At 35.1% G+C, this 131,498-nt stretch overlaps 8 protein-coding genes and 1 pseudogene across 14 annotated transcripts; 8 read left to right on the forward strand and 1 right to left on the reverse strand.

Moving 5' to 3' along the window:
- Positions 1–281: 281 nt before the first annotated feature.
- LOC142621128 (mediator of RNA polymerase II transcription subunit 31-like) lies at positions 282–4,559 on the forward strand. Of its 2 annotated transcripts, XM_075794440.1 has the most exons (7): positions 282–355; positions 495–572; positions 979–1,076; positions 2,368–2,464; positions 2,614–2,692; positions 3,860–4,140; positions 4,281–4,559. In XM_075794440.1, exons 2-7 carry the CDS (start codon positions 520–522, stop codon positions 4,291–4,293), a joined length of 621 nt encoding a protein of 206 aa, XP_075650555.1. In that variant the 5' UTR covers positions 282–355; positions 495–519; the 3' UTR covers positions 4,294–4,559. The 2 variants fall into 2 exon arrangements, with proteins under 2 accessions (XP_075650555.1, XP_075650554.1); XM_075794439.1 differs by lacking the exon at positions 282–355 and having other exon boundaries at positions 366–572.
- A 12,157-nt stretch (positions 4,560–16,716) lies between these two features.
- On the forward strand, positions 16,717–21,415 carry LOC142619776 (glutamate dehydrogenase A). The gene is made up of 9 exons (XM_075793053.1): positions 16,717–17,041; positions 17,138–17,251; positions 18,916–19,137; positions 19,248–19,322; positions 19,456–19,572; positions 19,666–19,916; positions 20,594–20,669; positions 20,752–20,838; positions 20,960–21,415. Exons 1-9 carry the CDS (start codon positions 16,934–16,936, stop codon positions 21,143–21,145), a joined length of 1,236 nt encoding a protein of 411 aa, XP_075649168.1. The 5' UTR covers positions 16,717–16,933; the 3' UTR covers positions 21,146–21,415.
- An 848-nt stretch (positions 21,416–22,263) lies between these two features.
- On the forward strand, positions 22,264–22,608 carry LOC142620399 (uncharacterized). The gene has a single exon (XM_075793772.1). It carries the CDS (start codon positions 22,264–22,266, stop codon positions 22,606–22,608), a length of 345 nt encoding a protein of 114 aa, XP_075649887.1.
- A 2,771-nt stretch (positions 22,609–25,379) lies between these two features.
- On the forward strand, positions 25,380–31,441 carry LOC142620400 (uncharacterized). The gene is made up of 7 exons (XM_075793773.1): positions 25,380–25,605; positions 27,904–28,003; positions 28,312–29,805; positions 29,958–30,106; positions 30,228–30,432; positions 30,529–30,773; positions 31,341–31,441. Exons 1-7 carry the CDS (start codon positions 25,380–25,382, stop codon positions 31,439–31,441), a joined length of 2,520 nt encoding a protein of 839 aa, XP_075649888.1.
- A 7,346-nt stretch (positions 31,442–38,787) lies between these two features.
- Positions 38,788–44,403, forward strand: LOC142621193 (peroxisomal (S)-2-hydroxyacid oxidase GLO3-like). Of its 5 annotated transcripts, XM_075794511.1 has the most exons (14): positions 38,814–38,945; positions 39,509–39,593; positions 39,703–39,849; positions 39,920–40,044; positions 40,126–40,172; positions 40,239–40,316; positions 40,440–40,564; positions 40,778–40,835; positions 41,410–41,472; positions 41,772–41,834; positions 42,161–42,230; positions 42,682–42,782; positions 43,157–43,261; positions 44,047–44,403. In XM_075794511.1, exons 3-14 carry the CDS (start codon positions 39,707–39,709, stop codon positions 44,224–44,226), a joined length of 1,158 nt encoding a protein of 385 aa, XP_075650626.1. In that variant the 5' UTR covers positions 38,814–38,945; positions 39,509–39,593; positions 39,703–39,706; the 3' UTR covers positions 44,227–44,403. The 5 variants fall into 5 exon arrangements, with proteins under 5 accessions (XP_075650625.1, XP_075650628.1, XP_075650626.1 ...); XM_075794510.1 differs by lacking the exon at positions 39,509–39,593 and having other exon boundaries at positions 38,788–38,945; XM_075794514.1 differs by lacking the exon at positions 39,509–39,593 and having other exon boundaries at positions 38,817–38,949.
- Positions 44,404–73,418: 29,015 nt separating this feature from the next.
- On the forward strand, positions 73,419–79,793 carry LOC142621062 (uncharacterized). The gene is made up of 8 exons (XM_075794378.1): positions 73,419–74,034; positions 74,259–74,398; positions 74,508–74,607; positions 74,752–74,850; positions 76,588–76,935; positions 78,414–78,506; positions 78,593–78,799; positions 79,264–79,793. Exons 1-8 carry the CDS (start codon positions 73,678–73,680, stop codon positions 79,525–79,527), a joined length of 1,608 nt encoding a protein of 535 aa, XP_075650493.1. The 5' UTR covers positions 73,419–73,677; the 3' UTR covers positions 79,528–79,793.
- Positions 79,794–81,928: 2,135 nt separating this feature from the next.
- LOC142620401 (uncharacterized) lies at positions 81,929–82,693 on the forward strand. The gene has a single exon (XM_075793774.1). The coding sequence runs from the start codon at positions 81,929–81,931 to the stop codon at positions 82,691–82,693; it is 765 nt and encodes a 254-aa protein (XP_075649889.1).
- A 390-nt stretch (positions 82,694–83,083) lies between these two features.
- On the reverse strand, positions 83,084–114,836 carry LOC142618785 (ATP-dependent DNA helicase SRS2-like protein At4g25120). Of its 2 annotated transcripts, none has more exons than XM_075791805.1 (29): positions 114,541–114,836; positions 113,430–114,102; positions 113,239–113,280; positions 112,920–113,083; positions 110,255–110,453; positions 109,584–109,640; positions 109,394–109,499; positions 109,161–109,294; positions 108,923–108,997; positions 108,683–108,808; positions 108,441–108,572; positions 108,262–108,345; positions 106,588–106,701; positions 106,334–106,434; positions 105,483–105,549; positions 104,607–104,657; positions 98,158–98,235; positions 97,849–98,058; positions 97,691–97,729; positions 97,458–97,529; positions 97,270–97,356; positions 95,680–95,736; positions 93,666–93,868; positions 93,477–93,570; positions 90,454–90,504; positions 88,646–88,708; positions 88,379–88,438; positions 84,495–84,557; positions 83,084–83,366 (listed from the first exon to the last, which is right to left on the reverse strand). In XM_075791805.1, the coding sequence occupies exons 1-29, from the start codon at positions 114,699–114,701 to the stop codon at positions 83,277–83,279; spliced, it is 3,453 nt and encodes a 1,150-aa protein (XP_075647920.1). In that variant the 5' UTR covers positions 114,702–114,836; the 3' UTR covers positions 83,084–83,276. The 2 variants fall into 2 exon arrangements, with proteins under 2 accessions (XP_075647920.1, XP_075647919.1); XM_075791804.1 differs by having other exon boundaries at positions 113,430–114,123.
- A 6,798-nt stretch (positions 114,837–121,634) lies between these two features.
- LOC142621131 (zinc finger BED domain-containing protein RICESLEEPER 2-like) lies at positions 121,635–124,409 on the forward strand (annotated as a pseudogene).
- Positions 124,410–131,498: the final 7,089 nt, after the last annotated feature.

Raw genomic sequence — 131,498 nt, forward strand, 5'->3', positions numbered from 1 at the left:
GGATTCGAGTAGTGACAAGTCTCACTATTGTTCAAGTGGTTTCACATCATGCATGACAGAGTTTAAGCAGGCGGAAACGGTGACCACACACATGAGCTTCTTTTTTATTATTAAAATTTATATAAATATATATATATATATATTTTTTAAGTGAGATTGGAGAGAGAGAAAAGCATGGTTACCAGGGTCTTCTCCTTTTCTGGCCTTCAGTCCCCTATCAAACAATTGGGCCAGGCCCTCCCCAGCCCAATTGGCTTAGTTGAGAGACTTGAGAGTTTGAGTTCAGACATGTAACTTAAGAAACGAGGTTATTTTCCTCTTCAGTTCGCTTGCAACTCGGAAGTACATTACAAAGGTTTTCTAATATCTCTCTCTTTCTCTCTCCAGACACAAGTGTTTTTAAGTAGAGATAGTTCTCAAAAAAAAAAAAAAAAGTAGAGATAGAAGCCTTGCGATCTCTTTCTCTCATATATATGTTTTTGTTTTTCTTATAGTGAAGGAGGGCTTCAGTTTCAATCAATGGCCTCTATTAAAGAAGAAGAAGATGATGATGAAGCCTCTACTCCTTCCTCGTAATCATCTCGCCCTTTCTTCTTTTTCCTTTAAACAAAGCAAATAAATTTTTTTTTCTTTTTTTCTTTTTTAAATTTTATATGAATCCCATGAATAAGTAGGGAAAAGCTCAGCTGATTTAAGTCTTAATAGTTGTGTTAGTTTTAGTTTATTAATGGGTCTTTTTATTTTCTCAGGTAAATAGCAAAAAATTATGACATTCAAAATTTTGTTGGATTTTTAAAAAAATAAATAAATTTTTTCTCAGCAAGCAAATCTATGGAATTCTGAGAGAATTCATGGGTAATAGTTAGTTTTATCTGTTAATTATGTAAGTTAGTTTTAAATTTGTCCTAATGATTGTAATGGGATATTAAGGAATTAACAGTTTAAGGTTCTTTTCCTTTGCTGAATGACTTTTTTCAGGCCAACGACTTTATATAAAGATCCAGATGATGGGAGGCAGCGGTTTTTGCTTGAATTGGAATTTGTCCAATGTCTAGCTAATCCCACCTATATCCACTGTATGTGTTCAGATTTGTCAAAAATTCACTTTTCTTTCCTGTTGAGTGCCTTAAACAAATACAATGTCTGCATATTCAGCATTTTTGTACTAGAATTGTCACAACCTGGGGTTTCACAATCTCCACCACTTAAAACCCTGTGATGCCCTGAGTCATACTTGGGTTAATGTGGGACTCAGCACACGTCTGCAAAACATACAATCTAATCAAGGGGTATCGTAAGAATACTCTCTTGATCTTTTTTTAGTTTCTCGTTATTCTGTAGAAAGGAAAAGGAAATGGAAATTGGAGTTTTACAACTGCTACTTTCGGAACGTATTAAATGGCGGTGATTGCTGAGGCCTTGATTGGTTTGCACTCACTTCAAGCCTAGGCAATTAAAAACCTGAGTGCATAAGCATTTGTTTCATGGCATGTACATTGCATATTTAGCACTCATGTCATATATGGTAGGAATTTAAGTGGGTCTTTTAGATTCGTTAGGATGTCTAGTCCATATTTATTTTTTCCCCTTCAGAAAATGATATGAATTGAACCTCTGGCCCCAGCCCCACCCTTTAAGATGTCACCCATAAGTTTATTTTTGTTTTTATTCCAGATTTTTCTGAATAAACAGGATGGTTAATACTTTTGAGTATGTCTGTGTCTGCGAGAGAGAGAGAGAGGTAGAAGTTTTGGGATCTTGGGACAGATGAAGTTGCAAGTGATAGTCTCATGTTGGAGTTATTGTGAATAGGAGTGAAATGTTATGGCAGCTTCCCCAAACGAGAGTCAAAATTGTAAAGTGTCAACTATGGTCACAATTTTTTTTTTGGATGCAAAGAATATTCACTCACACACACACACGTCACAGACAAGCACATGGTAGGTAGTGTTTGTGGTTCCTGTTGGCAATGATCACCTCTGTTAATGGTTAGATACGTTTTTCTTTTTGTTTTTCTTTAAAATTCTTTTAAGTTTCTAGAGATCTAAGCATTGAATGTTGGTGTTTCCTTTTTGTCTATTTGTGTGTGTGTTTTCTATCTCCCTAATGCCTTGTTTTGTTTTTTGGATGCAAAGAGTATTCACACTCACAATGCGCAGACAAAGCCAGATAGCGTTAGTGGCTTAGTGCTTCATATTAGCAATGATCACCTCTGTTAATGCTTGGATATGTTTTTCTTTTTTTGTTCTTAAAAATTATTTAAGTGTGTAGAGATGTAAGCATCGAAAGCTGATGTCTCCTTTTCGTGTCTCTTTGTGTGTGTGTGTTTTCTTTCTCCCTGATGCCTTGTCTGTTACTCTAATGCAGATTTGGCTCAAAATCGCTATTTTGAAGATGAAGCTTTTATTGGCTACCTAAAATACCTTCAATACTGGCAGCAGCCTGAGTACCTAAAATTTATAATGTGAGCTTTGCCACTTTTTTTTTGGGGGGGGGGGGGGGGGGGGGTTTGTGTCAGGAAGAGTGTTACTTTTCTTAATGATTGAATGGTCCATCATTCTTTATTATAATTCATTTGTGGATTTACATAATTATTTCCTAACAAAATCACAGGTATCCTCATTGCTTATTTTTTCTAGAACTTCTCCAAAATGCTAACTTCCGCAATGCAATGGCACATCCTGGCAACAAGGTTAAATTCTTCTGTTTTCATATTGCCCCTCTCAAATGAAATCATGTAATTTCTCCTTTGAAATTTCCATGGTGATTCAAATAAATTTCTGAGATCAGCAACATTATCCTCTCAAAAGTCGCATGTTATTTGCATTCCTTTTTAGATCTCTTAATAATGCTTAGGCATTCATGTTAGCTCTTTTTACATTTTTTTTCTGTACAATCGTAAAATGTGAGTTAAATTTATACTTTATCCTATAATTGGTGATGCAAGTTTTTTTAAGTAAATTTACTCATACACCTAGTGGGTCATGAACCAGAACCTCACCTTCCACCTTGCTAAAGAGAGGAGATGCTGTTTGAGCTAGAGCTCAACAGCAAGATTTAATCCATCTTTATTATTATTTTGACCAGAACCTCACCTTCCACCTTGTTAAAGAGAGGAGATGCCATTTGAGCTAAAGCTCACTGGCAAGATTTGATCCATCTTTATTATTATTTTTCAGGAGATACTCTGAATGATAGCTTAGTTATAACCATTGTCAATGTATCTTCTCTTTCAATCAAATGTTCTATTGAAAGTTGCTTGATTGGTGTGTCACATGTCTGCCTGTTGCATTTTAAACCTAGCACAGATCAAATTCATCAAACTAAATAACTTAGCATTTTAGTAAGGATTTCTTTTGAATTGTAACTCAGTGGCATTGATTTTAGTAAGTAAAAATAACCCTTGCCAAGAGCCTTGTGAATTGGAACTCAGTGGCATTGATTTGGCCTCATTTGTGAGGAGAAACAGGGTTTGAACCCCCCCCCCCCCCCCTCCCCCACTTGTCGTAACAATTGAATTATAAAAAAAAATTACCTTTTCATGAAAGAAGATGATTCCAATACACAGGAAGTGTGTGAAAACTACTACTAAATAATTCTAATCTGAAATTCAAAAGATCTAAAAAACATGAGGAAGTTATGGTGCCTAAAGCATTCATCGAGTCATACATTGAGAGGTGGAGGTACATATCTTGACTGTTTAATAGTTACCTGAACAAGATGACAACTAAAATATCTTAATGGTCTGTGAGAGAGATTTTTTGTATTTTTCCTCTTCTCATCTCTAGTAATTCATAACGATATATTTATACAACTCAGATAAATTCAAAGTCAGTTGAAACTTCTTGGAACTTTTCAGGAATTGGCACATAGGCAGCAATTCTACTTCTGGAAGAATTATAGGAGCAATCGATTGAAACATATTATGCCAAGACCCCTTCCTGAACCCGTTGTTGCACCCCCTGCTTCTGCTCCACCTCAGCCACCTGTACAACCTTTGCCACCTGCTCCAGCTACAACTATTGCCATTACGGCGCCGCCTGCTCCAGCCCCTTCTCCTATGCAGTATGCTATTCCCCATGGATCTGCTCTTGCAAAAAATGATATGAGGAGTAGTGGGGTAGAGCGAAGAAAAAGAAAGTATGCAACTTAAATTTTGGCAGATGATAAGATAATGGAGCCTTTATCTCTTTCAGTTCAAATATACATATGATCTACATACTGCTCAAAGGACTTTGAGAGACCAACATTCTGATATTTATATATGTTGATTATTACAGGAAAGAAGGATAACTTGCCTTCTGTCATGTAATGACAGAGAAGGGGAACCAGAGGTAATGTTCATGTCCCTCCACGTTTACGCAATTGAAGAGGAAATTGATGCTACTTTTCTATTAAAAATGTTGATACTATGATTGGCACCTTTGTAATATCATAAAACCCATTTGTTTCCTATGTATTAATTATTTATTTAGATATAGCATTTTGTCAATTCTGAATACACACATTTACTAGATCAATTTTATGCTTCTTGAATGATGTTCAAGTATTTCATGATAGTCCTCCAAGCACCTCTTGTCTATGTCTGTGAATTACAAAAATGATAATACAACTGACATAATCTTTGATACTTCTCTAAAATGCTTGAAATTGTATTTATGGAGGGGGTTGAATTCCATGATGACAAAGCCTGGGTGCAGAACTCTAACGAACTTGGGCACTGTCTTTTTCATAGTTTTTTGTTTACTCAATTTTATTTTATATGGAGTAAATTTACTTTGAAGTTGTGGGAGGGAGCTTGGGGACTCACATCTAGTGTCTCCCTCCCAACGTTTTTAGAATCCCTTTCTTCTTGTACATAGCTTTGAATTTTTTTGTATTTTCTTGGCTACCTCATGTTCCTTTTCCATGTAGTAGTCTTTTCTTTCTTAATGAAATTTTATCTTACCTATCAAAAAAAAATTTGAGAGAATCAAATCCTGATAGCCAGCTTTCTCACTTTAAATTTCACCCTTCAATAATTACATCCTGATGTGGTATAGAAGCTTTCTCACTGTAAATTTACTATTACAGCGAGGGATGAATAAAAATCTAGAGCTCTGATTCAAAATTTTTTGGGCAACTGTCTTATTAATATTCTCTTGGGTTTCAATAAAATGTTATTATGTATTGCTTATGTCACAAATTATATTGAGCTTAAACTGTGGGAGAGAGACCTATGAATAAAAACACCCAAAATTACTATATTTACAACAAGGGTGATGCCATAGAGAGCCTTTTCTCGTATGAGAACAAGGTCTGGATCTTAAGATATGTATGAGATTGGAGTGTGGAAAAAGAGGTGCAAAATGCTCGGTGTAATTGACTGTAAGTGGCATGATATCTATAGAGTAGGTTAAAGTTTACAAGGAAAATCTGGGAATTTATCACACTCATACATGCTCGATTTTTTTCTCTCTTTTTATTATTGTTATTATTATTATTATTTTCTTTTGGCCGTTCTGTTTCATGAGACTGGTTCCAAATTTTCAAAATCAAACTTCTAATTATGATTCACCTAGTTTCTTGAGAAATTAGATCCCCTTCATATACCACCGCACACTCTTGGTGCGGTGGTCACTCCACAATATAAATACTTGTGGGATATGGGAGACAAGGGTCGGGGTTCAAGTCTTCAGGAGGGAGCTTCACACACATATACACTTAGATTAGACTAGAGTGAAAATTCTATCTTGTAAAAAAAATTAAATAAATTATAAATAAATAAAAAATAAAAAAAAGATCCCTTTCCATATGATTTTCATAGTCTATGTTTGTTATATGGTTAGAAAAGCATTGGAATTTCGATACCATCCTGTTAGATTAACTACCATGCGGTCTTTTTATATGGTCTGTTTCTTGGCTAGATTGGTCTTGCCAGGATGAATGTTTTGAATTACGTGTAAAATACATCCTGTTAAATTTTAGTTGGATGTTTGTATTAATTTTAGTAGGAACAAAATGTTATCATCATTTTCTTGTCAATTATGTAATACCAAAACTTCTCCCAGGGAAGTCATAGTGTAAAGACGAATTAGACATTCACGTAACTCACTTATTCCCATTTCAGTTCAACACTCTTTTCAACACTTCTTTTACGTTGTTATGTCATATGTCCTATGTCATGTTACATACCTGCACTTCAACATACCTCACTCCTCTTCGTTGAACAAAGATACTTCTTTACACAGTCTAACCTGATCATTAATCCATGATGAATTCTCGGTAGTTGTACTAAACTACTAATCTATCTTAATGCCTTGCATTGATTGTTTTTTTTTCTTTTCCCGAGAAAAATAGTTAGGAGTGTATCTTTTTCTTTTTTCTCGAGAAAAAGAAAAAGGTAGGAAGGGTGAATCCGCAATCGAATGTGGTTTTTCTGCTTAAACATGATCATAGAAGCATTGTTGCACTTCTCTTTTAAGTTTTTTACACAACTTTTTCATCTCTCATATACAGTTGGCAGCTTTTACATCTCTCATATAAAATTATATGCGCATAGGCACACGAATGTTAGATTGAAAAACACTGGAAAAGAAAAGTGGAATGAAGTATAGTTAAACAACTCTGATGAATGATGATGTTTGGTTCCTAAATATTTTTTGGATGGGTTGAACTTACAACAATAAGATGTAAGAATAATAAAATAAAAATCATTGTTATATAAAATTTTCAATATTTTTTAATGGTTTGAACAAAATGAATTATGAATGACAGTTGAGTAGCTATAATTTTTGTGTATGTCTTAATTAATTATATGGACAAAACATAAGTACAATATCTTAAGTGCTGTTTTTTAGGTTGCCCACTTAAGATTGAGTCATGTGGCTATTTAATTAAAAAAAATACACTTCAATCTCATGAGGAAAAATTCACATGGCAGAATCTTAAGAGGGAAACCTAAAGAACAGAACCTAGGAATTGTACCTAAGTCTTGCCCTAATTATATTATGCCAATGACTTCAAGTTAAGTGGTATTGCCTAAGATTTTCGATAAAAAAATTCAAGGTTCCAATCCCCCTCTCACTTAAAATGTATCAAAAAACATTCAAATTATATTATAAATTTTTGTAATTTAGTGTAAAAGTGTTTATTAATACTTGAATTTAGCTCAATAGTATTTTAAAAGTTCAATTTTAGATTAATTCAATTCATTTTGACTTGTTCAATCCAATTGAAAGGTAAATGGGATGAATTTGCAACGATATTCTTAAAATTTAATAAAGTAAAATATTAAATAGATTTTTGGATTTTGAAAAAAAAAAAAAAAAAAATTTCTCATGTTCAGAATCCAGACCCATTGCCACTCACGGGAAAGCCGTTACTTAAAATTTAACCAGTTAGGCCTCAACATGAATTTGGTGCAATTCTCTTGATTTAGCTTCCTAAACCTTCTCAAAAAAGAAAAGCTTCTCTAAATCTTAGAAAGTACGTTTTTTTTTATAAATAATTAAATAGTCACAATAAGAGAAAGGGGATCTAAACCCTAAACATGTCCATTGAAAACGTTGCTAAGCATATAAATAAAAAAAATAATAAAAAAGAAAAAGAAAAAAAGGGAGATTTTGGAAACAAGGGAAGATGGGGTGTAGATGGTTAATTTGTCATTAGGCATGGGCTAGATGAGAATTTGCTTACAATTGGATTTGGGGCATGTGATAGGATTGCATTGCTTGTCACAGGTTTCAAGTTGGAGGGTTTATTACAATTAATATTCCACAGCTTGGAGAAACGTAAACGATTTCATACTTGAGACTTTAGAGTAAAGAAGCAAGCATATGTTTGACTAATTAATTGCTTATTATAGTGAGATAAGTAGATAAGGCTTATAATTAAGTGGGAAAAATGCCCTGATACATCCCTAAACTTTAGAGTAGTTGCTATGACACCCCCTAAAATTTTTATTTTAGCCAATTTATAGTACCTAAACTTAAGTATTTAACACGTGTGCCAAATTGCTACATCTGTTAAGTTTGCTGTTAATAAATTGATGATTTACTTACTGGGAACCCCAAATTTCTCTCAACTCCTTCAAGTATCTATGTGTCTTTCTCTCTATGTTTTCTTTTCAATTTGTTTAATCTACACTTTCCCCATCCATGTCCCACACCAGGTGGCTTTCTATGGCTTTTGATCTTCACTAGTCACCAATTACAATGTCAATCATACAAATAATAGCATCCAACTTTCCAAAGCACACATGCCTTACTACAAAGGGCTCATTTCTTCGGTGCTTAACACTTTTAGCTTCGATGTAAGTAAAAATTAAAATATTTCTTCCAAACCAGAAATTACACTAGTGAGGAAAGTAGGATCTGCTGTTCTAGTCGATTTCTATATATGTAACCCAACCAATTAGAACCAACTCTTCTATGAAACGTTTTTTTAGGAAGAACTCTTTTACGGAACTTGAGATAGCATAGGTGGTGCTTAATGCTGTGAGAGAAGAATTAAGCATAAGCAACTTGTAATAATAGATTGAAATTAAAATAGAAAGAGAGAGACGGAGACTTGAAGAAGGGTTTGGTCCTTGATCCGCACAGAAATCTGGTGTGATTTCTCTCTCCCTTGCACAAAAAAGAACCCACGAACTCCAGCTCTGGCGGGACCACTATTAGCAAGCTTGGATCTTCTCTCTCCTAGGTCTCTCTCTTAAAACTACCATATATTTCTCTCTCTTAATTGGTTGCAAACAATTGAATTTGGTTTTTTTTTTTTTTATGTTTGCGTGCTTCTCACGTGAGTAAATCATCAGTTTATTAACAACAAACTTAACAGAGGTAGCAATTTGGTGTATGTGTTAAGTTTAGGTGCTAAATTGGTTAAAATAAAAGTTCAGGAAATGCCATGGCAACTACTCCAAAGTTCAGGGAGTGTCAAGACATTTTTTTCCTAATTAAGCTTAAACCTAAGCTTTATCCCTAAATAAATACTTTTTTTTAGTAAAAGATAGAAGTAGAACCTTAAATTAATACTCAACTTTCAAAAGAAGAAACTCTATATATAACCTTCATAATAAAGCCTTATGGATAGAAAATTTTGTAAAAATATAATTGACAGCTGTAAGGAAGCATTTTTATATAAGAAGAAAGGGGAAGGGGAAAAAAAAAAAAAAACATGTCCACGTATCTTTGTGTAATTATTTAATATGTATGGTTGAACATAATTGAATCAACATAGGTTGGCTATGCACGAAATTGGATACATTGTATTATATCTGTCTAGAATCTGCTTATTTTGCTGAAATTGAAAACTTTTTGTTGAAAGTATTATAAATAAAGGTAAAAGTTAGTTGAAATAGTACAGTGTGACTCATAAATAGTATCAAAAAGTGTAGTGTGACTTATGAATAGTAGTTAAAATAAATTGAATAGTAAAATAAATTGGCAAAATTAATCACACCAAACCGACACCTAATCTCAAACAATTCACATTACTTTGATTATTGATTATTATAATGCTCGTTTTTTCTAAGTACAATTGGTCCAAGGGAGTTCACGCATGCAATGACAGAAACACGATTTTCATAACAGCAAGTACAATAAGAATTTTAGGTTAGTGTTTAGAACTATGTCCATTTCACTTAAAAAATCACATTGTACAGGGAAATGAAAATATATATAAATATATATATATATATATATATATATATATATATATATAAAGAACCGTTAAGTATATACAAGCAATATTACACAAAGTGAACCAAATGAATTAAAGTAAAGACCGTGAGCTAGAATTACAAGCAATGAATTACAGATATGGATTGAATCTAGGTGTCATTATTGACTAATATTGTAAGGTACTAAGTACCCGTTTGTTTCAGTATTTGAAGCCCAAAAGTTGCGTTTTCAAAAAAATCAGCCCAAAAATAGTATTTGGTTAGTATAAAACGCAACTTTTTGGAAAAAGTTGCGTTTTATATTTGTGAAGAGAATGCGCGTTTGATATTTGGAGCTCTGATGGTCCATTTTGTTAAAAGTTTGTGGGTGTTTAATATATCCGTTGGGAGTGAGTTGGCAATTACCAAATTGCCCTTCAATAAAGGGCAAGGTGTCTTCAGAGTCTCACGCACAATGTCTCTCATTCCTCTCATCTCATCTCTCTGCTCTGCGCAAGCTAGCTCCCTCACGCCTCTCATCTCTTCTCTCAGCTCTACCCTCTTCGTGCTGCTACAAGCCTCTCCTTGCGCGTAAGTCTCTCTTTTCTTTTGTCACCCGTTGAAAATCTTCTTCCTCTTCTTCTTCTTTCTTCGTCTTCTTCAACGAGCCTTCCTCTGTAAAAAAAAAAAATTTTTAATTTTATTTGTCTAATCTGATCTGAGAAATACATTTTGAAGGTAGAGTTTTGATCAACAAAACACCAAGTAACACCGATCTGCTACCAAAAACCACCAGGTACCAACACTGATTTGAATTTTTTTTTTTTTTTTACCTATCAAAAAAAAATTTCAGATCTTGCATGCTTTGTTCTTGCTAAAGATCTATTTGTTCTCTTGCCAGGTACTGAAAAAAATTTGTGGGTACATGCTTCGTAATTTTTTTTTTTAATTTTGTGGATGCTTTGTCTTAAGTAATGCGATATCTGATTTGGGTATTTTAGAAATATAAAGAATGAGAAAGAAAGAAGAATTTTCAGAAGAAATATAAATATTTTTCATGTTGGTTGTCGTGGTTCGTTGAGTATGTGACATTCTGGAATATTGGGCTTGTTTGGTTGCTGATGTGGTTCGTTGGGTATTGGGTATTTACATTGTGTATTTGGGTATTTACATTTTGGAATATTGGGTATTTATATTGTCATGGTTCGTTGAGTATGTGACATGTAGGGTGTGTGTGCTCTGCTGATATGGGGTGCGTCGGCTACTGATGGGGCATGCGTGTGTAGCTACACACGCATGCCCCATCAGCAGCAGACGCACCCCACATCAGCAGCCCACGCACACCCATCAGCACCCCACACAAGTTTTTTTTTTTTTTTTTAATATCATGTAGTACAATTTAAACTTGGGTTATTGGTATGTATTTTATCATCTTTTTTACATTTTTATGTAGTACAATTTAAACTTGGATTATTGGTGTATATTTTATCATCTTTTTACATTTTCATTTTGTGCTTCATGATGATGAAAATTATTTAGATTTAATTAATATTGATAAGAAGTCAAAAATGGTAATAACAAATAATTATGACACTAAAAAAGAAAAATTGCCCAAACATTATTAAAATAATACCAATAATATATTATTATTATTATTATTATTTAGTAAGTATATAAAATAGTTGATTTAAGTATGAAATAAACTCCCTTATATATACATTGTCATTTTTGGTAATTTATCCCTCAAACTGCAACTTTTATAAGTGCTAGCCAAACACTTAACTTTTTCAAAAAATATTTTTTAACAGTTTTTACTAAATACTCAGCCTTTTGAAAAAGCACTTTTTCATTATGCACTTTTTGAAAACTCAACTTTTTCAAAAAGCCCAACTTCAAAAAACGGAACCAAACTCACCCTTAGAGAGTACTACTCAAATTCTGCATTTTGAGTCCTCGTAAATATGAGTCCTATTATAAATAATACGTGGAAAAGTCAGATGATTGATGTGAAATATTGTTCATCAAATTTATTTATTCCGAGTGTTTTTTTCCCATTAAAAACTTGATGCTAAATACTTTAAAGTTGGAGGCCGAAGGTGATTTATTGGTGGTAAGATAAAGTTGAGCCACAACAAAGAAGTCACAGATTCACAAAATGAGGTTCTTGTTCTTGATGACCCACCATTTCTTTGAAACTTGTGGGATGGTCGATCTTAAATATATAAACAAAAAAGTGAATTATTGGTGGGTCATTGCCCACCTGTTAAGGAAATTGAGCAACCTCTTTAGGGCCATTGCTCACATGTTTAAGAGGAAAACTTTATTTCATTTATTGAGCATAACTAAGAAACTTGTCTTTCATCCGCCACGTGCTTAGTAGTAGAGTGATATTAAGGATATTACAAATTTTACTACAAAAATCTTATAAATTGGTATGTAATAACAAAAAATTTAAAAATATTTATTTATTATGTACTTGAAGTCCACTCATGACATTCATTACTACATTATTTGTAAGTTTTATGTAGAAAAATTTATAATAGCTTTAACACATTCATTCTCAGCATTGTCCACTTGTCTTTCACTTCTTTAATATTTAATGGGTCATGATAACGAATGTCCTTAGAGTATTGGTTAAGAATCCGTTTTAGGAAAGTATTGACATCACTTTTATGGGAAATAAAAAAAGCTTTCAAAACATTAATTTTTTTTTCTTTTCCAATAAAAAGTTTCTTTAAATAGATTATTAATCAATACCCTAAGGGCATTCGTTAGCATTTCTTATATTTAATTAACAAAATTTTTTAAAAGAATCATTAAAACTTAAAAAAGCCTCTCCATGAGACTCCGTGAGTCTGTGTACAACTCATAGCAATTCCCTCCTCTTCTTCCTTTTTTTATTTTTTATTTTATATATATCGATAATTATGAATGGAGAGATTTAAACATTGGATGTCTCCATTGAAAATACTAAAATATACTAATTAAACTACAAAGCACTTGGCAAGCCATGATAATAATATTCAAATCATGATAATTCTGTTTTAATAGAAATTTATTATAATGTCATGTGTAAGTATGCAATGTATATGCAAGACAATAATGTCAAGTGTAAGTAATTATTCCATGGGAAACTTAAGAAAGAGTTGTTATAAAGAAGTTTAAAAAATGAACTTCTTATCTTTAGTGTAGGTTACATGGTAAAAATAACTATCTTCTTACAAAATGTCACAAAGGACTTGGAAATAGAGAGGGGTAGTGTGTATGAAGTTAAAAAAAACTACTCAATTGCCTTGTGGAGTAGTTATTGGTCAGAAATAACTAGATTTTACCAATAAAATCTATCCATGACAAAGGGATAATAAATTAGTCACAATCCAACACCAACACTTCAACATGCTATATTTTATCTTAGGAGTAGTGTAGTTCATTTGCATTTCTTTATTTCCATTCATTTAGTGCCAACTCTTGCCTTAGGCAAGTAAGGCAATCGTCTATGGCCCCCAAATTTTATCCAATTAGATTAGTTCTTTGATTCCCAAAAAAAAAAAAGGTAAATTATGTAAAATGAATAAATTAAACCTCAAATATAGCCAAAAAATAAGGAAAACAAACATCTATGTGAAAAAAAAAAAAAAAGGATTTGGGATATGATGCCAAAAATATAGGCAAAAAATAAGGAAAATAAACTTCTAAGAGAGAGGGGGGAAAAGGGGGGAAAGGATGCCAAAAATATAGCTAAAAAATAAGGGGAAAAACGTCTTAGTGGGAGGAAGGAGACCAATGAATTATACCGAACTATAAAAACAGAAAAAATAAAATTTTTTGACCTAAAAGCTAAAATCTCTCTCCTTCTCTCTCTCTCAACAAAACAGGACAAAAAAAAAACATAAAAATAAATAATAATAATAATAATAATAGTAATAAATAAAAGAAGCTCAAAACTCTATTCTTTTTTTGGGGTTAATATCGCTGGATTTAAAAATAATAATAAAATAATTGGCTTAGGCCCTAAAATGGATAAAGTCACCCCTATTCACTTTAATGCAAATAGGAGTAAATTAATTTTGTTATTTCGTACTTGTACAACATTTTTCGATAATGCAAGTCATGATGAGTAATTCTTAGGTACTCCCGGAGCACGGAGAATGGTGCTCCCTCCTCTCACATTCATGGTGGGGTCTGCTTATTAAATTTATGGTGGGGTCTACCATGAATGTGAGAGAAGGGAACACCATTTCACTATATTCCGGGACTACCTAAGAATTTTCCAGTCATGATTCCATTTGCATTAAATTGAATGTGTGCTATATAATATCACTTTATTGTAAAATTCATATTAATTGGGACGTTAAGCTAATCTACATATTTCACTTGAGTTGTTAGCTTCCTTGCGTTAGGTTTTTTTTTTTTTTTTTGGGGGGGGGGGGGGATAAAATAGAGATATTTATAGATAAAAGAGTGAAGTGTATGTATAGAGTTTCACTTTAGATCAATATAGATGTTGAGTGGGTGATTTATTTTTTATTTTTAAATTAAATTCATGTCTATCGGTAAAACCACTTATTGTTGAATAAAGAACTTAAATTCGAATGTTACTTACACTAAAAAGATGTCTATTGGTGTCTTAGTCTAATGGTAAATATCAATCATGATGGGTTTTGTCCAAATTAAAAGATTTTTGCATTTTTTGGACAAACAAATTAGCCCATTTCGATTTTGAACCACTCCCAATTATGCCCCGTAAATTTTTATTGCTACATCAGACTCTTTGAGATTTGGATTAAAATGAAATAGTTAGGAATACTTTGAACAGAACCTTAACGATTCATTTGTAATCCAAATTTTAGGGAGTCAAATATAAAAATTGAAAACTTCTAAACCAAATTATTATAGGGTCAAATCATAATAGGGAAAATTATACTACACCTAAAGAATTACACTTAATTTCTTTTAAAATAAAAAATAGGGGGACTACTTGACAAATTACATAGTTTTTTTTTTTTTTTTTGATGAGAGACAAATTACATAGTTGTTTGGCTAAAAAATAAGAATGATGATACCAAAGGCCTTAAAATTCAATATTGTTAATAATGATCTTCTACCACCGCACACCCTTGGTGCGGTAGTCACTCCACAAGTATAAATGCTTGTGAAGTGTGGGGAGGGGCAAGGGCCAGGGTTCAAGTCTCTAAGAGGAAACTTCACACACATATACACTTATATTAGACTAGAGTAGAAATTCTATCTTGTATATATAAAAAAAAATAATAATAATGATCTTTTTTACTAGAAGAGTTAGAGTTCAAATCTCCACCTACTTTACAAATTAATTTTTTTTTAAAGAAAAATTAATATAGTGTTGATTTTCGAAATAAAATAAAATAATGTGTTGGTGAAAACTAATATAATATTGATTTCTGGCAACTACTCAGAGTCCTAGGGAAACAAAAATTAGTGAACCTTTTCTTTTCTTTTCTTTTCTTTTCTTTTTCTACTATATAATATAAAGCTTCATCAATAAAAATAATATTAGTATCATATAAATTAGCACAATTTATTCCGCAATTCATCCATATAAGGTATTCTGAGGAGTGGAAGTCGATTAGAGAAAAGAACATAAAGTGTGAGATGGCTGTGGTGTGGTGCCCCTCATAAATAATATATTTTATCCTATTTTTGCTTTTTTTTTTTTTTTAATATTTGATTTGTTAGTCAGAGTAAAGCTGGCAAGCTCATCATCCAGTCCACGTCATCAAGACGCGGCGAAACTGCCAACCCCTAATTTCGTGGAAAGCTATTGGCCGCGGCGCCTCGTCACAGCCTCCAATGTGTGTAAAATTACATTACCTTCCAAAAATACTTTCAAAGAATCAAATGCCACGAGGAATAAAGTGATTGGCCGCTACTTATTTGGTCAAAGCTGACAGCATCATATGAACGGTCCAGATCTTTCCCAGCCATGGAAATGACTAGACACACCACACCACCACCTTTGCTTTGTCTTCTCGAATTTATGCGGCTTCCAATTTGGATGGCTTTACTTACGTGATTCATCTTTTTTCCCTTTTCCACAAACAAAGAAAAAACTTACCACCCATAAAAACAAAAAAAAAAAAAACAAAAAACTACCAAACAAAAATCTATTAAATTCCCATATTTACCTCCACTTTTCTTCAATTTTTCGCAAATTTTTTTTAAAAAAAATTAAATGGAATCATTCTAAATATTTAATTGTTAAGTTTGAAACAATAATAACTAAACTAAAAACATATAATGAATTCTAAATTTTGTAAATTTTGTCCATTCTTCATCATTATAAGATATAATGCTTGTGAGATATATTCTCTTCAAACTATTTCCTCTAATATTAGGTAACGACTCCTCCCTTTCTCACGTTGCACTTCTGTTATAATTATAGTTAATTGATTAAATTTATCATTTATTAATAATTTAAATTTTTAGGAGAATTGATAATTTAACATAATATCAAAATAAAATATCATGAGTTCAATCATTGTCTCGGATTTACCTCACTTAAAAAAGAAATTCTCACACTCTGTGCCCATTTTAATAAGAGAAGTATTACATCAACAAAATTACATTAAGAGAAGTTGTTATTGGTTTTAATTTAAGTTTATAATTGAAATTTTTTCTTCCACTAACAACAACCAATAACAATTTACCGCTTAGAATTTGTTGTAAAATTTTTATTAACATAGTATTTCTCTTTAAATAAAGTATAATCTAGAGTAAGAAATGAGTGTTAGAATTATGATTCAATAGAGCGACAAGGACAGTAAATGTAGTTGTCTAGTTTTTCTTTTTTAAATATCTTTTTAAATGATGTGATTAGGATTTTAGAATTATTTTAAGCCATAACAAAACATAACCAATAAATTTTATTAAAAAAAAAAAGGTTAAGACAAGGGCATTAGTGTAATGTGGAAAAATTATCTTGATAATGATCCAACTTGGAAGTTTAAGGCAACATCATCCAACAAGTAGTTGTCACCATATTTAGCTTTTCCTCTCTCTCTTTTAAACTCCTTGACCACTCACCAACTTCACACGCACACCCATTGAACTAGTCTCTACACTTTTCCTTTCCAATCTATCTTTCTATATATATATATTTCTCTATATTCCCACATTACACACACACACACATTCATTCTTTCTCAGTCCAAATTTCCTTCTTTTACTCTCTCACTATAACTCTTCTCTCCTTTCTTTCTTTCCTAGCCTTTTCTTTCTTCTTCCTCTCCTCTCAAATTTTCTACCAATCCAACAATGAACGCTCTAGCCGCAACCAACCGTAATTTTCGCCATGCTTCACGTTTACTTGGGCTGGACTCAAAGATTGAAAAGAGCCTCTTGATCCCATTCAGGGAGATCAAGGTTTGGAGTTTTTTTTTTTTTCATTTTTTCAGTTCATGGGTATTGTTTGTTTTCCAAGAAAATTAAACAGCTGTGTGTGTGTTTGATTATGGTTAGGTGGAGTGCACGATCCCCAAGGATGATGGGAGTCTGGTATCGTACATTGGGTTCAGAGTACAACATGACAATGCACGTGGGCCCATGAAAGGAGGGATCAGATATCATCCTGAGGTCTGTGTTCTCACTTTTTTTTGGTTTCTGTTCAAACTTCATATTTTTGTCTTCTTTTGTCGGTTCTAAGATTTTTGTTTGTTTCCACTGGATATTGATGTTAACTTGGTATTGTTTCTTAATCTTTTGCTGAATCACTGGATCTTGGTCTTCCGTGTTTTTGGATTTTGGGTCCTTTTCAGAAATTTTTTTATTTATTTTCAAACTCTATAATTTAATCTGGGGGTCCTTTGAAATAAAGTAATGGGTCCGGTTACAACTATTTTTGGGAAAAATTTTATCGAAAATTGAAACGCTGTCAAAATTTTTTCAATTTTCGATAAAATTTTTTCAAAAAATAATATACTACTGTGTGTGTCTTAACCATGACATTAAGTGTACTTCACATAAAGGTTTTTTTTGTTTGTTTTTTGCTATGGCTTCACAAAAAAAGTTAAATCCCCACTTTTTGGATGCATTATGCTAATAGAACGGAGGCTTAGTGGATGGGGTGATTACAAATTTGGTAGGGTCAAAATTTTCAGTTGCTTTATTAGATGTATGTAAAATTTTGTAAAACAGTTTATGCGTAATAAACACTACTCAATAATGTAAGAATTGATGGGGTAAAAGTAAAATTGACTCCGTTCAGTTTGTCACTAATCATTATGTTATAATTTTAGTAAAGACCCCCCCTATTATTATCTGATAACAAGGTTGATGGCTTGGAAGAATTTTGCTTTTGTAGTTTGCTATCAAAGGTTATCATGGTCTAGCTAAACAGTTGATGGAATGTCTATAAGTTTGCCACTTTTTTTTTTTTGGAATCATAATTTGGATAGAAAACATCAGTTGGATTTATTGAGGAACTAGGAGAACATGTTGATTTACAAAATATGTCTTATTCTAAAAGCTCTGCCTTTGAAAACAAATTTTGATTAAATGAAGTAGGATGATTTTCTGGGTTTAATGCATAGCTTGGACCACTGCTATTTTATATTATGATTGAAGAAATTAGATGGAACACAAAATGTGAGACAGCGGATTTGTATTTGAATATAAGAGATATTGTTCATTGATTATTGTACTGCATAAACAGTATGTTAACAGCTGTGGCTTTATATAAATATGCCATATATAAAGTTAAAAGTTGTCTTTTGTTTGGTTTTAAATGTTATTGTGGTTGCCAATGGCCTTTCTTTATGCCAATTGGCACTTCCCTCCCTAGTGAAAGGGCATGTCTGGTGGTCAAATCCGCCCAAGAGTTTTACCTAGCAGAAAAGAAAAATTGTCCTTGTGGTTTATATTCATTCTCTTGAAACATATGTGGTGCAAGAGCAATTATATAATAATTTTTGTTCATTAGAAGAAAAAAAAAGTTTTTGGATCAAACTCATTCCTTAATCATCTTCTAAGTTTTTAACTTCTGCAGAAAGTTCGGCAGTTACTGATCCTTTAAGGGATTTGGTAGTAAACTAAATAGCTAGAGATTTTTAAAACTGGAACTTTAGAGTTCTATTGAAAAGGTTATAGATTCGTGTATCATTCTTCTGGAAGTTACTTCCAGATGTATCTGCAATCCCCAAGGAATTTTTTTTTTCAAAATAAATGATTGTACTGATCTTATAGATTTACTCAAACAGAGAATTCTTTCTGTGGACTAATGATAAGCTTGTTTTAAAAAGGTTGACCCTGATGAAGTGAATGCACTGGCTCAACTAATGACTTGGAAGACTGCTGTGGTAGACATTCCATATGGTGGAGCAAAGGGTGGGATTGGATGCAACCCAAAGGACTTAAGTAAGAGCGAGTTGGAGCGTCTTACTCGGGTCTTTACTCAGAAAATTCATGACCTCATTGGAATTCATACTGATGTTCCTGCGCCAGACATGGGCACCAATGCTCAGGTTTTATGAAAGCCCTGCTGATTTTTTTTATGATTCTATACTTTTCCATAACTATTCTTATTGGAGCTGATTACCCTTCACTCTTACACATCAAAAAACTATTTGTGTAGACTATGGCATGGATTTTGGATGAGTACTCAAAATTTCATGGTCACTCACCAGCTATTGTGACAGGAAAGCCCATAGTAAGTACTGAGACTAAAAAGAAGTAATCTGTTTCTTAAATTTGGAATAGATGCTGTTGAAATTTATCAGAGATAAACCTCTCTCTCTCTCTCTCTCTCTCTCTCTCACATATGTTTATAATTGTGGTTTTAGGATCTTGGTGGATCACTGGGTAGAGAGGCTGCAACTGGGCGTGGTGTTGTATATGCTACAGAAGCATTACTTGCTGAGCACGGGAAGTCAATCAAGGATTTGACATTTGCTATTCAGGTAGATTTGTACATTATTTGTCTGTCTTATAATAGTTAAAATCCTTTCATAGTTGAAATTTTTTCATATATTTATAAACTTGTAAATTTGTAGGGATTTGGGAATGTGGGTTCATGGGTGGCAAGGCTAATTCATGAGAAAGGCGGTAAAGTCGTCGCAGTGAGTGACATCACCGGTGCAGTTAAGAACCCAAGTGGAATTGATATAAAGGAATTGCTTAAGCATAAAGAAAGAACTGGCAGTTTAAAAGATTTCAATGGTGGAGATTCCATGGATGCTCGCGAACTGCTTGTACATGAATGTGATGTTCTCATCCCATGTGCTCTAGGTGGAGTTCTGAACAGGTTAGGACCTTGTGCAAGAAATTTATTCCTACCTTTTTATTTCTTCAATAGTAGTGCATATTGATAGTTTATTTTTTAAAGGACACTGTTACTTCTCCAATGTCAGTGACAGGAGACAACCCTCTAATTATTTAAGAAACTGAGGATATTTCATATGACATGAGAACATTGGCACTAATGTTATGCTAATACTTCATTTGTGTGTGCGTGAGAATGCATGCAAGTGCAGATTATCCATTAAAGCTTCATTTGCCCTTTTAATTTAACATTATTTAACGTAGTTCAATTGAGTTTTAGTTGATTTTTATGTTATTTATGTTCATCACCCATATCTTTTTCTTTAGCCAGGACTCCAATTTCTTGCATTTGTATGGTACCAAACTAAATCAAATGTTAGGTAATAGTACATTGTGTAGTAGCTATTTTATTTGGGGAAAAAGAAAAAAAGAAATGAAATGAAACTATCCATATAGTTCATCTGATATCTTATGCCCTCCTTAAAAACTACTTCATAACTGATAGTGCTTTGAGAGTTGAAAAACTGTTGCTGATTAGAATTGATATTAGCTTTTGCAATGTTTTGTGGGAAAATAAAAGAGGATATGTTTCTAGTTTAATCTTCTGATTTATCACATCCAAAATCTTTTTGCCTAAAAATTTTCATTCATCCTTTGAAGGGAAAATGCTGCAGATGTGAAAGCTAAGTACATTATAGAGGCTGCAAATCATCCTACTGATCCAGAAGCAGACGAGGTAAAGTTGCATTTTGGGTCTTTAGGACATTCATGTGATGAAAAGTTATAGAATTCTGATGCATGAGATTATGTTATTGCAGATTCTATGTAAGAAGGGAGTTACAATACTCCCCGACATATATGCAAATGCTGGGGGTGTGACTGTTAGCTATTTTGAGTGGGTTCAGGTAACAAAACAGATATTTTCTCCCTATGAAATCTATGACATATGTGCAATGGGTGTCATATGCTCAAATAGATTCGTTACATTTAAGGACTGTTACATGATGCAATTTGAATATTTTGCAGAATATTCAAGGTTTTATGTGGGATGAAGAGAAGGTAAATAGGGAGCTTAAGAGGTACATGACTCGAGGTTTTCAAAATGTCAAGAATATGTGCAAATCGCATGATTGTAATCTCCGGATGGGTGCTTTTACACTAGGGGTAAACCGGGTTGCACGTTCCACCGTCTTAAGGGGTTGGGAAGCATAAATTGCTTCTTTTCAGTCTTCTGTTTTTTCCATTTCTCCTTTATCTTCAACCTTATCCCTATTCACAGCTGAAGAAAGTAAGCTTGGAAGCTATTCTTACACCCCGCTATCTAACAGATTTGTTAGACAACAGAAAATTATTACCAGCAATTTGTCTGAAGATGTGTTAGTCATTGTTATTGTTGTTACGATTATCAATTTTGTTGGGGAATGAAATGCTATCTTGCATATTCCATTTGAAATCAACAGATTAATTTAAGTTTGGCCTTCAGCCACTACTTGTGGTTCTTGATTTTCCAAAAAGTCTAATCATATCTGCACTTTTAATGGTGAATAATATGTGCTCTAGTTGATTGATTGTCAGGCTCTGTACTTGTTGGATTAAAGAATCATTTGCCATAGCTTTTTAAGTTACGAGACTTTTAAACACTGAACTTTGTTATCGGACTGAGATTCGATGCAATACCCACTGGGTGCAATACCTCCCATCCCTCTCATAAAATTTTTTCACATTTTAACTTTGAGAAATGCTATATTCATAACATTTTCACAACAAATCCTATATGACAAGTTTTATAGGTTGTTATTGATGGGGTAAAAAAGTAATTTCAATGATATTTTCAAATTAGAACAAATAACAACTAAACACTTATGATTTGTTGTAAAAATATTGTGAATGTAGCACCTCTCTTTAACTTTTTACCCTTTTACCTTTTTTCACCTTTTTAAGGGTTGAGATTAATGATGTGGCATCAAGCCATCAACACCATCCCATTTAGTCTTACTAGCGGCAACAAATCAGGGAATAAATGCAAGTAGTTTCATACCTGATAAAGGAAGCAACTTGTTCATACTTTCATTAAAGTCATACATACCAATGTCCCAGATATTGCCAATTCTGTCAATTACTTGAAGTCTGAAAATTCACATGTAAATAGAATAGCTTGCCCATAACTTCACTGACAAAAACAGGGGAGGGAAGATAATCTTTTATATTTCAAAGCATGGGCTTCTTCCATACTTTCTATCTAGACCATTTTAAACAATAAAATAAGAAGGAAAGATACTAGATATGAAGATATAGGCCAAAACAATAGCTAGAGGAAGAGCAATCTTAGAATGGCCATGGCTTCCATGGCCATTACTTCCTCATTGCATATAGCATCCTGCACACATCATGTCATTAAGAAGCAACAGCCTCAATCGGGTACTGCACTCTCTTTGGGGTCAAAGCAGGTGGCAAATGTTGTTACACTGGATGTTGAAGGCCAAAAAGGTTATAACACAGCAGAACACCATGTGAAGTCTGCTTCATACAATGAAAAATCAAACAACGCCAAAGATGAGATGGAGCATGGTTCAGACACAGACAGCAGACATTGTGGTCCAAAGTTTGTCGATGAGCGATGGAAGAATGGGACATGGGATCTTAATATGTTTGTTCATGATGGGAAGATGGACTAGGATGGTGTCATTGTTGCAGGTACAGCTTCTCTCTTCCTCTCTGAGGTTCACAAGTAAAAATTATTCGGCATAAAAACACTAGAAACAAATATTGTTCACAGACTTCACTCATTGTTTGACATCCATTATGGCAAGGAAGGCTATACTAGTCACAAAGAAAATTGTCACAACCTCTTCTGCTCAAATATGTTTGGCAACATTACAATTTTGAGTTGTCCTGTAATATTCTGTTTAACATAAATATTGCAGACGCCCCATACAGATCAAGTCCACATGTAAATGATGCTATGCTTTTTGAATTGAAAACCTATTCTTTTACCAAGCAAACCTCTTCCTCTCTCATTAAAACCCTTTAGAAGGTGAGGGAAATGCTATGGAATATGGGTTTGAACTGTTATAAGCATCCTTGCTGAAAGATTATATTTGTGAATATTGAAAGAAAAAGTACTTGTAAACCGGTGGGTAATAACAGTCATATATACCTGCACCTGGAATCCTGAACTTCAGTTATACATTCCCATATCATTAAAAGGCTGCAAAGGTTTATAAACGAGGGAAAATCTTGTTACACACTAGCAATTACATACTCCTTACATACTCCCTTTGAAATTGTGTTTTCAGCTCACATGGCATTGTGTCAGGGGCGTCGGGTGGGGGCGTCGGGGGGAAGTGCCCCCCTTGAACTTCTAAAAATTGCTCTAATAATACTACTATATTGTACAAAAATGTATTATTTGCGCCTTAAACAAAAGGATAACTAACTTTTTTTCTTTTTTTTTTTAATTACCACGACAGCTTCTCTTACACATAAATAGCCTACATTCCAACAACTCTTATATTAGAATAATGGTAGAAATGAAAAAATGATGTTTTATATCCATTGTTTTACTCGCTAGTGACCTTGTCATTGATCTTACCAATTACAATAACTACTGTTGAAAGAATTTTTTCAACAATAAACATAATTAATAATTGATTACACAATCCAATGAAATCTCAATAGATAAATGATTTCTTAGTCACATATATTGATAAAGATACATTCAAAACTATTGAGTATGAAGAAATCATGCAACGGTTTCAGCATATAAAAAATTATCGAGGGCAATTAAGTAAATCAAACTAGGTGTGAAAAAATAAATTAAAGTTTACATATTATGTATGAGAATTACATTAGCATATAGTTGGTTATTTACTTTGTTATTAATATTAATTAATATTTTCAGATTAATTTCTTACTTTCAATTTTGTCTTTTAATCTTGTCCCCTGATCCAATTTCTGTCTCTGCCACTACATTGTGTGTATGGTGAGTGTGCAATAGCGAGTGTATGATAATCATTACTCAATGAATAATAAGGCTAAGACCAAGTTCAACAAAACATATCTCTAAACATTTTGTATGTTTTATCTATGTTGGTCTTGTAGAAGCAAGGAGGAGGAAGTTCATTGAGTTGCATCCAAAAGCAGCCACAAACCAAGATCCAGTGCTCTTTAGGACTTCCATAATACCTTGGTGGGCATGGCTCGTGACAAGGACGGAGCTACTCTTTGACCAGGGGGGGCCATGGCCCCCCTTGGATTTTGGGGAAAAAAAATTTCTATAGGTATAGGTATATTTAATGTTAATGTTCAATTAGCCCAAAAGAATTAATCTCAGAGCTATGTTATGATCAGGGCCCTCAAAACACCCCATATATATGTTGTTTGCTATCTCATATGAGAAGATAAATTCAAAGATGAAGATGAGAGAAAATAATTTCTCATTGAATGAATAAGGAAAGTGCAGCTCTGCTTTTATATACAAGAAACAGAGCACTTGAATGAAACAAAATAATTTCTCATTTGGAACGCCAGGAACAGGTTCTGCTTTGAGGAAAAACAGTCCCAGCCAAAGGACATTCTTCAAGGTGCGTCAACTCTCTTACAGAACTATCAGCGTTGGAACAGAGACTTGGCCGAACCATGACAAGCAAATAAAAAAAGCTACGTGACCAGCCAATTGTTTGTAATGTTTCTTTTTTACTATTATACGGATACGTAACCCATTGGTCAAATGGGGTGGGCCTGTAATATTTTGGTCTTGTATACTCTCAGAGGGTGTTTTGCAAACCCTTTAATCAATAAAATTCTATCTTCACAGTAAAAAAAAACAAGCTTTTTAATTTTAACACAAATCAAGTTCAGGTACTGCACTTTTTGGGTTCTCAATATCAAAATTAGCCTAAATTCTCTCCCTTAATGACTAAAATATTGCAATTATATATATATATATATATATATATATATATATATATGTAAATATATATATATATATATATGTAAATATATATTTATTAATTAAAGCCCAAACTTTGCCCCCCAAACCTTCGGCTTTGGCTCCGTCCCTGGTTCGTGAGGTCCTATCTCCCAGAAGCCTGATAAGTGGTTATAACGAAACTTCTAGCACCTCTGGCCTTCGACTTTTCAATTCACTTCTGATAAATTACCACTTATCTTAAAAGTTTCAATTTCTTAGAAAATGATGAATTTAGTCAATCATTATTCTAACACCTCTCAACCCAGATCCACTAAAAAGTAAGACTCAACAAGTGAGCTTTTAAACCTTTTAAATGGAGGTTGAGTGAGACAGGATTCGAATTCAAGACCATGTGATAAATTATCACTTGTCTTAAAAGTTTAAACTCTTACAACATGAAAATTTTAGCCATTATTCTAAAAACTTCTTTGCATTACTACCTCTCACTTGCATCTTCTTGTAGGTCGAGCTGCAATGGTAGGATTCTTCATGGCATACTTAGTAGATGCATTAACAGGTCTTGATGTAGTAGGCCAAACTGGCAATTTCATATGCAAGGCAGGACTCTTTGTGACAGTAATCAGTGTGATACTTTTAAGACGAACAGAAGATTTTGAGAACCTGAAGAAGCTAGCTGATGAGGCTACCTTCTATGACAAGCAGTGGCAAGCATCATGGCAAGACCAAAATACAAGCACTGGTACTACGGAGCAAACTGGAAAGAAAACTTAGTTTGCCTTGTATAAATTTGATCTTTCACTGTGTTCAAAAAAAGTTAGGACTATGATAGGCACCGGATTTGCAAGTGAAGGAAAAGTGTATGATGATTGCATTGCGCATGTGGTAACTGTTTGTGTTCATTTGGCATTGCTGTAGGAAGTAGAGCTTTAAACCGTAGAATTTTAGTAGTAGAGCTATATAAATATTTTAACGGTCCAAGTTATGATATTGCTGGTGTAGTGGTATAAGTACGTAGGCAGTCAAGTAAAGGACCTAAAAGTGGGGATGAAATATTAATATATGGAGACATAAATGAGAAAGCATTGAAAGGGCCTAAGCAGTTTTATTCTCCTGCATACTAAATGGGTTCTAAGGAAAAATTATTGGCTCCAAAACTGAAGAATTGGATTTTGTTCGATTTCCTGGGCTACCTCTTGCAGTAGAGACGACGTGATAACCTATGAAGGACTAACGAGCCATCACAAAAAAAGTGTCTTTAACGTAGCATTGTATTAGTTTTAGGTAATCTTACTTCCCTTATTAATTGTAGTGGAATGCATGATTTAATATATTCTATATTTGGTTCTTTGTTTTTTCCAAGCCTCTGCCCCTCATGTTTGTTTGTCATTTTGTTTTTTATTATTTCATAGACAGTGGCTGATTCAGGAATTTTTTTCAGGTGGTCTTAAAATTCAATTTCACAAGTTTTTATATTATAAAATCGTTGTGTAATATGATAGTTCACTATCAGTGTTATCTGCTACATCTTGTTTCATAGGGGTGACAAAATTAGATGCAACCTGTGAACTCGACACGACACGACATGACACAAAATTAACTAGTTATGGGTTGAAGCTTAATGGGTTAGTGTCATATTTAGGTTGACATAACTGACCCATTTAATAAAAAGGTTTGGTTAGTATCCAATCTATGGAACCTATTTGACTTGTCTTGTTTCAAGTTAGTGTTGAAGAATCTTGACCCGTTTAATATATGGGTAATGTTAGAGTTGAAGAATCTTAACCCATTTAATAAATATGTCGGGTTAGTGTTTGTTCGGGGGCCTTTTTCGGTTTGCTGGACCACGTGTGGTCCTTTGGAGGGGTGACCTTACTAGGCCCGGGTTCTTTTTGGGGAGTTGCATCCTGAAACTCAACATTGGGCCACGTGGTCCAACGGCTACCGGTATACCTTTTATGCCTACCAAACCATTAAAGTCAAAGTCTAAGAATCACGATAACGGTTGAATAAATATGTAACATGTGCTTGATATAATAGGTTTGATTAGTAGTTGTAACAACGGTTAAGATAAAGCAATATTTATTTAGAGGTAAAATAGTCATGTACTCAATAATGTAAATTTAAAGATAAGGAAGCAAAGTCACTTATGTTCGTATAGTTTATAGCCCAGCTGTGTAGCAACAATGAGCTGATCGAATTTCAGTAGACTGTCAGCGATAGAGGCTAGTTAAGTTTGCCCCTCCTTTGTATGATTTGTTGCCCAGCCGTGTAGCATCAGTGAGCTGATAGGATTATAGCAGAATGCCAGCGGTAGAGGCTAGTTAAGCTTGACCCTCTTATCATGCAATTTAAATGAGTTTAAGCCTTAGTTAATGATTGTAATGGTGGTTGGAATCAAAGTTATTGATTCCGTTCCATTCCGGCCGGAACGGCCGGAATTTTTCGTTCCGGCATGCAAACCGATACCGGCATACCCAGCGTTCCACCTCGGGCCAAATTTCAGAGGGTTTCGGTCCATTCCGGCCATTCCGGAAAATTTCGGTCGGTACCTGATTTGGCCTATGGGAAGGAAAAAAAAAAAAAAAAAAACGTCCAAACGACACCGTTTTGGACTTAACTGAAGTCTAAAAAGTAAAAACCTAATCTTTTCCCATTCTTTTCTATTCGGCTATCTCTCGTTCTCTCCCATTCTTTTCTTTCACTCTCAAATCCCTCTCTCACTCACTGCCGCCGCTCACTGCTCATCGCCTCATCAACTCACTCTCTCGTGACTCCCTCTTTCTCTCACTCTCTCGGATTGAAGCTCAACGGTTCAACTTCAGCCAGGTATTCTTTCTCTACCCTCACTCTCTCGAATTGTTTTGCATTTGATAGAACTCATAGAAGTGTGGAGAATATCTGAAACTTTTACATGTTTTGATGCACTCACACACACACACATATAAAGAGGAAAATGAAATAGAGACAGGGAATAGAATCTTGACTTAAATTGCCAATTTTTGTAAGAAATGAGAACTTTAATGTTCATATTCTGAAGGAGAAATTGGAGATAGCAAAATGAGGGGCTTTGTTGATCGGTTGATCCTTGTTTCTCTGATTTGTGTTGCTGGTGTTGCAGTGAAACACGAGTCTGAAGGGTGTGTGTGTCATAATAAGTGTTATTTTAGAAATATTGGATTTATAAATTTTTGAAGTCATTTGTTCATTTGTTGTGGTTTTATTTTATTTTTTTTCTCTCGGATTGTCATGAACTTCTATTTTTTTTTTCCTCTTGGATATGCGATTAAGTGTACTTAAGTTAAGATATGTGATTTGTTCATTTAAGATATGTAATTTGTTTGCTCATTCACTTCATGCAAATTAAATTAAATTAAATTTTAGCCACTGCATTTGATTGAATTTGATTACATTTCATTGAACAGTAAACTATGGTTGATCATCATAGTTCAGCTGCTACTTCTTCTGCCTCTGTGGCCTCTGCCCCTGCAAGATCAGAGGATCCCACATGGGCTCATGCCCGTGCAGTGCCTAACGCAAAAAATAACACTATATGTTTGCATTGTAATAAGTTGATCAAAGGGGGTGGTATTACTAGACTTAAGTATCATCTTGCTGGGATTAGGGGTCAAGTTGAATCATGTAAAGTTGTTTCATCTGATATTAGGTTTCAAATGAAACAAATGATTGAAGAATTAAAAAAATCTAAAGAAACTAAAAAGAGGATTCGATCGAGTGGGAACCCATATGGTGATCCATTTGATGTTGATGAGGAGGAGGATGAGGTTAGGGTTGTTGAAAAGAGTCCCCCTCAAACATTAGGTAAACGAAAATCTAGGGGAAAGGATGTTGACATTGATATGGGTCAAATAAGAGTAAAGAAGAAAATTAAGAGTTATTTTGCTCCTAGAACAACCCCTGGTGCTCAACCCTCTATAAGAAGTGCTTTGGCTACAAAAGCAATGATTGATAAAGCAAAAATGAATGTGGCAAGATGGTGGTATCATTCTAATGTACCCTTCTATGCATCTCAATCACCCTATTATCAACCTATGATAGATTCCATTGCTTCTATTGGGCCGGGATTTAAGGGGCCTTCTTTTTATGAGTTGAGGGGACCCCTTTTGAGAAATGCTGTGCATGAAGTTAATGACTTTTTGTTAGATATAAAAAATGATCGGAAAGTATATGGATGTTCAGTGATGTCTGATGGGTGGACAAATCAAAAACAGCAACCAATAATGAATTTTTTGGTGTATAGTCCAAGGGGTGCCATGTTCTTGAAATCTATTGACACTTCAGGCCTTACAAAGGATGCTGAAACGTTGTTCAATATTTTTGATTATGTTGTTCAAGAAATTGGCGTGGAATATATTGTGCAATTGATTACAGATAATGCTTCTGCCTATAAAAAAGCTGGAAAAAAATTGCAGCAGAAGTATGGTACTTTATTTTGGTCTCCTTGTGCAGCTCATTGCATAGACTTGATGTTGGAGAATCTTGCTAATCCTAAGTGGTTCCCTCTTGTTGATGAAGCAATTAAGAAGGCAAAAAAGATAACAAAGTTCATTTACAACCATGGAGTTGTTTTAGACTTGATGAGGCAAGATTTTACAAATGGAAGAGAGTTATGTCGTCCTGCAATTACAAGGTTTGCCACTAACTTCTTAAGTCTACAAAGCATGCTAAGGTTCAAAAAAGAGCTTAGACAAATGTTCACTAGTGATAAATGGCTTTCATGCCCCCATGCTAAGACCACCGTTGGGAAGGAGATTAGTAAAATTGTTTTAGAAGATTATTCATTTTGGTCTCAATGCACGCACATAGTGAAAGTTAGTGAGCCTTTAGTTAGAGTACTTCGTCTTGTTGATGGGGATGAGAAACCTGCTATGGGGTACTTGTATGAAGCAATGGACAAAGCAAAAGAGGAAATAAAAAGAAGGTTAAAGAACAAAGTTTCTTTGTATGGACATTATATTAGAGTTATTGATGCTAGATGGGACAAACAACTTCATAGTCCTTTGCATGCGACGGAGTTGCTTTCTTAACCACACCCAATTTACTTTAGGCCTTCATTTAAAAGGCAAAATGAAGTTCAAAGAGGGTTGCTAAGCACTCTAATGAGGTTGGTTCCGATCACGACATTCAAGACAAAATAAGTTCACAACTTGATGAGTACAAAAAGTCAATTGGTGACTTTGGCATATCACTAGCAATCCGCCAACGAGAGAGACTAAATCCGGGTAAACATTAATAATTTAATAGTATTTCTATTTGCTTTCAATATGTCTATTTATCCTTTATTTTTGTTATTGTAAGATTACATGGGCAATGCTTATTTTATATTTTTATTTGTTATTGTAGTTTCATGGTGGGAGCAATTTGGCCTTGGAGCTCACGATTTACAATCATTTGCCATTCGTGTGCTTAGTCAATGTTGTAGTGCAATGGTTGTGAGAGAAATTGGAGCACATTTGAATATGTTCACTCAAAAGAAGAGAAATAGATTGGAACATAAGCGAGTAAATGATTTGGTCTTTGTCCATTATAATTTGAGGCTTCGACAAAGGTAAATTTATCATCGTTACTCATATGTAAATGAAATGTACTTTCAAATAATTTTAATTTATAAAATGTTACTAATGTTTAATAATTTCATTGGTAGGAACATTCAAAGGAATAAGTATGCATTAGATCCTATAAGCTTGGATAACATTGACTTGATGGGAGATTGGGTGGCTGAAGAACCTGCACTTCTTAATCCAGATGACATAAATTGGGATTGTCTTAATGAACCAGCAGCCATAGTGAATGTGGAAGAGGATGCTGAACTTGAAACTATTGATGTTGATAACGATGATGATGATGACAACAATGAACATGACTTGACAAATTTTCCAATGGGTGTTGGTAGTTCTTATGGGAGTTCTTTTGATGATGAATTTGATCCTTCTCTCATGGATGATGATGAGGAGGACTAATATTATGTTATAAATTTTGTTGGCTTATTAGTTATTAATTATTATGGGCTTATGTAATGAGTAATGACTTGTTATAAATCTTCCTATTGTTTGATGTTGTATTGAGGTTTAAGACATAAGAGTTAAGACTAAATGTTTTGTATTATTTGATGTTTAGTTATTGTCTTGTAAATCTTCTTATTGTGTGATGTTAAATAGATGTTATTATTGATATTTAAGACTTAAGAGTTAAGACTAAATGATTTGTATTATTTGAAATTTAGTTATTTATTTATTAGAATTGACAATTTTATGTTTTACAAGAATATATATAATTTAATTTTTAGAAACCCGAAACACCTTAAAACGGTACGCCGAAATCGGCCGATACCGAAATATTCCATTCCACTAGACAAACCAAAACGGGGTCCGAAACGGTATTAATAACAATGGTTGGAATAAAGTAAAATGTATTTAAATGTGAAGTATTCATGTGCTCAATAATGTAAATTTAAAGATAAGGAAGCTAAGTCGCTTATCTTTGTGTGGTTCGTAGCCCAGCTGTATAGCTTCTGTGAGTTGAAGATATCCCAGCAGAGTAGCCCCAGCGGTAGATAGGCAATTTGCCATAATAACTTCAAGATCGAAGGGGGAAAATTGGTGCAACTAGAGGGAGAGAGAGTATGTCCAGCTTTGTGTAGGGGCTGGTTAAGCTTGCTCCTCTTATCATGCACTTAAATGAGTTTTCCCATTGACAATGCTCTTTTAGTTATTATGAAGTTATGAGTAGTGTTGCCTTCTATGAGAAGGGCTTTTGTATGGAGTATTTGTGCCTTCTAAGAGAAGGGTTTTATGTAAGATGGATTTGTGTCTTCCATGAAAAGGGTTTTGATGTGAGATCTTGGTGCCTTCTAGGAGAAGGGCTTTAGTAATAAAAGTTTATGCCTTCCATGAGAAGGGCTTTTATAAGAGAGAGAGAAGAGTATTGATATGTGTTTATGAGTAGCAAAACAATAGAACTTCAGAATGAGAGAGTATGAGAATGGAGTTTAGAAGAGTGTAGTGAGTCATATGTAATGTTGTAGTAAATATGTATGAGATTGTGTAAGAGAAGTGAAGAAAGAGATGTTTTGTGGGATGTAGTGTTTGTAATATGTATGATATATGAAAGTATAAAAGATATGGCAGTTGAAGATAGTAAAAATATGATATTACAACCGTTGGAAAAGTTGTAGAGATTGCTTTCCAAGAGGAAAGATTTTGTAGGAGTAGAATATGGAGATATGTATAAGTACTTGGAGATGGGAGCAGTAAGATAGGTCTATTTTCTGAGTATGAAGAGTGAGAGAATCAGTATAAAAGAGGTAATAAGGCTGTAGTGTGTTTAGCAAAGCTGCTGGGACTTGCTGCTGGAATTTGCTGCTAGAATTTACTACTGGGATTTGCTGCTAGAGGGTGGATAAGGGCTTATGAAGGCATTTGTGAGCTAAATGCTGAAGAGTTTAGTTCTTGATTTTGAAACTAAAAACTCAGAACTTCATTCAGAGCTTAGGGAGAGAGAATAAAGAGGTTTGTGAAAGAGTTCTTCTCCCTTTGGTGTGTCCCCCCTTGAGGTGTTAATGAGGGGTCCCATTTAAAGCTGAGTTTGAGGGGGTATTTTAGCAAATACTATCAGCCAAAGTCTGTCCCAAATAGTAATGAATCTTTAGAAAATCCATCTTAAGATTTTGGCAAAAATGGTAAGTTTAGCTTCAAGATGTTCTTACTATTTCGAGTAAGAGCTGCTGGGGAAAAAGTAACAGAAAATAAATGTATTTCAGCAAGAGAAAAGATAGTTACAAAGTTGGTTTTGGTTTTAACCAAATGTGGAAAAAAAAAAAAAAAAAAAAGAGTAATGCCCAGGCTACTGGGTCAGCTGTTAGCTGTTCTGAAAAGGCTGTCCTAACTGTAAGAAAAAGATGCGACAACTATCATGAGACAGCTGTCACAGCTGTCATAAGACAACTGTTACTTTGGTCAAAATTTGGGTGATTTCAGATTGCTGGAGATGACATTTCAGCATTTATTTATGGGTTTGGCTGAAAATGATAAGGTCTCTTTCAAGGGTATCTTGCTATTTTAGGCATAGCAGCTGGCAGCTGGCAGCTGGAATTTCAGCATTAAATGGGTGCTGATGTCACTCCTAGCCAGGTGTCAAGTGCTGAATACACTGCTGGGGGTCTGCTGGAAATGTTTCCCCTTTTGGATGTTTGTGTTTTTGGTGCAAGGTTCCATTACAACACATTTCTAGCAAGTAATAGAAGCATTGGTTGAAAGGTAATGAAGGTTTAGAGATTTAGTTAAGGTCCCATTGTGTTGTAACTTAATCTTGGTGAGCAAGAAGAGTTTTTAATGCTCTGCTCTAGCAGCTGGCAGAGAGTTATATGGTCTGATTGTGGCAGACAGCAGCTGGGCATGAGAGATATAATGAATATTTTGTACATAGTTGGAGATAAAAGATAGTCAATCAAATTAGGCCATGTGTTTGAGTTGGATTTTAGCTGAAAGCAGTAATGAGATTATGTAGAATAATATAATGAAGTTTTCCAAATTTGTATAGCAACAGTTGGGGATTGAATGAGCAGTTATATTCCCAGCAGCTAGATGAATGAGGATATTGAGTATGTGTCATGTGATGAATACTAAGTTTTAGGAAAAAAGCAATAGAGAATTTTATCATTTTAAGTGCTACGTGATAAGAGATGCTTACCATATGTTACCCGCCACACACGGACTCGTCAGAGTTTAGGGAGTTGAAGAAGACACGCCAAGCAACATGTTTCTATTATCAACTTTAAACCGCTAGAGCTTTACTAAACATACCTCTTGGCCTTCCAAACCACGACTCCCAAAGTTTCCCCGAATAGACTTATGAGCTTGGATCATAAGCCGAAGATGAGATGACGTACCTCGGGTTTTGTTGTGATGTTGTGTAAATATGGGCTCTTGTTGAAGAAGCCGCTTGCCATGAGTGTAAGAAAGGTGATATGGGCCGTGAGCTTTGATTCATTGTGTGAGCCCAATCCATATGTTGATGTGGCATGGGTTGCCAATGAAGTAATGCCACGTGGGTCGAAAAAAGAGTCCTCAACAGTGTTAACCCATATAATCAAATACTCATTAATTGACACGACATGAATACAAATTGTCATCCCTAATTTTTCAATGTACACAACCAAGCAATTATTAAGTTATTGGTCTCTCATTCAATTACCAACATATTGCCTAAATAAGTAATAATATAAACAAAATGCATTATCTTTTTTTTTTTTTAAATGTATCACATAAATCTAATAAATTTAGGTAAAGACTAAAGCAAACACTAACATACTAGTTATTTGAAAAGTGTGCATTTTTTTTATATGAAAAAATAGCAATTTTAAAATATGCCATTTGAAAACACAATTTAAAAAATCACAATTAAACGTTTGATTTTGGTTTTTAGACTAATTTGTTTGTTTGGACAATTTTTGAGAAGTGATACGTTCACAACATTTTTGCAACACTTTCACAACAAAATCTAGGCAGTAATTTTTTACTGATTCTAATTTGAACTTACCATTGAAATTAATTTTCTATTCAGCAGTAACAATCTGCTACTTAGGATTTGTTACGAAAATGTTGCAAAAATATTGTAAACATAACATTTCTCATAATTTTTTTAGTTCAACATTCAATGGACCAAAATTTTGGAAAGGTTAATTTTATTTTTAATGGACTCAATTGTTATTAAGGGTGTTCAAGTTTTTTTATTTTTTAGGGTAGTCTAGTTTTTTTCTAGGGTGGTAAAAAAACTCATATTAATTTAAAACTTAAATTTTTTTTAAGGTATATATATATATATTTTTTAAATTAGAGTGGTCATGTGACCACCCTAATTAACCCTTGGGGCCACCCCTGAGAATGGTTGATAGCCAAGCTAAGCAGGCAACCTAATTGCTATTTCACACCTTACTTAGGTAACGAGCTTTATTCACAAGAATCACAATTTGTCACTTTGTAAACAATAAAAATGATATAAGTAGAAGAAAAAAAATAACATAAGTAGTGACCTTAAAGTAAAAGTTGTCGTGCATTGTGACCTTCATTTGAGGTCAATATATATATTTATATATATATATATATATATATATATATATGAAAGTTCAAACAAGTATATATTTAATATTAACAAAAGAAAAGACAAAATAACCTTCTTCTTTTTTTGCATAAACGGGAAATATATTAGATAAAACGAAAGGTCTTACAACAGAAAAATTACAACAGGAGTACAGAGTAACAAACCACATAAACACACATCCGAAACTGAAAACAAACAACAACATCTTATCAACATCAAAAGGAAGAGAGGGATAGCTGAAAACCAAACAAAACACTACTAGATCCTTATTAGCCACAACAACTCTTGGATGAGACAAAATTCATGGAGTCCCAATGTAAACATTGCCACAAAAAGGTGGGGCATATATCATACAACACTTCCATTTCCAATTGAGAAGCACCCCTCTTTGCCAATAGATCTGCACAGGTATTAGCCTCTCTCCATATATGCTCAACGCATGCCTCCCAATCCCTTTTGAGGAGCCACCTGCAATCCAAAATCAAGTTAGAAAATTCCATAAGATAATCATCAGTAGTGTTCAACCATTTGTAAGCAGGGAGAGAATCTGTTTGAAGACAAACTCGCCGAGGTTACCTAATGAGCTCCCGTCTGTATTTAAAGTTATATACAGGAAAGGAGTCGGGCTCCATCTAATGTATTTGAGGGAAGACAGAGGTGATTGCCCTAACGGAACTGTGCTAAGAAAGAAAAACTCAGTGGCATGAGCTATAGCATTTTGTTTTAAGGTATGATAAGGGATGAATTTCCCCTCGAATATCAAAGAATTGCGTCCCAACTAGATCACCCACATGGTAAAATTGAATATAACATACCATGGAATATAGCACAAAGGAGAAGTGAGTTTGGAGTTAAGTTTACACCAATCATGAAGCTCAAGCCTAAAAAAGTCAGAAATAAGTAAGGGCCCTAGAAATGAAGACCAAATATGACGTGCAAAGTGGCATTCACACAGGGCATGAATTGGCGTTTCAATTTCGTTGCAACGGGGACACACTTGGTCTGTCAAGGCAACATGTGGGAAAATGACCAATTTTGTAGGGATGCGATGATGCGCACATTTCCAAACAAAAAGTTGAATTTTGGGAGGTATTTTTAATTTCCAAACTCAAGACCATGTTACCAATGACTTCCTTGTTGCTCCCTTAGATATAGGCACAAGATAATGATATGCAGATTTTACTGAGCAACCACCCCCGTGGTGGTCCTAAACACGGTCATCAGACAAAGTAGAAGGATTACCAGGACTAGGCAGTGGCTGTGCCAAAATAAATCGAGTTATAGTCGATGAAAAAAGTTATTGGGTGGTGTAATGTTGCTTAGAGTTACACCAGGTGTAACTTAAACCCAACCTATATATATAATATATTTTACTTTTTGTTGGTTTTGACCCATAAAATAAAAATTTAAACACCTTAACCCTAGATTTTTTTTAAGCCTAGCTGAAATAAGTTTTAATATGATTCTCTTAACAATATCTTGGTCTTTTTAAACACAAAAGGGGAAAAAAAAAAACTAATTTGATATAAATTTGGGAAAAAATCAATAAGTTCAACAATAAAAGTAGAAATTTGTTAATCTTAAACCTTAGAAAAAACTCATTTAGATCTTAATAAATTTGAAATAAAATCAATCAAATGGGAGATAAATTGATGAATGATCATTTGGCTATGTACATTGAAAGATATGTAGCTTATAAAATTGATAATAAAGATATCATACAACAATTTCAAAATATGAAACATCATAAAAAAATTGTAAAATTTTATATATTTCATTTTTTTTTTTGTGCGAGATGATGACATATTCAAGTTCTCTTTTGTTTAAAATTTTAAATAATTTATGTTTCTTATTGACCCCCTTAAAAAATAATCCTAGAGCTGCCACTGAACTCAACTCCATCCAACCTACTAAACAGAAGAGTAGAGCTCCCAGGTTCTTGTTTCCTTAACTTACCCTTCAATTATTGGAACCGCCACTATTGTCCCCTCCCTGTCATGCAAGCAGAGCAGGAAAAATTTTCTTGCCCCATCCCCTTGGGGTCCCATGAAACCCCGCCCACTTCGCAAAACTCTTCTTTTGGTTAATTTACCTAGAACTATTACAATTGTTTTTAATAAAACCTGTTTCGTTAATAAAAATATACTTGAAATTACAAATAAATTTATCTCATTAAATCAAACTAATTTTTAGCAGAAATTAAATAATATTATTAAAGTGTTTAACAAGACAATATCACAACAAAAACAAAAATCTCATAATACAAAATCAATGATTCAATAGTATATAAATTTGTTTATAATTGAAAGTTCGGATTTGTGTTAAAAACACAAGAGCTGTACATACCCCAAATTAAGAGGTTACGGCTTGGTTGATTTTACTCTAACTTAAATAATATTATTAAAGTGTTTAACAAGACAATATCACAACAAAAACAAAAATCTCATAATACAAAATCAATGATTCAATAGTATATAAATTTGTTTATAATTGAAAGTTCGGATTTGTCTTAAAAACACAAGAACTGTACATACCCCAAATTAAATTGTTACGGCTTGGCTGATTTTATTCTAACTTAAACTAAGTGCGAAATAGAGTAAATGCAAGCAAACAAATAATAAAATTACTCTAAGCCATGTTCATCATTTAAAAACAGTAAAATGAAAGCTAAAAGAATGGGGAAGAGAGATGCAAACACAAGATAACACGGTGATGTGTTATCGAAGAGGAAACCGAAAAACTCGGCGAAAAACCTATCCGCCGCCCTCCAAGCGATTGCCACTAGACAACAAATTGGAATACACAAATAGCAAGAGATCCTCCAAGCCTAATATACCCAATGCACCTAAACCCTCCAAGCTCCTACTCCAATAAGACTTCCCAAAACCATGTCTTATTTAGCTTTTCGGATCTCGCAATACGCCTGATTGCATCCGCCAAAACTTGGCTTCTTCCAATGCTTACCAGCAGCACCAAAACCTCACTTGACACTTAGATTGGGTATGGTAAGTGTTTGAGCTATCAACCTCTCAAAGATATGGACATGGAGAGGTAAAAGTATGAGGAAAACCACAAATGATTGTGTAGAGGATTGTGGGTATAACAATCTCTAACTCTCAAATGTGTATGATAGGATTTTCTCTCTAAAAAACACTCTTTACAATATATGGGTAATGTGGGTATATATAGTGTGGGTGAAGACATGATGGAGCAAATAGGCCCAAGTAGCAAAACAGAATGTTTCGCAAGTATTTTGCGGGAAGGCCTTACCCGTGAGCTACTCGCAAAAACCAGTGGTCACCAGTTGTCGTGACTCTTTGCATTCTAGTCATGCATGGCTCACTTCGCGGACAGTTTACTCACGAAATACCCACGAAATTCACTATTTCTTAAATGCAAGCTTGAGTCTTCACATTCTCTCTTACACACAACCCATACAATGAAATCCCACATAAAATACAGGGTAAACATGATTGAACAAAATTACAATCAAATTTGGCACAGAATTAAAGCCAATATAAAATAGTTGTAAATAACAACTTTATAATAATAAAGACAAAAAAAAATGTTAAAATTTTATTGACAAATCTGATTGACCAAATTTGTTTATAATCAATGATTTGTCACTACCAAATTAGAAATATTATAAATTTGTTATAAACAATGACATTTTTGTTAAGAAAAATTCAGGTGCCACAAACTTGTGCACAACTCGCCACATGGGCGAGTTGTGCACAAGTGTGTGGCACAGACGAACTCTTTTGTCCTATAAAACAAAATCAGTGATTCAATAGTATAGAGTATAGACTTTTATTGACAAATCTGATTGACCAGCTGGCAATATTCTGTCGTTGCTCTTACTCCCCTCTTATCTAAACTTTATACTCAAAAAATCATTGCCTGAAACTTGCAGCAACTGTTCTGATTGTATCTATTACTACAGTGCTTTCCCAGTTCTCGTCGGTATGTATGTGCTGCTTATCTTTGATCTTGATCAACTAACTTGAACATCTTTTGAGCTCGAAGGAATAAATGGTTGTAATACTTTAATGGGTCATCATGCTTTTAATTGGTTTTGAACTACTTTTTGGCTTGCTGTTGGTTGGACGCTACTTATTTAAGTGCCATGTTCAATCTTTTAGATCTGCCTTGCTCTGTAGATCATGTACTAGATATAGACACTACAGGAATTCAACTACATATATATATATATATATATATATATATATATATAGAGTAATGATTATCACACATAATGTGTACGTGCACACAAGCTGAAATCATGTTTCAAAAATACAATTTTAGTCAAAATTGTGAAATCACAATTATAACTGCAATTTTACGGGCTGTGCAACTAGCTCTTTCTGTACATACATAGACAAAGACACATTATATATGTGCATATATATTCTAACATTTGTCAAGGGCTTTGATTATGGTTCATCAAAGTACCAGACTCTGCTACTTTCTGCAAGAAATTTTGACTTGCTTGGGAACCTAACTTTGCCTCAAAACTGGATTTGCAGTTATCTTATAATATAAGCAACTTCTTTCAAGCAAAAGTTTTGAGGCCCTAAACAGGAGCATACCTATTTTAGGAAATTCCTGCAAGTATGGCACCTATTATAATCAGTGTCTTTATATGGTGGTCTCCTGAGACTGCATCCAGTACTAGATCACTAGAACGTAAACAAAAACTAATGCTCATGTCTGTTTCCAGGACAATGGTGGGTGAACCCGTTAATTTGAACGAGTTTCAAGAATTGGCTAGGGAAGCCCTTCCAAAAATGTATTATGACTTCTATGCTGGGGGAGCTGAGGATCAGTACACGCTAGAAGAGAACATGGAAGCATTTCGTAGAATCATGTAATGTGCTAGTCTTAATAGGGCAAAGTAGGTATGGCATTTTACCAATCAGTTTCCATGGTTTTCTCAGGATTCAGCCTAGAATTCTTGTGGATGTCAGTAGAATAGATTTGTCAACTAATGTATTGGGGTACAATATATCGGCGCCCATTCTGATAGCTCCAACTGCCTTGCATAAGTTGGCACACCCTGAAGGTCTAAAGTCCTCTAAAAAAGACTTTGGTTGAGATTCCTTTCCCCCTGTCAAATGCTTATATTACTTGCTATTTGTTTCAGGCGAGGTTGTCACAGCCAGAGCAGCCGCTGCATGTAAAACTATAATGGTATTGATACAACGAATTTGTCATACTTACAAAAGGTGTTGCAGACTAAGTTATCTTTTACTGCAGGCTCTATCCTTCACATCTTCTTGCACTTTGGAGGAGGTTGCTTCCAGCTGCAATGCTGTTCGGTTCTTTCAAATATATGTATTGTATTCTTCTTGATCTCTTATTATTTCAATTTTTGTTGCTATGTGTTCCTTATGTGTTATTATTATTATTATTATTTTGGTAGAAACACACTGAAATTTGATTACCCATTACGAATAGGTATACAAGAGGCGAGATTTATCAGCTCTGTTGGTGCAGAGAGCAGAGAGAAATGGATACAAGGCTCTTGTCCTAACTGCTGATTCTCCCAGAGTTGGACGAAAGGAGGCAGACATAAAGAACAAGTGAAATATCATCTCACTCCTTTTCCTTCTGTGTGCAAGCACAATTAATTTGATTTCCAGAAAAGTTTGGCATAAACTGCTTTTAAAAAGGAGACAGGACACGAATTTGAACTCTAATAACAGAAGATATCTTATTTATTTGTCTCTTGTATCTATGCAATGAGCTATATCTTATGCATCTCATTTGAAACACAATTTTGATAATTTCTGCAGAATGATTTTACCTAAACTGAAGAATACAGAGCGTTTCTTATTACTTGAAGCTTCTTCTGTGAGTGGAATATTTCTATACTTTTGAATCTAATTTTAACAGCTAAGCTTAGAATGAAGAGGTTCTTCTTCCAAGGTGTCTAATATCTTCTTTCAAAAGATACGTGGCTTTAACAGCATCATATCATATTTTCCTTTGATAAGGCAAAAAAATCTCCATTAATCTGTAAAGAAACAAGTGATCAGTGAGGTGTTCTTATGCAGCAATACCATTTATCAATATGAATAAATTCAAAGTACAAGGTACACAAATGAGTGAATCTCAAACATGCATGGAGTGTCCTATGTCTAATTGTCTCTGTGATTCACATGTCACTACCTCACCAATTATCAGTATGTGGGATATGGCATCTTTGTCTGCTTTTGCCCAAACTAGCATTTAAATTTTTAAGAATGTAATAGAGAAATATCTCTATTATGTATTTCTGTCCTCAGGACCCTTCTGACCACAATGAAACAGAAATTCATAATATTTTACAAATACTATTACTAAAATTGTATTGTAAAAGTGCTGTTGGTTATTCAAACTCATAGACTAAAATTGTTACAACTACTCCAAAATTGATCTATTGCAGGATAATGGTTCAGATTTAGAAACTTTTACCAAAGAGACAAAGGATGCTTCCTTTTGGTGGAAGGTTTAAACCAGCACTACTTTATTACCTTCTGATATGCTTGTTTTAATATGTCAGGAAAGATTAGATATGTCAATTATGAAGGACCAGTCTGGTTAGCTAGCAAAGTCTTGAGGTTTCCATAGCAGGGATATAGGATTGATTAGGGATAGGGAGGTTTATGGGTGGAGAAAAGACATGACATAAGATATGAGATGAAAATTATTTTATATTTCTATCATGTACTCTGGAAGTGTTGTGATTATTCAAACTCATAGACCAAAGTTAGTTATTACAACAATTCCAAAACTGAACTTTTGCAGGATAATGGTTCAAATTTAGCAGCTTTTGCCAAAGAGACGAAGGATGCTTCCTTTTGTTGGAAGGTATATACCAGCAAGTATTATGATTTTCTACTGTTATGCTTTTTGAAATATGTCAGAAAAGATTAGTTGTATCAATTACAAAGATTCCATTCTGCTTAGTTGGCAAAGTCTCATAGTTTCATGTCAGTGACCTATGATTGATTAGGAATAAGACGTTTAATGGATGGGAAAAAAAAGACATGCCATAAGTTATTAGATAAATGCAAATATGAAATATCAGAAAGATACTACAACTACTTGAAAGGTCATATTTTGTACTCTTTAATAGTGTTGGCTGGGGTGCACTCTTGAACCATGGTTTAATTAGTGCATCATAACATCTGCAGGACATAGAATGGCTAAGTACAATTACAAACATGCCAATCCTTATCAAGGGATTACTTACTCGTGAAGATGGTAAGATCAAGCTCTAATTGTGACAGTCACATCTCTTCATTTCATCTCTCTCACACTACTTACCTTTAATCACAAAAAAGGAAGAACCTTCTTTCCTTTGAATGAAACTTTCAGTTCTTATTTATTAACGTATTGAAAGTCTTAACTTCTCCATTCTAAGATTCTATTTCTTTTTATTTAATGATTATACTTATATAGGAAACTCTTTGAAATCATTTTTTTTCTTTGGAAATTCAAGTATAGGAGCACTGCTAATCATACTAACCAAGTAATCTTTATTTTTTTATTATCCTCAACTCTCTCTTTATTTTTTTATAAAATCTTTAAATACTCCCTTGTTACATTTTCTTGATAGTTTACTCAGATCCCTGAAAGTCACAGCATTGTTTTCATTTCAGATTTCGGTTCATTATTCAAACATCCTTAACATTTGATGTATTACTATTGGCAGCAATAAAGGCTGTAAAAGTAGGTGTTGCTGGGATTGTTGTCTCCAACCATGGAGGTCGCCAGCTTGATTATGCTCCCGCTACTATTACTGTTCTGGAAGAGGTGGGGCTCTCTCTCTACTGTTTAGCAAAAGAAAGACTCTCTCTACTCTCTACTCAATTAGTTTGTTGGTGTGTGAGACACGGATATTGGATTTTAGTTGCAGACACATTACATCTTTCTGATTTTATATATATACAGGGAAAGCTTGCAGGTGGTTATTTCATAGCAAGACACCCTCAACATAACATTTTGTAGGAATTATTAGCATTTCAATACAGAAAATGTAAATGCTCATGCATTCCTGCACAGGACTTGTTTTGTTTGGATTCATGTATTGTTACTAGTATACAGAACATAATGCTCATTGGGAAGGAAAGTTTAATCAGCAAGGTTAGTTACATGTCTGATGATATTGATGTACCTTTTGATTCCAGGTGGTTCAAGCTGTTGGAGGGAGAATTCCTGTTTTCTTTGATGGAGGAGTGCGGAGAGGAACAGATGTCTTCAAGGCATTAGCCCTTGGTGCACAAGCCGTCCTTGTAAGCTCTCCAACACAAACTATTTAATTCTGCAAACACCTCATTTATTTTATATGCAATGTTGGCAACGTAATTGCTAAACTATTTTTCTGTCATGCACTCGTTTTATTGCCATTGTGTGAGTTTCAAAGTGTCAATAGATGTCTCTACATCCAACTGATGGTTTTTAGAGATGCAGCTCTATCATACTGAGCTAATGGAATTGCCAGTCATCTTTTTCAACTTACTGCTTGAGTGGCCCCTAAACCAATAAATATGATAGTGAGGGAGGGAAAGGTTAACCACGTTAATTTCATGGGTTCTTTATCTTTATCACTTTGTCTTCTTTACACAATAAAATAAACTTGTTGTCAAGGGTGGAGTTAGATGCCAATCGAATATTTGATTTCCTGGTCATCTCAGTCTCCTTCTCATTCTCTCACAAACCGATTTGACTGTTCACCGACGTTGTCATTGAGCACATCGAGCTCTGTAAGAAGCTTCCTTTGCGAAGCTCTTTGGCCTTTCCTCAAGAACTCGTTGCAACGTTGATTGCCAAAAACCTTTCTTCTTCTTTGTTTCACAGAGCTTAACCCAAAAACTTAAACTTATAGGTTTAACTATGTATATCAACTGTTCTATCCATTTATGTTTCTTTGATGATGAATTCAATACTCACACACAAACTCATAAGTCATAACAAATGTCACATATGAAGAATTAGAAGTATCACTATGGTTATTAGGGTATATGCTTCTTAATCATTGCTCTCTTAAGTTTATTGTAATCTACATATGTAATCGCAGATTGGAAGGCCTGTTATCTATGGACTAGCGGCTAAGGGAGAATATGGGGTGAGGCAAGTTATTAAAATGCTGAAGGATGAACTTGAGCTCACCATGGCTTTATCTGGCTGTCCTAGTGTGAAGGATATCACTAGAAGGCATGTGAGGACAGAGCGTGAAAGGCTCCATTCAATGCTCTAATAAAATGTTAAAAGCATTAACAATATTTTGGAGAAAAATTATTTAGATCATCATGGTTGCGTTTGGAAACTTGGACTTGAATTCGGACATGGATTCTAAATCAATAGATTTGAAATGCTTTGATTTCAAATACATTGATTTTAGGTGTTATAATTCAATGATTTTAAAATTTTAAAATGGTGGATTTGTCAAATCTAAATCATTGACAAGATATTAGTATTTTAATCACCCAATTCCAAATTCAAATGCACAAATCATGCCATCCAAACAGATTAGATATTCCTAAATAAAATTATGTTATGGATTTCCTAAGTAGTAGATAGTGACCATGAGTAGTCTTGCTTACTTAGGTCAGGAATAGTATTCCTTCAATGATTAAACTAACTAGATGATGTCTCGTGCGATGCACGGACTATTTTACAATTTCTTTTAAAATCATTTATATATATATATATATATATATATATATATATATATATATATTAAGACCTACATAGAGTACTTATTTTGTTATATAATATTTATGTTTGCTCACAATATTATTGAATACTTTGAAACTTGATTTTCTTAATTCATATTTTATTAAAAAATTTGTATAACACTATAAGACTATAACATATTATAATATTTACCGTTAAAATTAAGTTGATTTTATTTTTTAAACTAATTAAATGATTTTGAAATCTATAAATAAAAATTTAAAGCATAAAATATCTATATATTCTAAAATTACATAACTTTAAGCAACCTACCAAACACTTCCTCAATCACTTTATTCTCACAACCAAATATGGAGACCTCAATCGCAAACGCCCAATTCATTATCTCAATGAAATTAAGGAAATCATTTCTAAGTATCAACATAAAGAAAATGTAAATAAATAAAGAGAAATTGGCTAAAAACACATCAATTTATCAAAATTTAATTGTTTTTAGTTGGGCTCCCGTTTCCTTTAAAAAAAAAAGCTGAAAATACTTTGAAATCATCATCAATTTTTATTTTTATCACTATGGCTCATACCGCTCAAAACAACATGAGAAAAAAAAAACTTACAAAGAAACCTACAAATTATGAGTTATAACACAAAATAAAAAAATAGTTAACTTCATAAATAATCCATTAGAATTTTTTTTTTCTTTTCTTTTTCTTTAGGTCTAAAACAAAATATATTTATGACTTTCCCAAACCAAAATCTCAAACGTCCAAAGACTCAAAGCGAATGACAACCTTCACAAAATGCACAACATCTGACTTCAACATTAAAGCCGTAAGCTATCATCATTGAATAAAAAATGCAATCCATTGGTCATAGCCTACTCACACGGGTTAGAATCAAATGGTACCACAATGTTGAAGTTATGTACATGTCTTTGAAAGGCTGAAGGTAAATCACATCGTTTTTGTCTGAGTGTATTTGAGATGAGATGGCATGAAGGGTTGTCGTGGGCATGTGTATATAAAGGGGTAGAAGTGAAAAAGGTGAATAGAAATGCAAAGAGTTTTTTATGTGTGAGAAAGAGGAAAAATCTTGAAACATTGAACCAAATAATTAAAAGAAATAGTAGTCTTAAAACATTGAATAAAAAATGTAACAAAAAGTAGTCTTGAAACCTTAAACCAAAGGAAATAAAGAGTCATTATTTTTAAATTTGTTCTTATCTCTAATGTGGCTTAAGAATATTTCAATTATCTTCATAGTGTGCGCCACATAGCAGAACCTCATACTTTCTCGCATGAGGTCTCTGCTTTTATATATATATTGATATTGATTAGAATTCAACTTTCTTTGTTAAAGCAACCCAACACCAAAAAAATCTTAATTAAATTATATTAGATCTTCCCTAAACAAGTTCTAATTAAATTATTTATTTATTTTATATAAATTATCTAATTTGACTTTTATCTATATATATATATATATATATATATATATATATATATATATATATATATATATATATATATATTGTGGGGGTAAAATAAATAAAATATATATATTTGGGCCTTAGGCCTGATTTGGTGATGTAAGCCTGTCCAAGCAGAGCCTTTGAGGCCCACAGGCCGGTTCACGCTGCAAGGGGTAAGAGAGTTGTCCGAGAAGGAGTATCTCTTCGGACGGGTCAAGTAAAGGTCGTGGGACATGCCAAGGGGTTTAGAGACAGAATTCTGGAAGATCTATTGGGTAAAGGCGCGATCCACGCAGTTGTTAGAAGGAAGAACGTGTGAGAAATATCAGAGGATAAAAAGCTGCTACCACCGTATTAAAGACCCTGCACCTACCTCCCTGGTCGCATTAATGGAGAAATGACCTCTGAACAGTGAAGTTCAGCCTTCCAGCTTATATTTGAAGGTTTCAAGAAGGTGCTGAATGAGACAGGTATCTAGTGAGGAGATTTGTGATACACATGGAAGAAAAAAAAGGAAGAAGAAGATAGATACAAGAGAACAAGAGAGATATAAAAGGGGAGGATGGCAGAAGAAGAGGGAGATCGGATACTTAAATTGTGGTTGCAATATTGTTCTAAAAGAAAGAAAGGCAATAAAAGTGGTCCTCGGCTTACGTCTGAAGAGAGTTTCTTTGCTATTCTCATCTATTGAACATGCAGATAACGGCAATCTAGCCTGATTTCTCTCTTTATCCAATATCCATAGTCTAGGTTTCAAGCCCACACTCTATAAATTTTATTGTATAAGGCATTTTAGGCTTGAGTCCATCTGGTGACTGGATCGGGTACAAATTGTGCACTTACAGTTGGCGTCGTCTGTGGGAAATCTAGTGCTGAAAGAATTGGAACATCATGGCAGGCTTAGATTCGCATCATGCAGAGTCTCAGGGGTCCCAGCATGAAGATCACTTTGAGCTTCTCGAGCGTCAGAGGGATCGAGAGGGAAGTGTGCATACGATACACCCCGGTGCAAGCCATTCTCGTGATGGAAGCAGAGCCACCCATGAGGATGATGCCAAGGCCATGCAGAAGGAGATTTACCACCTTTAGAAAAAATTACGCCGCGTCAGACGAAGGCAAGCCTTACCTCTTTCCGATCCTTCCTCTAAAGGCTCCCGGGGAAGCAGTTACAGTCCAAAATCCAGGACTTCTCCTAACGAAACCTTCTCTTACAAGAAGGACGAGCTTCTGGGTCATAGGCATAAAAATTTTCCCTCCAGGGGCTTGGAAAATGACGCTATGAGCAGGGCATTGCATTAGATCTCTAAGTCCCTTTTCTCACGTAGAATCGAGAAGGGAAAGCTTCCACGACGATTCACCCAGTCCACTTTCACCATTTATAATGGCAGGACAGACCTAGTTGAGCACGTGAGTCATTTCAATCAAAGGATGGCGGTATACTCTCAGAATGAGACCTTAATGTGCAAAGTCTTTCCCTCTAGCTTGAGACCTGTTACTATGAGATGATTTAACGGATTGAAGGCGGGTTCTGTTGATTCTTTCATGGAACTCACTAGAGCATTCGCGTCTCGATTCATTACATGCAGCAAAGTTCCTCGGCCTTTAGACTCATTGTTATCTATGGCCATGAGAAAGGATGAGACCTTGAAAACGTATTCTGACAGATACTGGGAGATGTTTAACGAAATCGACAGCAATTTTGACGAAGTGGTGATTAACACTTTCTAGGTGGGCCTCCCAACTGATCACGATTTAAGGAAATCTCTGACCAAGAAGCCCGTGTGAAGTGTACATCAGCTCATGGATCGCATTGACGAGTATAAAAGGGTTGAGGAAGACCAACAACAAGGTAAGGGTAAGGCGAAGGTTATCCCTCACGAAAGGAGGGATTTCAGGTCGGATAGGTACAGTAACAACATGCAGATGAGGGATTTCTCTGGGCAATCTAGTTCAGGCACCCCTCAGGTAGTTAACACCGTATTTTGAGAACCAGTGCACTAATTGTTGGAGAAAGTCCACAAGGAGCCCTACTTCAAGTGGCCTAGTAAGATGGCTGGGGATCCTACGAAGCGGAATCAGAACCTTGTTTGCCAATACCATCAGGATGTATGCCATACTACTGAGAACTGCCGGACACTTTGGAACAACTGGTCAGTGAAGGAAAGTTGAAGCAACATTTATATCAGCCCAATGGGCAAGGAAGCAATTCGGGTTCGATTAACTAGAGGAATAATTCATCTCGGCCCCCCTTGGGAACAATTAATGTCATCCTTGCAGTCCTAGGCAGGACCGGTTCTTGTCCTACTAGGGTGATGTCCATATCACATATTCTCACTGAGGAGTCTGGCTCCAGGCTGAAGAGAATTAAAGGTGCTTCTCCGCCTATCTTAGGCTTCTCGGACAAAGATAAAGTTGGGACCATCCAATCGCATGATGACGCCTTGGTGGTTACTCTAAGGATAGGGAACTATGATGTAAAGAGGGTGATGGTTGATCAAGGTAGTGGTGCGGATATTATGTACCCTGATTTTTTTAGGGCTCAATTTGAAGCTCGAGGATCTTACGGCTTATGATTCACCACTGATAAGTTTTGAAGGGAAGGCCGTCGTACCAAAGGGACAAATTCGTTTGCCGGTGTAGTCAGATCCAGAAACAGTTGATGTGGATTTCATTTTGGTTGACACTTATTCCCATATACGCCCATCGTTGAAAGACCTTGGCTGCAAGCTCCGGGAGCTGTTTCCTCAACTCTACATGTCAAAATAAAGTTCCTGTCAAGAGGACAAATTGAGGCGATTCTTGGGAATCAATCGGTAGCAAGGCAATGCATATCGGCTGCAATACTGCGTCAGGCCGAACTAGAATCCTCGGCCTCGGCTATGGATGACTTATAGCAATTAACGACTCTGAGTGTTCTCAGTGCAATGACAATAGAGGAGGCAATGTATGAAGAGTTGAAAAAATTTCTTATTAATGATGACCTTGAAAGGTTCTTTCAGGTTGGAGTACGACTACCACATCAAGAGGAGATGGAATTGGTGATGTTTTTGAACAGCAATATTGATGTATTTGCATGGGATTCCTACGAAGCTTCGGGGGTTGACCCAAGCTTCATTTACCATCATTTGAACATCAATCCCACCGTTATTCCCAGGAGGCAGCCACCTCGGCGTTCTTCCAAAGAACTTGCCGAGGCCGTCAAGGAGGAGGTACTTAAGCTCAAAAGGGATGGGGCTATTAAAGAAGTTTTCTACCCAGAATGGTTAACGCATATTGTTGTAGTAAAAAAGAAGAATGGGAAGTGGAGAGTATGTGTGGACTTCACAGACCTGAACAAAGCCTGTCCCAAGGACTCATTTCCAAGGCCTCGCATCGATCAGCTGGTGGACGCTATGGTTGGGCATCCTCGAATGAGTTTTTTAGATGCCTTCCAAGGCTATCAATAAATACCTTTGGCATTGGATGACCAAGAGAAAACCGCATTTATTACTCCTACGGGAAATTATAACTATAAAGTGATGCCATTCAGTTTGAAAAATGCAGGGGCTACTTACCAAATGATGATGACCAGGATGTTCGAGTTGCAGCTTGGAAAGACTATTGAGGTATATGTGGATAATATGGTGGTGAAGAGCAAGACGGTATCTATGCATGTAAAAGATTTGGATGACACCTTTCAAACGCTTAGGAAGTACAAGTTGCACCTTAATGCCTCCAAGTGCTCTTTTGGGGTGGGCTTAGGTAAGTTCCTAGGCTACATGGTGACTTATAGAGGAATAGAGGTGAATCCGACACAGGTCAGGGCCATTCATGGCTTGCAATCACCTAGGAATCCAAAGGAAGTTCAAAAGTTGACTAGGATGACTGCTGCACTCAGCAAGTTTATCTCTCGGTCCACTAATAGGTGCAGACCCTTTTTCCAATTGCTGAATAAGTGGAAAGGATTCGAATGGACCGAGGAATGTGCTTTGGCTTTTCATCAACTTAAAGAGTATCTTTCCCGACCACCCATCATGTCTCGGCCAGAGGTCGATGAAGTCCTGTTTGCATACATAGCTGTAGCTATCCATGCAGTCAGTCTGGTTTTAATATGGGACGACAGTGGAGTATAGAGACTGGTTTACTATGTTAGCAAATCTTTGAATGAAGTTGAGGTGCGATATCTACCTTTGGAGAAGGTGATTCTGGCTGTAGTTCATGCTACGCGGAAGCTTCCTCATTACTTCCAATCCCACACCATTGTTGATATGAACTTTACCAACAATTGTGATGAAACCCGATAACAATGATGGTTTGGAACCCCAAGATCGTTAGACAAGATTTGTTAAGCCTTAACCCGTCATCTAATCAGATGAAACACCAAGACTACGTTGGATTGAAAACGCCACACCAAAAATTCTTAAGAAACTCTCAAGAATCAAGGTGATAAGTATGGTTGTTTGAACGCCACAAGATTAACTTGATAAGTTTAAGAGTTCTTTTAAGAACCAAGAGGAACACAAGACCTCACAAGGAGAATAGTTTTTCTAAAAACCAAAATTGATATTTAAAATTCGTACTACCCATCTATATACCTGGAACAACCCTCCAAGAATAGGCAAGTCAAAATTACAGCTTTGAAAACAGCCAAAAATTAACCAAAATAAGTTCCCACGTTTTTTTTTGGATTCTTGGACTTTTAAAGGCAGTCAAACAAGCTAAATGACTAGATCTAATGTATTTTAATTTGCCTCTTCAAGTGCTTTGATGACATGGACTAAGCCTTGATTATTATCTGAACCCATCTTGGTCATTTCAGAATCAGCCCAATTCTTTTGAATTAGCCCATTTATTGCTTCCTTGAAACGTTTGGCTCTAAGTTTTGTAATTGGGCCACTAGGAAGTGACAAAGGGTCATGTGCAAATTCAACTTCATTTCCACGTGTATGATCAGCATGACCAGCTCCTTGATTTGCATCATTCTCCCCCTCTTGAGAAGGATTTGTCCTCAAATTATCACCTACATCAAAAGGAGACAAATCAGCAACATTAAAGCTTGCACTAACACCATACTCACCAGGTAGGTCAAGCTTGTAGGCATTATCATTGATGCGCTCCACTACTTGAAATGGTCCATCACCCCGTGGTAAGAGTTGTGAACGCCGTTTTTCTGGAAAACGGTACTTTTTGAAGTGCAACCAAACCCAATCTCCTGGTTCAAACACTACCTTCTTGCGTCCCTTGTTGACTTGATGGACATATTGTTGAGTCTTCCTTTCGATGTTCAGTCGTGCCTTTTCATGAATCATCTTTACAAATTCTGCTTTCTTTTTGCCATCTAAGTTCACACGTTCACTTAAAGGTAAAGAAGTTAAATCCAAAGGTGACAATGGGTTAAAACCATAAACAATTTCAAATGGTGAAAACTTAGATGCAGAATGTATACTTCTATTGTAAGCAAATTCAACATGTGGCAAACAATCTTCCCATGTTTTCAAGTTATTTTTAATGATAGCACGCAACAAAGAAGACAAAGTTCTATTTACTATTTCAGTTTGACCATCCGTTTGTGGATGACAAGTAGTAGAAAACAACAACTTGGTTCCCAACTTTCCCCACAAAGTCTTCCAAAAGTAACTCAAAAACTTTGCATCCCTATCAAAAACGATGGTCCTAGGCATACCATGTATCCTAACAATTTCTTTGAAGAATAAATCAGCTATATGTGATGCATCATCAGTTTTGTGACATGCAATGAAGTGTGTCATCTTGGAAAATCTATCTACCACCACAAAAACTGAATCTCTCCCCCTCTTAGTCTTAGGTAAATCTAAAACAAAATCCATAGAAATATCAGTCCAAGGTTCACTAGGTATTGGCAAAGGAGTGTACAAACCATGGGGTTTCAACTTAGACTTAGCCTGTTTACACGTGATACACTTCTCATAGATTCTTTCCACATCTCGTTTCATATAAGGCCAAAAAAAATGATCATGCAAAATTCCTAAAGTCTTAGCTACACCAAAATGACCCATCAAACCACCACCATAAGCTTCTCTCACAAGCAATTCACGCAAAGAACACCTAGGCACACACAATTTATTCTCCCGAAACAAAAATCCATCATGCCTATAAAACTTACCAAATGCCACTTTTTCACATGCATTGAACACATCACCAAAATCAGAATCTTGTGCATACAAATCCTTAATGTATTCAAAGCCAAGCATTTTTGTATCTAAAATGGAAAGTAAATCATACCTTCGAGACAATGCATCAGCCACCACATTTAACTTACCTTGCTTGTATCTGATCACATAAGGAAATGTTTCAATGAATTCCACCTACTTGGCATGGCGTTTGTTCAACCTTTGCTGCCCTTTCAAATGCTTCAAGGATTCATGATCTGTGTGAATCACAAATTCCTTTGGCCATAGGTAGTGTTGCCAATTTTCCAAAGCCCTTACCAAGGCATACATCTCTTTATCATAAGTGGGGTAATTTAGGGCTGCCCCACCCAACTTTTCACTGAAATAAGCAACTAGACGGCCTTCTTGCATCAAAACAGCTCCAATACCTATTCCTGAAGTATCACACTCAATTTCAAAAGTTTTAGCAAAGTTAGGTAAAACAAGCAAAGGTGCATTAGTTAACTTTTCTTTGATCTGATTAAATGCCTTTTCTTGTTCTTTCCCCCACTTAAACGGGACATTTTTCTTGATGACTTTAGTAAGAGGGGCGGCTAAGCTACTAAAATCACGCACAGACCGTCTATAGAAACTAGCTAAGCCGTGGAAACTCCTCACTTGGCTGATTGTTGTAGGCATTGGCCACTCTTGGATTGCCTTCACCTTTTCCTCGTTCACCTCAATTCCTCTTTTACTAACAACAAAACCAAGAAACACAAGCTTATCCGTACAAAATGTGCACTTTTTAAGGTTAGCAAACAATCTTTCTTTCCTTAGAATTTCCAAAACAGATTTCAAATGCATTACATGTTCTTCCAAATTTTTGCTATAAATTAGGATATCATCAAAATACACAACTACAAATCTACCAATAAATGCACGCAAAACATGGTTCATCAAATGCATAAAAGTGCTTGGAGCATTAGTTAAACCGAAAGGCATCACTAACCACTCATACAAACCATATTTAGTCTTAAAAGCAATTTTCCATTCATCACCTTCCTTCATCCTAATCTGATGGTAACCACTCTTAAGATCAATTTTTGTAAAGACACAAGAACCATGTAATTCATCCAGCATATCATCTAATCTAGGAATGGGATGACGATATTTTACCGTTATGTTGTTGATGGCTCGGCAGTCAACACACATCCTCCATGTTCCATCCTTCTTCGGAACTAATAACACGGGGACCGTACAAGGACTCATGCTTTCACGCATGTATCCCTTCTCCAATAATTCACCTACTTGCCTCTGAAGTTCCTTAGTCTCCTCGGGATTACTCCTATAAGCAAGTCGGTTTGGAATTGATGCACCAGGTATGAAATCAATTTGATGTTCAATCCCTTGAATTGGAGGTAAACCATGAGGTACCTCTTCGGAAATGACATCTTCAAACTCCTACAAAAGAGAAACAACATTGCTCGGCAAAGTTCCGACAAGATCATTAGTACATAAAAGAGCCTCCTTGTATATAAGTACAATAAGGGGCTGGTATGAAAATAATGCTTTCTTGATCTCATTTTTTTTTTCAATGTAATTGAATTTTTCCTCTCCTGCTCTCATTATGGCCGAAATCATCTCTCTTTCTTTTTCACTCTAATCAATGTTTTTCTATCCTTTTTTTTTAACTCTTTTTTTTTAAATTTCGGCCTTCCTTTCTTTTTCCTTTTTTTTTTTTCATTTGATCTTTGTAACTTTAATTGGTCCTCCCTGACCTGTTTTGGAGTTAATGGCACAAGAGTAATGGGTTGCCCTTGAAGAGTGAAAGAATACTTATTTGTGAATCCATCATGCTTAACCCTCCGATCATACTACCATGGTCTTCCCAACAATAAATGGCATGCATGCATGGGAACCACATCACATAGCACCTCATCCTCATATTTGCCAATGGATAATGGCACCAACACTTGTCTTGTCACCTTGATTTCGCCAGATTCATTCAGCCATTGAAGCTGGTAAGGTTGAGGATGTTTCAAGGTAGTTAAGGCCAATTTTTCCAACAAATAAGTGTTGGCTACGTTTGTGCAGCTCCCTCCATCGATAATGACCCTGCAAACTTTGTTATTTACAAAGCACCGAGTATGAAACAAGTTCTCCATTTGGTTACTTTCTTCCTCCTTAACCTACACATTAAGGGCCCGCCTTGTTACTAATAAATCTTCAGCCACAGCATTTTGCTCATCATCGGCATCCTCCAGAGATGGCATGTCAATATTTTCTACTTCTTCCTCATTCTCTGACTCAAGCTCGCCTTGAGCATTTATCACCATCACCCTTTTGTTTACACACTGGCTGGCTATGTGTCCCCGCCCCTGACATTTAAAACACTTAATATCACGGGTTTTAGAACTCGAAGCCTCGGTGTTACCTAAAGTAGTGGCGATCTTTGAGTTGGCACTCTTAGATGGTTCAAATTTTGGCTTATTTTGCAACTGCTCGTCCCTTTTTGGAGCTGTCTTCCACTGATTGGTCATAGGTTGTCCCTTCCTAGCCAATCCCTTCCATTTGAATTGCTCATCCACCTTTATGGCTTGATGCACCATATCTGTCAATTCAACATAATGCTGCATCTCAACTATATCCGCAATCTCACGATTTAAACCGTCCAAGAACCTAGCCATTGTGGCTTCCCGGTCCTCTTCTACATTAGCCCGGATCACAGCTACCTCCATCTCCTTGTAATACTCATCCACACTCTTGGAACCTTGAATTAACCTATGCAACTTTTGATACAATCCCCTATAATAGTGATTGGGTACAAAATGCTTCCTCATAAGCATTTTCATCTCCTCCAAAGTGTCCATGGATGGCTCTCTATTCCTCCTCCTATTAATCAATAATTGATCCCACCACACAATGGCATAATCAGTAAATTCAATTGCAGCCAACTTAACCTTCTTTATCTCCGAATAGTTGTGACAATCAAACACCATCTCCATTTTAGTTTCCCACTCCAAATAAACTTCAGGATCATTTTTGCCTTGAAAAGATGGGATTTTAATCTTTATGTTTCCTAAATCATTATCCCTCCTAGGCCTACCCATCCTAGCTTCTCTATTCCCATACCCACGCTCAAACCTGCCTCGGTTCACATATGGCTCATCAACCTCCTCCGACTCCGCCTCTTCCTTAACATTCCACCATGGAACACGCCCACCTTACTGCCTGTTATGGATGTCATGTTGCTGGCCTCTAGGAGTTCCCGCTTCTACCCTATCCAATCTCTCATGAATAGGTTCAATTTCAGCCCTTAACATATGCCTCATCTCCCCTAGCAATACTTGCATTTGGAGGTTCTGATGTTGTCGAAGTTCTTCGGTTGTGTCTTCTTCTTGATTGTTGGCCATGTTTAAAATCTATAAAACAAGGTTAGAATCCTCACAGGCCCTCCCTCATGTGTTTCACTCAAGAATTGATACACTCGCACTCGTGTTTTCACTCTAAATAGCTTTTACCCTCTTATGGTCTCACACACTCTTACATTTTTCCACTCTTTTGTGTCTTCTTTAGTTCTTAATCGAACTTCAAGAAACTAATTCAAAATAATCCAATAGTAATTTAGAATGATAAACAACCAAAACTCATCAAAAAGGTCAAGAATTTGAATAAGGTGAGGAACAAGATTGAGAAATTTTCTTTTCTTTTCTTTTCTTTTTTTTCGTTTTTTTTTTTTCGTTTTTTTTTTGTTTTTTTTTTTTAAAGAGGATCAGGAAATAGAATGAAAATAAGAGATAGGCAAACTTATCTTAGAACCAAAGCTCTGATACCAAATGATATGAACTTCACCAACAATTGTGATGAAACCCGATAACAATGATGGTTTGGAACCCCAAGATTGTTAGACAAGATTTGTTAAGCCTTGACCTGTCATCTAATCAGATGAAACACCAAGACTACGTTGGATTGAAAATGCCACACCAAGAATTCCTAAGAAACTCTCAAGAATCAAGGTAATAAGTTTGGTTGTTTGAACGCCACAAGATTAACTTGATAAGTTCAAGAGTTCTTTTAAGAAGCAAGAGGAACACAAGACCTCACAAGGAGAATAGTTTTTCTAAAAACCAAAATTGATATTTAAAATTCGTACTACCCATCTATATACCTGGAACAACCCTCCAAGAACAGGCAAGTCATAATTACAGCTTTGAAAACAGTACAGAAATTAACCAAAACAAGTTCCCACGTTTTTTTTGGATTCTTGGACTTTTAAAGGCAGTCAAACAAGCTAAATGACTAGATCTAATGTATTTTAATTTTCCTCTTTAAGTGCTTTGATGACATGGACTAAGCCTTGATTATTATCTGAACCCATCTTGGTCTTTTCAGAATCAGCCTAATTCTCTTGGACTAGCCCATTTATTGCTTCCTTGAAACATTTGGCTCTAAGTCTTGTAATTGGGCCACTAGGAAGTGACAAAGGGTCATGTGCAAATTCAACTTCATTTCCACGTGTATATTCAACATGACCAGCTCCTTGATTTGCATCAATTGTGGTTTTGACTCAACTTCCTCTCAAGTCGGTATTGCGAAGCGCTGACTACTCAAGGAGGGTAGCCAAGTGGGGAACTATTCTGGGAGCTTTTGATATCAAATATATGCCTCGCACCTCCGTGAAGGGCCAAGTCCTTGCCAATTTAGTGGCAGAATTCGCCAAACCCTCATTAGAAGAAACTGCAAAGGAGTTGCACATGGATGAAAAATCAGTTGGTATGATCATAGGCAAAGGTCTTCCGGCCTGGAAAGCATATGTTAATGGCGTGGCGAACTAGAGAAGGTCAGGTATCGGACTTGTTTTGGTATCCCCTAAAGGAATAACCTTTAAAAAATCGTTGAGATTAACGTTCTTGACCACTAATAACGAGGCTGAGTACGAAACTGTCTTAGTTGGTATGGATATGGTCCAGAAAATGGGGGGAAGTCAATTCATATATCCTCGGATTCTCAGTTAGTCATGGGCCAGGTGATGGGGACTATAGAGGCTAGGGATCCGAGAATACAAGAAAACCTGGCTAAGGTCAAATGTTTATATTCCAAGTTTGATTCTTTTATCCTGACGCATGTCTCTCGAAGTGGAAACACATATGCAGACTCATTGGCCACTCTGGCAACATCCTCGACTCAGGGTTTACCTAGGATTATTCTCGTCGAAGACTTGCTGATGCCTGCTTTAACAACCGCAAGTGCCATTCGTATTCATCAGGTAAGACTCGGACCTAGCTGGATGGACTCCGTAGTTTCTTTTCTAAAAAGCGATGTGTTGCCCGAGGAGAAGTCTGAAGCAGATAAGATCCGTCGAAAGGCACCCCGATTCTGGTTGTCCGAGGATCAGAAACTGTATAAATGCTCCTTTTCCAGACCATACCTGCTGTGTGTACACCCTGAAATGACGGAGGCACTTTTGGAAGAATTGCACGAGGGAATTTGCGGAAGTCATTCTAGAGGGAGATCCTTAGCCTATAGACCTCTGACCCAGGGATATTGGTGGCCCAATATGCAGAGAAAGGCTCAGGACTACACGAGAAAATGTGACCAATGCCAGAGATTTGCGCCCAATATCCATCAGCCTGGTGGTGTCCTTAATCCTTTGTCTAGTCCCTAGCCATTGGCTTAATGGGGATTGGATATAGTTGGGCCTTTCCCGAGAGCTGTGGGAAATAAAAGGTGGCTACTTGTGGGAACTGATTACTTCACCAAGTGGGTTGAAGCTGAGCCTTTATCAAATATTAGGGACGTAGACGCTAAGAAGTTTGTCTGGAAGAACATTATCATTAGATTTGGGATACCCCACACACTTATTTCAGAAAATGGTGTGCAGTTTGATAGTAAAGCTTTCAGAAGGTATTATAGTGACTTGGGCATCACAAATAGATACTCCACTCCAGCTTATCCTCAAGGAAATGAGCAGGCCGAGGCTGTTAACAAAATTATAGTCAGTGGACTCAAGAAGAGACTAGATGACGCAAAGGGTAGATGGGTAGAAGAGTTGCCACACGTTTTGTGGACGTATCGGACTACACCATAAAGATCCATAGGAGAAACACCCATCTCCATGACTTACGGGGCCGAGGCAGTGATACATTTGGAATCTGGGTTTCCGACATTAAGGACAAGCTCTTTCAACCCAGAAGATAACGAGGGTTTGCTAGAGAAAATCCTGCACCTGGTTAAGGAGCGGCGAGAGGCCATCATGGTTCAACTGGCTTATTATCAACAAAAGCTCAAACGAGGATATGATGCTCATGTGAAACTAAGGCCACTTGCGCCTGAAGATTTGGTCTTGAGGAAAGTCATGGGTACTTCCAAAAATCCAGCGTGGAAAAAGTTAGCACTTACCTAGGAAGGACAATACCGAATCACTTCTGTAGCGGGCATAAGGTCATATTGCTTAGCTGATCTAGATGAAAAAATTGTACAACGCCCTTGGAATGTAAATAACCTGCGAAGGTATTACTATTAATGAAAGTTACTTTTTCGATGTCTGTTTAATTATCATTATATGGTACTTCGATTCATTATCATAAATATCAAACAGAAAATGGGTCATGTTTGGTCCTCGGACCACGTACCTTGTGGAAATTGATATCTTATTCAATGTTAAACAGAACCTTAGTTAAGTCGGGTCCTCGAACCTTCTACTTTGGGAAAATTAACATTTCGATCTATTTGTTATAAATATCAAACAGAAACTTGGTCATATTTGGTCATCGGACCACGTACCTTGTGAAAATTGATATCTTATTCAATGTTAAACAGAACCTTAGTTAAGTCGAGTCCTCGGACCTTCTACTTTGGGAAAATTAACATTTCGATCTATTAGTTATAAATATCAAACAAAAACTTGGTCATGTTTGGTCCTCGGACCATGTACCTTGTGGAAATTGATATCTTATTCAATGTTAAACAGAACCTTAGTTAAGTTGGGTCCTCGGACCTTCTACTTTGGGAAAATTAACATTTCGATCTATTTGTTATAAATATCAAACAGAAACTTGGTAGTGTTTGATCCTCGGACCACGTACCTTGTGGAAATTGATATCTTATTCAATATTAAACAAAACCTTAGTTAAGTCGGGTCCTCGGACCTTCAACTTTGGAGAAATTAACATTTCGGTCCATTAAGCTAAGCATCAAACAGAATCCATGTCCTGTGGCTACATGCCTCACGAAAATTGACGTATTGATAAACCATGGTAAGTTTGACGATTTGCTTTATGTCCCCAAACTAAATACCAAGATAAGTCTTAGACTATGTGTTGTTGTACTTTACATATTACAGTCCATGCATGTAATTTACGTTAGGGTAAAACGAATTAGTGCTTTTCTATTGGAGATTGGAAATCAATTAAAGAACAACCTTTCAAGTTTCTCATTAATTTTGTCAAGAGATACATTGGAAATAAAACTCTGAAATAAAAAGGTTAAAGTAAAAGCTCTAATACAAAAAATTCATTACATAAGGAAAATGGGGGGTCCTAACTGGCCTATGCTTTAAGTCTTGGTGGGGGGATCCTACTGGGACTTGCTGGCAACTTCTTTGGTCTTGTCCTCCTCCTCTGTTTGTTTAAGCTCCACTTCGAATGAGGTTTGGACTTGTTTCCCTTTGTCCTTCGCCACTGGTGGAGGAACGTTTGGCTCAGCGTCCTTGCTTGGATGCTTCTTGGCTTTGCCACCTTGTTCCTTCTCTTTGTCAGAACCAGCAAGTTCTTTAGGAGTTGGAATGGGTTCTTGAATGATGGATGGCTATGTTGAAGGCATTGTCTTGGGGGTAGATGTGGCAGAAGGGAGCTCTTCAAGCACTTGGATGTCTTAAGGAATCCAAATGTTCTCAAGTCTCCTCAATTCAGAGGTCGTGTGAATTCCTACCACATTCAGAGCTTCTGCTCATACTTGTTGGCAATATTCCCTACATAGCTCTGCCAATTCCTCTGTCAGTCGATCTTCTATCACCTCCACCCCTTCATTGTAAGCAGCCTTCTTGGCAGCCTCCATAGTTTCCTTGAAAGTACGAGCCTCTTCCTTCTCTCGGGCAAGCTCCTTACTTAAGTTAGAGTTTTCTTGCTGAGCTTTAGATAGGTCCTCGTCCTTTTGACGCAGAATTTTGTGTTTCCCCTCCACCTAAGTTCTAATTGTTTTAAGGCTGGCCTCGGCACCGTTTCTTTCCCTCTTTTCATCTGCCAACTGCTTGGTCAGGTTCTCTTTCTCCGCTAGGGCTTGGCCTAAGGCCTTCTCGGTCTCCATTCTAACCTCAAGTTCAGCTGTAGCCTTTTTCCGAGAATCTTCCACCCATTTCTCTGCAGCGAAGACGTCTTGTATGGCCTGCATTGAAATATTGAACAAGTGCATTATTGTTGAAGCAAATTCAAAGTGCGTATGAACGACTTTATGCTAAAGCGTAATGACAGCAGTAATATGGAGGTAATTGGAGGACACTCACCAAGGCCAAGTCCCTTTTAAGGGAGAGAAAGAGATGTGGCTGAGTCATATTATCTAGAGCTTCCATATCCTTTGGTAGGAGAAGAGGTTGCTCCAATGCGTTGGCCAGGTGATGAGCATATCCTTGCTGGAACGCCCTAATACTTGACTAGGAGGAAATGGGGGCCCCATCTAACTTCAGCGTAGGTCACGGCTGTACGGCGTACCTCGGCCAGGTCACGACTTTTCCCACTCTCTACTGAAGAAGCCTGCAGCTTACCTTTGCCTATTTTCTGTTGTTGTTATTGTTGCTTAAGTTTCTTCTGCCTCTCCATATCTACCTCATCGGCCTCGTTCTTCCTCTTCTTCTTAGGCTCTGGGATGGGAATCTTAGGATCAGTCAGAGGAGATGGTGGTGGCAGAATGGGAGGGGGTTGCGACCCAACCGCGTCCTTTTTGGGAGCCCGTATGCCCTTCCTGGATATTAGCTTTCTAAGGGTAGACACGTCGTCTTCCTCAGAACTAGAGTCAGGTTGTGCTATTACCAAACCCTTTATGCTAGAAGTTTCCACAGGCACGCGTTCTTCGTCCGAGAGGATGACGAGGTGATCCTCTTGAGGTCTTTCAGCTTCTTCAAGGCGAAACTGATCAATTTCCTCTTCCAGCGTTTGTTGTGAAGATGTTGGTTCTTCTAGGACGACTGTCGTCTAGGAGTGCGCAGAGAGAGGAACTGCGGCGATGGGGTGAGAGTACCAAATGATGGAGGGGTCGTCCGGAAGTTCATGGGTAGAAAGGAAGCCCGGTTTTGAAATATCTAGCCTTTTACGTCTCTGGTCGCTTGCGGTGATCACGTTGCCGATCTCTTGGAAATTGTCTGATAAAGGATCGTATCCTAATATCAGATGGGCTGCCCTCACTTGCAGGTCTTCGCTTACAAGCGCTTTAGATCGAAGAACGCGATTGAGATCCGCGACGCTGCAAAGACTTAAACGAGGCCATACGTGTTGTTTATCTGCAAGAACATCCGAAGAGACAAGCATAGTTAGGTCAGCAGCGAATGCCAACTAAAAAAAAGGGGGGGTAATAACAAATAGTGTAACCAGTAATGTTGACGTTAATAGTACTAAGTCACAGGTTAGGGAATCTAACTCCTGTAGAATCACACCTGGGTCTCCCCATTTGACTGGGCAGTGAGGACCGTCAAACCAATTTCCCGAAGAGATTAGATAGTCGTCTTTCATGCCTTTGTTGGATTTGAGAAGACAAGATATGATTCTAATAATGTTAGATCTGGATTTAAGGTAATATCCTACGTCTTTAAGCTTATGGCACTTATACATGTACACAACGTCGTGACATGTGAGGTTCAGACCCATTTGCTCGTTTAGAGCGTCGACACAACCTAGGATTCTAAACACGTTGAGTGTAAATTGATCTGGGCATAACCTATGGTTGCGTAGGTACTCGCTAGTTATGTTTTTCATAGGAAGGGTCATCCCACCCTCCAGGAATGCGATAATGGGGATAATAACTTCCCCCTCTTTTCTAGCGCCACCTATGGCTTCTGAAGGGCAATATTTTAAGCCTACATCTTGGGGAATATGGTACTTGGCCCGAAAACCCTCCATACCGGCGTCGGTGTCTACTAAACACTTAAATCTAGTCATTTGGTGGGGGTAAGAACAAATGCTTAGAAAGGGAAAGGATATAATTGGTGGCCAAGGACAATGGCCGAGGAGAAATGAATAAACAGGATTGAGAACTTACGGGAAAAAACTAGACGATTCTTCACGAGCTTCTTGAGAGGAAAGAGAATGAGAAATTTTTAGATTTGATTGATTTCTGAAAGGATAGATCAAAGTTCGGTTTCCTAGGCATGTTGGCGTGTGCGAGGTGGCCTCGAATCAAAGCTATCTCACCCAAATTTTGAGAAGGGACCCAGACCGCTAGATGCGCATCTCACCATTGAATGTGGGGGACAAGATGTAACTCGCAGCCATTAATGCGAAAGTTACAGATTCCGAAGTGTCATAGGCGGTTTAAAAGAAGCAAAGTGACCCTTACACATGTGGTGATTCGCAGAGCGTGTGGAGGCATTGCCGTTGGTTCAAAACTCCATTTCTTTCCTCGGATAGGGAGAAAAATGAAGTTTTGAAGGGCTATTGTGGGGTTAAAATAAATAAATATATATATATATTTGGGCCTTGGGCCTGATTTGGTGATGTAAGCCTGTCCAAGCAGAGCCTTTGAGGCCCACAGGCCAATTCATGCTACAAGGGGTAAGGGAGTTGTCCGAGAAGGAGTATCTCCTCGGACGGGTCAAGTAAAGGTCGTGGGACATGCCAAGGGGTTTGGAGACAGAATTCTGGAAGATCTGTTGGGTAAAGGCGTGATCCACGCAGTTGTTGGAAGGAAGAACGTGTGAGAAATATCAAAGGAAAAAAAACTGCTACCACCGCATTAAAAACCCTGCACCTACCTCCCTAGTCACATTAATGGAGAAATGACCTCTGAACAATGAGGTTCAGCCTTCTAGCTGGTATTTGAAGGTTTCAAGAAGGTGCTGGATGTGACAATTATCTAGTAAGGAGATTTGTGATACACGTGGAAGAAAAAAAAAGGAAGAAGAAGATAGATACAAGAGAACAAGAGAGATATAAAAGGGGGAGGATGGCAGAAGAAGAGGGGGATCAGATACTTAAACTGTGGCTGTAATATTGTTCTAAAAGAAAGAAAGATAATAAAAGTGGTCCTCGGCTTACGTCCGAGGAGAGTTTCTTTGCTATTCACATCTATTGAACATGCAGATAACGACAATCTAGCTTGATTTCTCTTTTTATCCAATATCCATAGTCTAGGTTTCAAGCTCACACTCTATAAATTTTATTGTATAAGGCTCTTTAGGCCTGAATCCATCTGATGACTGGACCGGGTACAAATTGTGCACTTACACACACACACACACGCACACACACACACACACACACACACACACACATATATATATATATATATATATATATATATATATATATATATATCATATACTATATAATAAAAGTTGGGCTTAAAAGCCATAGTTGCGCCAAGTGGCTGCACTAAATTGCATTTTTTTTAATTTTAAAAAAATAAATAATTTTTTTTGTACTTATCTTCTTCTCGTATAATTTTTAAATTAATAAAAATCTTAATTTGATTACAATCCAAACTCTTCATTTAATCCTTTTAAAATTGGGCTTAGAAGCCATGGTTGTGCCAAGTGGCTGCACTAAATTGCAGAAATTTTTTAAAATTTTAAATAAATAAATAAATTTTTTTTGTACTTGTAAGCGCACGATTGTACCCAAACCTAAAAGCAGGTGATGGGCTCAGGCCCAATAAGCCTTATACAATGAAATTTGTAGAGTATGGATTTGAAACCTAGGTTTGGAGTATTGGAAGTTGATTAACAGGCTAGAATGCCACAATCTATGCAAATGATAAGTAAATGTAACAAAGAAACCTCCTCGGACGTAAGCCGAGGACGAGTTGTACATTCCTTCTCTTTCTATGTCAAAGATTACAATTCTTAGTTCTTTTTTTAACTAAGAAACCGACCCCTCTCCTTTCCTCTCTCGTCCTCCTATATACTTCTTCTTCTTCTTCCCTGTTTTATCCACGTATCATACAAATCTTCCCCCTAAATACTTGTTCCATCCACCACCTTCTTGAAGTCTTCAAATAATAGCAGGAAGGTTGAATTCTACTGTACAAAGGTCATTTCTCCATTAATGCGGCCAAGGAGGTAGATGCAAGGTCTTTAATACGGTGGTAGCAGCTTTTCCCTCAGATATTTCTCACACATTTCTGCTTCTAAAGGGTGCTTGGATCACACCTTTACCCAATAGATCTTCCAAAATTCTGCATTTAAACCGTTTAGCAAGTCCTAGGGCCTTTGCTGGGCCTGTCCGAGGAGATACTCCTCCTCGGATCACTATAGTGCGGACTGACCTGTGGGCCTAGAGACCCTGATTGAACAGATTTGTACCAACTAATCAGGCCAAAGCCCAAACATTTATTCAAGAGCTTTTACCCCCCACAATAGCCCCTAAAAACTTTATTTTTCCCCTCCCATTCGAGGAGAGAAATAGAGTTTTGAACCGAACATCATACCTTCCACACACTTTGCAAACCGCCACACGTGTAGGGGTCCTTTCGTTCCTTGAAAACGTCTCTGACGCTTCGAAACCTGGAACACGCGCATTTATGACCACAAGTTACATCCTGTTCCCCACGTTCAACGGTGGGATACGCATCAGACGGCCCAAATTGGCTCTGAAAATTTGAGCGGGAGAATTTCAATTTCGAGGCCGCCTCCCGCATGTCAAAACGCCTGGGAACCCGTACCTTCATTCATTCTTTTAGAAATCAATCGCATCTAAGTGTCAATCATTACCTTTTCTCTCCAGAAGCTCGTGAAGAATCGCATAACAACGGCAGGGTTGACATTCAAATGATGGCAAATAAAGCTTGGGTCAACCCCCAGAGCCTCATAGGGATCCCAAGCAAAGACATCGATTCCATCTTCGCTTGGGTCAAAAACTTCACCAATTCCATCTTCTCTTGGTGTGGTAACCGTATCCCAATTTGGAAGAACCTTTCGGGATCATCGGTTATGAGAAATCTCTCCAAATCTTCACATATGGGATCCTCTGTTGTCACCGCACTGGGCGCATCAAGAGTTGTTAATTGCTATAAGTCCTCCACAGCCGAGGCCGAGGACTCTGATTTGGCTTGATGCAGTACTGCAGCCGATATGCATTGCCTTGCCACTGACTGGCTGCCAAGAATTTCTTCAATGAATCCCCCCGAAGGGAATTTTAATTTAACTTGCAAAGTTGAGGAGACGGCACCCAAAGCGTGCAGCCAAGGCCTGGCAAGGATGGCCGTGTATGGAGAATATGCGTCAACCACAATAAAATCCACCCCGACCGTTTCCGAGCCAGACTGTACAAGCAATCTAATCTGTCCCTTTGGTATAACAACCTTCCCTTCAAAACTTATTAATGGCGAGTCATAAGGAGTAAGATCCTCCAATTTTAACTTAAGCCCCTTGAATAAGTCAGGGTACATAATATCCGCACCGCTGCCTTGATCGATCATCACTCTTTTGACGTCGTAATTCCCTATTCTCAACGTGACCACCAGGGCGTCATCATGGGGTTGAATGGTCCCAACCTTATCCTCATCAGAGAATCCCAAGACAGGCACATTCCCTCTAATTCTCTTCGGTTTCGAGCTTGACTCCTCGGCCTAGGAGTGTGACATTGCCATCACCCTAGTAGGACAGGAACCGGTCCGGCCAGGTGCAGCAAAGATGACATTAATCGTTCCCAAGGACGACTGAGACGAGTTGTTCTTCTTATTATTTGAACCTGACTGACTGCCTTGAACGTTCGGTTGATACAGGTGCTGCTTCAATTTTCCTTCGCTAACAAGCTGCTCCAGATGGTTCCAAAGGGTTCTACAATTCTCAGTGGTATGACCCGCATCCTGATGATATTGACAAAAGAGGTTCTGATTTCGCTTCGTGGGGTCCCCGGCCATCTTAGTGGGCCACTTGAAGTAGGGCTCCTTACGAACTTTCTCCAGTAGTTGGTGCACTGGTTCTCGGAATACAGTGTTAACTGCTTGAGGAGTGGCTGAGCCAGACTACCCAGAGTAATCTCTCCTCGACTTACTATTATGGTACCTGTTCGACCTGAAATCCTTTCTCTCCTGTGGGATAACCTTCGTCTTACCCTTACCCTACTATTGATCTTCCTCAACCCTTTTGTACTCGTCAATGCGGTCCATGAGGCGACGTACACTCCGTACGGGCTTTTTGGTCAGGGATTTCCTTAAATCATGATCAGTGGGAATGCCCACTTTAAAAGTATTAATCGCTACTTTGTTGAAATCTCCATCTATCTCATTGAACATCTCCCAATACCTATCGGAGTATGCTTTCAATGTCTCACCCTCCCTCATGGCCATAGATAATAGCGAGTCCAACGATCAAGGAACTCTGCTGCATGTAATGAACCGAGACGCGAATGCCCTAGTAAGTTCCATGAATGAATTGACAGACCCCGACTTTAGTCCATTAAGTCATCTCATAGCAACAGGTCCCATGTTAGAAGGAAAGACCTTACACATCAAGGTTTCGTTCTGAGAATGCACCGTCATCCTCTGATTAAAGTGGCTCACATGTTCCACTGGGTCTGTCCTGCCATTATAAATGGTGAAGGTGGGTTGGGTGAACCGTCTAGGGAGCCTTCCCTTCTCAGTCCTGCGTGAGAAGAGTGATTTAGAGAGTTGGTGTAACGCCCGGCTCATAGCATCGTTCCCCAAGCCCCTGGAGGGAAGCTTCCTATGCTTACGACTTGGTAGGTTATCCCCTTCGCAAGAGAAAGTTTCGTTGGGGGGAGTCCTGGACCTTGAACTATAACTGCTTCCCCAGGATTCCCCTGAAGAAGGATTGGATGGGGGTGAAGCCCGCCTTCGTCTGACACGGCGTAGCTTTTTCTTAAGGTGTTCAATCTCCCTCTGCATGGCCTTGGCATCATCCTCATAGGTGGCACTGCCTCCGCCACGCGTATGACTCGCGCCAAGATATACAGTATGAACACTTCCCTCTCGATCCCTCCGGCGCTCAAGACGCTCAAAAAGATCTTCGAGCTAGGATCCCTGAGATTTTGCATGATGCGAATCTAAGCCTGTCATGATGTTCCAATTCCTTCAACGCTAGATTTCCCACAGACGGCGCCAATTGTAAGCGCACGATTGTACCCGGACCCAAAAGCAGGTGATGGGCTCAGACCCAATGAGCCTTATACAATGAAATTTATAGAGTATGGGTTTGAAACCTAGGTTTGGGGTATTCGAAGTTGATTAACAGGCTAGAATGCCACAATCTATGCAAATGATAAGTAAATATAACAAAGAAACCTCCTCGGACGTAAGCCGAGGACGAGTTGTATATTCCTTCTCTTTCTATGTCAAAGATTACAATTCTTAGTTATTTTTTTTAACTAAGAAACTGCCCCCTCTCCTTTCCTCTCTCGTCCTCCTATATACTTCTTCTACTTCTCTGTTTTATCCACGTGTCATACAAATCTTCTCCCTAGATACTTGTCCCATCCACCACCTTCTTGAAGTCTTCAAATAATAGCAGGAAGGTTGAATTCTACTGTTCAAAGGTCATTTCTCCATTAATGCGGCCAAAGAGGTAGATGCAGGGTCTTTAATACGGTGGTAGCAGCTTTTTCCTCAGATATTTCTCACACATTTCTGCTTCTAAAGGGTGCTTGGATCACACCTTTACCCAATAGATCTTCCAAAATTCTGCCTTTAAACCGTTTAGCAAGTCCTAAGGCCTTTGCTGGGCCTATCCGAGGAGATACTCCTCCTCGGACAACTCCTCGGATCACTATAGTGCGGACTGACCTGTGGGCCTAGAGACCCTGATTGAATAGATTTGTACCAACTAATTAGGCCCAAAGCCCAAACGTTTATTCAAGAGCTTTTACCCCCCCCCCATAGTACTTATCTTTTTCTCCTATAATTTCTAAATTGATAAAAATCTTAATTTGATTACAATCTAAACTCTTCATCTAATCCTTTTATTATTATAATTTATAAGTTGATAAAAAATTTTAATTTGATTATAATTCAAACTCTTCATCTAATCTTTTTTTTTTTTAATTTAAAAAACAAAAAACAGCAACAATCTTCATCTATTCCTTTTTTTTAATTTAAATTATATTACTTCATGTAAAAAAAACAACATAATAACCGTAAAAAAAAATTAAAAAAAAACTAAGTATTCAACAATAAAATCTTCACACATGACTTTTTTTTAGATAATTATTGTTCATACCAATTTACCAAAAATGTTTTTGGATAAAGTTAAAAAATATATATAAATAAGGTAATAATTATTTGAGTTTAAAGTAAACACCTTCTTTTGCTTCTAAAAAAAATGTATCTATATATAATAAATGTTTTTTCTTCTAAAAAAAAAAACGTTTGTTTGTTTGTTTTAGTTATAAAAGAAAAGCTTCCTTTTTTCCATTAAAAAAAAATGTTTTCATTTTTCTTTCTATTCATATGATTTTTTTTATTCCACTTTTTATGGGATTTATGAGATAGCAACAAACAAATTGATTAGAAATCTTAATTCCAATAGGATTTAAATTCTATATCAACTGAAACTCTACATATATATATGTGTGTGTGTGTGTGTGTGTGTGTGTGTGTAGAGTTTCATATATCCTTTTTGAAGTGAAGTTTATTTCAATATGTGAATGCCTAAATCCCATAACAGGTATGCATTCTTTCTTCATTATTGTTTTTTCATTTTGTTTAAGCTATTTTTTTCACTTCAAACAAAATTAATAAAAACTTCACACACATGTTTTAACCCAATTCATAATATTAAATTTTAGAACTCATTTCTCTCTCCCTTGTGTGTGTGTGTGTGTGTTTGTTTCTCAAAAAAAAAAAAAAAATCGTATTCATTTATTATCTTCTACAATAATTGATTCAGGTTTTAGTTACATACTCACAATTTCATCTCTCAAAGTGATAGAGAAAACAAACAGATTTATTCTTTGTTTTTTTTCTAAATTTATAATTTGTATTAATTTCTTAATTTTAAATTATGAATAAGTTTTATTATATTCTTTATATTGAATGTAAATTGTTGTTTATAGGTTTTTGGTTGTGTTATATTCTTCGGGAAAAAAAAAGAAATAAAATAAAATAAAAGAGTTTATATAAATTTGGCAATAAAGCTAAATAGATAAGCCTAAGAAATGTTTACTAATAATAATTTTATCAGTAACTTTTTATTTACATGATTTAAAAAAAAATTGAATAGAGAGATAATTTATTAACGTGATTTACACTCCACTAAAACTTTTTTAAGAGATTGGTTTTAAAAATTTCGAAGTAATTTTCTATTTATTAATTACTATGCACTAACTTCTAACTACCAAAATTTACAATTGAAATCCTAAATCCTAATCCGTATGAGATACCACTTCCAAAGATTAATATCTTAGTTATTATATATTATACAGGCTGACTTTTTTTTGTGTCAAAAGAAGCGTTTTTCTCTCTCTCCACAAAACAAATGGATTATAATAAGAATTAGCTAGACAGGGATAAGACTATACCGCCTCTTATCTACAATAAATGTTAAATTCAGATCATTTTTCATGCATATACACACACTACACAAAGGGATTAAAACAAGAATTAGCTAGACGGGAATAAGACTACACCACCTATTTTCTACAATAAATGTTAAATTCAGATAATTTTTCATGCATTTACACACACATGTAGCATGCAACGCACAAAACTTAAACTTTAAGTTTAAACTAAAACTTGGTAGGGTGAAACTCACTCAAGTTTCATGCCTTCTTCCATGCTTTCAAGGACAAAAAATTAAATTCTCATATGAGTCTCTCTCTACTTCAAAATTTTAAATGTTTAATAATTTAGATTATTCTTAATTATTGAATTGAGGTTTCACTTAAACATGATTTCAATTATTGTTTTGGATAGTTTTAACTATTAAATTCAAAGGTTTTCCATTTAAATATATGTGACTAATTGAGCCTTAAAGTTTAACGTATTATTAAAGTTTAACATATTATTGAACCTCGGCCCTTGCCCCCAAACCACACAAGTATGTATATATATATTGTTGAGAAATTACACTTTACCACCTTAAACTATACTCATGTTACACTTTGCATCCTAAATTCTAAGAATGCATGTTTTGCACCCTAAACTATGACTCCTACTATACTTTGCACCCTACCGTTAAGTTTGCTATTAACTTGGAAGAAAATTCAAAGTTTAGGATACAAAGTGTAATAAAGAGTATAGTTTAAAGTGGTATAGTATAATTTATCTTTTGTTTTTAAAGCATTGAAAAGAGAGACAATTAAGTCTTTTTACGTGGTGTCATATTTTTCCATCGAAGTTAACGAAAAACTTAACATTGGGGTACAAAGTGTAACAAGGGTCATAGTTTAGGGTGGGTGTCAAATGTAATATAAAGTATAGTTGAAGGTGGCAAAGTGTAATTTTCCTTCTTTTTTTTTTTTTTTTGTTAAACTTTTCCATACATATATCACACTGGAAAAGAAATACTCCACACACACACACACACACACACACACACATATATATATATATATATATAAATATATAAAATAAAATCTTTTTGATTTCTTGTTAACTTATTGAAATGTTGCCACAGCTTGAAAGCCCGCATCTTTTCATATTATTTGTTAAAGAAAATGTAAAAGCTAAAAAAAGAATAAGAAAAAATAAAGCACAAACTCATGTAACAATGAATGCTACCAGAGCACATAAAAAACATGATAATTAAATTTCTTTTTACTTTTTTGTTAACCATTCAAAAGAAGAGTCGTAAGTTGGAAAAACCTATGAAGTAAAATATCTAACTCAATTTTTTTTAATTGAGTTTAAATTCTATAAGTATTTTAAAAATATATATGTAAGAATTTTGTATAAAACATCGTATATTTACACGCTCTATTAGGATCTTGTCATCTAAAATTCTTTAAATGATACTAGCTTCATCACACGCACTTTGCTCGTGCGATGAGACTTTTTATTTTTTATTTTTTGGGTTTACATGTTTTACGCATGGCATTTTTGTTTTATTTTTTATTTTAAGAAGAAGTTGTATTAGTACTTGACTACTAATGTGAGAGAGAAATGTGGAGATGAGAAAAAAGTAGTTTAGTGGTAAAAAAAATGGAACATTTGTGGGAAAAAAAAGTAGTTTTATTTTATTATTTTTTTTTTTAAAGTTGTATTAGAACTTGGCAATGAACGTGAGAGAGAAATGTGGAGGTGGGAGAAAATTTTGTTTTTTTTTTTTTTTCAAGTTTAGCTTAAAATTAAGAGTTTTTAAATTAGTAATTTTACATGTCTAACCCTATGATATAAGCCTTAGAAACAGATGAATTTAAGGGTATTTTGGGCATCTAAATTGAGGATTCCAAACAGGAGAAACCCCTTAAATAAGGAAAAAACTTAGGTGCCCTGGGAGCAATACTCCCTCCTCTCACATGAGGGGTGGGCCCCATGGTGAGACCCATGTATGGGCCCACCCCTCATGTGAGAGGAGGGAGCATTGCTCCTGGAGCATGTAAAAATCACCCCTTAAATAGTAGTATAGATAATAGATAATTCTAAGTACAAACAAAATCATAATAAATGCCAATTAATAACTACTATAATGATCAAATTTTATATATAGAAATAAATTAAATAGGAAGAGAATATTAAATTTTGTTGAACCTTTTTTTTTCCCTTGGAAGGTAGATACAACTAGATAGCATGGGGGAGGGGGAAGTGGGGTTCAGTCTCAAACTACAACTACGAGACGCTAAAAAAGAATGTCATTACTACTAAGTTATCACTTGAATATCATATATATTTTGTTAAACTTTATTGTGCATTGTACTAACTTGATGATCCCATATTCTCCCACATCATCACTATATACATTGTATTATATATATATATATATATATATATATATATATATATATATATATATATATATATATATATAGTGATGATATTAAGAATGTGTATTATTTGGTTATGAATTGATAAATGATAAGATTAAACATGATATGATGAATAATTATGTTTAGTTATTTTGTGTTAAAGATACACTAGCCTATCACATGTACGATGTGACTCTTTTTCTATTTTGAGTTTAATGTAATTTTTCAATTTGAATTTATTTATTGTTAGTGAGGTTTCACAGAAAAGAATTTTTAAGAAACTAAAATCTATGATTTGAAATGAAGTAAACTGTTGAGTTTAGCGTGTGCTAGTTTTTAGGGAAAAAAATGAATTAAACGTGTGTGAGATATATTTAAATAGAGAGTGTGCTAATTTTAAGGAAAAAGAAATTTTTGGTAGCTTTTTTTTTTTGAATATTTTTGAATTACAGTTTTAACCCTATTTTTTATTTCTTAAGAATAAGAATTATCTAATTAGATTAGGGGTAGTTTTGACATTTTATGAAGTCATAGCTAATTTTTTGAATCCTCTTAATATATAGAGATAAATATCTATTATAAAATAATATTTTTTTCTCAAAAATAAATGGATACCAAAATATACTAGTATATCATGTTAATTTTTAATGGAAAATATTCCAAAATTATATATATTAATGGACAAATCAAGACAATGACAAAAAAAAAAAAGAAAAAAAAGAAATTGACAACTTGATTCTAACATCCAAATCTTTCCACCTTCCGATTTTTTTGGATTTGGGTCCTTTTCATTTCAAAGTGAAATAGACAATTAACGAATAAATATGAAATTTAAATTTTACCACAACATATAAAATTTAACCATTGTAATATTTTGGCTATGATTAAACTAAACTACAGCTAATAAACTGACAAAATCTTTTTTCTCTTTTTAAGAAAAAATGAGGTGGTAAAATCTAAATTCTAAATTTATTTAATTTTAAATTATGACAGGACATTTATTCATTTTCAAAGAAAAAAAAAAAAAAAAAAGTACAAATACAAAGACAAAGACAAATGGTGCCAAAACATCATATCTCATATGATAATTGGGATCAAGTATAAAAAGAAAATCATAGGATGGATGGGAATTAAGATATGGTGATGGGCTGATGGACTGATACAGAGAATGATGATGACGACTTGTACCTTCCTTTCATGACATTACTTCTTCTTTTTTTTAATCCCATTTTCCTTTCTTCACTCCTTCTCTCTCTCGACTCTCGCGTGCAAATTTTCCAAAGTAAGAAAATGAAAAATAAATAAATTACTGGACAAACCAACCAACCCCTGTCTCAGTCGCTCTCTCTTCTCGCTGAGACTGTGCGACGAAAATGGCACAAGCAGCAGGGTCTCCACCATCGCCGCCACCGCAAGACAACGTCGACGCCGAGCGCCGCCTCCGGGAAGCCGAGGACCGTCTTCGCGAAGCCATAGAGGAGCTCCAGCGCCGCCAGCGCAAGGCCGGTGCCGCCGCCGCCGCCCGCTCCTCTCCCCACCACAACCAGCCACAGCATTGCCCGCCCTGCTGCGACCACGCCGCCTACGAACCGTCGTGCGTTGCCAACGCCATCGGCAACCTCTGCCAAACCTTCCTCCTCTCCTACGGCGTCCGCGTCGGCATCGGCATCCTCCTCCGCGCTTTCAAGCTCGCTCGCCGCCAATCCTACTCTTCCCTCCTCGATCTCAAGGTCACTTTCGTAATTACCTCGCGTTTCCGTGTCCTTTTTTTTTTTCTTGTGAATTGAATTGGATTGGTTTTCTGTGTGATCGTGCATGAATTTCGTTGGAATTAGGGTTTTTCATTTCAAAAATTGAAGCTGCAACGATTTTGAATTATCTGAATAACTATAATCCAGCGATCGTTGTGTATTTGTGGACAATGTGTGAGCTTGCGTTTGTGTTTTGATTGCAGCAACTTGTGTCAGAGAAAGATCTGATAGTAAGAGAGGAAGCCTGTCGAATCGGATTGTTTTTCGGTGGCTTTACAGGATCTTATCAAGCTCTTAGATGTTTGTTGAGAAAATTGAGAAAGAAAGAGACGCCATTCAATGCGTAAGTTTGCAGCACGTAGAATATGAATTTTTTTTTGTTTTTTTGTTCAAATTTGCAATGATAATGCATGTTCCTTATTTATGACATTGTTTGAGGGATGATGGAGCAGCATTTTAGCAGGTTCAATTGCTGGTTTGTCAATTTTAGCCCTAGATGATTCTAATCGGAGGCGCACACTTGCTTTATATCTTTTGGCTAGGCTAGCCCAGGTCTGTGAACAAATGGTGTATAACCTAATTAAATTTTCACCAGCTACGCTAAGTAATAGGAATCAGGAATTGTTTGTTTTTATTGTGCTTGTGATTATGATTTTCAACGCCAGCCTAACGGTTTTTGTGTCTTATTCTATTTAGTGTGCTTATAATTCTGCAAAGTCGAAGGACAAGTTTCACTTTTGGGGAAGCCATTGGAGGCATGGAGATTCTTTACTCTTTGCTATTGCATGTGCACAGGTAACATTAAGTTCATTTTGACTTGTAAAGCTGTAGATAACTTGAGTAAAAAAAATTATTTGTACCTGAATTTACTATATAATTGCTAGTGGAATGGCTTTTAACTAGAAAGGATGGAAGTATTTGTGATTGATGGAAACGTCATGGTGATAGTGACTGTTATTATAGTTACTTTGACTGTATTATAGCTAAGACGAGCAGGAGAGGATAGATGGTGCCCTTGGGATTAGTTTTGGAAGAATGAAGTCAATGAGTGCAGTGTGACCAGCCTACATCTATCATCATATTGGAGGGTAAATTTAATTGGCTGGTATATGACCAGCCATGCTGTCATGGAATTGAGTGTTGGGCAGTTTTGTAAAATCTTGTCAATGAATTCAGCCTAAGCTGAATGCAAATGTAGAGATAAACGAGCGGTAAGCTGATCAAGGGCAGAGTGATTTCATAATGGCATGGTTGGGAACTTCAAACAATTGGTTAGGAATATGTGTATGCATGGATTTATTTTTCTATGTGCGTAAAAGTCTGATAGCTGTTTTAGCAAGAAGAAACCTACACAGATCAGTAGAGAGCCAAAGATACTGTTAAGATTAGAAAGGATGTCAATTGAGTTAGTGAGCAACTTTATATTAGCTTGTGCTTTATGAAAAAGTGAGGAACCCAAACATTGGTGAGTTGGGACGATGGATTTTCTTTTTTAGAAACCTTTCCACTATTGCTTTTTTGGTGCTGGGGCTTCAGAACTTGGATTTCAGTTTTTGGAAATATATAACAAATGGTTTAGAACATTGATTTTGAATGTATATGGATTTTTCATTTTTGTGGATTTCACATGCAAGAAGTTAAAAGAATTGTAAAGAAGCAGGGTGCAGGATGCCGGGAAACAATTTAAGGTGGTGTTTTTTAGGTTGTTTATATGATTAAGGTTGAATTAGGAAAATTTTGTCATAATCAAACAAGCAAATACCATGATTTGCAGCCATGAACAATACCGTAAATGTTATAAATGGTAGGATACTGGGATGTCATAGAATAAGACTCATATTGATCAAAGTCTAATCTCTAAGAAAACAAATGTAGGAATTTTAGAAATTATTTGAATATCATAGACTAGTAAAATCAATATAATACAATAGGCTGAAAGAAAAAATCTTAGGAGGATTTATAAAAAACTACCATTTGTCACTGCACATAACGAAGTCATATAGCTCTAAAACCCAAAACTTGACTCTGTAAATGCTAACCCTTCTACTTATCAAAAAAAATAAATGTTAACCCTATATTCCACTGGCATAATTCTATGTTCCACATGTTTAACCATTTACTTGTAATGTTTGAGATGGATTAGAATGCATCTCAGATGTTATATGTGGGGCCCATAAGTCTGCCCATGTTCATTAAACAATACTAAGGTCTGTGATTCCTGAACTGATGTCTTGCTTGCTATAGAATATATGAGGTCTGTGGTGATTAGGTTTTTGTAACCTTGTAACGATTTTACTTTGTTCATGCTTTGAAATTCTGGTTCTTGCACTGAGCTTGTAACGATATCATGGGCTCATTTGTTTGTGTAAAGATGTTAAAATTCTGGTTCTTATTATATCTAAGCTATTGATTGGAATTTGATTCAAATTTCTCAACTCCTCTTCACTTGCTAGGGCTTTTTCCAAAATATCTTTTAATAAGTTACTTTTGTATCTTCCATAACCATTTTATTGATTGATAAACTCATTTCAGGTTATGTATTCATTTGTAATGCGTCCTGAGAGCTTGCCAAAATCATATCAAGACTTCATTCAGAAGACTGGGCCAGTAGCACGGCCTGTATACAAGGCTGTAAGAGACAGCTGTAGAGGTTTCCCAGTTGATGTGGCCTCACTCTCTGCTTACTTATCCGGCAGAAGGAATCCCAACTATGTAAAGTTGGAAGAATTTCCCGCCATTATTCCTTGCTCTGTTATTCATCCAGACACGAATTCATGTTTGACTCACAATGCAAATGCAACATCAGCTACATTCAGGAAAACATTTCCACTCTACTTCTCTTTGACCTTTGTACCATTTGTTGTTTTGCACCTGCAAAAGGTACATTATTTATCCAAGTTGTTTCTTTTGCTTTTAAACTTCAGTTTTTTATGCTTCTGCTGAAAGAAGAAAAATGATAAGTAGACAATGTTATATATAACGTAAATTCACATGGTTGGAAATAGTTGTGGAGGTGGCCTCATATGTCTGTTGTGCTGAAGCAGAACCATAACTCTCAAACAATTGTAAGAGGTGTGCTGTTTATTTTTTTTTTTTTTATAAGAAAAAAATAAACAGCAAGTGGGTTGACTAATTATCATGCCAGGCAAGTGCTGTTTATTAGTTGAGATCTATTTTGATCTGTTAGTGGGTTGACTAATTAACATGCCATGATGTGATTAAATGCATATCTGATGTGCTAATGTGGGAGAGATATGTAAACAGAATTATAATGGAGAGAATTAAATTGTTATTGGTTTTACTAGAGATGTCTTCTGGTAGGATGGGATGGTAGGATGATATGTCTTCATGGACATTATTTGTCAGAAACGAACATCACCACCACAATCATCTCTGTTCTTTTAGCCTATATTACTGCTAGGGGCAAAGATGGGGAAAGATAGTGTTACATACATGGATAAAAATTGCTTCTATATTTATGATTTTTTCTTTCTGAACCTCCAGTAAACTACAGCAACTCAGCTCCATGTATTTAAATTTTGAATTGGGGTTTATCCTGAAATTTAGAATCCTTCTTTGTGTGCTGCAGCCGCGTAAAGAACATTGCAATCAGTGATATTATTGGAAATATAATTGTAAAAAATGTCTACTTGAATCAAATATCTCAAATTTTGCATTAGTTGAACTCTAGTAGTATGATAAAACTGTAGGATGATTATTGCATAGTAGTTGGGGTATTGGTCAAAATGGTGGAGTGCTGTATTCTGATTCCCAATTTCAGTTGGCTTATTTCTGAGACCTTAAAACTTCCCTATTCCCATTTTGATAATATGTGGTTTATTTATGTGACATTTGGTTTCTAGGTGTGATTTCAGTGCTTATTTTACATATGTACCGAATGTACTATAAACCCATGATACTGTCATTCCATATGCCTTTTGTGTGTGACATTGTATTTTTTTCCATGGTATGCATACATTGACACCAAAATCACGTGCAAAGAACCAACCAGACTGGCATATACTCTTGGGGATATCATCTCTATAAGTAGAAGAGGATAATAATTGTGATATTCTTGCTAATATAAAGTTCCATGCTTCTTATGTTGAATTCATTTTGTAAATATATTAGATGGTATGTTTATGTGGTAGTTGACTTAGATATGCTCTATTTGATGATTAGAAACCAGGAAAAAATAAACTTCATTTTGAAGCAATGGATAGCAATTTCTGCCTTATGTTTAAATTGGGAGGATTTTACTTCATTTAGACTAGCCCTGGTTGACTTTTTTCATCTCTGAAATTAATGTTATTAATATTATTGTTGTTATTAACTTTAGTTACATAATGCCTTTTTAGTTCATGGATGCCCCTGCTCGTACCTGCTGGCTTGCTCTTAAGGGGGCTGTTCGCTCCACAACATTTCTGTCAGCTTTTGTTGGAATTTTTCAGGTAGCTGTCTTAATCCTTATCTGCATCTTTGGTTAAATTTTCATGACCATGTTCTTAGTTCTTTTGTGATGCTTGGGTGATACAAGGGAGTGATATGCTTGCATAGAAAAGTTGCATCAAAAGACCACAAGCTTGTATATTGGATCGCAGGCGGTATGGCAGCCCTTTCTGTATTATTGGAGAAAAAAGCTAGGCGCAGTGAACTTGCCTTGTATGTTCTTCCACGAGCAGGAGATTCACTGTGGTATATTTTAGTGAACCGCCACCTCCTTCCAGATATTAAGAATGCAGAGGTATTGCTAAAATTGTTGCCATACTTTTCTGAAAGCAGTTTTAATTGATTTAGGAAATATGCATTTCTGAATGCAGTTTCAGTAAACTAGTTAATAAACCGAATCAATTGAAATCATAAATCAGGGTTGTTTCTGGGGGCCTGTCTTTTGATGCCTCCTGTCAAATTTCTGTGTAATGTATACTTATATCCTCAGTCATTACAAAAGAAGTATCTTGCCATTATGAACTAGCCAATCTATCACTTACTTCAGAAATGGAAGTTTCAGATATGAGTCATTCCATGGTCATCATCTTAAGGGCCTGGGTATGGTGTCCTGCTCATGATTTGTCTTGGGTCAAGTTGAGAGAGAGAGAGAGAGAGGAATCATGTACTACTGAATCTTTTGCTTGTGGTTATTATTTAACTGATTTTTTTTTTTATAATATTGCTACTCCTCAAATTGATGCTTTTCAACTGTAACAGGTGTTTTTATTTTGTATTTGTATGGGAGGAATCATGTACTACTTGGAACACGAACCAGACACGATGGCTCCATTCCTCAGGGGCTTGATTCGCCGCTTCCTTGCCAGCAGAATTAGCAGTCCTGGCCTTTCATCAAATCGTAATGCTTCCTCCCCATATTTGCAAACTCTTGATGCCATAAAGAAACCAAAATTGCAAGATAATGGGCAGGCTGAAGCTTCGTCTTTGCAAAAATACAATCTTGAATCAATACAAGGGCTATAAGTTTGCCACAGAGGGAGTGGGGTCGGGGCTGGGCAATACACCCCTGAGAATTTTTTTTTGCATTATAGATTATTGGAAATCTTAGGATGCGATTATATTCAATAATAGTGAGTTTTATAGCAATTTCTTATTATTAATATATCATTCTGTATAAAACTCAACATGATCACATGAACTTCAGCGTTGATTTCTCTTCCATGATTTTAAGAGAATTGTTGAATGTTTTACACAATTCTAGGAATACAATTGAAAGAAAGTTGTTGGAATGTTTGATTATGTCGAGTTTGCCATTGTCCAATTATGTGATTGTCCCTAATCAATGTTTGAAACTGTAGTTGAGAATAAACTTTTTCTCGTACTATTGTAAGGGGATATGCAGTCAACCCACCAAAATCGACCCAATTCAACTGGTCATCGCATCAAGATATGTTGTTGCTGATAAATATTGAGTATCAAATCATAGCAGAGAACACTACACACGCAAATAAGATAAAGAGTGAAAATGATTTCTTCAAATATTATTCCAGCTGTCCACTTTTAAAAAATTCCAAAAATTCCGACGCTGAAATGACTGTTTAGCAAGACAATGATCTTATTATGTTTAGGAACTTTTGTTTTTATTTATGTTTTCTGGGCACTAATGCAGCAGTTCAACCTCAAACATCATCGTTTAGGTCACTAGCAAAAAAAAAAAGACATTATCATTTAGGTCAACTTTCTAAGTGTCTAAAACGATGTAACCGTCGCTTTCAACCGAAAAAACAAAACAAATTGATATAGCTGCGACGTTCTTCAAATTTTGAGTGCCCATATATGTAAGAGAACTTCTCAACTTTTTTTCCCAATAAAATAATAAGTCGGCAGGATAAAGTCTTTAGTGGCTACATCTTTACTATATGCTCAATTGTATTGTACAATGAACCCTAAGCAAAGTATATATAAAAAATAAGAGTTAAGATTAACCTTAATTGGATTTTACACTAAATTAAGTCTCTTGGGCTGTTACATAATAAACAAGTATAAATTATATATTAGTATCTTTAACAATTACATTAGCACCATTATATGTATAAGATAGTGTCAATTACACGCACTATTTTGCACACAGTTCATACACAGGTTATTTTGAATTACAATAATGAGTGTGATTTCGAGTTTGTGTGTAACAGGTTTTATCAGTATATATAAATCAAAGAGTAATGATTATCACACGGTGTGTAGATACACTCATTCAGTTAAAATTTTGAAACCATGTTTCACCATTTCACTATTATAACTGAGATCACATTTTTTCACAAGCTATGAAACAATAATTAACCTAAATCATATTAATCCCTTATGAATAAATAACACCCATTTCTTCAGCCTTAACATCCAAACATATTCTTTTGTTTCCCATATAGTCACTACTATCTAAACATGAACAACTTCACAACTTCCAGCAGAATGGATAAAAGGCTGCATGAGGCCGCTCAAGGAGGAAACACCCAACACTTGCATCAGCTGCTTACCGAAAACCCCCTTATCCAACATTATTCCACAAATGCAACCAATTTATAATCACAATAATGTAGTTTGAACTTATGAACGCACAAATTATGGTCAAAGTCAAAACTAGAAGAGATTTCTAGACTGGCCTTATGTTTTTAATTTGAGATGCCATATCACCCACCTTTTGACTGAACTAAAGGCCATATGCCCGAATTTCTCATTTTCCTGATAGAATGTGTGGTAAACAAATAAGTTGAAATTAATCTAATTGGATTTATGTGAATCCGTACTATCTTTTTAGTAGGTCTAAACTCTAAAATAGACTTTTGGCCATCAAATTTGGGATAGTTTTCATTTTGACCTTTTACATTTCAAAATTTTTATTTTGGTCATTCATAGTTGATTCGTTTTTATATTGGCCCTTTATTTTTAAAATTTTTCATTTTCATGAAGGGCTAAAATAATGGGTCAAAATGAAATTTTGATATGTGACGGCTAAACAAAAAATTGAATCACATATGAAGGGCCAAAATGAAAATTTTGAAATACTATCCAAAATGAAAACAACCTCAAACTTTAAGGGCCAAAAGTGTACTTTAGTCTTTTAGTGGTGTGGGTTCAAGAAGCATATCAACGATAATTTTCCATCACAATCCTTCCCTTCTCTCTTCATTTCTTGATCACATGGCAAGAATGGAGTACTACTGGCATTGTATCAACTCAGCTGTTTCCAAGGACACGAAAAATGCTGCAACACACTTTTACCGTTAATTTTTTTTTTTTTTTTTTTTGAGAAGCACTTTTACCGTTAATTTATTTACAGAACGATAGGAGCTAGCTTAGACTGACTAAATTAAGTAACCTGCACATAGCTATGATCATTATGCGTGCTTATTCATAAATGCTTAAAATGGTAAAATTTTGGCAGGTGATAGAGCTAGGCAAGGAAGCAACCACTTCCTTTGTGCTGGAAGTAAATGCTCTAAACAAGAGTGCTCTAATTGCTCTCGATTTGCTACTGATTTTTCCAAGTGAGGCCGGTAACAGAGAAATAAAGGAGATCCTTAGAGATGCAGGAGCCATTAAAGCAAGAGATAGAGATCGTCATAACATCCTCTGTCCTGCTTCTTCATTTGAGTTTGGTAACCACATCCAAGTTAGCAACCCTTCAGCTTCAGTGACCTCTCTGGTGCAACCAAAGAATTTGGTGAAGTACTTCAAGTTTAAGAAGGGCCGAGATTCTCCCAGCGATGCTCGTAATGTACTACTAGTTATATCTGTTCTGGTTGCAACTGCAACCTTCCAGGTTGGATTGAGTCCACCTGGTGGTTTCTGGCAAGATGGTAGCTTAGCAGGGAGGTCCATTTTGGGTTCTAATAGTGAAGTTACATTTTTACTTTTCGTCCTTTTCAACTCTATTGGCTTCTCAGTGTCTCTTTTCACAATTAACATTCTCACAACCAACTTTCCATTGCATTTCGAGCTTCAAATCTGTATGATTGCAATGTTCATCACTTACAACAATGCAGTGACTACCACAGCACCGAATGGTGTAAAGTTCTTGATAATCATATTTACATCAGCTTTGCCTTCAATGATAGCACTTCTTGCTGATGAGGTAAGACGACTTACATTGAGGCTTAGAAAATTTTACAGATCAAGTTGTGAAGGGTAGCAGTGCTGGGAATATAGTACATTTTTCTTTCTTTTCAGTCAGGAAAAAAAATAAGATAATGGGAATATTGGATCTTGTAATTGCAATCCTTTCATTACTAGCGTAAGATTTTCCATTTTTACTATCAAATAGTGCTTCCCTTGTACTTTATGTTACCTACATGCTAGTTAAAGCCCTCAATTCTAGGTTGGCTACTTGGCTTTAAGCAAGGAAATTCAAGATTTTTATAATTTATTTGGAAGAAATCTGGAATTGTTTTAGCCCAAACATCCAGTATATTTTCCAAATAATCTTTGAAGAGATTTTAGAAGTTAAAGCCACCACAAAACCTGAAGGTTTATAGGCTTCTGGTCTTCTCTAGGAATAAAGTACGTTAGTTAGGTCCTTGTGTTTTCGTGTTGTACGTTCTATATGTTTTATTTACAATAACGAATGGGTAATTAATCAAAGTGCAACAATTTTTTAGAAGATTAGAGAATCATTAATTAAACTAGTGAAAACCATTATGCACAACCTCACTGCAGAAAAATATACAGATATGATGACCTTTAGCAACAAGTAGAAATAAGAATAACATCAATAATCACAATGATTTGTACTGCTCAATCAAGCGGGAAGCATGGAGACGAGATGTAGGGGTGACAGTGCATCCCAAACTTTGCAAATAAGAGATCTGCCATTGAACAGTTTAACAAATGAAACAGTGAGATTCCCAGTCTTGGAATATTAAAGACAGTACGAGATTAAGCATCAAACATTAAAAAACAGAGTTGAGTCTCCAGTATGCTCTAGTACAAACTAATTGGATTTATTCAAGTGACTAACAGGAAAAAAAAAACATATAAAACTATAAGCCCTTACCCAACCTACATATGCTTTTAACAGCAAATCCATATGTGGGTGTGATTTACCAACTTTCTGATGCATACATAAGTAATGTTGTACGTACATATGTCTCTCTATTGTATGTAATGTTGTATGGTCACACCTAGGTAAAAGACGCCAACTCAAGTCGCACCCCCTCTCCCCTTTTTTATTTCCAGCAAATAAAAAATATTTGCATACCAGTCCATGGGAGCGCCAGTGGAACAAGCCCATAAACAATGGAATGGGAAGCAAAACTTGATGACATGATATAAAGTAAGCAGCTAAACAAATTAAAAATTGAAGAGGAAACTTAAAAGATAAACCCAATGAAAAGCTCAAAACAAAATGGAAAATGTTTTTTACGTGAAAAATGGAAGCAACATAGAACCCGATATAGGCCTTGTTCATGTATCCTCATTGAAGACAAACACAAAATTGCTCAATTGTGAAAAGAAAAAAAGATGTAAAATTGGTTCATCTTTCTAAGAATCTTTCAATTAAAAATTTAAAAAAAAAAAAAAAAAAAAAAGGCCATTACCTCATATTGGTTCATAATAGCCAATGACTTTAACATTGCACCAGAAAATGGCCCATTTCTCAAAATTCTTCTTTCTTTGTTTTTTTCTTTTTTGATTCAATGGGAAAAGTTTGTGTCCACAAGAAAAAGAAAAAAAAAAGGAGTTTTTTTTTTTTTTGGTGAGAATTGAATATTGGATGATGCCATAATGTATAAAATATCAAACGCAAACAATTCAAGTGTGTAAGCGTATATTGGATCTGCTTGATCAATTTACATATCCAACCTTCAGAGAATGTGATACCCAAGTCATAATATGATCACTCTTTTGTTCATAAATTCAATGAAAACACGAATGGAAAATAAAATAAAAATAATATATAAACCCGAATAATTTAATTAATGCTCATGAGGTACCTGTTTAGATGTTGCCGCTGATGAACCCATTGAATTTTCAATCCTTAACTTTTGGAAATGCTCCTGAAAGTAAAGAACATGTTCCATTTAGTTTCAATCATGACAAATAAACATTACATTTTAAACATACTTTCTGAAACCAAACTTCTTTTGGTACAAGATGTACAAGATCAAGCTTGCACTCCCCTCATTTTAAATGAGAAATAATTTTTCACAATATTTTAATAAAGAATGCACATACGTAGAGGAAAAAAAAAATACAAAGTAGGCCCTCTGATTACTCAGAATCATAGTGTACACAAGCTCATTAAATGTGTATTTGGTTTTGTTCTCTTTGGGAGTCATTTAGCTTATTTGCTTATGTGCCCATTTTCAAGGTACAACTAAACCAAGTGCAAAGTCAGTATTATTATATATGCAACTATTTTTTCAACAAAGATCGGCGACAAACTTGGTTGTCACTTAATATCTTTTTATTGGATATGAATTTTGACAAATTCACTATTAGATTACATTTTCTTCTTAGGCTACAAACTTCATTCATTATCTTTTTATTGAATGTGAATTTTGACAAGTTCACCATTGGATACATTTTCTTCTTATATTCTCCATATTTGCAAAATTTCTAAAAGATCAAAGATCATTTGCTATGCCATCAATCAATTGTTAAAATTACAGGTTTTTGTATTCTAAAATTATGCATAAAAATGAGTTTATGAATCATATAGTAAATAACTTCCAATTGACACAAAATTTGACATGTGTGTTAAAAGTGTAAAAAACATACAATCTAACGATTAGATTTTCAAAATATGTAGCAATGTTAATTTTTTTAAAGAAACTATAGCCAAACTTTGTCCCTATTTTTGTGCTTCAAGATATATTTTTGATAAGTAAGCAAACCACATTTCTAATTATTTGTTAATTTCCTTATAATTATCATTTGCAAAGTGCTATATATGTTAAAATCCCTATATTAGAGCCTAAGAGCATCCACATCAGTGGATGCATAAATGTGCAAAATGGAAAAAAGTTACTAATTTTACACATTTTGGGCAAAAAAACACCCACATCAGTGGGTGTAAACTCGTCTATAAAATCCATCTTGCTACAGTACTGTGTAAATTTACACAGGTACTGTAGCATGTTTATTTGATTTTTTAAAAACTTTTTCTCTCTCCTCTCTGTACTGACTCTCACCTCTCTCTCTTTCTCCTCTCTTTCTCATTTTCATCAGAGACTCAGCGCACAGCTCTCCCTTTCTCTCATCTCAACAATCTGGCTTGCTCTAGCTTCCACCGATTGCCGAGGAGCAAGTCGAGTCCGTCACCTACAAGATCGAGCAAGTCGAGTCGCCGGACGAGTCCGTCGCTTACAACACGAACGGAGTTTTCCAATGGAGAAACCTGAGGCTTTATTCTGAGTGTCGAGGAGCAGAAATTAGGCCACTGCGTTGACGAAGACGAAGACTTAGACGCCGGACTCCGAGGAGCAGCTCTTATATTCTCTCATCTCATCAATCTTTGGATTTTTTTGGTTTTTTTTTTACTAAGTTTTTTTTTTTACTGGTTTTCTTTGGGATTCTGGTGTGATTGGAGGCCGGAGGCGTCGATCTTGAGAGAGATGGTGGCTGATAACGGTGGCCGTGTGGGTTGTGTTGGATTTTTTTGGTTTTTTTTTATTGGGTTTTTTTTTTTTTTTACTGGTTTTCTTTGGGATTCTAGTGTGATTGGAGGCCGGAGGCGTCGATGGTGGCTGATGACGGTGGCTGTGTCGGGTTGTGTTGGGTCTATGAGAGAGATGAAGGTGGGAAGGAAATGAATATTTTATTTGAATAAACGTGTATAATAAACAAACTGATGTGAGTGTTTTGTAAAAATGAGTGTGTAAAATAGAAAAAGTAGGTTTTTTCGTGTAAAATAGAAGGAAATTTTGCATGAACTGATGCAAATGCTCTAACAAAATTTCTTCCTATCCCCACCCCCTAAAGAATCTTAAAAGAAAAAGATAAGGGTACCTGTAACAACTCTACATGTGTGTGACCATAGTAGTCCCCACAGTCACTAAGTAACCAATGCTTGAAGGGCCTAGATGGTCCCATAAGGAGGGGTCTCAAGTTGTGGATCCACGCCCCATGGTAGTTCGAACTTAGAACCTATACCACACCAAGACTCTAATCACTGAACTACAACCCTCAGTGGTTATATCCAAAGAACTTAAAGAAAAAAGAAATGGACTCAGTCCTCACTCAGACAAACATACAAGGATCATATGTAAATTATTTAGCCAATGAGCTATATTTCAATTGGTACGTCCTCCCCCTAAAAGTTCCAGGTGGCGATGTTCAAGACCCATAAGATACGTGTTTAACTTACAAACAAAAAAGAAAAAGCATATGTACATTTTATTTACATAGATGGATAGATAGGTAGATAGGCAGAGACAGAGAGAGAGACATTTTTTTGGATACCTATTAAAATGAGAGTTTTTCTACTGTCCTGACAATAAGGAAAACTCTCTCTTTTTTTTTTCTTTTTTTTTAATCATAAGCAAAGCAGGATGGGCACCATAGTACATAGGCTGCTATGAAGGAAAGCTTTGGATATCAACCACAGTTTTGACAAAACAAGAAACAAGATTGCAATTTTTACTAACCAATGACTTTACATTGATCAATTTATACAAAATACACCTTTTCTCAATCAGGTATATCATGCATAATTGACAAGGTGACCCTAAAATTAAAGGACGAAACAATGTGTAAAACAAAAAGATGACAAAAACAACTTTTTGATTGTAAGGGAAATATAAAAACCTAATCATATGTCATTTAGCTAAAATTATACGCAATCTCTATCCTTCATCAAAGTGCTATAAGCCTATAACTCTCTTCCTCTTTCCTTTTTTTTATTAATTAATGAGTACACAACTTTTTGATTGGAAAGAAAAGATAAAAACCTAACCATAAGTCATCTAGCTAAACTTACATGCTATAACTCTATCCTTCATCAAAGTGCTATAACTCTCTTCCTCGTTCCTTTTATTTTTTAAATTAATAAGTTACACGACTTAGTATGCTCTGATTTCCCAATCATATCTTCCACCACATTCATATGGGACTGAAGGAGGAAATGTTGTATGAAACAAAGCTAATTGGCTATCAATTGCTTTGCTTTATACAAAATACACATTGTACTGGTAATAAACATAAATATATGGTGATCATACATCTAATCAGATCAGAATAAAACATGCATCAGAAACACAAATACGTTTTCATGAACCAAACAGGAACAGCTAATCGGGAAAGGATCCCCTCCCATTTCTATTTTTATTTATTTTGATAAGGGAAAGGATCCCCTCCCATCGTCCAATTTTAATCAAGATGTAAAGACACATGCATTTAAAGAATTCAATGCTGTTATAAAAATTTAACCACACAAATCAAATAAATTCCACTTGTCTCACATCAAGCAAAAGATTGGAGTAAATCTTATCCCCAGCTAATCTGCCTCAAAATTAGATGGTTAATCAGCACAATAATAGGGAGCTCTAAAAATGCAGTCTACAGTAGAGATATTTTCCAAAAGTCATAACAAGAATTTACTATCTCCGCCTGTTTATGAAAATTTTGGCAACCTGAAGAAGGTCAAAACTAAATCAAGTACTAATGCACCATTGAACAAATTCTACAGGTTCTAGAACTTCAGAACCCAGCTGAAAACAAGCAATAAACAACTTTTCATTCAGGAAATAAAACATCATTCTTAATTCACATTTTAGATTAATGGAGTAGATCAGAAACTTATATGAGTGGATGGAAAAAAAAAATCAAAAAAAGTGATACCACAATTTTCAGTCAAGATAAGCAGAAAACATCAAACCTGCTTTTCCCGCATCATATGGGCTCGTTGATCAGCAGGAATTTGCTCCCATCTCAAAACCTAGTAAAACAAGAGAATCATATCAAAGAAAATTGAGCACCCACATATAAATATTATATAAAACTTCAAATAGTGCATTTAAAATAACCATAGTCGCATACTATGACAAGGAGTTACTATGACTACTCAACCATTATATATGTTGAATTTATTTATAATTATCTTAGAAAGTAGTAGCAAACTCTTAGAATTAGCAAACACACTAACATATTCTGCATATTGAGATGCTTCATCACAGCTCAAGCAAGACTTCAGTGCACTCAAAACATCCTGAAAAATAAAAGAGGGTGAAAAGCCGTCAAAATAACCTTCACTGAGTTCCACATTATTGTAAAAATAAATTCAAAAATAATCCACATAAATATTAAAATACATCCTCCAATGGAAATTGGACATGGAAAATTCTTAACATCACAGCAGAAGATGGCACTAAAGGTATGATGTAACAGATAGCACATCACCCTGGTAAAGCGCATCATAGCAAACCGCTGCATGATAAAAAAATCTGCTTGTGGTAGGCATAATTTATAGAATAGTTGGGAGATCTAAAAAGACCTCAGTATGATTCTTTCCTATGAAACGTGTTCTCCAGAATTACAGCCACAACTTCAGTTGAAAAAGTCTAAGACTCTTAATGTAAAGAGAGATACATAATTAGCTAAAAGAAAAGAAACAGCCAACCATCTTAGTTCTTTACAATTAAGGGCTTCTCATCTCCCCCTCATCAATTCATATATTTTCTATAATAAGAACATATATTGTTCTAATAATAAGAACAACATAAGAACATCAATTAAGGCCTAGATACATAATTGCTAGTTTTTTCTTCTTCCTTTTTTCATTCTTTCTTTGGCTCAAGGTCAAGGAGACTCAGGACTAAGAACAACATAATCTCAACCCAACCCATAACGGTCTCCACACAGGTATACTTATAGACAACAGAAAGACTGTCAACTATAACCTTCCACATGAATTTCAGAGCCTTGGGTAAAGGAATTGCAACATGGGGCAGAAGTGCAGAAAGAGATAAAAGAGGATGTATAATTACAACAAAAGGAGGAAACTTCAACCCCACTCATATTTTTGACCTAAACCTGGCTTACAAGATTAATTTCTAGAACTAGACAAGTTAGCATAGTCCTTCATTACCCCCATTCTCTCCTGACCAATAATCAACTTTCTCAAGTTGTCATTCAAGCAAATCAATTTCTCTGGGTAAAAAGGAAAAGCTAAATTAGCATATGTCAATCTAGATTCATGTTTTAGGTCCAGTTTGAAGAAAGATGTGCCATAAGGCTCCCACCCTTTTTGGATTCAAAGTTCATCTTTCTCTCATTTTTAAGTGTCTTCATCATTGGCCATCCACAATCCTTAATTAGAGTGTGATCACCAATTCTTCCTCTCTCAATAGACACGCCATAAAGAGACAATGAAGGGAACCAACTCATCAATAGGCACATCTTACATCAACATGCCTCTAAAACTGGATATTGTTCTTTTAGAGGATGAACAGTTGCAATATTCCCGTGAAGGTCCAGGCCTTCCATCGTTTAAGACTTTAAGTATAAACCTACTGTACATATATAGGCTTTCTAACCATACTCTGTAATTGTTTACTAGTAAATAGCTTATAGCAAGCACTTCGTATCAGTCATCGCTTAACTGAATCAAAACAGTGTGGGATCCATTTGACATCTCACTTAAATCCTTAAATACTGCTTTACGTCAACTTCAAGAATCTATCTTTGAACAGATTCACCTCTACCCAAACTATCTAGATATGCATCCCATCTTGTACTACAAGAAACTATATTTAATAAACATGTCAGCATACCTTGGGTGGAGCTGTGCAGGTAAGCAAAGAAATCATATGGCTATTTTTCTTGAGGACAGTTTATGTAAACTAAAATTACAGAACACAATTGAAGATTCATATTGCAAGGGAGTGCAGCTTATTAAAGGGGAGACAAGAAAAATAACTTGTTATAAAATATAATTTACAAAAACTGTATGACCTTGTGTTTGTTTTTCTTGGCTCTAAGGCGTTCATCAATTACAAAGCCAACCTGTAAGACAATAAAGTACATCAATCAATAGTTATATTCATATTGTTTGCATTTCGAAGGTTGCCCACTGAAAATAAGAATCTCAAAGTGCTAAGTAAATACTAGTTGCCTAGATAACAAGACAAACATCACGAACTACTTGTATGAAAAAGAGAACAGAACTAAGCCCAGAATTCATTCAATTATCATTATTACATATGGCACCCTGTAGACACCACATTTTGTACCCTTTACGACTCGGGGCTCTTGTTCCCCAATGATGCCAAAATTCTAGGACCCAAGGTTGGTTTAGGGTTCAATCAAATTACAAATTGACTTGAGAGATGTTAAAATAGAAAATATAACTGTAGGGGTATTGGGCCCAGTAATTTATAATGGACGGCCCAACAAGGTCTTTTGGGCTAGAAACCCAAATCCGAAAACATCAAAATGATCGTGGAGTATTTAAGTGTCCCATACCGTCCGAGGAGTAGATTTGTCCTCGGAATGTTAAGCCGAGGATACACAGTATACGTGGAGGACAGTAAAAAGAGCGGTGGAATGTCTAAAGTAAAGCTGCTACCACCGCCCATATATTAAAGACCCTGTAATTGATACGCTGACAGTATAGATGGAAGGATGGGACCTAAGCATAGAGTTTGGAACTTGGTCCCAAATCCCAGCGGGCTTTAGGGAAGAATGGATGGGACAAGTATCCAAAAATCAGGGTCGCAGCCATAAAGTGGAAGATGATGAAGAGAAGAGGAGGAGTATAAATAGGAGGGAAGGCATACGAAGAAAGGGGAGGCTTTTTGAGAAAGAAAAAGTATATGATAATCAATATTTGTATCCAAACTTGAGAAATACTATTAGAAACTATCCTCGGAAACAGTCCGAGGAGGAATTCTCAATCTTACTTTTTGCAAACAATTCTTTGTTTTGTTCCATTGGGCCCAAAGCCCGTTCTTTTTGTGATTGTCTAAGCCATCCTTGAAATCTAAATTACAAACCCATCCTCTACAAATTCATTGTGAAGAAAGGCCTTTCAAGCCCATTTTTCTCCCAGTCGTGGTTTGGGAATTTGAATTGTGTCCTTACAATAACTTTTTATGAGTAAATAAATCTATTTTTGGAAAATAAAAGGTCAAGGAAAGCCTCAGCCTGCATACACTTTCAAAAACCTTTGAAAGACAAGTTTTCTGCATTAAAGACTGAGGTTTGGAACGAATCCCACATCGTCTGGGAGCCATTCCAAACCCCCCTTTTTCAACTATATAAAGCCTTACATAGTATATTTCAGAAACACACAGAAAATCCTAAGGAAAAATCTAAGATTCACTAGAAATAGTGAATCAAAAAGGGAGTTTTCACAAAACATCCTCAAGTCAATTTTCTTTTAATTGAGACCTTTTTTAGTCTTGATTTTATATTTGATTGTACATAAATTGACTGAGGAGAACGGTCAAAATCAAGCTTGAAAAGCTTCTTATTTGAGGTATTAAGTTCTAAACTTTTTCATTTCTTCATTTTAATAATGTTTTAATCTGTTTTCCTGCTTTGTTTATGCTTTATAATGTTTGTTTAGTTTAGGTTTATGTAGTTTTTATGTTTTAAAGCATGCTAGGTTGTTAGATTTACAATTTTGAAGCTTTGCTCTGTTCTGCTACGTTTCTATTCTGGATTAGGGTTTTTGAGTGTGCCTGTGTACACATGCTTCTGCATGCACATGCAGGCTTTTAGTATGCGTACGCAAGCCTATGTATGCACACGCATACTTATGCCCAGAAGCCCTAATTCAGGTATTCTGCTTCTGTTACTTTCATATCATATGCTTTTGTTTTGACCCCCTTTTTATCTTTTTTAAGTCTCTGTTTCTCTGTTTGATTGTTTGTTCGCCTTTAACATGCTAGATTAGGGTTTTCTTTGTATTTCTTGCTTTGATGCCATGAACATGCATTCACATGTCAATTCATTGATGCATAGGTACTGAGACATAGTAAAGTAAGTGAGGTAAGTCATGCATTCACATGAATATGCATTGGGTATATGTTTGATGATGAATATGAACATGTTTGCTTGGATGAGTTGTTCTTAATGCAATCACATTTTTATTTGGATCTTGCCATGTTTGTGCTTCTGCCATGCATACTTGCTGCCTTGTTTTGTTTGCTACCTTGAATGAGATGTTTGCCATGATAGATGTATGTTAGGGTTTGGGATGAAATGACATGTTGTATGCTTAGATTTATGCTAGTGTGTGTGTGTGTTTAAGATGCGATATTGAATGTGTTTTTAATGGGATTAAGATGTAGGACACAATGAGTGGAAACTGACCCACAGGTCAGGCAATTTTGGGCACCTAACACCTTCCCAAAATCATACCTAAACTCTGAACCTATACTCTGTTAGTAAAATCAGTCCTTCCACGTAAAGGAGCTATATTCATGGTTCCTAGACCATAAAACTAGGTGGCGACTCCTTATTTCTCCGCCTCGGTCCACTCGGCCAAGGCAACTCCTTGTTTTTCCACCCCGGTCCAAACACCCCTATAAAAATTTTAAAATAGAGTTTTTCCAAAAAGAGCGCATCTACATTATATCAAAGTAAAATTAATATTCAAAATTCCAAATAATTTATTGCAAGAACATCTCCAACTACATCTGCAATATTGTCATCGTCTACCTTAAGCACTACTGTCACACTAAGTTGATCTACTTGACTCAATGCATGTCCAACCTTGCTAACTACATCACTAAAAATGCAAAAAATTCTTGGTGTTGTGCGCATCCTCAAAATACACAGAAATTTACTTGTGTTATAAATTGAGCGGTGCCATGGCTTTACTCTTATAACAAAAAAGAAAATAACATGACAGAAAAGAATGATTGAATATCTTGTTCAACGCATATTTTACCATCAAATACCATGCAAATGCAAAACTTGCTACAATATCCAGAAAATGCAAAACAAAATTCGAAATAACGAGAAATCACCTTGTCAAGCAGCCTCTTGGGATCTTGAAATGCTTTCTTCTTTGCCCATTGATGAAATATGTGAGAAACAACTGATCTATCCTCCACATTGAATCTGTGAAACAGTGCCAAAGGAATCAAGTTCAGTTCCAAAAAAATATAACCAAAATTTCATGATAATATTAATCAAGCAATCATAAATGGTAGAACCTTCTTAAGAAACCATTTCCATTGCTAGCCTCCAATGGGTCTGTCAGATCTTCAGAAGCCTTATGAATACAAGTTTTTAGGAAATCATTCGGGACATCTACTTCAGAAAGTTCCTTTTCTCTTGGCACATCAACAGAAAACTGAGCAATTCTATTTGGAATGTGTTGCTGCTTTGTTTGCAACTCTTGTACACTAACTTCAGCCTACAAAAACAAGCCATCCATTAACCACTAAGGACTATGCATGAGTTTGGATACAGATTATTCGGTGCACGTCTGCATCTGCATTAAAAAACAGTGGGTCCCGTGCACTGTTCACAGGACCCGCAAACTACTTTTTTCAACAAAAACAACTTTAAAATTGGGTTCCAAGCACTATTCACATATTTAAAAATTATTTTGCCACAGTGTTTTCAGTTTTCAACAATAAGCGGTATCCAAACAGACCCTACAAATGTTAATTAGAGCATGTTTGTTACCATTGTTTAAACAATAGTTTTCAATGTTTAAACAACATTACACGTATTTTCACACTTTTTCACCCACATGTATTTCTAAAAAATACAAACAACGTTACTAGAAATCTCTTACCAAACGGACCCTTAATATAAGATATTAAATAGCTAATGTGAACAACATCAAAACTGAATTCCAAAATGTTCTAATTCATATGTAAAATTCATAAACTGTGTAGGTTAAATGGTTCATTAAATTCAATAATTGTGCTTAATTTAAGTGATTAAGTGATGCAAGGACAAACATGATTAAATACAAAAAGTTTCAAGAATTGTGGTCTAGTTTCAATATGGGACCCTCTTGACACTTGTCCTAGGTGACTTAGTACTGAGTCTTAGACTCTTAGTATTAAGTTTCTTTAGATTAGAACATTACTGGTTCAATTTAAATTTACTTCCAAAATTGGGTTAGTTTGGCAATTTTCAGATTTTTGACACTCTATTTGTTCTGAAGTAAAATATTTTCTGAAAAATGTTTCCCATTTTCAAGTGTTTGTTTAGATGTAAAATTTCGTCAAACTCGTAAAATATTTTCCATTGACCGTAAAATCCTTTATAAAAAATTTGTAAAAGATTTTCCCTTTAAAATTTTGGTAAAACATTTTACAAAAACACACCGATGACAAAATGGAGCCATCATTCCGGCTGCTGGTTTTGGCGATCCAGTCACCGAACCTCTGACACCAGCAGCTCCAATGACTAACCCACCAGTTTTGGTGGTTTGCTTTTTAAAAAAAATTTACTTGCCATACCAAACACCTAAAAATATGTTACTTCAAAACAAAAAGAATGGCAAAATGGATTGTACTAGACTACCAAAGGTCTATAAGTCTTGAGTCCTTTTTCTATTTACTTTAGAAGTTCTACTTTTCTTTACAACAAGGAGTCTTTTAGTCTTTTAGGAAAGGATACTTAGGAGTCCTAATCTTTCTATAAAAGGGATTGGCAATAGCCTATAAAGGATTTTATGTGGTCAATATCATTCACATATAAAGAGATTGAATTTAATAAAATTCTAGTAACTTATTTTATGCGTTGAGGGTGTGCTTTTTCCTTCCTAATTGTGACAGCTTAGAAAACCTAGGTGCAATTGCATAGGGTTTATTATCCTTATTTTCTCGTTCTATTGAATCTATTCACTGTTATAACACTAAACAGCCATCAAGATTCATTCCAAATCCAATATTTATTTACCATACTTTAAACCTTAAACATCAAACCCTCCTAAGATCTCATCATGAATAAATTCCTTACGATCTTCCATCACAATTGGAATCACATTCCAATAAAGCTTTTTTTTTCCTGCATCATTAGATCTAACAGCTAATCATCCATGTAATGTTCTTCACAGAAACGCTGAATTTTCCAATTTTATTTGGAGAACCATTGAAGACATCATAACTATATAATTCTCTAAAAGATGATAGTATCATGAGTTGCAATGATTTTTATTGTCGCTAACAACAATACAACTTATAGAGTAGGACAATCGTGACAAACCTGAACCTCTCGAAGATGATCTGGAATTTCTTTAAGAAATCTTGATGGTTGAAGCATCTGAGGGATACACCGAAACACTTTATTACTCAAAGAGCCACAAAATAAACATAGTATAGTCAATTCTCTAAACTAAAGAACAGTATTTATCAAGTATCAATTTTATTTTTAAATAAACCAAAATTCCTCACAACTATGAAGACTTCTAAACGGGATTTTTTAAAATTCAGATTTTCTTAAATGTTACTAACATTCTAATTTACAACAAAGCTTCTAACATCCTGCAAAGCTAGAGACATTTACACACAAGATGTATACAAGAGACACACCAAAAAGTAAATCAAGCATGTAAAATTATCACTGAGTGCTGTTAGTGGCATTTATGAACTTAAATAGTATAAGAAGTATATGTATGATTGGGTACAGAATCTTTTTTTAATGACATGTTACAAAAGCTATCTAAATTATGAACAATACTTTCATTTTTTTATGAATAATTAAAATTTATTAGCTAAAAAGAGAAAAACCACCATACAATGCACTGTACATGAATCAAAATCAATTAGAAGTACAGCAATCAAGGGAATCCAGCAGACTAGAGAAAGAATGACCACTTCAAGTAGCCATCCAAGGATATACAAAGTATGTAAAAAACTCAGCTTCACATCCGCCAGCGATTGTTCCAAGCCATTGAATTACCCACGTGGTGCAAAGAAGGATAGCATTACAAATATCTCCGATAAGGTGCCTAGCATACCGCTCCTTCCAACTCACCAATAGATCCACCACCCTTATAGGCATAACCCACTGCACCCCAAACAAGCACAAAACAAACAACCATAGCTTTCTAGCAACAAGACAATGTAACAATAGATGATCAACAGACTGCCCATCTTGCTTACACATACAGCACCAATCAACAATTGGAATCCTCCGTCTTCTCAAGTTATCAATAGAAAGAATCTTCCCTAAGAGAGCAATCCAAGTGAAGAAAGCCACTTCTGTAGGAACTCTAGCCTTCCAAATACTCTTCTAAGGCTCCCTATATGTAGCACTTTATAATAAGAGTACCTCAAATAACTTACTTTTGATAGGCACCCAGCAAATAGTATCCTCAACATCCCTTCTCAGTTTTGTAAAGCACCATAGAAGGTAATATCCCACTGAATCTGACTCCCCCCCCCCCCCCCTCTCTCTCTCCAGCTCAACAAATCTGCTACCGAAACTCCCATCTTTTGGACCAGCATATATAAACCAGGGAATTTCTTTAAGAGCTCTTTCCCCACACCACCAATCCTCCCAAAATTGAAAATTTGTGCCAAAACCACCCTCACATCTGATGAAACCAGAAAAGTTATCCCAGCCCTTCCTAAGTATGATGTATAAATACAAGTTTAATGTATAAACCAGTAATTAGTAGCATCAAAGGATTGCTTAAATTTTTTTATTAATTATTAACTAATAAAACAAGTCTTTCTCTGAAGTGGAATGAAGTCAGTTTCTTGAAAAAATTATTATGCGTAAGAGAGTAGTAGCTTATAGTAATATTATGAAGTCAGTTTCTGGAATGTATAGATGTTTCATGCCAAACACCTGCCAATTAGAGTCCATCGTGACATATAGAATGAAAAGCTTCTTCCGAGCACGAGTCATTGCAACATATAACAGGCGCCTTTCCTCCTACAGAATAAAAAGAAAAGAATAAGTCAGTGCCACACTAAAACAGTTTTCATGAAAGAAAGAAACAGAAAGACAATCTTGCAAGAAAGAACACAAATAACCTCAATTAAGTTCCCGTTTTCCTTTGCAACACCATTAAATTCATGCAACAGAGGAATTTCAGATTCATTTGCCTGTGTCATTGAATAGAGCATTAATGCAAAAACGCCTTCAAACAGATTTGTGTAAGGAAAGAAGTTCATAATCACACACTTGAGAGGATAATTTTGGTGTAATATAAGTGCAGCCACTTGAGCGTTGCAAGAAAAGCTAGCAAACCAATGTGATCAAGTACCTTAACTATGAAAACAACATCCCATTCTAAGCCTTTTGACTGCAAAAGGAAGAAGAGAGGCATTAAAACAAAGTTGAGCATAGGAATATTGCCCAAAAACCACCAGAACAGCAACAGGACAGTCCTAGCAAATTTAATTGTATGTCAGAGAAAAATACCTGATGAATGGTAGTCAAGGTGATGGATTTTTCATTATCATGTCTCCGGGAACGAAAATTTTCTCTCTCACGCTCAGATATAAATTCAATAAAAGCTTTGAGCACATTAAGACAACCTTTCCCTTCTGCTGCAACTTTAGCATCCCCTTCTACAGCAACAAATTTAGTTGACAAAAATTCAGAGACATCATCCAGTAAGTACTGAAGAACCTGCATGGAGAAGAGATCAAATTCCAACCGTGGGAATGCACCAAGATTTAGGTGAGGACAAAGTAATTTGAAACTTCAGGATGAACACTTTATACTTACAGATCTGATGTCATTGTCTTCATTCAACAATTTTCCTCCATCAACATCAATAACTGCCCGTTGCTCAAGAAGGTATTTCTAAAAAATTAAGACAAGAATGATGAATAAAAGTTATAAGTATACTGAATCGGAACGATGTTAATAGAACATTTGAACTGAAAACCATCCTCATATCATTGTATTTTAAAAGCTTTATTAGTAAAGTTGTATTTCACAAAAGAGAAAGAGAATTGTTGAAAGTAATTCAATGAAATCTACTGGAAGATTAATCAGCAAACAGCAGGTAAACACATCTATGTCAAAATAGCAAAATTTAGTGTAAGATAACAAATGGAAGATGGTAAATCTTAGTAATTGAACCTCTCAGAATACAAACATGATGTGGGAAGCATGAAGACAATTTTGTTGTAATTTAGTTTTGTTTGATTTTAGAAGTCTTTTTTTTTTTTTTTTTTTGCTGCATGTTTTGATTTTATAAGTCAATTGTACTTTTTATTGATCCATTGGATTTTATTTGTCTTATTAGTTAATTAGCTTAAGAGTATTTTATTTAATTCCCTAGAATCAAGGGTATTTTTGTAATTCAATAATTGGGCTTTCTTAAGTCAATTTGAATTAGGGTTTAGTCCTAGTAGGTTATATGAGCATACTATTGTACTCAATGGAAACAGTTTTGCTTGATTAATAAAATTTTCATTGAAATTTTCTGAATGGTCTGGTGTTCATTCCAGCCAACCCTAGTTGTTGATTCCTAGGTTTTGCTGGCTTGCTTGGTGCCAATTCCAAGCAAGTTTAGGTGTTGATTGATTCCTAGAAACCTTTTTTTCTTCTTTATTTATTTATTTATTTTTTTGATAAGTAAAGAGAATTTTATTCAAAGACATAATAGTGAGTCACCCAAGTATACAGCAAGTATAAAGCAAGGGAACAAAATAATCAAAAACATAAACTACAAGCATCCATCAAATCATAGACCGGAAAAATAGAATGACTTCCTATGATAGACATCCAATCTGATAGAGTTTTAAAGAAGAAAAATTATAAATCAGCTATAGTCCTTTCAGAATCTTCAAAACACCGGTTATTTCTTTCCCGCCAAATACACCACATCAAACATTGAGGAACAACCATCCAAATAACGTCATTACAATGATGACCAAAATTTCCTTGCCAACATGCAAGGAGCTCAACCACAATCTTTGGCATCGCCCAATAGATACCAAACAAGGTGAACACCATAGACCACAACTCATTAACAATAGGACAATGTAGTAAAAGATGGTCTACCAATTCTCTATTACTTTTGCACATATAACACCAATCTAGAATCAACACCTTCTTCTTACGTAAATTATCAATAGTCAAGATAGTTCTCAAAGCTGCAATCCAGTCAAAAAACGCGACTTTGGAAGGAACCTTCTGCTTCCAAATACTTCTCCAAGGGAAGGACTGAGTACATACACCCAACATAGCCTAATAATAACTACTTACCTCAAAACCCTTGCTCTTAGCAGGTATCCAACATGTCTTATCCTCACCAATACCACTCAAAGAGACTCCATATATAACATCCCAAAAAATAGACAAAGAATCCGATTCCCTCTCATGAATTTCTCACAAGAATTCCAAGTCCCAAAAAAGAACCCTGTTAGGAAACTGCATAAGATCAGCCACATAACCCTCCTTATCATTACTGATTTTGAATAAATCTGGAAAACACATACTCAAAGGATTATCCCCATACCAGACATCATGCCAAAATTTCACTCTAATCTCATCTCCAATCTAAAACTAAATGTAGCGAGAAAAAGTAGACCAACCACTGCTAATAGTTTTCCATAAACTCACCCCATAAGAGCTTGGAATAGAATTAGAGCACCAATCTCCCTCCTTAACTCCATATTTAACCTTTATAACCCTTCTCCAAAACACTTCTCTCTCATGCCCAAATGTCCGCAACCATTTTCCCAATAGCGCTTCACGTATCTCAAATTTCGAATTGATAGACCCCTAGACTAAATAGGAGAGCATACCTTGGACCAATTCACCAAGTGAAGTTTAGAATCATCTCCTAGACCACCCCAAAGAAAATTTCGTTGCAGTTGTTCTATACGGTATGCTATATCTGCCTGAATTGGGGAAAGAGAGAGGAGATAAGTAGGTAAATTGGATAAAGTACTTTTTATGAGAGTAAGTCTCCCCCTCTAGATAGATACAATCTTTTCCATCCGCTAACCTCCTTTCCACCTTCTCGATGATGGGATTCCAAACTGCTCTATCTTTCCATTTTGCACCCAATGGAATATTTCATAGGAAGTGAGCCCTACTTACAACCCAACGCATCTACTAGCATCTCAAAATTTGGAACCACTCCCACAGGAACTAGTTCAGACTTATCCAAATTAATTTTCAATCCCGATACAATCTCAAACCATGACAAAACCAGGCGCAAAAAACAACATCCGGTTGATATCAGTATCGCACATAACCAATATATCATCTCCAAAGAGAAGATGAGTTACCTGTAAGTGATTACCTAAGGAGGTACCCACACTAAATCCAGACAATCGACCTTCCGTCACTACTTTATCCATGATATTGCTAATTGCCTCCATAACAACACAAAATAACAATGAAGACAAAGGGTCACCTTGTCGTAAGCCTTTATAATTCTCAAAAAAACCACATGGAGTTTCATTAATCAAAATTGAGAATTTGACTGTGAAAACACAGTAATAAATCCATTTCCTCCATTTTTCTAGGAAACCGAACCGCTCAAGCATATACATCAGGAAACCCCAGTTCACATGATCATAAGCCTTCTCCACATCCAACTTGCACAACACCCCTAGAACTCCTGATCTCAGCCTACTATCCAAACACTCATTTGCAATGAAACATGAGTCTAGAATCTACCTATTCTTAACAAAGGCATTTTGAGACTCCGAAATAACATCCCCAATCACCTCTTTCAATCTATTAGCCAATACTTTAGCGATAATTTTGTAAACCCCCTATCAGACTAATAAGCTGAAAATCTTTCACCTTTACTGCATCTGACTTTTTGGGAATCAACGAGATAAAGGTTGCATTTAAACTCTTTTCGAACTGACCTCTCTCAAAAAAACTTGAAAAATCTCCATGAGATCTGCTCTAATAACATCCAGCAAGTTTGGAAAAATGCCGTAGGGAAACCATCTGGGCCAGGAGCTTTATCCCCCTCAAAATCTTTAACTACCCCAAAAACTTTTGTTTCATCAAAAGGCCTCACCAACCAGCCAGCCTTGTCATCAAAGATTCTAGGAAAATTCAAAACATCTGGATGTGGGTGATAGACTTTATGTTCCGTAAATAAATTTGTATAAAACTGAATAATACAGTCCTCTATACTTTTTTGATCGGAAGTCAGGACCCCATCAACCTTTAGATTATTAATTGCAATGTTCCTTCTATGTGAGTTAGCCATCTAATGAAAGAACTTTGTGTTGCTGTCTCCCTCCTTCAAGTAGAGCATTCTTGATTTTGGCCTCCAACTAATCTCTTCAAAAAGGCTGATTTTTTAAAATTCTATTTGAAGTCTTGCCTTCTCTAACTTCTCCTCTTCTGAACAAACTACTGCTTCCTCTTTTGCATCCAAAGCGTTCAAATCACTCCAAAGTTGTATTTTTTTACAGCCATATTTCCAAACTCCAATTCTTTCCACTTCTTCAAGTCTACCTTCAGGGCTTTTAATTTCATAGCCATTCTGTAGCTAGGTGTATCTTGGAATTGATAAGAATCCCACCAATCTTTCACCTTCCCCACAAAACCTTCCACTTGAAGCCACATATTCTCAATACGAAAAGGTCTTCGTCCCTTCTGAATTGCACCACCCTCTAGGATAATTGGAAAGTGATCAAATAAGACTCTAACCAACCTCCTCTGTGATAGCTCTAACGAAAGTGATCGCCTCTTTCTCCTGATTGGGAAGATCATTATCCCAATATGTCTTTCTGTTTTTCTTATTTGGTATTCATCAGTTTTGGTTGTCCAGCATCAGAACATGGAAGTATGGATGAGAACAGAATAAGAAATGCTAAAGCAAACTACCAACAAAACTTGACCTGCACATGCTGTAGTCAAATCAGCTCATACAACCAATACGAGGGAAGACCAGTACGAAGAGCAAGCTAGATTAGCATAAAAAATGATTTTCTTAACCTAATTTGCATGTCATCTTCAGGAATCGATTATTGAAAAATGGCATCTTAATTATAATCCATTGTCCATAAGCCACTAAACACAGCCCGTGTGAGAAAACAGGGAGCTAACTCATTGAATTAAGGTTTCATTAAGAACTAGAGAACTAAAAACGAAATTTAAGCAGATTTGGTCATAAGAGAGTTACTTTTTGCATCAATTGGAAGCTTAAAAGTGATATTTACCTTTTTGTTTGTGATATCCTCTCTACTGTTATAATTTCTATTTTGGCTAGTTAACTTATAATGTCCACTCAATGAGTAATAAACCAAGATTATAATTAGATCTTTTTTTTTATTAGTAAAGAAATTTTATAAAAACACACAGCCCAGTACATAGGAAATGTACAAAAAGGAAAAACATCAAGAAACCAAATAACAATGATCTAACAACACAGGAAGGGAAATACATGAAAAAGATGGTAAAACAAGACACCATTCGAGAAGAGTAAAAAAGAAGAAAGACTTAAGCTCAATCATGGACCATTCACGACTCTCAAAGCTTCTAGAATTCCATTCCCGCCAAATACACCACATCAAACAATGCGGCAAAAGCCTCCAAATAACTACATTACGATGACACCTGAATTTGCATGTCCAACAATCCAACAAATCCACTCCCTCTGAGGCATCACCCAACAAACACCAAACAAGCTAAAGATCATACTCCACATCTCAAAGGTTATAGGACAGTGAAGGAGGAGACGATCTACAGACTCCCCACACCTTTTGCACATAAAACTGCCCTTCTACATAATTAACTCCAATCCATTTATTTTGATTTTTTTATGATAAGTAATCCATTTGTTTAGAAATTACTACCAGATCCCAATAAACTGGTGACAAGAAACACCCAGAACACAAGCTATGACTCTAGTAATGGACAAAATTTTGGCCATAAATAAATATATATTTTACTTCCTCCATCCCATTTGGTTTGTCACATTTTCCATTTTTGGCTACCCCAAAATGCTAGCATAGTTTTAACAGTCAATGGTCATTAATTTACTAACTCTCCAATATACACTTGCCCTTTATTTTATTCAGGTTTAAATTATTTATATATATACATACATACATACATACATACATATATATATATATATATAAGAAACTACCTAGGACTCATATAGTATAGAAAATCCAATAAGCGAGGCGACGTAAATGGTGTAGTGATCAACATCCATTCAAATAAGGTCTTCAAAAATAAAAACTTCAATCATGTCATTAATCACTCTTTTCCTTCGTAAGTGTTAGAATGATGAGGTTAAATGATTAAATTTCCATCTCCTAATAGCTCAAGCTTTTGGGAGAATCGGTAGCTTAACACGATATCAGAGCAAGAGGTCCTAAGTTTGATTCTCGTCTCCTCTACACTCCCTCCCAAGTTTGATCCTAGTCTCCTCCACACTACCTCCCATTTAAAATCCTACATGTTGGGCCTCACCTATTAATAGGAAGTTTGAGCCTACAAGTGAGGGGTAGTGTTAGAATTGTGCGACTAAATGATTAAATCTACCATCTCCTAATAGTTTAAACTTTTGGGAGAACCGGTAATTTAACAAAAAGTATAGGAATTCTTGTCTCCAAAGGCACCACATTAGACACGGTAGAACTGCCTTCCAAATATGCCCGCTAATAGTATTGCCAAAGTTCCTTTTCCGTAAAGCCAAAAGATTGATCACGGGATTTGGATTGCCCAATTAGCCCTAAATAAACAAAGGACTAATTACCACAAGTCCCAAGCAACTGTGCAATATACCATGAGGTGATCCACAGAGAGATGCCCGGTCAAGCTGATGTCATCACATCCAAATCACAAACCCTGATCAGGAACTTCAGAAAATTTATAAAATATCCAACAGATGTCCAGGCATCTTGCAGTCCTGTTTGTCCATGGCCTCATCTCTATACCAATTTACATGAATCCATGCTAATTATAGAAGTATGCTATAGAAAAGAAATATAAGACTTATATAGTCATCATTAGTGTTATGAAGTTAATTATCTAACACTAATAAAACTATTTAAATGCAAGCAAATTCAAAGTAGTAAATAAATAATTAAGACATGAGCATAAACAAAACAGCATCATACGCAAGAAAACTATCTTCAATCAATTTTACCAACAAAGCTTTTATCTCTTATAGAAATTTCTACTTTAAAAATAAAAAAAAATAAATAAAAAAAAAGCCGAAAGGGAAGCCAAACCTGAGGCACCATGTTTGCCACTGAGGTTATGATAGCTGAAATTGATTGTTCCTGTAAGCATTGATAAGTAAGGTCAATTTCTTTACAATCAGGTAGAACGCAACCTTCAAATTTATCTCTAAAAAATACATGGGTTCATGCAGACAACAAAATGCTGATTGATTTTGTTGGGCCTGATTGATGTTGACTGACGCTAATTGATGCTATTAAAGACATTTGATTACTATTTGGATTTTGTTTCCATTTATGATGAAATCTCAAAAAGAGTTTATTTTATTTTCATGTGTAAATTTGGGGACTCTACTTAAAGGGTCCAAAGTTCACTATTGTAAGCAGTTGATCACTAATGAAAAAGGGTTGTAAGTTTTCTTCCAACATTTGGTGCTTAATTCAAGCAACCTATGAGCTAATTCATAGATTCTATTTTTCTATTTTCACCACTTGGTGCAGATTCCAAACAAACCCTAGATGCTAATTCCTAGGTCCTATTGCTTTGATTTATTCTTACTTTGTTTCCCAAACACAAGTCCCCCTCTTAGAGTTTCTTTTCTTGCATCATGGGTCTAGCATAGACTAGCATCAAACCTTTTTAAAATACTTTAGAAAGCAGGGAAAAGAAGGAAAAGAAAATAAAAAAGCTTGGGAAGATAAGAACATCTTTCAAATGGCCAAAGTTCTATGAAACCACACAAGGTTCCAATAATTGGATAGTAATCCCAGATCAAATAACAAATAACCACAAAAATCAGTTTATCTAATCTATTCTCACCATATAAAACACACTTTTTTAATCAATAAAGATCCAAAAACAATTACTAACTGTTTCCAATAAGAAATGACAGTCAACAATTCTGCAGTGAGGCCAAATATATTTACCCTGTTTACAAGTTTTGATATCATCTCTAGTGTCGACAATACTCTGCGTCCTTGGGTAAGCTGACTCCTGTTATCAATTGCAGGGGTCATATTTCAGTAAATACTAGGACATCTTACATAATGTACAGGCATACAACCATAACACAAGAAACTGATAAAAAAAATACAAATGTGTGTGTGTAGAGAGAGAGAGAGAGAGAGAGATCTTTCAGATTAAAAGAATTGTGAAACATCCAGATCAACTTTCATACTTCTCAAAAGAAAAGCTATGTTACAGTAACAATACCAGGCATGCAAAAAGTGACATAGTAATTTTATTAGCATCACAATCAAGGAAAATGCCGTTTATACATCAAACTACACTAGCAATGGGTTAGGATTACACAGGTTTGGATCAGGTCATTCATCTGCCACTGTACACTAGCTATTAATTCAATATAGTTGTCAAATTATTTCCCATAAAAGTTAAGTTCTCATTGTTCACCATGTGTTTCTCACAAAAATTTCAGAATTTTATTGCCAATTGCTCGGAATGAGAAGAAAAGATATTCTGATAAAGAGGTAATAGTTCCTCAGGGATTAAATATCCCTAAAGTAGTTATGTTTATCAATTTCTGCAATTTATTTGAGGCTGCATTGCCACTTTATTTTCAACGCAAAATTACATAAATGTCAAATATGCACATGCCAGATATTTGAAATAAACCCGGAGCTGATTACTTCATTATTATAAGTCACATTATATACCGTCCTTAACATTAAAAAAGAAACTACTACAAATATAAGATAACTGAATACTATGAGCTACCCATCCCATCTAAGAACATTGAGAATAATTTGTTTAACAGAACCTCTTGAAGGTACCAGAAATCTTGGCACTAAAGATGTCCGAGGCAGCTAATATAAAGCTGCATTTTCTAATAGTTGAAATTTTGTCGATATAGTCTATTACCTGCAAGAAAGAGAGACAGAGACTCAAATATGTGAGCCTCACACAGAATGAAATATCCTAGATTAAAAGAAAGATAACTGGCAGCATAGTGCACACACAAGCACAATAGCTAAATATATATATATATATAGATAAATAAAACAATACACGTACCCTCTTCTTTTCCTCCTTCTCAAAAGGAAGTAAAGCCTTGAAGACCCGACGGTATGGGCCATCATCACAAGCAGGCAATGTTGTTTGAAGCATGGCAATAATGGCTTTGACTACCTATTATAAGACAAGCTAAATCATAACCAAATAACAAAAGTAACTCTGTTGGCATGCATGAGAAAATAGCTTTGATTTCTACTACTTGGACAAATTTAAAAGCACAACCATATGAAAGTTTTAAACAGCTTAGAAAGTGTGTACAATAGATTATAATAACTATCAGCATCTAAAAGGGGTAAATCCATCAATAACAGCATAGCTAAAATTAAAAGATTGGATATATGCAGGCAAAGAATTTGTTCCTTCTATGCACTCAAACACACTGGGATCAAAATTATGAAGTAAGCAAACTTGCTGATAAAAAATCCAAACGCTTGTTTCTTAGGAGGAAAAAAAATCAACCAATCTAAATTGTGTTAGAGTTCCACTAAAACACAAGTGAATATTTTCAGTTCACAATTATGTATGCATATATTCATTCATATATGTATGTACGTGTGTGTAACTATTTATTCGACTTTCTTGCATTCAGGTGAGTGAATAAGAGGCTTTCTGACACAGAAAAATAACCCCATCATGTTGGACTGAACCTTGACCTAAATATGTACATATGTATACACATGCATGCAGATATATGTCTATATTTCTTTCCAACCGATCAGTTCAACATGTTCATGATGAGAGGTGAACATAAATGGATAGTCTCAAGTATCAAAAAAATAAAATAAGTCAAAGGGCCGGAAAAGTGTATTTTCCCTAGGTCAAGTGAACTACCCTAAGTACAGGGTATGAAGTGTAGTTTCCCCTAGATAAAAAATCAACCTAACATCTTTTTTTTTTTTTGATAAGTAAATGAAAGGATAAAATTTCAACCTAACATCTTGAAACTAATTACATCCTAGTAATCAAAAGAAAGTTGAAAGAAAATCAAAATTGTATGATTACGAACCACAAAACATCAAACTGAAATACCTCCTAAGTAAGAAAATCATTAGATCCTGCTTATTCAATATCCTAAGCAAGCTAAGAAACATGTTAATTTGCGTTAGCTTAAAGGAGTATCCTGAGAAACTACCATTATTAAATATTGTGCCTTTAAATAGTTATGAAAGTTTCAAGTGCACATAAAAATTCAAAACTTAAGTAAAATACATTTAATATAATTAGGAAATCGCCTTCCTTCTCATGTTCCAAACCTAAAAGGCTATTACTTAGATTCCACATGGTGAAGGACACAACCTAAATTCAGATTAAAATCAGGTCAAGAAAATATATGTTTAACAGTAATGTCTATTACATGCATTACACCCGTGTAGTTCAGAAAGGTACCCACGAGATAGAAATTATAAATTTAAAATCTTTAGTTTCCAAAAAAATCCTTCATTATGGAAGTATATTACAAAACCTAGTCATGATAGGCAGCCAAAAAAATTTTCAAGAAAGAATGCCTCCTAATAAACATCTCTAGTAATGTCAAGAATCACACAAAACAGTAAAGATTTTATTTCTGTAAAATGAACACACTGCATAGTAAAAATTATATGCATTAAATTCTAAACATAATCAACTAGAATGATGGTAGAGAACATCTTTGTAAACTAGAAAAATGTTAACTACCTTTTTCCTATAGAATGCTACACCGTGCACATTGAAAGGTATTTTCCTTTCACGGAAGGCCATTTGGAAGACTTTTCCCGATACCTGTAGTATAAAACATAAGAACATAATTTGACAGCAGACATTTAATGTTTGTACTTTTTATCATGCAAATTTATATAATGGCAAGTAAGCTAGACCTGCCTCCGGTAAAGAATTGCAATGTTTCCATATGAGCAGTTAGCAGCAGAACCATTAGAAGCAGTTTCCAAGATCTTGTCAACAACAAATGCACACTGCGCACTCTCATTGTGACATTCTTTTATGATTATCTGCGTATTATAGGCAACATTATCTGGAAATTAAGTAACAAACCACAGATATAAAATCACATTTAAATTATTATTTTTCTAATCTGAAGAATAAGGCAGAAGTAAATTACCTTAGATCCAGAAGAATTATCAGTAAGAACATCTTTTAACTGGCATCGCTTTATATTATTTTGTATAAGAGAAGATGCAGCCTCAACAATACAGCGTGTGGATCGATAGTTTTTATTTAGTCTGATCTGAAGCATAAAGATATTTCAAAGAAAGAATCAGATTCAATTCTAGTTATACAAACTTGCATACTTGCTGTAAATGTAATCAAGGAACATGTATGAGTCAAAGGCAGGGCAAACCTCTTTGTAGTTTGGAAAATCTTTGCGAAATGAATCAAATCCAGAAATGTCAGCTCCATTGAAACTAAATATGGACTACAGTAGGACATGTTATATTGGACTTCAGAAAAATTAAGTAACTCGAACAAAATGGATTTACAGTGCACAAACACAAAATCACCCCAACAAAAACAAAAAAAAAAGGACAAACAAGTTAACACAAACACAATTCTCAGGCCGTAAAAGATAGCAAGTGCACCTGATCATCATCACCAACAATAGTTATGTGGTTATGAGAAGCAAGAATCCGCAGAAAATCATATTGCATGGAACTTGTATCTTGAAACTCATCTATTACAATGGCTTTCCATGAATCCTGAGACTCCTTGAAGACTAATAATTGAACCGAAAGAGAAAACATTGGTTAAAACATGAATAATGTACAAATATATATATATATGCCTGATTAAGTTTATTTAAGATAATTTCAACCTTCAGGAAAATCAGTAAGCAGCTTTACAGAACAGCTGATTAAGTCATGGTAATCCAGAGCGTCACAAGATTTTAATATGTCATTGTAGTTCCCAAGGATTGCACCCTGATTCAAATTGAAACCTGAGAATCACACGAATGCAACGAAAGGTACCAAAAAGATTTCTGAAACAACAAATAAACATCTTACTCCCATTTCATCACCCATTTTACAGCATTCTTCAGGAGTCTTTCCAGAAGCTTTAGCCTGAAATTGGAGTAAAAATTAATTGCACGGTACCTCATAAGTTCATTGGTGTAACATACGCAGATAGATATAGACAGGACACTTGAGTAGTCTCATTCAGCCATAGAATTTATTAAGAAAAAGAAATAAACGTTTTCATTCATGATTTTGGTACTTGTAAAAGGTGAGTCGTCAAGATAAGGTCTAAACCCACTTTGTAAACAGCTTTAATTTATTTGACTCAATCATTGTTCAATATTCTACCCATTTTGTCTTTGGCATCCCAGTCCCTCTTACCTCTTTTTATTCATATAACTAGTAAATAACTGTAAAGGATCCATTCATGAAAAGTTACTAAAGTTTACACTAGCCATCAACTTACCACAGCTCTCCTCTTTTCTCCAATATTAGGACCGGCTTTTTACAAAATGTAGGAAACAAAGCGCTGACACAAGCGGGGTTTCACCTAATCTCTAGATATCGTATAGAATCTTGTGGTAGAAAATTTTCCTAAATAAACTTCAGGGAAATGGGAGTATGCTTGGTGGATATATAGCTTTTTATACCAGATATATAGCTTTTGAAGACTGAATAAAATACAACACACTATAAATAACAAAGATAAAAACAACAACCTGAGCCACAAACTTCAGCCATTTCTTTGACTTATCCTTAAAAAGTTGCAGAGACGTTATATCATTAGAATCTTCACCAAGTATGGAAGCATTATGATTTTGTCTGCTCTTCCCATTTTCTAACAGCCGCACAGCCTCAATGATTGCTCTTCTCTGCTGGCCATGCCCATATATTAAGAATTCTGATGTGCGCCCTAACCTACAACATGAGCAATATCTTAGTCCTCAGATAGCCTCTAAGACCATATAGAAAAAGGGACTCTAAACAAGTAGGTGGATTGCCATTATATAGTTCAGATAGAACCACAATAAAAATCATAACAGAAATACGAGTGGTTCTATCATAAAGTTGTTTTTCAGCTTTAGCAGAGAGAAAAACCTGTTTAACAAAATTGCCAAAGTCAAAGACAAGTAATTATCAAAAAAAGTTGTCAAACAAAAGTGGTTTATTTTGCTATCTTTTTTTCCCCTCCTAAGTCCTAATGCAAATATGCAATAACAGGCAAGGCCATAGTAAGGACGATTCCATGATAGCAACATGACAATTGAGTTTACTAATAAGACATAGCATAGAGAACTTTGGCTTACAAAGCTGTATGTTTACTGAGCCAGCTTTTCAGTATCTTAGAAAGGTGTCTTAATCAGAAATAATATCCAAGCAATCGTCTTCAATACATTGGAAAGTCAAAAAAGGTTTACCTATGCTCAAAAAAGAAAACAGGAAAGTTAAGAATGTAACTAATACACATTGAGTACTACCTAAAATGAGAAATTATACACGGGGGATGTGGAGCTGGAAATTTTTGATACCCATCCCTCTTACAATTCATTTCTTATCAAGGTAGTCAAAGGCAAAAGGTGACCCTAAGGCACCAAGGCCTTGTATCACCAAGGCATGAGGCAAAAAAGGCCCTAACAGCTAACCTAATTAAAGTGAGACTCCAAATTCTAAATATTTTTATACATATAGAACTTTAACCATATGTATCTAATGTATTGAAATGTTATAATCAAGTGTTATTGACACATGTTGCATGAAGAAATTAGGTCTTTTACTTGCTTTCAAAATAGGCTTAATACAGTTTTGGTTCTATTACTTATTCTAACGATAAGTTGTTAATAATCTATCAATAGGTTTTACTCTACAGGCAAGCACCTCGGTAAAGACTCCTCACCTTAGAGCCTTCGAGGTGCCTTAGTGGCGCCTTGTCTCACTTGGGTGCCGAGGGGAGCGCCCTGCTCACCTTTGACTTCCATGCTACATATATAGTACAAGGGGGTTACAAATCTACATTAGGTAAAAGGATATTCTTGAAAGAGACAGCTGGTAGGGAAAGCTGATTGGGACACAGCACTAGAAACTTCCAGACCCTTCGTAAAAAGTATCACCCATGCAAGACAAGGGTACAACCAATAATATTCTCTTTCAATTTCTCAACAGAATCCATGCTGAGAAAGTGTTTGGTCAATGAACATGTACTGATTAGACGCAAGAACTTGATTGAGTGACTAAACCAATGGAGCAAAAAAACCTTGGTTGCTACCTCCAGAAGAATAACTTCGGCAGCCACTGTTAACATGTTATGCAAACAAAGAGATACTATGACTCTTAAAATTGCTGAGGACAAAGTGTTGAAGATTGTTGGGGACATATCAGGTAGAAGAGAATAGAGTGGTATACTAGTAATGAAGATAATCCCAAAAACAAAGGAACTCGAATCATTTGTGGGTAATAAGCTCTAGTGTTTTCTGGTAATAGTTTCTTCTGTTGTTTCAAGGAAGGTAGGTACATCAGGTCATCTCACGCAGAGAATTTTTCTTTTTTTAATTCTATTTGTGTTGTTTTTCATTGCATCTTTGTGTTCTTTTGATAATAAATCAGTTTATCACCAAAAAATTCTCAAGCTATTTCTTTTACAAAAATAATGCTACTAAATAATTGCAGTTCATTCTGTAATTCATTAGAATACAATATATGACAAAGATATTGGAATCAAACCACGTTTGTCTGACATAAGTAAATGAATGCATTCAGTGATTGTTTCAATGTTTGCAGAACATGTGTTGCCAATCCTCTTGAAACAGAAGACAGAATTTCCTACACAACAGACAATAACATGGAACCAATTTTTTTTTTTTTCCTTCTCTTTTTATAAGTACGAATAATTTTATTGAAAGGAGACTACTTCATGCAAAAAATATATATATGAACAAAACATACCTTCAGAAATAAAGCAAGGGAAACATTCTATGGAAAAGTTACTATACAATAACCATTATGAGATAGCTAACACCAAAACACTGTTAAGATCTCTGCCCTGAGTGCCCTCTAATGCCAAACAACATAAAGGCTAGGCTCTTTTCATTTAGTATGAATGCATTAGAATTTCTTCCTAACATATATAAGACAAAATTAAAGAGACAAATTTTTAAAGTAGGAATTCAAAAAGTGTTTCAAATTGAAGTTCGCTATTGACAACATTTGCAGAGTGTTTTTTTTTTATAGATAACAATATTTGCAGAGTGTTATGAGGCTAGCACAGCTCTCTAGTGGAAAGTATTAATGGGTCTTCTATAAATTTTCTGAGTAAAACAGAGCTCGGAAGCAAATATTTAATCATCTGTAATTTTGAATAAATCTCATACAATCTCAGAGTGGGCATACTTCTCAGCATGTAAACGACATAGTTGCAAGGAAAATGAATGGAAAGTGCTGATTGTGAGCTCCTTGGCTGTTGCCTTTCCAGCCACTGCTCCAATGCGATCTCTCATCTCAGAAGCTGCTGCTGTAGTGAAAGTCATCGCCAGGATGTTTGACGGGCTAATTCCCTAGACATGTTTTAATGGGTGGAAAATAAGGAACAATAAAGATGATTAGAATACTAAATTAGAAGAAACGGGAAGGATCGAAAAGAAAGAACAATGAACTGAGAAAATAGATGGCACATAGAAAAATGTAATTCAGAGTAGAAAAGATGCAATACCTCCTTAAGCAGCATTAACACACGCCCAACCATTGTAGAAGTCTGACATCAAAAGCAGCAAATTGAACTCCAACCATAGGTAAATATCATAGAATACATGAATATAAAATGGGATATACCAAAATAGAAATCAAGAATATCATTTTCTTTATGCATGTGTATGAAAACAACAGAGAGAGGTAAAGAGGAACCTTTCCACTTCCTGGACCAGCAACAATCATCAAAGGGACTGAAATATCATTACAAGCTGCTTCACGCTGTCGATCATTCAGAGACTGCAAGTATTTTGAGTACTCCTCCGGCATGTTCCCAGTCTCTATAGTCTGAGAAGTTTCTGACCCTTTTGTTGTAGGGTCTAAATCACTCTCGGAGTCCAATGCCCCTTCCATTTTTACACTCTCATACCCAGTGACAGACTCCAAACTGGCACTAAGACCACCATTACTATTACCATCATGATGACTACCCGGGTCAATGTCACAACTTAGAACCTGCCCTTCTGCTTTTGCAGCAGATTTCTGCTCGCACAAAGCATCAATTTCTTCCAAAATCGACTCATCAAAATCATCATCTAGAGTGCTAGTCATCGAAACCGAATCAATTAAATCAAAACATTCTTGTTGTTTCATAGGAGTTCTATAAGAATCCAACGTGCAGTCATTCTCTAAAGGAGCACCAGTTGCCCTTGCACTAGAGCTATAATCAACTAATTCTTTTCGATCAACAGTTAAGCCCCCGGAACGCGAACTGCTTATATTTTCACAAACTTTTGACTTCACAAAAGACAGGGATGGCGTGTTTGGCTGTAGCTCCGCAAGAGGAACTCTCTTGATGCTGGTTTGAATTCCATTTGTATCCCCAACTCTGGAACCAGAATGATCAAATCTACCACATTCAATCATTTTAATTTTGTTCACAATTAACAAAAACAAGCTCATTTATCTGTTGTTTTGTTGAGAAACAGCAAAAATTTAACATTAAAATTTAAATGTGCATTTGGTTTTTATATTTTATTTTTTCGTTTTTAGTTTATTCGACTTATTTGATAATCCGTTTGGCTACAGCTTTCAACTTTTTGCTCTGACCTTTAGCTTTTTGGAAGTCAATTATATCCAATCGCAAGTAAAATGTACTTTTTTCAGAAAATAAAAGTATAAGGCAAAATATGAAGGATAAAATATAAGGCTTCGTTTGGTTGACACATAAATTGAGAACGGAAAAAATCAAATTTAATTTGAATTCTTTGTAAAATTTTGAGTCACAGCAATCAAACAGGGAATTAGTGGAAGAGGGCGGTCTTACTTGTGAGGAAAACTGGGGGAGGCATGGTGATGGAGGCGAGGGCGTTTGCGAGCAAGAAGAGCCTTAGCGGCTCGGAAGTTGCGAGAAATTCGAGCTCTTTCTTCCTCTGTGACTGTGATTTTGGGGACATTTGGAATTGGATCAGCGTTTTCCTTTGACATTACTACTCCGTTGTTTGTTTTAGAGGGAAAGGTCAGGACTCAAAGAGGAAAATTTGTGGCTCAAAAACTGAACCCTAGTACTCAGGCAAGGGAGCATATCGGAAGAGGAAAGAAAAGAGTCATCTTTTGGAGGATTGTTTGGTTTCTTTTTAATCTTTTTCCCTCCTACTAGTGAAATTCAAGTTATGGGCTCTTTAGAGCGTTAGTGGCCCCGATTTATGGGCCTTTTTAGAACGTTATGGGCCACGATTTTTTGTCTTTTCTTGTAGTAAAAATTTAAATTATATACCCTTTAGTAAAAATTCATTGTTGTCATATAAGTGCACATTTGTTTTCACCATTGTTAACAACAATTTTCTTAATGGAATTGAATGACCAATAGTGACATCAGATTAGAACTTACAGACCAAATGATTAAAAAAAAATTTAAGTTTATGGGACCAAAAAAGGACAATTGACAAATGCATATGACTCACTTAAAATTATTGTGTACAATTACTTAAGTATGGTTTCATAACCTTCTCAAAAAAAAAAAAGAGTATGGTTTCATAAGTCATGCATTGCGAATGACAATAATACTTGTCATCTTTCTATTGTTAGTTGTAGTTTTAGACTACAACTAAATTTGTAGTCAAACTTTATTATTTCCTTTTATTGTGATGGCACACAAAAACCCAATTTAGTTTCCTAACATCCCTACACAATCACCTAATCAATTTGTGTCAATAAAGGGAGCACGACACAATTTAAAACATGCAAAACAAATACATAACTTATTAAGAGGGGGTACTCACAAGCTTGATTATTCACAAGGGTGCACAACACAATTCAAAACATGGACAGAGAGTACACAACTTCTTGGGAGAGGGGGCTCACAAGCTTGTTTAAGATTCAATTATCAAAAGTTGCAAAGTATTTAAAAAAAAAAGTTTCATTTTTATATTAAATATTTTATAATCTATTATGATATTAAAAAATAGTTTTGATAATAATAAAAAAATCAATAATTCCATTGTTACAAGTTACAACAAGTTAAATTATAGATCTATGACACAATCAAACCCGAACGAACAAAGTGTTGAATTGAATCGTACCAGTCTCTACTGGGGGTTATTACTCATTTTTGTACTTGCTGTTTTATTTTCCAATTATTTCTTCAATTAAGAGAAGCAAAGAGAATAGTAAACAACAGAATAATAGAAATTCTCTTATCCCATTCGGAAGGATATCATATCATAATTATCTATGACTGTTTATGTCTATAGCATGACCACTTGATGAAATTTGGGTGGGGGAGGGGGGTTCAAAGTTTCAAATCTTGATTCGTCTTATTCAAGATAAACTAGGTAATGTCATTGAGTTACAGGATTCTTGATATTTTTGGAGAAATTACATTTTACCATTCTAAGACATACTCTTATTTACACTTGACATCATGAACTTTCAAAATGCATGATTACTACCCTAAACTATAATTTGTGTGTCACATTGCATCCTACTGTCAATTGGGTTGTTAACTTAGACGGAAAAGCATGTCACACGCAACCCACGTGATCTATGCATATACTCCTCTTCAATCTCTTAAAACAAAATCATTTAACAAATTTAACCCTTGTAGTGCCATGTAACCTTTGTTTTAAGGGATTGAAGAGGGAAAATTTTGATCTTTTAATGTGATGCCATGTATCATGTATGCAAGGTTCATGTAAGTCACATATGACAAATTTTTTTATCCAAGTTAACAGCCCAATTGATAGCAGGGTGCAAAGTGAAATACAAGTTATAATTTAGGATGGCAATTGTGCATTTTAAAAGTTTAGGGTGGTCAATATAAATAAGAGGTATAATTTATGACGATAAAGTGTAATTATCCCTTAAAACTTAAGACTTAAATGGTGTAGCTTTTACCATGGCCTTTTTTTTTTTTTTTTTGTTGGCAAATAGCCTTAAAATTCTTTTGTCCTCTTATCTTTACCATTTATTTTATTATTTTATTTTAATTATAATATTGAAATATTTTATTCAGTTTACATATGATTCCTAGTTAAGTCTAGGATTGTAAAGACATAATACTAATTTTTATTAATGGTAATGTGTCAATTATCCCTAATCAATCTCTACATAAAATAAATGGTAAAATTATATTTTTACAAAAATTTGTTTTTCATCCCTAAACTTTAAAAGTTTTTTTTTTTCATTCTTAAACTTTGTAAAGAGTCCCCCCCCCCCCCCCCCCAATAATTTAGAGACAAGAGTAGGGATGAAAAAATAAATTTTTTTCAGTAGTTTTGGTATGGAAAAAAAATGCTTTTTAAAATGTAAAGATAGTGAAATATTTTTAGTAATTTAGGAACAAAAAAAAAAGAACTTTTTAAAGTTTAGAGACAAACAAAAAATTTGGTACAATGTTGGGACCAACATAATATTTTACCCTAAAATGAACAAAGCAACTTCAGTAAACGAAGCATTATAAGCATCTATAAATTCCCACTAATTTGCATTGTAATAAATTTATACTTGAGAAAACGAGGAGTCCAATATAATAAACTATAAAAAAAAATCATATAACTAAAAAAAATTCAAATTTATAAGTCATCTATATACATCTATATATAATAATAATAATAATAATAATAATAGGTAAAACTGAGAGAAAATTCAATTAGATTTCAAATTAGAATTCAATTAGAGTCTAATTTTGCATCACGTGTCCCATCTAATTTAAGTTTTTAAATTTTTATGCCAAGTGAGTTAATTCAATGTAAAAATTAGATTTCAATTAGAGTTTAATTTTGCGACATATGTCTCATCTAATCTAAATTTTTTTAATTTTTATACCAAATGAGTTAATTTAGTGTAAAAAATGAGGAGGCCAAAATAAGTAAACCAGAAAAAACATAATTTTGAATGATTTTATATTTATGAATTTTTTTTTGTTGTAAAACTAAAAACAATTCAAGTTTATAAGTCATATATATATATATATATATATATATATATATATATATATATATATATATATATATATATATATATATATATATATATATAAGAGTAAAGCTGAGAGAAAATATAATTAGAGTTTAAATTGGAATTTAATTAGAGTCTAATTTTGCGCCACGTGTTCTATCTAATCAAAAATTTTAAATTTTTGAACCAAGTTAGTTAGTTCAATGTAAAATTTTGATTTAAATTAGAGTTTAATTTTATGGCACGTGTTACATCTAATCAAAGTTTTTTTAATTTTTGTGTTAAATGAGTTAATTTAAAGTAGAAAACGACGAGTCCAATATAAATAAATTATAAAAAAATCATATATCTAACACTATATATAAAATTAGAGAAAGAGAGTTTCATTGATTTTATATTTATAAGCCTTTTTTTTATAACTAAAAACAATTCATTTGACACAAAAATTATATATATATATATATATATATATATATATATATATATATATATATATATAATTTTTTAACCAAGTTAGTTAGTTCAGTGTAAAAATTTGATTTCGATTAGAGTTTAATTTTACGGCACATGTTCCATCTAATCGAATTTTTTTAATTTTTGTGCCAAATGAGTTAATTTAGAGTAGAAAACAACGAGTCTAATATAAATAAATCATAAAAAATAATAATAATAATCATATATCTAACATTATATATAAAATTAGAGGAAGAAAGCGTTTCAATGATTTTATATTTATGAGCCTTTTTTTTATAACTAAAAACAATTCATTCGGCACAAAACTTATATATATATATATATATATATATATATATATATATATATATATATATATATATTAATAGGTATAGTTTAGAGAAAATCCAATTAGATTCTATAATTAAAGTCCAATTTTACGCCATGTGTCCTAAATTATTTATTTTTAGAGATCTTAATTTTGGAATCAAATGTGGTATCATATCATAAATATCCATTCAAGTGAGTTGTTGTGTACAAAAACCAAAGAGTCTAAAATTAATGAACATAAAAATATTTTAAAAATTTGACAATTTACATTTTCTACCTAATAACATTTTTACTAGACTTTTTAAATAGTTAAAAAAATATATCAGAATGGCTATTAATAATATTCAAATTTCATATGTAAGATTAATATACTATGCATTTTAATGTGTATTTTTTAAGTATATCCATGCATATACATGGAGTTACAAGCTAGTCTATATATTAGGGTTGTCCAGCGGGTAAAAGACCCGATCAACCCGTCCGAATCCGACCGACCCGAGGCCCAACGGGTGGACCCGAAGTCCATGGTGGTTCGGATTCGGGTCTCCCTCTAATAAAACCCGAAAAATCGGTTCGGGTGGCGGGTTAAGGGGTTAAATACCCGCAGAATCCGACCCGACCGATAGTTAAGTGAAAAAAAAAAATATATATATATATATATATATATATATATATATACACATGTAGTCAATGGACCCGTGAAGTCTGAAGCTTGGGAAAGTGGGTTGATTGGACTAAACAAAAAAGACTGACTTCAGTGACTTGTTTAAGACCTACACGGCAGGTGGTGGGACTAAAAGGTGAAGTGCAAAGAGTGGTAAAGCTCCTAAAACCACTTGCTCCCACGGTTTTGAAAATGCCAAACATTATTTCAACTTTCCACGCATAGAGAGCTGAGAGTCTGAGAGAAGTTCCACCACACAATCTCCTTTACCTTGGTCCTTGAATCCTTGATGAGTCATGGCCTCAAAAAAAAAATCTGCTGAACTTCAAACTCTGATCACTGAAGATATGGAGCGGCTAAACAACTACACAAGCACAGCACTTCAAATCAAAAAAAAAAATTCACTTCCCCATGCCTCTACTCTTAGGGTTTCAAGACTCTACCATGTCCATGGTCCATGGTCCAGTCTCGGCTACACCGGCCTACATAGAGTCACAGACACAGTACACTTCAAGAGTTCAAGTAGAGTCTCGGGCCTCTCTCAGCTACACTTCACAATGTTCACATCATGAATCTCTTGATTCACTTCCCCATGCCCAAGTCTCGGCTACACCCTACACTTCAAAGTTCAAATCAAAACCCAAATCAGACCCATACTCGGCTCACTCTCTCTTAAGTCTCAAGCTCAACCCTCATCTCTCTCTTTTATAAATTGGTCATGTTTGAGTTCTTTTTTCTTTCTGCTTTCTAGTCTCTACTGATTTCAAAATTTGTCTTTATTTTTTGAAACAAACCAAGTCCTTTACTCCTTCCTTTACATCAAACTATCAAAGGTTCAAAATTTTTATAGTTTCTGCACTCCATGTGCCTTCTTAGTCAGACTCTCTGTCTCGGCTTCCTAGTCTCAGATCAGGTAATTTTTTTCCCCTTTTCATCCCTCTTTTTCTGTATCTTGTGTTTGTGAATCTGTGATATGGGTTTATCATTTTGTTCAAATGATTTATTTTTTGATATTGTAATAAGAATTATATGAAAAGTAACTAAATGTTATGAATCCGGTTGTGAGTTTTAATTAGAATTATATGAAAAGTAACTTTATTTTTTGGCTCACTCTTTGTTTTTTTTTCTTTGTTATAAAATTTTAACCTTTTAATTACTAGGAATGTGAGTTTTAATTACCTTGCTTTGTGTTGTTATGAATCCGGTTGGGAAGTTGATGTTTGTTACTCTGTTTGGTTGTTGCTTTTTTTTTTTATGAAACTGAGTATATTTATGGATTTTTAATCTTTTTTACTTGGGGTGTTAGTTTTAAATACTTTGCTTCTATGTATAATTGAATAGAACCAAACAAATGGCAAATTGTAAGAAGGGTTGAGAGCAAGTGAATGGATATGAAGAGTGTCAAAGGAGAACAAAATAATGCAATTTTGTTTTTGAGTAGTAGAAAAGAATCTCTAACTAGTCTATGGCTGACCCCAAAATTTTACCACTAAGGATCGGTTGGTGTTTTAGTAGTGATAGTAGAAACGAAATCATGGTAGTTGCCAGTTAGTTACTAGCATGTTATCAATGGAGACGAGAAACATAGAATGTTAAGCTTTTGATTCCTTAAGAAAACAAATAACTGAAACTAGCATATAGCATTGGAAGAGGAAGAGGAAGAGGATACAGATTCCTGGGCTACGAGATACAGACACAGACAAAGAAGTAGTAGTAGTAGAAGTAGAGCATATATGATTATGAAGAAGAGAGGTGCTTACCTTACCTTAATAATAAATGAGAGCTTTTTTGTATCATAAGTCCATAACCAGCAAAGGCAGAGGCAGTGAGAATGAATTGCTTTTGCTGCCTTTCCTCCCAATTCCCACTTCCCCTACTTGCCCTGCCTTATCTGTTGCTCTCTGGGATTTAATGTGTTAATTCAGATGGACGTTTTTTAATTTGTCACTAATTAATTTGTCACTATTTATATTTATAAAAAAAAAAAGTTTCTACTTTTAACATTGTATTGATTGGAACTTATTATAACTAATTGATTGTTTGTTGATTTGTTATAACTTTGAGAGTTGAAGGTATGGATTATATGTTGAACAAGTGTTTCATGTGCTTTGTGTTGTGGGGGTTATGGTAGAGAAAGCTTAATTGGGGTAATTTTTTTTGCTTTAGAGGACAAGCTGAGAAGGAGTTTAAGGTTGAAGTTGAAGTAATTGGACGTGTTCAGCATAAGAATTTAGTGAGGTTGCTCGGTCATTGTGCTGAAGGTGCTCATAGGTATTTCAATATTTAGTTACATCCTGTCCCTCTTATCTTTATTGTTTATGGATATAAAAACTTTTGCCAAGGACAATTTCTTTCAAATGCTTATAGTTATATAAGTGCTTAGTTTTGTTTTGACTCTTAAACATGCATGTAATTTAAAATGAAATCATGAAGTGCTATGTAATATACCTTGATACAGAACGCTAAGTGTCAAATGAAATCAATACTTGTGAAGACAATACTTATGCATAATAATATTTCTTATTCTACAAAGGTGTAGTGTATGTGACTTTGCCCTTTTAAGAGGTCAACTACAATGATCTTTCTTAGGAATAGTTTATTATGGTTGTTTTCTAATGCTTAAATTTGATGTCTTTAGGCTATGGAAACCTCTAGTGATGCACCTGCTTCCTAAACAATACACGCTGCCCAAGTTGATCCTACTGTCCAAGCTGAACCTGTGGCCACTCCAACCAGTGCTGAGGCACTTCCACCTAAACCTAAGGATAAAACCAAGGTGTGTGAGGCAGTTGTTGATTGTGGTAGTAATAGGAAAAAGTCTATTGCTTGGGATCATTTTGAAAAAATAAAGATTAGTGAGGGTCAATTTAAGGCTGTTTGCCATTATTGCAAAAAAACTTATCGAGCTAATGGTAAGGGACATGATACTACTAATTTATTGAATCATACACCAAAATGTGTTAAGAACCCTAATAGAGTTTCACTTAAAGGGCAACAAACCTTAGCATTTGAACCCAAGGGGGAAGGGTTTCAACTTGTACCATCAGCCTTTACTGTTGAGGCTTCTAGGAAGGCACTTGCTGAAATGATTATAATAGATGAGTTGCCTTTTAGGCTAGTTGAAGGGTATGGGTTTCAAAAATATTCAACAACCTAAGTTGCAAATTAGGGAAATTCCATCTCGTCAAACTGTAGCTAGGGATGTGATTGGCATTTATGGTGTTGAGAGAGAGAAACTAAGGGAAACCTAGAAAGGTCGTAGGGTGTGCCTTACTACGGACACATGGACTAGTATTCAAAATCTGAATTATATGTCCCTCACATGTCATTTTATTGATGATGATTGGAACTTGCATAAGAGGATTCTGAATTTTTGTCAAGTGAAGGACCATAGAGGGGAGACTATAGGTAGGAAGATTGAGATGTGTTTGCGTGAGTGGGGTGTTGATGGCATATTCACCTTAACAGTGGATAATGCTTCCTCTAATGGCACTACCATTAAATTTTTACAAACAGTAACTAAAGATTGGAAGGGGACTGTTTTAGAACATGAGTTCTTGCACATGAGGTGTTGTGCACATATTCTAAATCTGATTGTGGGAGATGGTTTGAAAGAAATTGATGCGTCCATTGCTAGGGTGCGTGAAACGGTGAGGTATGTGAAGTCCTCACCAAATAAAAATCAAATTTTTAGGAGTTTTATGGAGAGATTAGGTATTGAGTCCAAGTGTTTACTAAGTCTTGATGTACCTACTAGGTGGAACTCTACCTATCTCATGTTAGATACTGCTGAAAAATTTGAGAAAGTGTTCCTAAGAATGGACTTTGAGGATGATAGCTATTGTTCGTACTTTTTGAACAAGGAAAATAGTGGTGGTTTGGGAGCTCCTTGTGGGGTTGATTTTAAAAATTGTAGGACATTTGTGGGTTTCTTGAAACTCTTTTACAATGCAACAAAAAAGTTTTCCGGTTCATTGTATGTTACTTCAAATACCTTCTTTGATGAGATGTTTGTGATTCAAGAGAATATTGCTCATTTAATTAAATCTGAAAATCTTCTCTTGAAAAACATGGCCACTAAAATGGAAGCTAAATTTGAAAAGTACTGGGGGAAAGGGGATAAAATTAATCAGCTTTTGTATGTGGCTGTGGTTCTTGATCCGAGGAAGAAAATGAGGTTTTTGAAGTTTTCTTTTTCTGAAATTTATGGGGAGTCAGTGGCTGATGAGATGGTTGATTTAGTGAGGAAGACCATGGATAGGTTGTATGATGTTTACTCTAGGGTTGATTCGCCAAATGGGGTAGTACCAAGTGAGAATGAGAGGACACACATGGAAGGTGATACAATTGGTGGTAGTGATCCATATGCGATGGTTAATTCACGATATGAGCGGTTTTTAGAGGTTAAGAAGTCTGTAGGGTGTAGCAATGAGATTGAAAGATATTTGGCTGAAAATTGTGAGAGTAGAAGGGATGTGAAGTTTGAGATTTTGGGGTGGTGGAAAGCCAATTCAGATAGGTACCAAGTGCTGTCCAAAATGACTAGGGATGTGCTGGCTGTACCTATTTCTACAATTGCTTCTGAATCATCATTTAGTACCGGAGGGCGCATACTTGATCCATTTAGAAGTTCACTCTCCCCTCTCATGGTTCAAAATCTTGTTTGTGCTCAAAACTGGCTGCAAGCCTATGTCCCAATTTCTTTTCGCAAGTCAAAGGACGAGGTTGAGGTCTTGGAGGATGAATTTCATGAATTAGGTAATATGTTTAACTTCCAAACTGCTAGTCTATTAAGTGTTATTAAATGTGTCATATACTTGAGAAAAATTTAATCTATTGTCTCAATTTTCTCTTTTCCAGTTTTAAATCAAGCAACAACAGCAGCAAGTTCTAGTTCCTGCTCAAGCAAAGGTGGTACTCGTACCACCATTAGTATTGATGAATGATCACAGATTGGGTATGTTTCTGCCCTTGTAATTTTTGTTCATATGATCCTTCCCTTTTGGTTATTCTGTAGCTAAATATTTTTTTCCCAATTGTATTGTAGGAGGAAGGAATGTCGCATTTTGTAAAGGAGACAGTTTTTTTGGATATATTTTGAAGTTTTTTGGTAGCTTTTCTAATTATACATGAACTTGTCTTGCTTATAAAAAGGAAAACTTAGCATCAGTGTAGGCTTTCCTTTTTATAAGTTATGGACTTGTGAACTATAGATAATAGAGTAGTTCTTTATTGCTTTAGGAAAACTTTTTTTTGGAAATACTTAATAGTATTTCATAATTGTAACTAATTATATATACTGCTGGGAATATTGCCTAATGCTTTGGTAGTTTACTGCCTTATCTACTGCCTCAATGGCTTTATATATATATATATATGGAATTATGAAGATATGGAGTATTTTTAGTAATGCGGGCTACTGTGTGATTCTGGATATTTGTTTGATGTATAGAATGGTTGGTAGATCTGTGTTTCAGATTGATAGATTGATGAGTAACAGGTGGTAACAATTTGGAAAATATGGAAAATATTTTAGTAACAGGTGTTTCAGATTGGTACTGCCCAGGCCTTAAAGGCTTGGACAATTTGGAAAATATTTGTTATTATGTGTGGATGAGTAACAGGTGGTAACAATGCTGCTTAGTATTAATTTGGAAAATATTTGTTAAAATATTTGTTATAATTTGGAAAATATTTGTTTGATTGATGCTTAGGTTTATAATGCTGTTGATTTTTAACAGTTCCCAGGATTATTTGTTTGATTGATGCCTAGGTTTATAATGCTATTGATGTTTTAACAGTTCCCAGGTTTTACTTTTTTATATTTTTGTTCACGAATGCAATACTGTTCTGGCCAAATTCATACAGAGTTGTAAGGAGTATAAATTTGGAGTTTTGGTCAATAATTGAAGGCCCAATTTAAAAGAAATTAAGTAAAAAGCCGGCCCAATCTATTAATTCCTTGAAAAGCCCAATAATTTTTGCTAAAAAGGCCCAAAAAAATTGAATCCAATAAAAAGGCTAAAATTGATCCAACCCGCCAATCCGATAAATCCGACCCGTTTCAACCGATGACCCGATCCGGCAGATTTAACCAATATTTTGGTTGGTTGCGGGCCAGTTTTTCAGTGACCCGACTCCATCGGGTCGAGTGCGGGTTGGGCCCAAACCCGGGCTGACTCGACCCGTGGACAGCCCTACTATATATATATATATATATATATATATATATATATATATATATATATATATATATATATATAATAGGTGAAGCTGAGAGAAACTTTAATTAGAATTTCAAATTAGAGTTCTAATTTTGCGCCATGTGTCCTAAATTATTTATTCTTGAAGAGTTTTATTTCTTAATTTTAGAATACAATGTGGGATCATATCATAAATATTCATCTAAGTGAGTTATTAAGTACAAAAACCAAAGAGTTTAGAATAAATGAATCGTAAAAAAAAAGTGCTTCACAATAATTATAAAAAAAACTTGAACAATTTACATTTTATACCTAATAATATTCTTACAATTTTTTTAGAGAGTTAACAAAATATAAAAATAACTATCAATAGTATTTAAATTATATATATATATAGGAATTATATAATGCATCTTATTGTATATCTTTAACTGTATTCATGCATATGCATGAGGTTACAAGCTAGTAGTAAATTTATGAATAATGAGAATATAGAGTTCAAATTCCGTTATTTGTAGCTTTCCAAAAAAAAAAATTCTGTTATTTATAAATTCATTGGTTATTTAGGGAGGAAAAAAATTCAGTAGTTGATTCAAACTGCATGATCAGAGCATTTCTAATTTGTCTCATTACTTTCATGAACTAGCCACTCGAGATTGCAACTTTTACATGACGAATTTTTATAAGTTTAAACGGAATGTGAAGTCATTTCTATATTTTTGCTTGCGTTTGCCATTACAATCACGTTCATTATCTTTTTGGACGGTTATAAATTCACCTAAGAATATTTTCTTATAGAAAAGAAAAACATTACAATCGAAATATTGGAGAAAATTAAAATATCAAATTGCAATGAAAAATTAAATATTTTAGCATTATTTATTGGCTAAAAGAAAAGGTTTAGTTGAATGGAAAAAAGAAAATAGTAAAAGAAGAAAACAGCTTACCTGAATTAAAGCATCCACAACAGTAGAGCTAAAAATTTAGCTATTTAGCTTCATAAAAAATTACTTTATCTATTTTACCTTGTCACATGCTGCAGCAGTAGATCTATTTTAGTTTTCAATATAATAAAATAATATAAACATCACAATAAAATAATATATCTACTACAATAAAATAATACATCCCACTATAAAAAAACACCACAAACCAATCCACCACCACTGCCAACCAAGAACAACCGCCCACAACCACCCAACAACAACTAGTAAGCCAAGAACAACCACCCACAACCACTACCAAAAATCCAATTTAGCCAAAAACCACCACACAAAACCCAGAGAAACCCATGAAATCCAGCCACAGCCACGAAATCCGCGACACTCTTGAGTTCAATGAAGGCAGTGCCGGTGGAGCTAGGATCGACAATGAAGCTTAGGTCGGCAATGGAGCTTGGATTGGCAGTGAGATGGAGGACTGGGCGAGATGGGTCAGCGGCGTGGGCGATGAAGATGAAGATCGACGATGAAGATGAAGATCGGTGATGAAGACAAACCCAAAACAGATCGGCAATGAAGATGAAGATCCAGAACAGATCAACGAAGCAGAGAGTAGATGAGGGAGAGAAAAAAAAATGAGAAGGAAAAAGGAAGAAAGAAGAGAAGCCGGAGAGAGAAAAAGAAAGAAAGAGAAAATATTTTTTAAATGAAAGAAGAGAGAGAAATTTTTTTTATTTTTTATTTTTTTATTTTTACCTTTGAGCTACAGTGCACATCTATCTTTAGATGTGCACTGTAGTTGTGAAGCAAAATTTTTTTGCTATATCTCCACTGCTACTGGTATCTTTTTTGTGTTTTGGTATAACTAAAATAGCTATATAGCTATTTAGCTACACTGCTGCAAATACTCTTAAAAATTGGTGAAAAAAGAAAAGAGATTTAGTTCAGTGCAGAGTAGATATAAATGGGACACAATCCATCTACACATACCAGACACGAACGGCCTACTTAAGCCCATAAAGGGACTTGTAGAGCTTTCTTTTTTAAAATAACTGTTATAATTGGTGGCTTAAATTTGAGGAGCACTGATTTGTGCCACACAGGATCATAGCCTTTGATATTTTATTCCTTCCCAAGTTATACATTTGTGTTGGCACGTAATGGACTTCAATTAAATAGGCATTAAGCATGGTCGGCCCAACCTAATTTGGGGCCTAAGACAAAATATTTATGTAAGGCCTTTTATATATAAATATTAATTAAATAAAATTATTTAATATTAATCAAATTGAGATTAATTTGATGTATTAAATACATAATTTAATGAATACTACTAACTAAAACTAAGGTTAATTTTATATAGATAATTGAATATCATAGTTGAAAAAATAATTTAACAAAAAGAAAAAAATTTAAAAAAGAAAATTAATTTATCTTGGATATATAACGATACATAGTTAATTACATTTATAATCTAATTTATAATTTATGATATTAATTGATGTGTGACTTTGTAGTAGATTAGTTTACAAGTATTAAAGTTTTAAACTATTAGGGGAGATTAATCATCATTGATGATCTAACACATTTGCAATTTTTTTTTAAAAGCCATGTTAGAAATAAAATAAAAAAGGAAAATACTAAAAAGGTAATACAAAATGTTCATAATATAACGTGACAATAACAGTGATTGATGAGCTTCAATAATGTAATTAATGAATATTTTAAATACTTTTTTGTGATTGGTAACATGTCAATTTGTAAATCTATAGTAAAATTTGTGATATCCCTAACATCACTAATAATAAAAAGTGCACAACAATTTGAAAAAAATTCATATTTTTTATAAAATTTTGGGCTTTTTATAATGGGGAGGGGGCCTTTTTGTAAAGGGCAAATATTTTTTGTGGTGGGGGTCTTAGGCCTAGGCCTTGGGTTGGCCCTGGCATTAAGCCTTAACCGACTTAAGGAATATTAGTCCTTATTTATGTAGGACTTGTAGTGTAGCAAGACCTAATGGTAAAACATATATAATGCGGTTATTGTCAATTGCAGAGCGTGATTTAGTGCTGCAATATTATTATGGGTTTCTTTATTCTCTGGTATTTTGTATAGAGTTCTAAGGCGTGACTTTGTTCTAGAGATTTTCAGGTTTCTCTAGTCACGTGCTTTTGGTGATTGAGAGCTCTTTGGGTGTATTTGGGGTTTGGGCTTTGTGAGAGTATTTTGGTACCACCTGTGTAATTTCTTTTTTTTTTGTTAGTGAAACTTTCTCCTCGACGCCGCTTGTGGACATAGGCCAAAAACCGAACCACGTAAATCTTTGTTCTTGTATGATTGTTTCTTTTATCTTTCTATTTCTATTTTGCGTAAACTCACACACACAAGTAGATTTTACGTTTCTGCTATTCTCAACAAATTGGTATTAAAGCTTCCGCTTTTACAACAATAACCATGAAGAAACGCATTAGAAACACCAAACTGCCTTAAATACCATTGAAAATGAACAGCCAAAGACAAAACCAATAACAAGCCTTTACAATTGGACTAAATGTCTCATCAAAATCAATACCATATTACTGATGGAAACCTTTAGTAACTAATCGAGCTATGGACCCATCACTATTCCTCTTAAGTTTAAACACCCATCACTGTTCCCACGTGATCTATGCATGCATGGCATCACATGAAAAATACCAAAATACTCCTCTTCAATCCCTTAAAACAAAATCATTTTACAGATTTAACACATGTAGTGCCACATAAATTCCATGGGTTTATAATATGGTATGAAATAAATAAATGTCATGGGTTTAAGATAAATAATTATAACTTTCCATGAGCTTTTATATTAGAAACACAAATTCATAATTCTTCATGGGCTTGATATATGTTTGCCATGGGTTTTGGAAATATGAATGGTGTTACAGAACATAAATAGTTATTATGGGTCTATAATATGATATGAAAAAAAAATAAATGTCATGGATTTAAGATAAATAATCATTACTTTCCATGAGCTTTTATATTAGTAACACAAATTCATAATTCTCCATGGGCTTAATATATGTTTGCCATGAGTTTTGGAAAAATGAATAGTATTACGTAACATAAATGGATACCATGGGTTTTATAAGATATATTTCATAGGCTTGTAATATTATAGTAATAGGTTTAAGAACTTAAAGCATTGTTCATCATTGGACCTTAAGTGAAATATAGTATTTTGCCAAGTATTAATAACTTTGGGATTTTTACTAAATAGTGCCAAGTAGCTAGCTTGGACTTTTAATAGTGCCAATGTAAATTGGAATTTTGATATTGCCAATGAGAATTGAGATTTTGAAATATTTCCAAGCATAAGTAGCCTTGGGCTTTAAAAAGAATGGGATGTGTGCATTGAGCTTGTAGAGCCGGTTTTGGGCTTAGCTAAATAATGATAATAAAATAAGATATGAGTTTTTGGGCTTTTCATGATGGTTTATATTGTGGCTTAATTTAGATAATGAAATAGGAAATATTTATGGGCCAATGGGATGAGAAATATGAAGGAAAAATCCTGGTTTTGCATCTCATGCAAAACACACAGCGGAAGCAATGAACAAGGATCTATTTCATTCATGATTGATAACGTGCACAATGTAAATTTCAGAATTCAAGAACAAGATAGCGTACCTTGGTGTGGAGAAATTCAAAACAAAAATTAGAAGCACTTGGGAACACTTTTAATCTTCACTCCAATTCCACTTTACGCCCAAGATGTGTGGTCTCTTAATCAGTTTTCAAGGGAGAATGAAAATGTGTCTCACACTCTCTCACACACCGTTTCTTTTTCTTTTCTAATCTCTTCCAATAAAAATTCTGTATGTTTCTCCTTTTATAACTAACTGATTATCTAATTGGGTTGGCCTATTGGGCCTTTCCAATTGGACTTTAGTGTGTGGCTTGGAGTGGGACCAAGAGGGACCAATAAGTAGGGGTGTGCAAAAGGAAACCGGAGCCGACCTTCCCGACCGGCGCCGACCTTCCCGCACCGCATCTACAACCAACCGACGGGGCCGACGCCGGTGATCGGAACACGAAGGGACATTTGACGCCGGTGCGGTGAAATCTTCGGAGCTGAAATCCCTCACCGATGAAGGCGCCGAACCGAACCGATATATGCATCTCATACATTAGTTTTTCAACCTTTGGATACACGGCGTCGTTTTACTGAGTGAAGATTGTAATTTTTTTTACTAAAACAACGTCGTATTGGAACACAAAACACACCGTTTGGTTGAATTGGATCGAGGTTTTCAGATTTCCCTCAGCCTCACTATAAATACTCTCTATTTCTCTCTTATAAGACTTAACTCTCTCTCTTGCTCTCGCCGAACTGCTGTTGCTGCCTCGTCGCCTTGTGTCTGAGCTCGCACCGGCTCACCATGGACAGGCCCCACTCACTGGTAAGCCATCTTGTTGTCCTGGGTTTGTCTCGCCTCTCGCCTCTGGTTTGTCACGTTTGTGACTTTGTGTTTCTACTTTCTTGATGTCCTGGGACTCCTGGGTTTGTGTTTCACTGTTTCTTCACTTCTTCTTATTTTACTTAAGAAATAACAAATAGCACGTTGTTGGGTGTTGGGCTACAAGCTTTGTATATTAACTTTTATGAGAAAACACATTGTTGGCCCAACCGCCCAACGTGTCTAATAGAGTTAACCCAACAAATATTAATTATTAAGTGTCTAATAGATATTAAGTGTTAATAGTGTCTAATAGATTTTTGAATATGCTTCTGTTTTGTCTTTTCCTTTGCTTTTGATATATGTGTGACTAGATTTTTGATGTCTTGCTAAATAAATTTTTTTTTTCTTTTGTGTTTACTTGAATTCTTGAACAGGTTGATATATTGATTTTGGAGTTTTTTTATTAATAAAAAAATAGTTTTTTTTTAATATTTTAAACCAATCAAACCGATTGAACTGTACCGCAAAAACCGCACCGCTATAGGTTGAAAACCCGACCTTAGATGATGTGCATCGGTTCCAATTATTAAAAAACCGATCTCTATCGGTTCGGTAATAAATTTGGAAAAAAACCGTCTCTACCGAACCGTGCACACCCCTACCAATAAGACACTAGCTCCAATGGGCCTTGGGCTTTTCTGTCAACTCTTGACAAGTCCAAAGTTACCATTAATTATATTTAATACCACTATATAAATATAATTGCACTCTAGGCCTTATTAATAAAT

This window comes from Castanea sativa, chromosome 12 (genome assembly GCF_040712315.1).
Source record: "Castanea sativa cultivar Marrone di Chiusa Pesio chromosome 12, ASM4071231v1".
Taxonomy (NCBI): domain Eukaryota; kingdom Viridiplantae; phylum Streptophyta; class Magnoliopsida; order Fagales; family Fagaceae; genus Castanea; species Castanea sativa.

Coding starts and splice junctions, on each gene's coding strand:
- LOC142621128 (XM_075794440.1), top strand. CDS start 520: ATGGCCTCTATTAAAGAAGAAGAAGATGATGATGAAGCCTCTACTCCT. Junction 1,077..2,367: donor TAATCCCACCTATATCCACT/GTATGTGTTCAG, acceptor ACTCTAATGCAG/ATTTGGCTCAAAATCGCTAT. Junction 2,465..2,613: donor GAGTACCTAAAATTTATAAT/GTGAGCTTTGCC, acceptor ACAAAATCACAG/GTATCCTCATTGCTTATTTT.
- LOC142619776 (XM_075793053.1), top strand. CDS start 16,934: ATGAACGCTCTAGCCGCAACCAACCGTAATTTTCGCCATGCTTCACGT. Junction 17,042..17,137: donor TCCCATTCAGGGAGATCAAG/GTTTGGAGTTTT, acceptor GATTATGGTTAG/GTGGAGTGCACGATCCCCAA. Junction 20,839..20,959: donor GCTATTTTGAGTGGGTTCAG/GTAACAAAACAG, acceptor AATATTTTGCAG/AATATTCAAGGTTTTATGTG.
- LOC142620399 (XM_075793772.1), top strand. CDS start 22,264: ATGGCCATGGCTTCCATGGCCATTACTTCCTCATTGCATATAGCATCC.
- LOC142620400 (XM_075793773.1), top strand. CDS start 25,380: ATGGTAGGATTCTTCATGGCATACTTAGTAGATGCATTAACAGGTCTT. Junction 25,606..27,903: donor AGACCAAAATACAAGCACTG/GTACTACGGAGC, acceptor CATATTCTGAAG/GAGAAATTGGAGATAGCAAA. Junction 30,433..30,528: donor AATTTGAGGCTTCGACAAAG/GTAAATTTATCA, acceptor TTTCATTGGTAG/GAACATTCAAAGGAATAAGT.
- LOC142621193 (XM_075794514.1), top strand. Junction 39,850..39,919: donor GAAGCATTTCGTAGAATCAT/GTAATGTGCTAG, acceptor TGGTTTTCTCAG/GATTCAGCCTAGAATTCTTG. Junction 40,836..41,409: donor TATTACTTGAAGCTTCTTCT/GTGAGTGGAATA, acceptor GATCTATTGCAG/GATAATGGTTCAGATTTAGA.
- LOC142621062 (XM_075794378.1), top strand. CDS start 73,678: ATGGCACAAGCAGCAGGGTCTCCACCATCGCCGCCACCGCAAGACAAC. Junction 74,035..74,258: donor CTTCCCTCCTCGATCTCAAG/GTCACTTTCGTA, acceptor TTTTGATTGCAG/CAACTTGTGTCAGAGAAAGA. Junction 74,399..74,507: donor AAAGAGACGCCATTCAATGC/GTAAGTTTGCAG, acceptor ATGATGGAGCAG/CATTTTAGCAGGTTCAATTG.
- LOC142620401 (XM_075793774.1), top strand. CDS start 81,929: ATGGTAAAATTTTGGCAGGTGATAGAGCTAGGCAAGGAAGCAACCACT.
- LOC142618785 (XM_075791804.1), bottom strand. CDS start 114,701: ATGTCAAAGGAAAACGCTGATCCAATTCCAAATGTCCCCAAAATCACA. Junction 108,998..109,160: donor TTGTTGGTGATGATGATCAG/GTGCACTTGCTA, acceptor GTCCTACTGTAG/TCCATATTTAGTTTCAATGG. Junction 93,571..93,665: donor GGAAATGGTTTCTTAAGAAG/GTTCTACCATTT, acceptor ACTGTTTCACAG/ATTCAATGTGGAGGATAGAT.